Below are 144179 nucleotides of genomic sequence, written 5' to 3' on the forward strand. Positions count from 1 at the left end.
AAAAAACACTAGGAAGATAATCCTTTAGTACTCTTCAGTGTCGACAAGGTGGTTATGGTTCAAAGATTTTTTACAAGTAGGGAAACTTTTGAGCACTTATATAGTGCTATAGCCCTTCCATATCCAACCAGATCATGGGATCACACATGGATATCTATGTTAGCATTCATTTCCATAAGAGGAATATATCTTCTGACCCCTAGGTTATGAACTCATAACCAATGTAACATGACATGAAATTTAAAATTCACATGATTTCATTCAAGTATTAAATTTATTTTTAATGGTTTGAGGCCATTTTCCTGTACCTGTCAATTCATATCTTGAATTTTTACTTACAAAAATCTTACCTCAATTCCTTACAACTCTTATGCATCGTAAGCAACCAAGTGCACCCATACATGGATGTTATAAATGAACTTGATACTATTTTATTTATTGATGTCGTGTAGAGATTCCTAAGATCCTTTTACCAAACTATTTCTCAACATTTTTACCATCATTTTCTTGTCTTCATATGAATCACTTTCACATGTGATAGCATCATCACCAACAATTTCATCCATGCTATAAACTTTTCTTGGATACATAATCCATTCCTATTCACATTAAATTTGTTGGGTTACATGCACACTCGCAAACTCATCAATACTTTACATAGGACATCGTTTGACCCTTTTCCATACATTATTAGGAGCACATATGACCACCTTCACTCACTATTATAACTTTCTACCATTTGGGACCATCTTGTATTTTTTAGCATTTTATTTTTTATTTTTAGTAATTCAATTTTTAGTGGGAGTGACACCTAGGATGACATGTGGCAATGGATAGGCACTGACTAAGCTATGAAATGGAAATGTATTATTTTGCATTTCCTTATTCCTAAGGTTCCTAATTACTAAATCACAATCATCTCTTAGTTTGGGGGAGTACTTTATCCACAACCTTATCTACTCACATATAGATCTTATCCTATGATTTATAGCGTTATGGAGGCTTCTTGCTATTTTTGAGTTAGGAAATAAATGAGGGAGTCTACACTTCAATTCTAAATTAATTTTGACTTCATTTATATTTATTCAACCCTATTTTATATTCTCACTCTATTTTAAGGTCTCTTAGTCTAATTTTAGGTTACTAGCCAATTAGGGAAAGTGTTTTTCCATTTTTTGGTGTGCATACACTATTGAACCCCAAATTACTGCACATTGGTTCCCTCTCAAGGAGGATTATTTAGGTGTATTCATGTGGAGAAGTAATATATATAAGAGTTTATCTCTTTAGCTACTTAGTATTTTCCAATTGCAATTTTGTTATCTCTTTTTCTTATTATGTAAATGATAGTGTACTATTTTATAGAGCTAGATCTTATTATTGTGCTTAAAATCCAATATGGTATAAGAGCATTAAGAGTTGTGAGGAATACTAACATATTATTATGCATTTTAAAAATTTTAACAAGTAAAAGTTAATGGATCAACCAAGAATTAGTGTTTCTAACTCTATTTAGTTACTTTGAGTGTTAGCCAAAGGTCCTACTACTATTGTGCAGCAAATGACTCTATAGGATCACCACGGGGACTGACGAAATACCCATTGAATTGTAGAGAAGTGAAACTAATTCAAAAAATGATGAATTATATTGGATATTGTGTTTTTCTATCTCCCCTAATTTATTTTTTCATGTAGAAGCATGTGCAATTCCTCATGATGTACGGAAAATTTTGGAGGGATTGTTTGGAAAATAGGATAAGTTGAGAGGACATCAACTAGAGAATGAGTTGATGACTCTACCTATAAACCATTTATAGAACCTATATTAATTATTTTCTAGGTTCGATACATCGATAAATTAGTTAAAAAATATTTAATATAAATAGGAAAGAGGAGAAACTTATCCTTTTAGTTCTTTCTAAACTAGGTGATATATAATCTACCTTTATGTATTCATTCCATACTACTAAACTCTCCATGGGAGAAACTTGGAAGATTCCATCTATGGATGATTTTATTAACTCCTTAATACATGATCAAAAGAAGGTCATTCACATGGAGTCCCTTAAGGCTCAAAATTCCCATGCACTTACATTCAAGGATGATAGCAAGAAGAACACATAGAACTTAAGGGATCTAGATAATTGAATGGAGAAAGCATTAAATATTTGAAACCCAAGGTAGGAAAGCATAACAAAGAGAGAAAAAAGTGAAACTATTGTAATAAATACTTTCATTCAAAGAGTTATTCTACGGTGAAGATAAGTACTTCACCAACATAATCTAGATGACTTCATCTCATACAAAAGAAGACTAGAGATGAACCAACAAAGGATCAATGTATGGGTCATGTTTTGACTACTATTGCTTCATCATATGGTATATGGATTTTATATTTAGGTTCCTCTAATCATACGAGTTTAACATGGCATTCCTTTTCATATTTGGTACCTTGCTTTAGTCCTATATCAACTTCTCCACCACCTCCTTTTAAGGGATATCTCTGTTGATTTGGGGTAGTATCAAATGTGCTCTAGGCCTCAAATTTTGCAGGGAGGCTTGGCCACATGTATTCCAAAGAACCCATAAATAAATTTGGGAAATTCCACCCAAAGACAATTTTATTAAAATAATTAATATTTTTTAATGGGACCCTAAGTCTAAACTTAGGAAATTAAAAATATTAATGGGTATTAATCTAATTGTCGGTGTAACTTCTAGAAGAAGACGGATATCAAGCAAAACAATCCAAGCCTTTGATTAGGAGTTAATATAGGCCATTGGTTGTCTAATAGAAATATATAAGAAGGGGCTTGAGGGTCATTTGGAAAACACATCAAGAGATCAAGAGATTGAATTGCTGAAGTGAGAAGTTCTCAGGAGGAAATTCAAATCGAGGATATTTTTTGCAGTTGAGGGTCAGGGATAGTTGGGTTGGAGTATCTTCTCCGGGACCCCCAATACTTAATAGAGATGCTGAGAAGAACCAGTGGAGGCAGCGCAGACCCAGGAAGGAATGATGTTGGGCCAGGAAGGCAAACACAGTGCTTGATGCAGAGCTAGAAGGGCCAGTGCAGCGACAGATTTGTCTTCCAACAAAAGTTTGAAATTTGTCAGGGAGCTACCGGATCAGCCGGGAGGGTTGACGTCAGAACTCTAGGAGGCAAGGAGACCCAGTGCAAGGTTGACGCAAGGCATCAAAGAGCCCCACACATGCTCACATAGTTACTACAAAGGGGCAACACATTTGTAGCTGGGGACAGTGAGTTCAACTTTCGGATCAACTAGGATTTGCACGATGAAGTGAGGTAATCTCACTAAGTTTTCTGCGAGTTGTATTTAGAACTACTGCTCAATAATATAAAACCCTAAGATATGCTACACCGCTTTTCCCACATTGGGTTTTTCCACGGACATTTGTCCAAAAATAACGGTGTCAAGTGTGTTGTATTTTCTTTCTTTCTTAGTCTCTTGTTTTCGAATAATATTTAATTAAGTGAAGGCTGCAGTGAATGTATTACGATATTTGTCATAGGAAATTGCAAGTAATTTGCTTAAATGTATTTAACAAATAGGAGTAATATCATCAATTGTTGTAGTAGGGGTTCATGTTGTGGAATTTTCACATTGTGTCAGAGTTGTAGGTGAAACAAGAAGATCAGAGCTAGTAGATCTAACACTGAGATGAAGCAGGAGTTTGAAAAAGCTGCAGGAGGCAGCAGTTCGAAACCCCAAGAGGGTTGACGTGGTTCCAAGTTGGGAGGGAAGATTTTCGAGGTAGCCTCTCTCTGAGTGAGTCGACGGAGAGAAGGAGTACCAGGTCAATTTTTTTCCAGGGCAGAGGGAGCAGTGGTAAAGCCTCATCATGAGAGAGCTGGTGGAATGCAAATCTTTAATAGGTAGATTGATGGGCTGAAAAATGTTAGAAGAGAGAAGAGAAGGATCTTGAGGGAACTTTTTTTAGTAGACTTCCCGCCGAGAAGTTTTCTTTCTCATTGGGTGAGCAGCAGTAGTGAGAAGCAGAGGGGGTATTTTTGATAGTTTTGGAAGAAATGGAAACGAGTGGCTTGAGGGATCAGGACAGGTTGGACAGAGCATCCAACTATGTCTTCTGGAAGGCTAGAATGTCATTTCTTCTGGATGAGCATGCCCTCAAGACATGCGTAGAAAACATGGTGGTTGTTCCTACAGACGCAGATCCGTTGAAGAAGTACCGATTTGAAATGGCGAAGGCCAAGAAGATGATCGTGGATGGAGTCAAGGATCACATGGTGTGTCATGTTGCAAGAAGAGAAACCACTAAGGAGACGTGGGATTCTTTGGCCGCGTTATATCAAGGATCTTCCGAGTAGTTGAAGATGTACTTAGAGCAAAAGCTGAGATCTGCTCAAATGTAGAAGGGAGAGCTTGTCGATCCATTCCTCACAAAGTTGAAGGAAACCCATGATGAGTTGTCTGCTGCGGGGGCATACACCTCAATATTTAGAGTTGGTTAGATTGGCCCACAATTTTGTCTCAAATGAGTGGTAACTCTTTGTCTAGAGTATCCTAGGCAAAGCAACATTTCTAAATTGAGATGAGATGTGGGGAACTCTAAAATAAGCGGAGCTGAGGAGAGATTTAGTCAAGGTCAAACTTGACGGAAGCAGTAGCAGTAGTGGGTTGAAGCCCAAGGAGGAGGATAATAGTGCAACCCTTACATCAAACGGATAGTAGGAGCATTAGAGACGTAAGAAGGATGTCTCGAATATCAATTGTTTCAGGTGTGGTGAGATTGGTCACTATGCTACAAAGTGTCCTCCCAAGAAGAAGGACAAGGATGAGAAACACGATCTAAAGGTTGTGCTCGTAAAGATCTAAGAGGAGGAGTTCGCCATGAAAGTCGAGATACCTCCAGGAGGGAGGTGGGCTGATTTGGAGTTGTAGTTCGAAAGAGATACATATGCATAGGATCCTTGAGGAGTCCACCTCTCGAATCAATACCTTGCTATGGGAGCCCAGATCAAGAGTAATAGGATGGACTAGTGTCGGATGATGCCCAACATTTCCATGGAGATAGTTGCAGTGGCTAGGAGCACTAGAAACTTAATAGCATAGAGCAGAGTTAGCAGTAGTGCAGATGGCATAGAGCAGAGGTCAGTAACAACGTAGTATATTTAGAGGTTTAGTGCAAAGACTAGCAATAGGCAGGCTTCAACATTCACATGGTATCATATTGAACACAGTTAGTTCAATAATTTTAGATGTTTTTCCATCGCTATAAGCAACAGTTTGAAGTGACAGTGTTAGCAGCATCACATATGCAACAATTGAGAGGGAGATGTAGTATGGATGCAGTGTTAGCAGTAGTACAGTTACAACAATAGTGCAATATTTGGTGGACAACATGTCAGACATCAACAACGTAGAGGATGATGTTTCAAAATTAGAGTAGTATGCAGCAACAGTTTATTGCTAGCACACATTCCTCACTAAGGGGGAGTGTTGATTTTGGGTAGCATCGGATGTGCTCTAGGCCTCAAATTTTGTAGGGAGGCTTGGGAACATGTATTCCAAAGAACCTAGAAAGCGTTTTGGGAAATTCCACCAACAGAACATTTTATTAAAATAATTAATAGTGTTTGCTGGGACCCTAAGTCTAAACTTAGGAAATTAAAAATATTAATGAGTATTAATCTAATTGTGGGTGTAACTTCTAGAAGAAGAAGAAGATCAAGCCAAAATGATCTGAGCCTTTGATTAGGAGTTAATATAGGCCATTGTTTGTCCAACAAAAATATATAAGAAGGGGCTTGAGGGTCATTTGGAAAACACATTGAGAGATCAAGAGATTGAATTTCTAAAGTGAGAAGTTCTCATGAGGAAATTCAGATCGAGGATATTTCTTGCAATTGAGGGGCAAGGATAGTTGGGTTGGACTATCTTCTCCGGAACCTCGAATACTCAATAGAGAGGCGGAGAAGCACAAGTGGAGGAAGTGAAAACCCAGGAAGAACTGATGTTGGGCCAGGAGGGCCCACATATTGCTTGACCTAGAGTCAAAAGGGCCAATGCAGAGGCAAACCTGTCTTCGAGCAGAAGTCCAAAATTTTTCGGGGATCTGGCGGATCAGCTGGGAGGGTTGACGTCAGAACTCCATGGGGCAAGGAAGCCCAATGCATAGATGACGCAGAGCCTCAGAGAGCTCCATGCAGTTACTATAAAGGGGCAATGTAGTTGTAGTCGAGGACAATCAGTTCAGCTGCCGGATCAGCCAGGATTTGCCTGGTGGAGTGAGGTAATCTCATTATGTTCTCTGCCAGTGTCTTTTTCCCTGTAACCGGATTGCCGAAAAGGCATCTAGAATTGTATTCAAAACTACTACCTAATAATATAAAAACCTCAGATGGCCACACCGGTTTTCCTGCATTGGGTTTTTCTAGGGACATTTGTCCAAAAATAACGGTGTCAAGTGTGTTGTATTTTGTTTCTTGCTTAGTCTCTTGTTTCCACATAATATTTAATTAAGTGAAGGCTGCAATGAATGTATTGCAATATTTTTCATAGGAAATTGCAAGCAATTTTCTTAAAGTAATTTAACAAATAGGATTAATATCATCAGTTGTTGTAGTAGGGGTTCTTGTTGTCGATTTTTCACAATCTCTAAGATGATTTAGAATGTTGTTTAGGTTATATGTCTAATCAAAATTTAGGATATGACTTAAAATTCGATCATCAACCTATAAATGATCCAAATCTCATTCTATGGAGGGAAAATCATACTTTATAGGTAGCTAGTGAGCTAGTGAGTGATACTACCAAGACATGAAGAACTAGTTTTCAATTTTGGCATTGCATGAGCTCTCACGGCTATTATGAGTAAGTAAAAGGTTCAACCAAAAGCAAAATTATTCAACCTTAATGTGTAAAGAACCCCTTTTACATAAAAATCTAAATAAATAAACTCAATATAAATAAATAGATAAAACAAACACCCAAATACATCATTTATCTAATGTTGTTGACTCTATTTATCTATGTCGTTAAGCTGGACAACACGAGGGACTGAGCATTTGTTGAAGAGGGTTATACTCCAAACTTGAGAGTCTTGGGAATTAACACTGGCTCGTGTGGTAAATCTGGGCCAATCAATTTTACTAGAATTAGATGGTCATTAACATGGGAAAATAATAGAAGAATTACATTTTTTTTCCTTTCTTTCTATGTTCAAAGAATAAATGGAGAAAATATCAAAAGCATTCTTATATTTTTCCTCTCAACATCCATCATATTATGTCTTTATATTTGGAGCCTATTCATTAATCTTTGATTTATAAAGATATGTATGCTAGAGTAGTTTTTGAATAAAATGTCTTGTTTCTAGATTGCATCGATGTCTTCTAGGAAGTTTTTACCTTCTATAGTGTGTGTGGAATTGATTGCTTTAATGGGTTTTAGGTTGATTTAACATAAGGGACCAAAGTTTTCTTTCTCTGTAAACTAGTGCACACTGAGCCATGAGCCTCAGGAGACTAAATTCTGTGAAGAGTCTAGTGAGGTTAGATTTTGTGAAGAATTTAATGAAAATGGTTAGAGGGTTGGGGTCATCTCAATCTAAAGGGAAACATCATTATAGATCTCTAAGTGTTGATTCTCAGATGTGCCCCAAGTATTTGAATAGAAAGGTTTCCCTCCATTCCAGAGATGATGAAATCTATGAAGGATTCTTGGTTGTTTATGTTGGCGAAGAAGGGAAAATATTTGTGATATCCAAAGTGTACTTATCGCATCCGATCTTCCTTATGTTGCTCGATAAGGCCCATGAAGATTATTATTTCAAGTAGGAGGTTTAATGGTGCCCTGCACTGTGGAGGTTTTTGAGGAGTCCTTGTGTCTCATTGAGTGCAGTCGACCTTGAAACCTCTATTGGTGACCCAAGGCCTTGTTGGGAAGGGTGTTAAGAGAAAAACACAAGGACCAAAATGACATCATTTATTTTCTTAATGATATTTAGTGGAATTAGTGTAAATTGTAGGATTTCCTTGATGGAATGGAGGCTCTCTTTGCCCACACGGAATGTCATATCTAATGTGAGTTTAAACCTGCAGTGCCACTTGGTTCAAGTGAAAAGGATTTAGAGCCTATGATTTCATTGGACACCTGAAATGGTTGTAATGTAATGATTACCTCTTAGTGGTATTCTTTTGGTTTTATGTTACCAATGTTGTTCTTTGCTTAAGTAGATACTCTAGGCTTTTGCAAACCAACCTATAACTTCGGTTTCTCATGTGACAAAGTGAGACGAGTCCACTTTAGACAATCAATGATATAATATGTTTTCTGACATAATATAATTGACTTTAAAAAAATCATATCAATATCTATAATTAAAATAAGTACACCTTATGCATACCTTTCTATATAAATATATTAAACTACTATTAACCTTGTTAATATTAACCAATAATATATTATTTAACAAAATATTACTTAATTAACACATTCCTTATTTAATTGAATGTAATTTTATATTCTAATATTATTATCTCTAATTTATTATCATATAATATTTGAAGCAACACTAATATTTTTATTCTTATTCAATTTATATTGATATAAATTCAAGATATATTAGTTAATTTTTTTTTTTAAATATAAATCATTATGATAATAGAGAAGTTTAAAATATAATTATTTATAAATATGGGAAAATTGATATTTAATTTAAAATAAGTAAATTTAATATGAACAATAATATATCTTGAATTAATCTCATTACTGTTGAAAAAAATCAAATTAATATCATATTATATTAATTTATTAATATATTTAATAAATAAAATAGAAATTTAATATGATTTAAAAATAAATTAAAAACTATGTTCTTTTAGTTTAGACATTTATGAAAGCTTTTATCGTACAACACACTACTCTCATACCGCGCCATGGGTTTCTGGGAACTGTGCCACAATCTCATGTTTGACTTGGAGAATAACTAATTTCTTATATTGATAGCCACGTACACAATGTGGCACCCTTCGTGGACATCAACCCTATGTCCACGTTAGAATAAAATGATATGGCTCATTGTACATGCTAGTTGCTTAAAAGAAAGTGATAATTGTACTAATATCGTCATATTCCTTTTATAATGTGATTCTATGTGGGATTTAAAATTGATATTGTTTGCAAGTGTTTAACTTTTCTATTTGTCAAATACAATTCATTCTAAAATAAGCATGTTATTTTTAATTTGGGGATAATTTAGAAAAGTGTCATAATGATGTACATATAAGAAAATCATAACTTAAAAATTAATTATATATATTTATTATTTGAATTAAATAATCGCTTCAATAATTCAGAGGGAAACATTTTCTAATCATGATGAAGTGATAATTCCTTGGAATAATCTAATTAGGCTGAGGATCAAACCTTGTGGCCGCGTTATAACACCAATAGTATATCTGACAACCTGTAAACCAAATATACCAAATCTTATGATTTAGCAAGAGCCGAGACTCTCAGAAAGTGGGGAATCTGTTCCTTCAGCTGAGATCATAGAAACCCATACACTCAATGGGATTTGAACAGTCGTCTCGTTGGGTTCACCACCAAAACTTTTCATTTAGCCACATATCATTGTATCAATAATACAGTTATTAATGGGAAATATTAATAAGACAATGGCTTATTTTATTAGGCACTTGGAACACCTTGGACCACACTTTAGTCTCTTCTCTTTTGGAATCATATCTCCCTAACATGTTCATCCCTATTGTATTAGAGCACTGCCAATTATTTATTTTATTAATAACTTTACTATACACAATTTATATAGGTTTTCCCTTGATCATATTGATTAATATAGGTCTTCTGGCCTATAGTAGATCACTATCCTAAACACAATTGAATAATTATGTTATAATTTAGAAAGATTAAAAATTGAGGATGATACAATCCAATCATCTCAGATTCTTACATTATTCTTAGTGCATGTCATCATATAGGTGATATATACATATTACAATGCTCAACTCTCTAACCCTTTAGCATATGTTTTCCAACCTAAAACATACATACTGAATTCACAACTTAGTCACTCTTGCACTATTTTCATCGACCAATCTCCCATTCCCATATATTTACAAAAACTAAGGAAGTACACCATCTTCTCTTCGTTGTAGTCCCTTAGGTTGTAATTATCCCCTTTTCTGGCTCTAACACAGATTGGCCAGTACGTTCCATAGTTTTGGCTCTACGAATTGCACCTATTATAATTTCATAATTTGTTGAATCTTGCGGCAATTCCCACCAATAATCTCTCATCCTTTTGACTCCGCACAACCCAAGTAATGGGATTTCCTTCTCTACACTAGAGTCCCTTGGAAAATTCTCATCCTCTTCAAGGCTTTGACATAGATTAGATAGAAAGTCTCAAAGTTGTGACTATTTGGCTGGATGACTTCTAGAACCTAGTCACATAAGGGGAAGAAGGAACAAATACATGCATTATGTAACACTCTATTGGAAACTCAAGGCATTTTTGGGAAGGGTGTTAAGAGAAAAAGACGAGGACCAGAATGATATATTTATTTTCTTAATGATATTTAGTGGAATTAGTGGAAATTGTAGTCTTTCCTTAAGAGAATGGATGATCACTTTTTCCCCATGGAACGTTATATCCAATGTGAGTTTAAACTTGTAGTGCCACCTAGTTCGAATGCAAAGAATTTGGATCCTACAATCTCATTGGACACCTGAACTGGTTGAAATGTTATGGTTACCTCTTAGTGGCCTTCTTTTGGTTTTATGTTACCAATTTTGTTCTTTGTTTCAATTAGATACTCTAAGTTTTTGCAAACTGACCTATAACTTTGGTTTCTCATGTGACAAAGTGAGGCTAGTCCATTTTAGAGAATTAGTGACGTAATCTTTCTTCTGACATAATATAATTGATTCTCAAAAAATCGTATATCCATATCTATAATTAAAATAAGTACACCTTATCCATGCCTTATTTTTTTCCGTAAAGAAAATTCATAATTTCAAAGAGAGAAATTACATGTTGTGGATGCTCGAAGGCATCTGCTGTAAATGTGGATTTTTAGTCCACAGTCCAAAACTAGTATATACAATAAAAACCCAAAGGGTATATTGTGCTGGTTCAAAGACCACAATGTAAAGTTCAAAAAATCACCCACACAGGTGTAGACGTCCATATTTACAATCTGTTATATACAGAGCAAAATTCAATAAAGTTCAAAATCAAAAAGCTGTGAAATTAGAGGCTGTTGCCCCTCTGTAATCCTCCATCTATATATGGCCTGTGAAAATACTGATAGATCCCTGCAGGTGTATGTTCGGTGATCATGCACTCTCCTAGAGGGCGATGTGTTGCTTCTTTCGATAGCCTGTCAGCAGTTTCATTTCTTTCCCACTGGAGGAGGGCGATGACGAGCTGAAAACCGGTGAATGTCATTGGTACTTGCGATGGGAGGCATCATTAGACGGCTTACGAAATGACGGCTTGGCATCAGATGTATCAGGCGACTGCAACGCAAGATTTTTATCCATTTCCCGATAACCGCACCACTAAATGCTCAGAGAAACCCCAGAAACCCTAGCCTTTAATCACCAAAACCCTATTTCCTAACTTGGCAGGAATTCTGCTTCGAGGCACCACAGATATCAATAAATAAAAAGCTGAATTTGTTATAGAGATCTCCAAATTCTAAGAATTTAGGAGTATACACACATTATGTATATGATTACCTTCAAAAAAAAAAAAAAAAACACCTTATCCATACCTATCTATATAAATATACTAAATTACTTTTAACTTTGTCAATATTAACTAATAATATATTAGTTAACAAAATATTTCTTAATTAACACCTTCTTTATTTAATTGAATTTATAGTTTATTTTATAATATTATTTTTTTTAATATATTATCATACAATATTGAAAGGGACGTAATAATATTTGTATTCTTATTCCATTTATATAAAGACAAATTCTGAAAAATATTTTTAAATATAAACTATTATGATAATAGAGAAGTTTAAAATATAACTATTTACAAATATGAGAAAAATGATATTTAATTTAATAATAAGTAAATTTAATATGAACAATAATATATCTTGAATTAATCTCATTATCATTTAAAAAAAATCAAATTCACATCCTATATTAATTATCAATAAAATTTATATTTAATAAGATTTAAAAATAAATTAAAAACTACGTTATTTTAGTTTAGACGTCTGTGAAAACTTTTATCGTACAATACACGACTTTCATACTGCGGCACAAGTTTTTGGGAACTGAGCCACGATCTCGTGTTTGAATTAGAGAATAACTCATTTCTTACGTGTAGTCTAATGAGGCGGATGAGTTGCTCGGAAAGTTATGGAAATTCTGGTCATATTTAGAGAAAATCCAGCAAGGATTTTTGTAAATCCAAGTTATAGTTGTTAAACTTCAAAATTTTAGGTGTTCTAGACGTTTTTGATGGTGCTAAATCCGTTTCCACCATCAAAAACATGATTCAAGCATTGCCTCTACAAGATTTTTTGAAATTTTTTTCCCTGGATTCCAACCACTTTTAGTCGTCCGGGCAATTCCTCCACCTCGTTAGATGACTCCAATTTCTTATATTGAGAACATGCCACATACACAAGGTGGCACTTGTCGTGGACATCGATCTTATGTCCATGTCAGAAGATAATGATATAGCTCACTGTTCATGCTAGTTTCTTGAACAAAAAGGTGATAATTGTACATATATCATCATGTTCCTTTTGTAATGTGACTCTATGTGAGGTTTAAAATTGATGCATGTTTGCACATTTTTTACTTTTTTAGTCATCAAATACAATTTATTCTAAAATAAGCATGTCATTGGTAACTTGCGAATAATTTAGAAAAGTGTCATAATGAGGGGCATATAGGAAAATCACAAGTTTCAAATTATATATATAGATTTCTTACATGAATTAAATAATTGCTTAGATAATCCAAAGGATGGCAACATTTTTTTAATCATGGTGAATCTGTAATTCCTTGGAATAATCTGGTTGAGGCCTAGGATCAATCCTTGTGGTTGCATTATAACACCAAGAATATATTTAGCAATGTGCAAGCCAAATATACCAAATCTTATGATTTGGCAAGAGTCGAGACTCTAGGAAAGTAGGGAGTCTGCTCCTTGAGCTGAGATCATGGCAACCCATATACTCAATGGGATTTGAATTGTGGGTGTCATTGGTTTCATCACCAAAAATTTTCGTTGAACCACATATCACTGTATTAATAATACAATTATTAATGAGAAATATAAATATTACAATGGCTTGGATAATTAGGCACTTGCAACACCTTGAAATGCACTTTGGCGTCTTCTCTTGTGGAATCATAACTCCATAACATGTTCATCCCTATTGTATTAGAGTGTTATATAGGTTCACCCTTGATCATAATGATTAATATAGGTCATGTGGCCTATACTAGCTCACTATCCTAATCACAATTGCATAATTATCTTATAATTTAGAAGGATTAAAAATTGAGGATGATACAATCCACTCATTGGTTATTCTTAGTGCATGTCACCATATAGGTGATACATATATATTACGATGCCAAGCTCTCAAACCATTTAGCATAGGATTTCCAACCTAATACATACATACTAAATTCAAAAATTAGTGACTCTTGCACTATTTTCATCCACCAATCTCATTACCCTCTATCTAGACAAACCAAGGAAGTACACCATCTTCTCTTCATTATAGTCCCTTAGGTTGTAATTCTCCCCTTTTAGGAATCTAACATAGATTAGCCATAAATTTCCAAAGTTGTGGATCTACGAATTGCACCTATTATACTTTCACAATTTGTTTAATCTTGTAGCAATTCCAACCAATAATCTCTCATTCCCCTAAGTATGCACAACCAAAGTAATGGGATTTCCTTCTCTACACCGGGGTCCCTTGGAAAATGTTCATCCCTTCAAGACTTTAGCATAGATTGGCCAGAAAGTCTCAAAGTTGTAACTCTTTGGGTGTATGACTTCTAGACCCTAGCCACACCAGGGGAAGAAGGAACTAGTACATGCATTATGTAACCCTCTATTGGCAACTCAAGGTCTTGCTGGGAAAGGCATTAAGAGAAAAACACAAGGACTAAAACAACATCATTTCTTTCCTTAATGATATTTAGTGGAATTAGTGGAAATTGTAGGCTTTCCTTGATAAAATGGAGGCTCTCTTTGTCCACATGGAACATCATATCCAATGTAAGCTTAAACCTACAATGCCACCTGGTGCGAGTGCAAGGGGTTTGGAGCCTATGATGTCATTGGACACCTAAACTGGTTGAAATGTTATGGTTACCTCTTAGTGGTCTTCTTTTGGTTTTATGTTACCGATGTTGTTCTTTGTTTCAAGTACATACTCTGTGTTTTTATAGACCGACCTATATATTTGGTTTCTCATCTGACAGAGTGAGGATAATCCATTTTAGAGAATCAATGATGTACTATGTATTTTGACATAATATATTTGACTTTTAAAAAAATCATATATCCATATCTATAATTAAAATAAGTACACCTTATCCATACCTATTTATATAAATATATTAAAATCATTTTAACTTTGTTAATATTAACCAATAATATATTATTTAACAAAATATTACTTAATTAACACATTCCTTATTTAAATGTATGCATATTCTATTTTCTTTGATTTATTATCATAGAATATTGAAAGGGAAAGGGACACATATTTTTATTCTTATTAAATTTATATTAATATAAATTAATGGTATATTAGTTCAAAAATATTTTTAAATTTAAATTATTATGATAATAGATAAGTTTAAAATATAATTATTTATAAATATGAGAAAATTATTATTTAATTTAATAATAAGTAAATTTAATATGAAAAATAATATATCTGGAATTAATCTCATTAGTATTAAAAATTTTCAAATTCACATCATATGATATTAATTTATTAATATATTTAATCAATACAATTTAAATTTAATATGATTTAAAAATAAATTAAAAACCATGTTCCTTTAGTTTAGATGTCTGTGAAAACTTTATTGTACAACACATGAATTTCATACTGCGCCACAGGTTTCTGGGAACTGTGCCACTATCTCGTTTTCGACTTGAAGAATAACTAATTTATCACATTAAGAACATGCCATGTACACAATGTGGCACTTGCCCTGGGCATCAACCTTGTATCCATGTCAAAAGATAATGATATAGCTCACTGTACACGCTAGTTGCCTGAAAAAAAAAGGTGGAATTTCCTTCTCTACACTAGAGTCCCTTGAAAAATTCTCATCCCCTTTAAGGATGTAGCATAGACTGTCTAGAAAGTCTCAAAGTTGTGACTCTTTGGCTGGATGACTTCTAGACCCTGGCCACACCAGGGGAAGAAGGAACTAGTTCATGCATTATGTAACCCTCTATTGGTAACTCAAGGCCTTATTAGGAAGGGTGTTAAGAGAAAAACATGAGGACCGAAACGACATCATTTATTTTCTTAACCCCGCATTATTTAATTAACTCCTCACTTCATATTTCCTCGAAAAACCATTTTAACCCACCAACCCTCGGTGTAGTTAAAAAACCCCGCCACATAACCCCTGGCCCCACTTTATTAAACCCGCTTCTTATATCTAATCCCTACCTTATTTACTAATTCGATACAATTATTTGTAATTAAACCTTGGGCCCCGCAAATCCCTTCCCTGATTCCCTCCGTGCAATTTAACCATGCGACTGTCATACGATCTCCTACCCCCAGATCCAACGGTGGGCATCCATATCGCGTGAGTTCATTGTCCAATAGATAGCAGCTCGAGAACACACGAGATTCGTGTTTTTCCTGGGAACTTTTCTACTATGTGGCGACCCCAAGCTAGATCGTGTGCTCACAAAAAATACCACCTACACTCCAGAAGCGGTGTGATGGCCTAGAAAAACACCTCCCTGCCAAAGCCGAAAATTGCCCACTATTCATTCATATTTTCCATGCCAAAATGTGAATGTTAACGGTTAAAAGGCCGAAAAGCCTCAATTCACTCTTTTCACTCGTTTTCACTGTAACTGCTGCTCAAGCCATTCTGCGACACCCTGAACCTCTGGGACCAAAATTGACCATCGTCTGCCACCTGAAGAAGCTCCGAAGACCCAATTCAAGAAACCAGTACCCACTACATTCACCATTGAACCCAATTTGCAAGCCAAACCGCCAAATTCTAGGTATTCTTGAGAAAAACTGGAACAACCTTCTCAATTTGAAAAGTATAGTCCAATTAAAAGCTTAATTAATTGAAATTAATCAATAAACTTGCCTAAATTGAAGAGAATTTACTTGTATACCCCAAACCCTTCTTTTACAGACTGTAACTACCATCCCATTGTTCTAGGGTGTCTAAACCTCACTTCTAAAATCTCTACAGGCCTAATTCATATCCATAAACTCAGTCATGGTGTTATAGACATATTTGGGCACTGCAACTCCAAACTCATATGTCCATCAACTAAGGGCTCCTTAAGTCCCTAAAATTGTTGTTTCATACCCTAAAGGATCATGGTCAACTGATTACATCTTTTCCCAGAAGTTCCACCTGAAAAACTACTCAGAACTGGCCAAAACTGGACCATACAGACTGCTCCATGGTCAAGGTGCGATGCATACTGACTGGAAAACTGGCCAGGTTCAATGCATACTCAGATGGCCTTCTGTGGAGTGTGATGAGTGAGAATAGACAAATGGAAGAGACAGTTTGCAAGGTGGATGATCATGGAATCTTCCAGAAACTTCTCCTGTGACACTTGCCTCTCTGAATTCGCCCAGGGATGAGTAAGAGATCATGAAATCTCCAAGTGGAACCAAGAACTATTAGTGGAATGACACTAATAAAAAACCCAGAGCTGACTCACGCCCTTACAAGACATCTATAAATGGAGCCCTCATCTAAGAGATCTGGAGGCTGGAATTTTGTATTTTGTAAGGAAGTGCTGTTGATTTGTTGGTGAGAAGAAACATTGCATTGTTGGGTGATTTTCGTGTTCATGAGGTGAAGAGGGCTTCTACAACTGGGAGGATGATGCTAGATCAGACAGCTGGGTTGTAATCCTCTCTTACATTAGTATTAATACAGTTCTTTGAGTTTTCCTCCATATAATCTTGTATTTGTGAATCTTATTGTTTATGAATGTAATTGTATGGTCAATGTGTTTCTGATTCCGCATTGTTTATGATGTTTTAGATAGAGATGCTTTGATAGTTTGCTGTTACTTTGACTCTACAGGTACTCTTTGAAGCGGGACAAGTAGGAGAGGAGTGGCAAATTCTATCATGGAAAGGAGAAATCAAGCTAGGATCAAAGCGGAAGATCCAGTTTGGTCTTCTTTTCTTCTCTTCCATCTGTCACACTTAAAGGAACTCTTGAAAAGCTTTCATTGTTTATTTCTAAGATAGCTACCCATCTTAATAGGACTAGTAGTTCGAATCGACACTAGTTTTCCCTGAAACAAAATGGCGACTCCACTGGGGAACGAATAGTTTGTTTTGTTTGTTTAATGTTTGCTTTATAAACTACAAACGGAGCCTGAAGTTAGCCAGCTAGCCTTCGAAATGGATTTGCTATGCAATTGCGAAGCAGATAAATGATGCTTCAGTCAATCTCTAGGTAGGTTTATGAACTGAACATCTGACTTACAAAGCATTCTAAGTGCCCTTGTGGTAGCTCAGAACCTCATTAGATCCTACCCCTATGCTTTGCTTTTACTGTCCATCAGTACTCAGCCTAAATCACTGAACTTAGCTGCAAATTTTGAGAAAAAACCAAGCTCAGTTTCACTCCCTGGTCCATCACACTATCTGTAACTATGCAACCTAGATGAATCGCACCTCCCGTGTGTTGCAGGTGAGATGCATCCCCGTTTCCCTGTGTTGCAGGTGCGATGATTGAGTGATACTGCTTTCTTCTCTAAAAGTTGGTTTTTTCCTCTTTGTTTACATTTTTATTTAGTAGTTTTGTTGTTCATGATCAATACCTTCTTGCTGAAACCTTCTTCCTTCACATATTTCAGCCTCCATCAGTTGGGAATTGTAAATATTTTTGTGTATTTGTCAATCATTTACAGTCTTCCTTTGACGAAAGTAGCCTAATCGAATTGTCATTTTTGATGCAAGTGTCGTAATTGTCATTTTAAATCAAAAGAAGAGTGTCATAAAGTCTTCATCTTCTAGATAGTTGATTGTACTTTTGTCATTGTACTTGATTTGAAATTATTAGTATTTGAAGTGTCGAAAACAGTTTTCAATTCGAAATCGAAAAGTGTCGTCTTAGTCTTCCTTTCATTTTAAAAAGAAAATTGTTAGTACTGTTTCTTTGAAACAATATAGTTCAGATTTGTACTTAGCTTTCTTTTTGACATTCACACATTAAGAAAGTGAAAAAAAATACATGCATGTGCATCTACATTTTGATTGCATGCGAAATTTGATTTAGGAAAAGTGTATTTAGTATGTGCTCTATGCTCTCTGCTGAAAGAAAATCATTATCTTATTTCCCTTGTAGCTAGGATTTTCATTGCTAAAAGAACATAAACGACTGTTTATCATTTTAGATTGCATATTTAGGAATTTCACATCTACATCATGTGGTGAACCTTGAAAGACAAACTTCTAAGCAAGATAAACTCTAAAATAAACCTTAATGAACATAAAAAAGCTTTGGAACCTAACGCAACACATTTAGAAGTCTAGGCTAGAGACGTGTTCCGGCATTGTAAAACCTGGTAAGTATCGTTTTCATTGAAGATTGGGTGATTCCTCCTCTTTAATACGACAAGTGCCAGTACGGACTTGTGCTCCCCGTACCATCGAGTATATATTGGGAGACCACAATAGGCTGATATCCTTTATCCTTAGGAAGCCGTGTTTGTCGCCCTATTGATCGTAATGCATTGAACATAGCATTCGGGAAGATTGGCTGTCGTACATAAGTCCTTGGTAATTTCTCTATCATTTATCACTAAGGTGTATTTTGTAGTTTTACGATTGATTTGGTAAACCCTCTGTCTAGACTTCCAGAGCAGTCACTTTCGTTCCTTTTCGACTCCTTAAAAGAAAAGGTCCATCTGAGCACTTGTCACTTCAGGCTCATTAAAAATCGAAGGTGACTAGAGTCACCTTTAGCTTTTTCTCGACTCTTAAAAATTGAAAAATCAAGTTGCCTCAAAGTGTCTTAATATTCATTTAAATCGGAATAACATTTTCCCCTTTTAATCTTTGAGTTGATCAAGTAATCCGAAATCGTGGAAGAAATTCAATCAAAACCCCGTCGTTCGTGGAGACTAGCGAGTCAACTGTCTTTGACCCTGGAAATGAAACCATCCCAGGCAAAGCGTTCTCATTTAACTGAGTCAAATTCACTCGATTTATTTGAAACTTGTGTTTCGACATCATCAGAGACTATAGTTACTCCAATTATCTTTGGTACATCTTCCTTTACAGAAGAAGTTCCGCAGTTACAAGAGGAAATTAGAACTGATCCTAGTGTAACGGTAGACACCTCTATTCCTAAAACAACTCCACCTAGGACTGATCCAAAAACTGAAGTTCACTTGCCTGAACATCTGGAAGTTGAATTCCAGAATTCAGAAGGTGTCACCCCTCCAGTATCTGTTACTGCAGAAGCTACACTTTCTTCGGCTCCATAAATATTTTATAGACCTAACAGTCTACCTCTTCCACTTGGATTGATTGCTATAGAAGAGATTCTAGAGGATCTTCCACCCAGTGCTCCAGTGCATTTTGGAACTGGGATCCACTTACATCCTTCTACTATAGAAGTTAGTTCTTTTTCATCGCAAGTTCCTGTCGAATTGCTAGGAAATATTTTGGATAGACTAAATATGTTTGAACAACCATCAACATCTAGGACTGTGTAAACTGACACAGCTATGGCGGAGCTTCCTGCTATCGTTCCTACAATGATTTTTGGTATACCATCTATCTCGACTAGTTATCAACAACAAGCCGAAGTCCACTCAGGGACTGTTTCGATGACATGGTCTGTTCCTATTTCTTCATCCGGAATCTCATCTAATATTTCTTATGTTGAAACTCAATAAGTTGATCCAATAAGTCTTCAAAGGCCAATCTACCCTTTAAGCACTAGATTGCCACCATATGGGGGGCAGTATGCCTTTTCATTGTTCAATCCTGGAGAACAACCATATGAGAGTTTACAACAAAATTCAGGTCAAACTAGAATTACATCCAGCGGTTGGATACCAATACTGCCTCAACAACCAAGGGTTGTATATTCAATGCAACCAGTCCAACCTATGTCGAATATTCCCATTACACCTGCTATTGTGATTGTATCGCAAGTACAAGTGCTACCTATTGTATGTAAACCTCAAGTTTCTTAGGTTGCAATACAACAACCTCTCGTCTCTATGATTCAATCACAACCTTAGGTTAGTGCCTCCTTACCTGGAATGACTCAGACTCAGAAAAGTACTATCACTTTGCATCTTGGTCAATCATCTAGTATTGGACAACAACAAATGGTCCAACAACCATGGCTAGTGCAATATCAACAACCGCAATTCGAGAAATCATACCAAGGACCTGAGCAACAAGGCTTTGTAAGTAACAAGCAACCACATTTCCAAAACGGTTATCAAAAACCATACTATAATGGTTACGCCCATTAGCCTTATCAAAGTTACCAGCATCAGATACATTATGTTGGTATGCAAAGACATACTGCTTAGGCGATTCCATCTTATCATGGGTATGCTTCGCCTAACCTGAATCAACAGTTGCCTTTTGTAGCAACTCTAGAATTACCAGATCTAAACCGGCTGACGAATGATCCAATTGCTTACGCCCCTTGGTGGCCAGCGATTCCTCATAAACTTCCCTTTGATATTCCTAAATTCAATGGAAATCCAGGTGAAGATCCATCAAATCATGTAATGAAATTCCATTTGTGGTGCTCATCCAACACCTTGAATGATGATTCAATTAAGCTTCACCTTTTTCAACGAACGCTAACTGGTCCGGTAGAAAAATGGTATATAGAATTGCCTAGAGCTTCGTTTGATAACTTCAGCAGCCTTGTCGCTACCTTTTTAACCCATTTTTAGTTACCTATAAGGTACGAAACAGGGACATAACTCCTTACCAACTTTAAACAGATGAAAACCACTCACATATTTGATCATATTCATGAGTGGCAACGTCGTCGAAGAATGGTGAAGACGTATGTTCCTGATCAGCTTTTGGCTGAATGTTTTATAAAGTCATTGTTACCCTCTATTACAGAGGATGTGGCTAAGGGAGGAGTTGTCACTGAAGAGAAAGTCATTGCTCATGCACAATATTTATACTTGATCTATACTCAGTTTGGCATGCTCTACGACAAAATTTCTGACACTCCTAGACCAGGATTTTCCGTTCTTCCCCCTCCTAAATCAAACAAGGACTCTCATGCCGATGATGGTGTGATCAGTACCACAAGCACGAAAACTGAAAAGGCTACATCTAAAAAATCATGTACGGTTTCTAGTAAAAAAGACAATGAAGAACCTCTTGCCTTGGAGGTTAATGCCATGTCAACTGACAAGGGCAAAAATACAAAGAAACCAGGGGGAAAGAAGAAAGGGAAAAATAATAAGAAGAAACAGGAAAGTTCATCTCCTAAAAAATCTTCTCAAAACCCTACTGGGCAAAAGAAACCTCATTATCCATGTTACATATGCGACAATGAGCATTTCACGAAATATTGTCCACATAAAGCTAAGGTTATGCAATTTTTAAAAACTTCAAATACCCCAGCGGTGTTGACTAATCCGTTTCCAAGCCCAGAAACAAACCTGGTTGCTATCGATCATGCTTCCCCATCCCAAGTTTTTATGCTATCCATCTCGAAACAACAAAATGATGCTTTGATATCAACAAGGAATAAAGATCATGGGAATCCACAATCGTCGAATAACAAGGCTACAGATCAACCCAGTAGTTTGACAACAACTTCGCCTGAAGTTGTTCTGCCCATCATTCCTGAACTGACTATAAAACTGCCAAAGGGAGTAGTACATAAATCGACATTTAATCCTCATGCCCAAGCAACATATAATTATAATATAGTCGAGGATCTGGCCCAATCGCCATCTGCTATGTCGACATTTGAAGTATTGCAGAAGTGCCCCTCCCAAAAGCAGGCTTTGTTATCAGCGATACGTGGGATTGATCTAGCAAATTCCAATCTAGTGGCCTTTAATCATAAAGGATACGAACCTAAATTACCAACCCAGCTCGCTTTTATCATACAAGTAAAATCCCTCAACAAAACTATTCATCGAACAATCATTGATGAGGGGGCATCTACCTATATTATGTCAATGAGTTGCTGGAAAACTTTAGGCTCTCCACCCTTGTCATGATCATCAACGACATTAAAAGCGTTTGATGGAAGAACATACACGCTGTATGGGATATTAAGTAACTTGCAGATTGAACTGGGGGGCAAGACAGTAGAAATTGAAGTCGAGGTCATTGATGGAAACCTTGACTACAATATCCTACTGGGCAGGCCCTAGAATTATGTTATGGCTGCTGTTGTTTCAACATATTTTAGAAGGATTGCATTTCCCTTCCAAGGTGGAATTACAATTGTTGACCAACTAACCTTTTCCCCCAACAGTTCGCAAGCTAATGGAAGCATTCCATTGATCCATGGAAGTTCTCAAACGCTTCAACATGTCGGAGTAGGTCTCTTAAAAGACTCATCCTTAATGGGTACTTTTGCCCTCTCGCCTCCAAGTAATCTAGCGGAAGTGGCCACAATGGAAACCTGTCATATGATATCTTATACATCATCAAAGATTAAGAAGGACTCTGACCATTTTGATCAATTAAGTGATGTAAATTATGTTCTAGGGGCATTGGAACTAGATCTTTCCTTCATGACTCCTTATGAGTTGTGATCAAAGGTCACCAGAGGATAGTTCATTGGATGGTTTCAACCTCGTTAAAAAATGAAACCAAGGATCTGAGAAGAATTCCTTGTCTTGTGTCAAGCTCGTTAAAAAATGAAACAAGGCTGAGCAAAGTTCCAAGTTGAGTCTTTCACTTGATATTGTAAAGGAACCTTCATTCCATCCACCTAATTACCGCGAGTAGTCTGGTGAATGTAATGAAGCTTAGGGGGCATGCACCCTTGTCTATTTTGTGGACAAACCCAACTGTAGAGATAAGTTTCCCTATAAGTTATGTGATTGGTCTGAGTGACCTTTCACCTTTGTCTATTTGGCGGACAAAGTGCAAGAAGTGTTTTGTCTAATTATTGATAGAAAATCATCCTACTTAACGACAATAAGTTTCCAAATGGTTATTGAAGACTTTTTTTTTTATGTTGGGGGCATGCAAACATTTTTATACAAGAAAAAAACGACCAATTTCATTTTTTAGCTTTTTAGCATTTTTAGCATTTTAGCTTTATAGTTTGGTCATTCCTAGGTTACATAAAAAGGAAATAGAGAAATTTTTCTGTAAGGTTCAAGCTCGTTAAATAATAAACCTGCAGCTAAACATAGTTTCTCCTGTTTCAAGCTCATTAAAAAATGAAACCACCTTTGGTAAATAACCTTTGTGATCGCTTTGCTATCAACCCTTTTGAACCTTGGTTGTGTTCCTACCATCACCTCCATTCATTTGGCCGACCATACGCTTCCACTTGATTGTTTACCCTTTTGAGGAACAACTGCAATGAGTGATTCTGATTGCCACCCTATTCACACTGCCATGTTTTGAGAAGTTCCAAACTTAGATGGAACTGGTTGCTACCCGAAAATGCCACTCGTTCCTAAAAACGAGTCCCTTTTAAACTCTTTTTAGACTCATTAAATATAAAAATATTGTTGAGCCATTAGCGTTTCCAGCTCGTTAAAGTGAAGGGAATGCCATCCCTCTCATATATTTTAATCTTTCTGGACCTGAGGGATTATTAAAAAAAAAGATAGAGTGCTTGTCTTTGTCGGCTCGTTAAAGCTATCGAAAAGTCATCCCTTTCATATTATTTTATACTTTTTCAGACTTAAGGGATTATGCCATGAAAAAGGACTGTTGGAGTTTCCTTTTTGTCCCTTTTCAAACTCTCTAAACATGAAAAGGACTGAGTTATCCTTGTCGTTAAACTCGTTAAAACAATAGCAACAAACTTGTCCACCCAGACAAGAACGAGTCTCACTGACGCTAGGCTCGCTAAACACAGAGTGACAGGTTTGCCCGAAGGGAAAATTATAGACCAAGCATATGTTATCCTCCTCAAGCTTGACAAAAATAAAGAGGTACTGGTCATTAATGACTGGGGAAAAGGGAAGAAAAATTGAAGAACTTTATTGGTAGCGGGTCGCTCTTGAACTTGACACTTTCACTCCATCACCATAATTGAGTTGGGTTGAGTTTTTTTGTTCACCATCACCATTGGTACTCCATACCATCCATGGGGTTAACACTACCAGTCCATATCAGTGTCGCCAATATGTTCAAGCGAAGTCATTCAAAAAATTCACCATCCAGCAAATGCCTCATCCACTACAATACATCCACCCTTCATTTTTCATGGCCGCCATTCCTGAACCTTATATCATTAGATCATTTTTACCTCCACAAAAATCATTTTCTCCATTTCGCATCGTAGATGTGGGATACATCAAGGCCCTACTACGATAGGTCACTTCTTGTCGACATTAGCTCATTATCCAAGAAGTTGACTTAGAAACAACCCTTTTAGTACTTTGAAGCTTGCATGCCTCAATGGCAAGTTTCTCACTTCCGGCGACAGGTTTACATCAATGACCTTCGACCGAAAGGCTTTGCGTGGTGTTCGACATCGGCTCGCATATTCACACCACGTGAATTGTACTGTAGTACCTTGAGGGTCATCATCATTATCGGTGACTCCTCTCGCGTTTGTTAACAGCTTACATCATTGGCTGGTAATCAGGCGATGTCTTTCTATGTTCGACTTCAAAACATCTTTTCACATGGATCGACTTGTACATCGGGCGAAGATTAGATGAGTTTTGAAGACCCCGAATATAGTTTCATCCATCCAGGCTGTGATATATTCCGGAAAGTAAAGACATAAATTGTACACAAAAGCTGCACAGATAGTCATCTAAGCCAGGGAAGATGACTCTTCATGTGAAGAATCACCAGTCTGCAACAGCAGACGATTGTCTATCCTATGTACATGAAAATGAATTTATAAAGCTAAGCATGGGAATGCCTGCCTCAGCTAGATCATAAAAATACTATGATGATGATGTATTGTATTGTATCTTATACAGGTCACCTTCCAGTACGAAACCTCGGATCCTCATGAATAAAGCATTTCACCCGACATCAGAAGATTTACGACCTCATGCTTTAGGGGGGCAGCTGTTATAGACATATTTGGGCACTGCAACCCCAAACTCATATGTCCATAAAATAAGGGCTCCTTAAGTCCATAAAAGTGTTTTTTCATACCCTAAAGGATCATGGTCAACTGATTACATCATTTCCCAGAAGTTCCACCTGAAAAACTACTCAGAACTGGCCAAAACTGGACCATACAAACTGCTCCATGGGCAAGGTGCGATGCATACTGATTGCCAAACTGGCCAGGTGTGATGCATACTCAAATGGCCTTCTATGGATTGCGACGAGCAAGAATAGACAAATGGCAGAGATAGTTTGCAAGGTGGATGATCATGGAATCTTCCAGAAACTTCTCCTATGACACTTTCCTCTCTGAATTCGCCCAGGGATGAGTAAGAGATCATGAAATATCCAAGTGGAGCTAAGAAATATCGATGGAATGACACTAATCAAAAACCCATAGCTGACTCACACCCTTGCAAGACATCTATAAATGGATCCCTCATTTGAGGGATCTAGAGGCTGGAATTTTGTATTTTGTAAGGAAATGTTGTTGGTTTGTTGGTGAGAAGAAACATTGCATTGTTGGGTGATTTGCTTGTTCATGAGGTGAAGAGGGCTTCTACAAATGGGAGGATGATGCTGGATCAGATAGCTGGGTTGTAATCCTCTCTTACATTACTATTAATAAATTTCTTTGAGTTTTCCTCCATATAATCTTGTATTTGTGAATCTTATTGTTTATGAATGCAATTGTATGGTCAATGTGTTTTTGATTCCGCATTGTTTATGATGTTTTAGATAGATATGCTTTGATAGTTTGTTGTTACTTTGACTCTACAGGTACTCTTTGAAGCGGGACAAGTAGGAGAGGAGTGGCAAATTCTATCAAGGAAAGGATAAATCAAGCTAAGATCATAGCGGAAGATCTAGGTTGGTCCTCTTTTCTTCTCTTCCATCTATCACACTTAAAGGAACTCTTGAAAAGCTTTCATTGTTTGTTTCTAAGATAGCTACCTGTCTTAGTGGGACTAGCAGTTCGAATCGACAATAGTTTTCCAAGAAACACATGGCTTCCCCGACCTTTATGGACATGAGACCTTTGTCAACCCCTCACCTGGACATCGACCACCTAGCATTAGCAGACAAATATTTTCAAATAAAGGGTACTACTTCCCCATCTTACCTTCTCAAGCTCCACTACTGGAGTAAGAATAGATTCCTAAACCAGAACGATGACATCCAACTTTGGGAACTAATGTACCCAAGTATTGTTCCCAGAAGTACACTCATTCCCTGACATCATCCACTTCTGTCATGCCTGTTACATTCCTAGCCAAAGGGCTATTATCACTCCTAACCAGCAGCTATTGTTTACCATCACTGCAGACTCTATCAACCAAATGTTGTAGGTCCAACCAAGCCCTAATGAGACCCCACTGTCTATTCATGACTTGTTGGACCTATATGTCAAATTAGACATGTCCAAAATATCCCAAATATTCTACACTTTCATCATAGAGGACCACCATACTCCCATAGATAGTCCTCCTTATACTGCCACCCTTTTTTTAGAGAGAGGCAGACAAATTATTACCATGCTCTCTTGTATCTTAGGATATACCTCAGATGAGCATGTGGATGAGGTTATCTTGACCTTTCTCTCCATTTTTAGCCCAGGGAAGCCTCGTGCTATCATTTACAACTATGCTCAGTTCATTGCAGACATGATGCATGAACAATTCACCAGACTACCAAGTGAGAGAGTCTTCAAGTACTCTTCTATGTTATTTCATATGTTTTTATATTATCAATCAGACAAATTCCCTATCAGCATCCAGAAGTTGGATACCAAAGGGAATCCAAGGTCAGTTATTTATTGGACACCCTTGATCCAGAAATACTCCACTGCATTCACCTATAAGGACTTCATCGATTCATTTGTCCATCCAGTCATGAACATGTTGACCAGTAACCCTCAGCCCAGAATCAACCAAGAAATCAAAAGGGTGTTACAGTTGGCCAAGAACAACAAGGTGGGAGACTGGTATCTGTACCAGAACCACACAGAGATTAGAATTTATGGATGCCAACTTGCCCCTTACAAACTGCCCAAATACCTCCCTATGAGGATATTTGCATTGGAATATTTTAGGCAGATCATCAATTTTGATGAAGTCAACTTCCTAGCAGCTAGGAAGAAAACCCAGTTTAAAATGAAAAATCAATTGGGCCCCTTCATTTGTAATAACAGAGAGGCTGGACCAGAGGCTGACAAGATATTGCAGGAAATGAAATTCAAGAACAACTTTATGTGGCAGTATGACCCTCATGGGGTCATAAATAAGTTAAGAATCAAGGTCAAATTGGGACCTTTCATCCACCATCCTAGACCGGATATTGAGAGGTTTCCCAACCAATCCAAATGGTTGGAAAACACATTAATTGACATGGATAGCATGGTAGTGGATGTAGAGAATACACTGATTTATGTAGAGAAACAAATTGATGAAAGTTCTTTCCTACAGGTTCCAGAATTAGGGGAACCCATGAATATTCCTCCTGTTTTACAGACCCCAGCAAATGAGGAGAAAAATCCAAAGAGAAATAGGGAGGAGGGTTCCAGTTCTACTATGGAGACCATAGATGAGCATTTTGAGCTCAGGAAAAGGCCCAAGCTAAATCCTGTAACTGAACAGGAAGAAACCATTGAATAAATGGAAATAACTAACACTAATACAATGGTGGAAAGAAGCAAAGACACAACTGCTTTAGGAGAAACACAACGGCCATCAACATCTAGCACTATACCAGGGAAAATCCAGATCTGAAAATCCAGCGGCCATCTAAACCTTGCTACAATATTTGACGACCCAAACAGGATTTTAAGAAAACCAAAAAACGTAGAAACTCAATCAAGTAATAGCCATTTAGTTAAAGCAAATTCACTCCCCGAGGAATTATCAACTTTAGAGGAAATTCCATTTGATTTTTCGTTTGACCTCTCATTGTTTAGAACTAAATCAGTGAATGAATTCATGAAACTGTGTTAGACCCTAATTTTATTCAATTCATTGAGTCAAAAAAGGTGCCTATACATCCAGATTTAGATAAACTTGTGTTGGATACTTTTGACAAGTTAGAAGCTTTAACCTCCACATTGATAAGCCATATAGATGATGCTTACCTTCAACAATTAGTTGAATTATCGGCCCTCACTACTGCTACCTTTGAAATTTCTGCACAATCTTCAAATATTGTAAATACAATTTCATTTACTACCACCTCACCAATTATATCCACCACAATCCATTCCCCTAAACCAGTCATTCATCAGCTTCCTATCCAACCAAACTCCTTGTCGTCATCTAGTTCATCTCCATCGATTTCAAGACCTTCCTCAAGTACTAGCACTTTACCCCCTATTCAAGCCAGAATCTCAGCCATGGCAGGCAGATATGCACCTTTGATTTTACTAGAACAACTCCATGGCATGCCCCGAGATTATCAAAGAAAAATATTTTTGTTTGATGCTACTAGTTAGTATAATTCCCAACAGCATGTGAAAAAAATGACTGACTATTTTGAGTTGCATGAGATTGATGAATCTGATGTCCAAATGTGTCCAAATGAGGTTGTTTCCCAAACATTAACTGGGGATGTTAAGAAATTCTTCAAAGCTTTACCTGCTAATCATATTGCAGACTTCACTATTTTTCATATATTGTTTATTGATAGATGGGAGAGAAAGAAAAACCCTCTACAAATACTTTCTGAATATGATAACATTAGAAGAGATCCTAATGAGTCAGCTCAGGATTATTGTACTAGGTTCAATAACATCTACAATGCAATCGATTCTAATATTAAGCATCCACCAGACCTAGAATTAATCAAATTCCCTGATGGTTTTGACACTGATATGTCATACCAGTTAAGAGAAAGAAACCCTGAAACATTGGAAAAAATGCAAAGTAATGATGTTAGTGTAGAAGCCAATATAGTAGCTAAGAAAGCTAGAATGAGAAATGAAAAAAGAGTTGCAATTAAAGAGGAAACTTCCACTTCTGATGGTAAAATAGATAGTTTAGAAAAGAGTGTAGAAAGAATAATGGATAGATTAGAAAACATGGAAAGAAATACTCAATGGGAGAATCAATAGGCACCCCCAATAAGAAACCCAAACTTCAGGAAGAATCCTAACACTGGAAAGAATGTAATACTAGAACAGTAAATTGGGCCACCCTTCCAGGAAAGCTATGTTGAGGGTTCACAAAACCATGAAGGAGAAGATGACACCCAGATAAACTTATTAGGAATAAAAAATGAATATGTTGTTTTTCTTACTCAAGAAGAACAGGAATTGTACATGCTGCAACAATTGCAATTAGAATTTGGAGAGTCCTTTGACTTTAAACAGGGTTATGAATCTACCATATATGAGGTTCACAAACAGTATAGCCTAATAAGTAAAAGAAAAATGAAACTCCCACTAAGAGATCAATCCAGCCCAAACTAAAAAGATAACAGAAGCTCCTGTAACCAAAGTCTTGTGAATCCTCCCTAGGGGAACTCAAGAGACTTCTAGCCCAAAAGTAGATATAACTTCATCTAAAGCTCAAACTGAAACTATTACTCAAAACATTCCAAATAAGAGAATTCAAAACAAAACTGTTGAAACACAAACTAAACTTCCTAATACTGAAAAAGAAGATAAAAACACTCAAACTACATTCGCTAACTAATATCTCATCCAATCAAGAAAAACTCAATTGCCTTTCAACATTAAAACTGAGATAACAAAATTGAAAATATCAGTCCCTTTGACTGAGCTAGTGAAAAATGAATCATATAGATCATAGATCACTGAAACATTGAATATAGGTGAAGGGGAGGATGTTGTGAATTTGAATGATGATCATGTTGAGTTATTGTTTGGCCATGAATAAATGGTACCCATCAGCAAGGGGGTATCCCTCCTTTCTACATTAGTTTGAACATTCATGACAAAATATTACATAATTCTATGCTAGACTCAGGGGCATCCCATAACTTAATGCCGAAGGCAATCATGGAGAGACTAAACTTAGATATCACCAGACCATATAAGGACATGTTTTCGTTTGACTCTAGCCAAGTTAAATACCTCGGCCTGATCAAGTATTTGTGTGTAACTCTAGTCCAGGGCCCAACAAAGAGTATTATTATGGACATAGTAGTTGCTGACATCCCACCCAAATATGGAATGTTGTTATCTTGCTCATGGGGAGAAAAATTGCAGGGATCTTTACAATTATATATGCCATATGCCACCATCTATGATTTTTATCAACAAAGAAAACTTTATAGAGAGACCTTGATGAAATGCATGGTGAGTAGTGCATAAAAACCATAGAATTTCCCTATATAATCCATGCATTCTAATATGGACTCTTTCATCTAGTACAATTCAGACCATGAAAAAAAGGAAATCACAGCTGTAGAACAAAAATACAAAACACTTGAAAGTGAAAACATTTTTCATGAGTCTCTATGGCGTTTGGATTTTGATGGATCTGTGAATAGACTAGGAGCAGGTGCAGGAGTGTGGATTCACAACATGGAAAACAATCATTTTGAGGGTCATGCATTTAGATTAAACTTTAAATGCACAAATAACATGGTAGAATATGAAGCTCTAATCTTAGGGCTACAAATGGTTAGAAAACTTGGAGCCAAGAGAGTTTTTATAATGGGAGACTAATAATTGATTATTAAACAAATCAAAGGTGAATACTTTGTAAATAATCCTAGACTGAGACAATATAGAGAGACTATCCTTGATTTTATCAAAGACCTTCTTGAAACCGAATTTGTTGCCATTCTTAGGAAACAGAATATGCAAGCCTACAATCTAGCCACTTTTGCTAGTACCTGCAAATTGTCTTTTCAGCCCAACCACCAGTACACTACAGAAGTGAGACATAGGTCTGTCATACATGACAAATTGAAATATTGGTATATTTTCTCACAAGATTCTCAAATTTATGATTTCATGAATGCTGAAGGTGAGTTTCAGAATTATAATATAGATACAGATTGTACATTGGACAATGACATAGATAGTGGGATAGATGTAAATATTTTAGATACAGGTAAACCCACTAATTTTACTAAACTAGAAATAGATAACTTAGAAAATGTAGGAATAGAAGAAATAATGAATGATGATCCTGAAATTCTAGATCTTAAAAATATTTTTTTGCCTAAGGGATTAGTCCCATTAGAAGATTTGTTTGATTCAAATGATGTAGCTAGGAAACCAAAAATGGAGCCTTTAAGAGAAGATATAGAAGAATGTAACATAGGAACTGAAGAAAGACCTAAGTTCATTAAAATATCAAAAGCCTTGCCTCCAGATGAAAAGGTTAAATATATAAGTCTGTTCAAAGAGTTTCAAGATGTCTTTGCCTAGAGTTATGAAGACCTAAAGTCTTATGACACCAGCATAATTCAACAAAAAATACCTATCAAAGAAGATCATAAACCTTTTAAACAGAAAATTAGGAGAATTAATCCAGTTCTTATGCCATCAGTTGAAAAGGAAGTCAAAAGGATGTATGATGCGCAAATCAAAATTCCCATTAGATATTCAAATTGGGTCTCAAACTTAGTCACTACTAGGAACAAAACAGGAGAAATTAGACTCTGCGTTGATTTCAAAAATATGAACAAAGTATCATTGAAAGATAACTATCCTCTCCCAAAAATTGACCAAATTCTTCAGAGGGTAGTAGGTTCATCCATAATTCCATTACTTGACAGATTTTCTCGATATCACCAAATCTTATTTCAACTAGAGGACCAAGAAAAAACTGCATTTAATACTCCTTGGAGTACTTTCATGTATTTGAAAATGCCTTTTGGATTAATGAATGGAGGAGAAACATTTAAAAGAGCTATGGATATAGGTTTTGCTAAAGAAATCCATGATTTCCTAGTTTCTTACCAAGATGACATCACAGTCTTTTCCAAATCTGATAATGAACATCCAGATCACCTGAGAAGAGTTTTGATTAAATGCAGAAAATTCGGTATTTCCTTAAATCCCAAAAAGACACTCTTTGGTCTAGAAGAAGGTAAACTCTTGGGACATATAATATCTAAAGATGGAATTAGAAACATCAAAGAATTACAGTCAATTTTAGGAAAAATAAATTTTCTTAGGAGATTCATTTCAAATATAGTAGAATTAATTAGAGAACTAAATAACATGTTGAGAAAAGATTCAGAACTTAAATGGATAGTGGAAGCTAAACAGTCTTTTTTGGCCATCAGACAAGCCCTTATCAAAACTCCAGTTCTTATAAGTCCTGACTTTCAAAAAGATTTTATAATTTTTTCTTTTTCTTCAGAACATACTATTGCAACAGTCTTGTTGCAAAAGAAAGATCAAGGATACGAATAGACCATTGCATTTTTTAGTAAATCTTTAAGAGATTCAACACTAAAGTACAACATAATGAAAAAAAAAGCATTAGCTTTACTGAAATCTATTAAAGATTTTAGAGGGTACATCTTGTATTCACACATCATTGCTTATGTTCCAAATTCAGTAGTAAAGGACATTTTGACACAAAATGGGTCTGAAGGAAAGAGAGGCAAATGGATTGCCACTATTTTGGAATATGACAAAGAAATAAAGCCTACAAAACTTATCAAAGGCCAAGGTTTTTCCAAACTCATGGCTGAATCAAACTTTCAGGCCCTAGATATAAATTTCATTGGTTCCCTAGATGATCAAGAAGAGATGGTGACTCCACATATCAGTGAAACTTTTACAGATTCACCTTGGTATGCAGATATCATATTTGTCTTACTAAACTTACAAGCTCCTCCTATTTTATCTAGAACTAAAGCTAGATTTTTGAAAATGAAATCAATGAGATATTGTATCATAGATAATGCTTTATTTTGGAAAGATAATGGTGGTATTCTATTAAATTATTTACTGAAAGATGAAGCTGATAAAATTATGCAAGAATTTCATGTAGGAGATTGTGGAGGACACTTGTATTGGAAAGCTATTGTTGACAAAATTCTAAGGGCTGGTTTTTACTAGCCCACTATTTTTTGCGAATGTTAAGAAACATGTGACCTCCTATCATAAATGTCAGATATTTGAGGGAAAAAGAAATATTTTACCTTTACGTCTCAAACCCATCTCCACAAAAGTTCCATTTCAACAATGGGGTTTAGACTTCATTGGAGAAATTCACCCAGCCTCCTCAGCCTAGTATAAATGGATTTTGACAGCCACTAATTTATTTACCAAATGGATAGAAGCCATCCCTTCTAGACAAGCAATAGAATCTATCATTATCTCATTCCTTGAAAGCAATATCCTGTGAAGATTTGGATGCCCCCAAAAGATCATTACTGATAATGCAACTACTTTTAAATCGAAGAAAATGGTATACTTTTGTAACAAATATCACATCACCCTTGGCCATTCCATTGCCTATTACCCTAAAGGTAATGGACTTACAGAATCCTCTAACAAAAGCCTTGTCAATATCATTAAGAAATTATTGGAAGACAACAAAAAGACATGGAACAAAAAGTTGGTCAATGCCTTATGGGCAGATAGACTAACTACCAAAAAGTCCATTGGTACATCTCCTTGTCAGTTAGTGTATGGTATGGATGCTATTTTTCCATCCTCTTTAGGAGTACCAGTGCTGAAGATCATCCAGGAGTTGCATGTAGAACCAAATGATATCCAGAGGAGGATAAATCAAACAATACACTTGCAACAAACTAGAGAGGAAATCTATGTCAAATCACAAGTAATCTAGGATAAAATCACAAAAAAAATTGATAAAAAGACTAAAGCTGATGATTTTTACATAGGTGACAAAGTGCTTAAATGGGATTCTAGAAGAGAAGACAAGGGAAAACATGGAAAATTTGATTTTCTGTGGCAAGGCCCTTATGTCATTTATGGTTATAGAGGTAACAATGCATTTTTCTTGAGAGAGTTATATGGGACAAATCTTCTAGGAAGACCTATCAATTGTAGTGTTATGGACTAAATCTACCTTAGGCTGAGAAAGGCAGGATCTAAGGTAACATCAAACCACGCTTAACTTGGTAGCTAGCCCTACCAAGTCGGGAGAGGGCTCTCTCCTTGTCAATCTTAGAAAAGATGGCCAATAAAGCTTGAGATGACTGATGTAAATAATAATTTTAGGCTAGGTATATGCTTAGAGGAGTTTGATTGAATTTTATGTTGGTTTGCTAGCTCAAATGTGAAAGGCAGATTTGGGTCTGGGGAATGGACTCAGTCTTGCAAAGGTTTTTGTGGGGCGAGGTAGGCAAATGGTTTAGTACTTTGAAATAAGTGAGATGGAGAGTCTTAAGACTAGTGAGGAGTTGGAGAGGGCATGAAAGTCTCAAGGATCCTCTTCAAACTGCTGAAGACATAGAAAGATAAACAAACCCTAGGTAGAGCACTGCAACATCAATGAATTCTACCTTTATCCTCGATTCATTTAGTTAAGCTGAACATAGAGAGATGATGGCATACATAAACATATGTAAACTTGAATTACAGAAGGAAAAACAATACCATATCAACTTGCTACATGAATCCCACAAAATGATGCAAACCTTGGTCTATTCCTTTGCCAAACTATAGAGACGAATGTACAATAATGCTCAAAGCATTCACAAGAGTCCAACCTTTACAAATGACTGAAAAAATACTAGATATAGGCATCAAACAACTCATGCTAGGCTTTAGGGGTCGAATTCATGAGTTTAGGAGCTGTTTCAACAAGATCTAAACTAAAAACTAAAAAGTAGGCAGTGGAACAACTTGCCTCTAAAACCTAGGAAACTGATTCATTCAGTTGCAAACTACTTTTTCATGATGAATCTACCTCTATGAGTGAAAATTTAGCATAATTACATCAAAATACATCAAGTCACATTAAATTACATCATGAGTTTGACTATTAGAATGAGAAAATTCAAACTGTGAAGAAACTAGGTGAAAAACAGAGTTTTTGGCCAAAATGAGCAAATTTCACCCTGTGCGCTACGCTAATTTCCCTATGCGCCATGCTACTTTGGAGCTGCTTTTGGAGGCCTTCCCATGCACCAAATTTTCTCCAAGTGGGCTTGTTGGAAATTTCTACCTGTCTAATTTCCAGAACAAGTGGAATTTCTGAATTTGGTCTTCATTTGCCCCTCCAAAACTGAGTTCTCCCAACACTGCTTCCTGTGTGTCTAAAAAGGGCTAGAAAGGTCATTTTTGAGGTGTTTTTGACCTTTTTGGAAGCTCAAAACTTGTCAAAATTTCTTGGACATCTGAGGGAATTCATATTTTTCCATGAGGAATCCAAAAATTATGATTTTTCCTGAAAAGGAGGTCTCTAGCAAAAGCGCGCACCAAGTGGCATGGCGCATCAGGCAGAAAAACCTGTTTTTTAGGCCAAAAATTCAAAATTTGCAAAAAGTTTCTCAAATTTCTTGAAATTTGGGCTGAGTGTTACTCATCAGGTGGTGTGTTGGGCTAAAGAAGCCTCAACCAAGATTTGGAGTCTATCTTGATCTTTTCTCTTCCTCATGGCTTTCTTCAACTTGGCCTTCAAAATCCTTATTCTTGCTTTGCCCACCATGTTTCTTGCCAAGTAGTGGTATGCCATGTTCCTCAACATATTTTTCTCGCTATTGGCCTTCTCTAGCATCCTCTCCAAGTGAATGTTTGTCATCTCGAGCCAAGATTCACGATCAGCTTGAATTTCTTGTTCAAGTGTTGTCAACTTAATTTTCCTGCTCTTGGCAGCTTGTCGTTTTGCCTTCATGTTTTTGAGCTTCATGATGGTTTTTTGATCTTCTAGCTGTTTGTTCCTCTACTCAAGATAATTGATTATCCACTTGGCTCTTTCCAGGTTGAGAGACAAGTCATGAATGTCATCTTGATGTTCTTGAATGATCTCCTTGAGCTTTGAGCTTTGGGAGCCCAAATCAGTGTCATCATCCTGAATGAGAATGAAATCTCTCTCTTGACCTCCTAAAGGTCCCTCATCATGCAAGGGCTTCTTACCCTTGTCCTGTACCTGCTCTGCTGATGGCAGACTCGAGACCCCTTCCACCCCGAGTGGAGATAGTACTCGTTTTTCTACTGCAACTCGGCAAGTGAAGTGGGCTCCTCCCGGTTATGCTTTCCACTCTTATGAGGCCTCCTTGGTGCATGAATTTCTCTAGAAGAATCACTGACTATTTCCTCATTTCTGTCATAGGAAGAATCTGACTCCATGTTTGCCAATTTTTGAGTTTTCTTAGATGAGTATGAAGAGATTTTATGGTGTCAATAGGTTTTGGCTGCCAAAGATATGAATGTATGAGAAAATGTGGAGGGAATGTGTATGAGGGGTTTGGGAATGTTGCTGATAGATTTTTGGGGAATAGAAGGGTTTAGGGGATGATATTTAGGGTTTGGGAATAGCAATTAGGGTTTGGGGATATTTGACTAGGTTTTGCGATAGTGGGATTAAGGATTTAGGGTTAATAGTTTAGGGATATGGGGAATATGGAATGGGAAATATGAATGAAAAGGGAGGGAGAAGATGAAGTGAGGAGTGAGGGAGTAAGGGAGTGAAAATTCTTAGGAGTGGAATTAGCAGCAAGAAATGCAATTTATAAACCCTATGTACTGTTTTTTAACAAGCAATACAAGGAGGTAGGGTTTCAATTTTTTCCCATTAAATCACCATAAACACCAAGATAAACTCATTCATTGGCCATGAGGGAGCATCAACTTACTTGGATAGTGAGGAATTTAGCAATTTTGTGAGTTTGGAATAGGTTGTGAGTGAATTCGGGCCTTGTAGCCCAATGCACCGCATCACCTCATAGGTGTGCCACGCTCTCTCAATGCATTGCGCACGTTATAAATATACACTGCCAACTGTTTCCCAATGCGCCGCACTGGATGAGTGCGTCGGGCTCCAACCCCAGTGCGCCGCACCAATGAGAATGCCAAACTTGCTGCAATTTTTGCCTCCTTTGCTTCAAAATGACTTTTCAATTGCTCACTCTTTCTCCCTTGGACACAAATGAACTTTTTAAACATGAAAATAGTTTATATACATATAGTTTTGATTTTTCATTTACAAAAACCCACTCTTCCAATGTTTGATTTTGACTTGCTTTTAAAACTCTGTTTTGGGAAGTTTGCTTTATATTTGCCTTTGATGGACTGACTGCTTTGAATTTTTGTTTGCTTTGCAGGTGGTGGAGTTGCAAAGGCTTGGCAAGGTGACCAAGGCTGCCTCTGAAATGATTACATATAGAAAAAAATGAAATTACATCAAATTTGTACCTAAAACATAAAAAACTTTGTTTTTCCTCAAAACATGGTTTTGAGGAAAAATCAATCACTGAGCATGTGATTATGGAAATTATTGTTGCTGGGAATTTATTTGACCTCCTCATGCGCCTGTTGACTGTTATTGAGCGTTTACAAGACCTTATTGACGAAACCCTAGACCTGATGAGCACTAAAACCCTAAAAATGACTTTTGCAAATTTAAAGACAAAAAATGACTACAGATGATCTAGATGTATGAAAATGGGCTATCAGGTAAATAACATGAGGGAAAATGTATAATATGCCACTACCATCAGATGATCCATGACCCTAATGGAATGCAGCTGATCGGGTGAGACACCTAATATGCAATGCAACAAGAGAATTTGATCACTGATGGAGGGATGAAGATACCAACACTAACAGGTAGAATGCTAAAGCATTACTTTTCCACAGATTAACAATAGTTCACCTTACTTTACTCATTGTATATAACATTGCAGAGTTTAGATTGGATTGGATGGTAATATTTTAAAGTTGAAGCCCAGAGAGAAGGCCCTGAGCTTTGAAGGGTTCACCATCATAAGTATGAATAAAGCAAAATCAGAAAAGAACAATTTACAAGTTAACTATAGTCACAGTTCCAAAGGCTACTGATCTTAAACTTCTTGACATTTCACCAGGAAATTCCATCCCCATGTGGAGCCACTATTAGGGTCCTATAATAATAGGATTCATAATTTTGAATTGGCTATGGTTAGTCTTGTAATATTGTACATACTTTTGCTTTCTACAAAATGTTTTCCATATTAAAAATTAAAAAATGTAAAGAGGGTATGTTCTAAAAGAACAATCAAAGGACAAAAAGAAAGAGAAAAAAGATAAAAAAGGTGAAAAATATGAATGCCAAAAAGAAATAAAATAGATCATGAAAGTGCGAAAATTCAAATGACACTACTTTTTAATTTACTATGTAAAATAAGGTTGTGTGCATCTTGTTATAAATGCCACAATCCATAATGTCCAAACAACTTAATCTTGACTCATTCATGTTTTAAATTTTATGTTGATAGATAGAGAATAAATATCTAGCCAAACTATTTAACCTTGGAAGATCAGTAGTTAGGTAGAGAATAAAAATGAGCTCATCAGTTTAATCTGAGCCATTGGAAGTTATAAGGCTAGAATTAGATAGTTTGCTTGTTAAAAGAAAAGGAAATAAAGGGTTAGCAAGCTCAAATGCACCCAATCAAATGAAGAAAAATGTTAGGATAAATAAAGGGTAGGTAGAAGAAAGGTTGCAAATATACAAGGTTTCTAAGTCAAAAGCACATTTATCATGCTTGATCCTATGTTTCATGTGTAGGGGCATTTATGAGAAAGAAAAACATGTTTAAAATATGGTTTAACTAATTCCCCCTCATTTCACTATGCTCCCACATGCTTATTTGTTAATTTCCTCATTATCCCTATATGATTTATAAATCCCCTTTTACCTTCATTTTGACCCTTACCCCTTGGTTTCACACATTTCCCTAGTAATTTCCCTTCAAAATTCATTTCCCTATCCACAACCCCCTTTCCCTAGTGTGAAAACCATTCCCCATTGCAAATATTAACTTCCCCCCTTATTGATCTCCATATATCCCTTCAAAAACCCAAAAAATCCCTTATCCTAAGTTTTATCCCCTCGCATTATTTAATTAACTCCCACCTCATATTTCCCCAACAAACCCTTTTAACCCACCAACCCTCGGTGCAATTAAAAAGCCTTGCCACATAACCCCTGGTCCCACTTTATTAAACCCGATGCTTATATCTAATCCCTACCTTATTTACTAATTAATTACAATTATTTGTAATTAAACCCCGAGCCCCGCAAATCCCTTCCCCGATTCCCTCTGTGTAGCTTAACCATGCGACTATCATCCGATCTCCTACCCCCAGATCCGATGGTGCACATCCATATTGCGTGAGTTCACTGCCTGACCGATAGCATCCCGAGAGCACGTGAGATTCGTGGTTTTTCCTGGGCGCTTTTCTGTTACGTGGCAGCCCCAGGCTAGATCGCGTGCTCGCGAAAAATACTGCCTTCCCTCCAAAAGCAGTTTGATGGCCTAGAAAACCCCCTCCTCGCCAAAGCCGAAAACTGCCCACTGTTTAGTCATATTTTCCACGCCAAAATGTGACCATTACCTGTTAAAAGGCCGGAAAAGCCCCAATTCACTCTTTTCTCTTGTTTTCACTGTAACTATTTCTCAAGCCATTCTACGACACCCTGAACCTTTGGGACCAAAATTGACCACCGTTTGCCGCCTGAAGAAGCTCCGAACACCCAATTCAAGCAACTAGTTGATAGGTCGAGCTACCATACCCTCTACATTCACCATTGAACCTAGTTTGCAAGCTAGACTGCCAAATTCTAGGTATTCTTGAGAAAAACCAGAATGGCCTTCTCAATTTGAAAAGTACAGTCCAATTGAAAGCTTAATCAATTGAAATTAACCAATACACTTGCCTGAATTGAAGATAATTTACTTGTATACCCCAAACCCTTCTTTTACAGACTGTAACTACCATCCCACTATTCCAGGGTGTCTAAACCTCACTTCTAGAATCTCTACAGGCCTAATTCATATCCATAAACTTAGTCATGGTTTCCCAAACCTCTCTGGACGTGAGACCTCTGTCAACCCCTCACCCGGACATCGACCACCTAGCATTAGCAGACATAGATTTTCAAATAAAGGATACTGCTTCCCCGGCTTTCGTTTTGAAGCGCCACTGCTGGAGTAAGGATAGATTCCTAAAACAGATTGATGACATCCACCTTTGGGAATCTAATTTACCCAAGTATTTGTTCCCAAAAGTACACCCATTCCCGGACATCATCCACTTCTGTCATGCTTTTTACATTCCTAGCCAAATGGATATTATCACCCCTAACTAGCAATTGTTATTTACCATCACTGCAAAGTTTATCAACCAAATGCTGTAGGTCCAACCAATCCCTAATGAGACCCCACTATCTATTGGTGACTTTCTAGACCTATATGTCAAATTAGACTTGGCCAAAATAGCCCAATATTCTAGACTTTCATCATAGAGGAATGCCATACTCCCATAGATAGTCCTCCTTATGCTGCCACCTTTTTTTTAGAGAGAGGCAGAGAGATTATTACCATGCTCTCTTGTATCTTAGGATATACCTCACATGAGCATGTGGATGAGGTTGTCCTAGCCTTTCTTTCCATTTTTAGTTCAGGCAAGCCTCGTGCTGTCATTTACAACTATGCTCAGTTCATTGCGGACAGGATGCATGAACAGTTCACCAGACTACCAACTAAGAGAGTCTTCAAGTACTCTTTTGTGTTATTTCATATGTTTTTATATTATCAATTAGACAAATTCCCTGTCAGCATCCAGAAGTTGGATACCAAAGGGAATCCAAGGTCAGTTATTTATTAGATACCCTTGATCCAAAAATACTCCACTACATTCACCTATAAGGACTTCATCGATTCATTTGTCCATTCAGTCATGAACATGCTAATGAGTAGCCCTCATCGCAGAATCAACCAAGAAATCAAAAGGGTGTCACAGTTGGCCAAGAACAACATGGTGGGAGACTGCTATCTGTACCAGAACCACACAAAGATTAGAATTTATGGATGCCAACTTGGCCCTTACAAACTGCACAAATACCTCCCTAGGAGGATATTTACACTGGAATATTTTAGGCAGATCATCAATTCTGATGAAGTCAACTTCCTAGCAGATAGGAAGAAAACCCAGTTTAAAATGAAAAATTAATTGGGCCCCTTCATTTACAATAACATAGAGGATAGACCAGAGGCTGACAAGATATTGCAGGAAATGAAATTCAAGAACAACTTTATGTGGCAGTATGACCCTCATGGGGTCATAAATAAGTTAAGAATGAAGGTCAAATTGGGACCTTTCATACACCATCCAAGACCAGATATTGAGAGGTTTTCCAACCAATTAGGATGGTTGGAAAGCACATTAATTGACATGGATAGCATAGTAGTGGATGTAGAAAATACACTGATTGATGTAGAGAAACAAATTGATGAAAGTTGTTTCCTGTAGGTTCCAGAACTAAGGGAACCCATGAATATTCCTCTTGTTTTATAGACCCCGACAAATGAGGAGAGAAACCCAAAGAGAAATAGGAGGAGGGCTCTAGTTATGCTATGGAGACCACATATGAGAATTTTGAGCTTAGGAATAGGCCCACGCTAAATCCTGTAACTGAATAGGAAGAAACCATTGAATCAATGGAAATAACTGACACTTATACAATGGTGGAAAGAAGCAAAGCCACAACTACTTTAGGAGAAACATAGCAGCCATCAAAATCTAACACTCAACTGATTGAGAGACAGCTCAGTGTTGAGGTTTCCTCTTTTACCAGGCTAGCAGAGAAGGAAAAATATATCAAGGATAGGTACAAGGAGAGAAAGATGAGAAATGAGAAATTGAAGGCTGAAACATATGCCCAATACTTCAAGCACACACCAGCTAATCAGAGAAGGTTGATGTGAGCTTTTGACATCAAAGCAGGGAAAATGCAAGTGTCTTTCATGCAGCCTACTATTAGCCAAAGACATCAACTGACTACAAGAAAACTGATTTCGAAGTGTTGGCCAAGGATGTTCATCCCATTGACCAGATAGAATTCCACAAGAAAGCTGGAGAGATGATCTACTCCACCCTAACAGGGAAGGCCATGGCTATATATAAGCTACAGAATTCATTGGATAACATTACAGCCCAGTATAAATTGGAAAAGGCCTCCTCACAGGCCAAGGACAATAGGATCATTATCCCAATGCAATCAAAGAGACCAAGAAGTTGATCAAGAAGAAAAATGACAACATTGCAGCTCTTAAAAAACAATTGAAACTTCCTCATTCAAAGCACCCACAAACAAAAGAGGTCCTGGAGAGCCAAACACATCAGGAGGAGATGAAGGACCTAGTTTTACAATTAAATGATCGATTGAAGGAAATGGAAAAGGAATTAGATACTGATCTAGGTGGATGTTGGTGGCCACCCACCTATCCCATTTGGACCCCCACAACTATATCTTTCAGTTTTTCAGTTTCCGTCATTGTAGCACAATTTACTATTTTTAGCTGTTTTTCGGGTCCTAAACTTCCAGATCCATTTTGAGGCCCTAAATGACGTTTTTTGGGAAATCTGGGAGCAACAAGGGGTCATGGACCAATGTTTCTCTTCCCAAAGTTATAGTTCTCAGATAGATCTTTCTAATGAACTATTGTACACATCAAACGAAGATTGGGTGCCAAAGTTATGACCTCGAGAAGTTGATGTACCAACTTACCCAAAACGGGGCCCATAATTTGGCGTTTCATCTTCTAGGGTTAGGTTTTGGAATGTTAAGAGTTTTTCGTTGTTTCTCAACAATAAATAGGCCTTTGAGCCTCATTGTAACACAGTTCAGAGGCATGTAGCCACCACATCTCTTCTCAGAGATAAGCTACCATCGCCCTAGCTGGTTTATTTCCATTACTGTTTGTAAGCATATTTCAGTATTTTGCATTAATGAAATGAAGTATTATTTCCACTGCATCTCTATGTTTATGGTTATATTTGTATTTGGTTGTGTTCCTATTTAAATCTGGATCAATGGTATCATAGCGGTCTGCTTTTTCTCGGTTTTTCTTTGCATGTCCCCAACGAGGTCGGGATATAAGGAGTTAGGGCTTGAGCTGGTCGAACCTTTACAAGACCAGCCTCGCAAATCCCGAGAGCCTCCCATGGCAGATGAAAAGAAAGATGAGGGGGAAGGAGATCCTATCAAAATCTTGCTCGAAGAAGCCCTCGAGCTGCAAAGGAACGCGATGATGGATAGCTTTGCACAGATCCTTTAGCGGCTACCTAGAGGTGACACATCGGCTTCCAACAGCTACTCTGGAAATGCCACATCGTTTAAGGTACAAGTTAATTTTGAAATCCCCATCTTCGAGGGTCAAATAGACATAGATGTCGTAGATAAATGGTTAAATCTGCTAGATGGGTATTTTCTGTTCATGAATTTTTGAGTCGGGAAAAGATTGTTTTTTCTCTTCTCAAAGCAGCCCCCCACGTCAAGGACTAGTGGAAAACCTACTGCGAGTAGAAGAATGAAAGTATGGGCTCACTATTTTCAGCCACACCCACTTGGGATTCATTTCGGGATGCCGTCAAGGAGCAGTACTACCCTATCAAAAGCTATGAGGACAAGTACATCAAATGGACAACACTGCGCCAGGGAAGGGACCAAGATGTGCCAGAGTTCACAAACTTTTTTCATACCCTTCGCACACAGTTGGGTATCAAGGACTCTGAGTTGAATTTGGTACTCAAATACCGCAGCTTCCTACACAAATACATCCAGGAAGAGATGGAGTTCCTGAACATTTCCTCACTCAGCACAACGTACCGATACGTTGCCAAAATCGAGCAGAAGTTCAAACAGAAGAAGCAAGACTTTGGATTTGCGAATCCGAAGACCAAAAGAAAAAGCCAAGGCGGGGTGACCCAAGACAACCCATTGAATCTGTAAGAAAATAATAACACCACGAAGTCAAAGAAGGACACGGGAAAGTGGTGTGAGTTCCATAAGAGCGCCACTCACAACACAAGTGAGTGTCGTACCAAAAAGTCGCTGGTGGCTGACTTGAAGGCTTCCGAATCAGATGCATGTTCTGACCCTAAGTTAGAACCCGACAAGGGGAATGGAAAAGGGAAGCAGATCATTGATGTAGAGCACAACCTCACTATTGACACCGCCAAGGTCCAAAAGAATGAGCCCGAAGACCTATTGGAGGGTGTGCGTATTTTTCACTCACGGATGTGGGTGAAGGGTTCGCCGCTGCAATTCATTGCCAATAGTGGTAGCCAAAAGAACCTCATTTCAACAAAAGTTGTGAAGCGGTTGGACCTAATGACTACACCACACCCACAACCTTACAGTATCGGGTGGCTTCATGAAGGACGAGATCTCAAAGTTTTCCAGTAATGTCACCTTCCCTACAACATCAATCCCTTCACAGATGAGGTATTGTGTGATTTTACATCTCTGGATGTTTGTGATGTACTATTAGGCTAGCCATACTTGTGGAGGCGACATGCTGTGTATGAGTCAAGGCCTCACACTGTCATTATTTCTTTGTATAATTCATTATACAGGATACCGAAGGTAGCCCCACCTACCGCCACCTCTTTGATCTCTACTAAGAAAGGCAACAAGCTCATCTCCTAGACTAGGAAATTCATTTTCTGTCTGATTCACACCCAAAGTAAGGGGAAGATCGTCACCACATCCATGACCCCCACGAAGGGTTCCTCCATGCAACAGCAACAGCAAAGGAATACAGTCATGACAGAACACAAGAACAACTTCTCCTCACGCACAGGGGTACCACACAAGTTTCAGGTGGGCAACAAAGTCTGATTGCATCGGCAGAAAGAACGCCTTACAAGAGCCCATTAGAAGCTCAGATCACTCTAACATGGTCCTTACAACAGTACCAATGTTGTGGGGAACAATGCTTTGGAGCATAACATTCCTTGTAGGAATTTACAGGGTAAGTTCCTCAGAAAGAATACCAAAAGGACACCGCTCACAACCAGATCTCAAATCAATACACCAGTATTTTTGACGTGGTTAAAAACCCTCAGAGTGCAAGGAGGGAAACAGTCCACGGCCTGTCCCAACGTGGGTACAGACAATTTATTAATCAAAGAATGAAAATTTACATAAGCTTCTCTCATGCACGGATTACCCGAACAATGACCCTCCATGCGCTTTAAATAGAACTCATGGACCAATCGGGTGTCAAGCCACGGATCAAGTGTCGATAATACCGAGGTGAGAGTGAACCGTCGGATCACTACATATCGTGACCGTCGGATTGTAAGTTACAATATGTACAACGGTAAAGAAACACACTTTACCTAACTCTATACCTAACTCTAAACTAGACCAAGTTGAACTTAACTATATCCTATGTGTCGGAATATCCTAACATCCCCCCTTAAGAACAACTTGGGATAGGATTGAAGGATTTACAAATATGACACAATAGGAGAAGGAAGGAGGCACTAGAGCCTATCCCCCCTTAGCGACAACTTCCTGAACTCCAAGCATATATCGAAGTTTAGTGAACTTCGCCTCTGTGAGAGCCTTTGTGAAGATGTCTGCAACCTGATCATCTGTTGGACAATATTGCACTTCAAGAACATGGTCATGAATGAGCTTTCTGATGAAGTGCATGTGTAATTCGATGTGTTTGCTGCGCTGATGCTGAACTGGATCTTTGCATAGCTGAATGGCACTTTGATTATCACACCAAAGTGGTTGGATGCTGCTGCTCAAAGCCAAACTCTGATAGGATCTGACGAAGCCACAAGGCTTCCTTACTAGCTTCCACGGCACCACGATACTCTGCTTCTGCTGACGAAAGAGAAATGGCAGCCTGTTTCTTACAAGCCCATGTAATTGGTCCTGAACCAAGAGTGAAGACATAACCGGCAGTAGACTTCCGATCATCAGGGTCACCAGCCCAATCAGAATCAGTAAAACCAACTAACAGAGGAGCTGCTTTGGCACTGTAATGAATCCCAAACTGTACTGTACCTCGAACATAACGAAGTATTCTTTTGGCTGCTTTCCAATGACTTTCACGGGGGTTTTGCATAAAACGAGCAACAAGGCCAACAGCAAAGGAAAGATCAGGACGAGTATGGGTTAAGTACAAGAGTTTTCCTACAAGTTGACGGTATAAGGTAGCATCAACTTCAGGAGAAGTACAAGAGACTGAAAGTTTGACTCCAGACTGAAAGGGAGAAGGGGCTGGCTTACAGTCTTCCATGTGAAAATGACGAAGAATATCACAAGCATACTTGGACTGGGAAAGGGAAATACCTTCCTTGGATTGCAAGACTTGAAGACCGAGAAAATAGTGTAAGTGTCCTAAGTCTGTCATTTCAAATTTCTTTTTAAGGATAGACTTCACATGGTTTATAAGGTTGGGATCACTGCCAGTAAGGATAAGATCATCAACATAAAGAACAAGGATGATAAGAGAGTCACCCACTTTCTTGGTGTAGACAGTATTGTCAGAATGACACCTAGAAAAGCCAGATTCTAAAAGAAAGCTATCCATTTTGGCATACCAAGCCCGAGGAGCTTGCTTGAGACCATAAAGGGATTTCTTAAGTCGACACACAAGGCTGGAGTCTGTTTGTATGAAGCCAATGGGTTGTTCCATATAGATTTCTTCCTGCAAGTCCCCATGCAAGAAGGCAGATTTAACATCCATCTGATGGACTTCCCATTTTAAAGAGGCAGCAAGGGAAAGAACAAGGCGGATAGAGTTCATTTTGGCAACAGGGCGAAGGTTTCAGTGTAGTCAATGCCTTCAACCTGTGAAAAGCCCTTAGCAACTAGACGAGCCTTATGTTTATCAACTTTCCCATCTGGTCCATACTTGGTTCTGTAAACCCATTTGCATCTAACAAGTTTGCGTCCCTTTGGTAGAGGAACAAGATCCCATGTATCATTTGTCATCAATGAATGATATTCTTCATTCATAGCTGCTTCCCAATGTGGATGGCCTGAAGCTTCTGCAAAAGTGTCAGGATCATGATTTACTGGAGCTTGAGCCAGTAAAGAAGAGGCTCTTTCAAACTGAGAACGGGTACGTCGCTGATCTGTAGGATCACCGGCAAGATCACCTGCTGCATCCCGAGTAGCACGAACCCATCTTGGAAGTTGAGGATCCTGAGAAGGTGGGGGAGGATTATCATCCTCGCTTTCATCATCAGAGGAAGAAATGTTTTCAAAGATAGAAGAGATAGGAAGAGGTGGCACATCCGCCGGACTAGGCTCGCAGGCCGATTTATTTTCATCAAATTTTACATCTCTTCTAATGATAACATTTTTGGACTTAAATGGAATAAGTCTATAACCTTTTACATCTTCAGAATATCCAACAAAAGTACATTTCTCACTCTTAGGTTCTAAAGCTTTATGCTTTTCATCTGGAATATGGGCCCATGCTTCACTTCCAAACACACGAAAGTGACTTACATCTGGTTTAATGGAACTCCAAGCTTCTTCTGGAGTGATATTCTCTAGAACCTTAGTAGGAGTGCGATTGATTATATAATTTGCACAATTAATTGCTTCGGCCCAAAAACTAAGACTGAGTCCTTTAGATTGCAGCATACAATTAGCCATTTCCTTTAAGGTGCGATTTTTCCTTTCAGCTACACCATTTTGTTGTGGAGTGTATGGAACAGTATGTTGCATTTGAATTCCATTTTCGGTGCAAAAGTTGATGAATGCGTTTTTAACATATTCTCCACCATTATCAGTTCTTAGCTTAAGAATTTGATGTCCAGATTGTTTTTCAACAAATGCTTTGAAGGCCAAAAAAGTGCTAAATACTTCGCTCTTGAGTTTTAAGAAGTATACCCAAGTGCGTCTAGAGAAATCATCAATGAAAGTTAAGAAGTACTTGCAGCCAGAGAATGAAGCAACAGGAAGAGGACCACATAAATCACTGTGCACAAGCTGTAAAGGGGCTGAGGCGTGCCAAGAGGCACGTTTGTCAAAACTGTCCCGATGATGTTTTCCGAGTACACATCCGGAACAAACACCATCTTTGCAAGATACCATAGGAAGACCTGTCACCATATTTTCTTTACATAGATGCTGAAGGGAGCGATAGTTTAAGTGACCAAACCGCTCATGCCAAAGTTTGCTCACTTCATCATTATGAGCAACAAACACTGAGGGAAGATGGGATGACCCAAAGTTGTGAAACTTATACAACCTTTTGGAATCATCAGCAAGACCAGTAGCTAGAATCTGTTTAGGATCTTTTAGATCCTTGATTACAACATCATGAGGTGAAAATTCAACAATTTTACCTTCACCTGAATGAGTTATCTGATAGACAGATAGAAGGTTGCAGGATAAGTTTGGAACACATAATACATCATTGAACTGACCATTGTCTAGATGAACAGTTCCAGTCCCTACAACATTAAGAGATCTATCATCACCAACATATATATTTTTGGTGTTACAATCATTTAAAGAAGAAAACATGGCTTGGTTTTTGGCCATGTGACAAGAGGCTCCAGAATCAATGAGCCACTCATGAGAATGAGAAGAAGAAGAAGATACATTTAATGCATAACCAGACTGAGATGATTGACGATGACATGCAGAAAATGCCGTTCCGGAAGTTGAAGTTGAAGTAGGCTCCAGATGGATGTTATGTTTCTTCATTGCGGCTTCCAAGGCTTCCATCTTCTTAAAGCATTTAGATTCTAAGTGGCCATCTCGATTACAAAAGTCACAATGTCTGTCAGTCTTCTTCCATTTGTTTTTATTGGTCTTGTCATATTGCTGAAATGATCTTTCATCTTGAGGCTGAGTTGGTTTAGGACCATTCCTTTGAGGATAAGACTTCTTAGGATTCTTTGAATTTGGTTGCTGCTGGGCGGCTAACGCTTTCGAGGAAGAGTTTCCAAGATTAAGAAGACCAAGGTGTAAGAGTTTTTCTTGTTCTCTTATTAAGGAATCACAAAAGGAGTCAAAGGAAGGGGGCTTGTAGTCTTTGCCTTGACAAATGAAAGCTTCCCTGGTAGAATGGAAAGTGGAAACAAATACAGAGTAGGCTGGTCCCAACTTAGTAAGGATGGAATAAATAAGGTTACCATCTTCTTTCTTAACTTTAACACCTTCCAAGAGATATCTAAGGGTCTTGAATTTGGACAAGAAATCTTCAATGCAAGAAAAATTATTAGGATCCAAAGTAAGCAACTCATTCTCAAGTTGATGGGCTCTAATTTCATTTTTAATCCCAAAAACTTTAGCAAGTTTTTCTAATGCTTCATGAGGAGTTTCAATTTCTGCAATGTGGAATCTAAGATCAGGAGAAACAGACATTCCTATCAAACCACGTGCTTGATCTTGTCTATTTTCCCATTTTTCGGCCTTGTCTTCATCTTTGGGTTTCTTCTCTTGGTCTGTGGCTATTCTGAAGAGACCTTTACTTCTAAGTAAATCTCCCATGTAGGCTACCCATTGGAAGTAGTTAGTGCTGTCAAGAATGACTTGGCATGGACTTTCCATTTTTTGAAAAAAAACTGAAGCTGAAGATGCTGAAAGTAAGTGGTCCAATGGATAGATCTCGAAAAAATAGGCGGTTTTAAAAAAAACGGCTCTGAAAAAGGCTTCCGGATGAAGAAGTTATGGCTTTTTGAAAAAAAATTGTTGACGTTGCCGGCAAAGTGCGCGAATGTGCGGGAATGAAAAAATCCGCCCCCACAAAATGGAGACTTGAACCCAAGACCTCTACTCTCTTAAAATGTCTTTGAACCAATTGATCTATACAAAATATTTGAGAGAGAGAGAGAGAGAGAGAGAGAGAGAGAGGGGGGGGGGGCCTCGATTTGCGTGCTTGCCTTGGGAAGGCTCTTTTCCCCTACAAAACACAAAACACAAAACCCAACACGAATATGCAAAGAAAAACGAACCTTACGGCTCAAAGTTAGCTTTTAACCGAAAAACTAAATATTTTTCTCAATGTTTCTGATTTTCCAAGATCACACTAAGGTGCAGGGAAAAGAGCATACGCATGAGAAAAATCCTTTCTTTCTGTTTCTGATTTGCCCAGATCGCACAGAGTCGCAGGGCAAAGAGCATACGCAGAAATGAAAGGTATAGATCCGGGAAAAAAAAGGCTAAATAAACCGAAACCGAAATAAGCAGAGAGAAAATGACAGTAAACTGCAAAAAAAATCACTGTATACCTCCCGATCTGAAAAATGACGCAGCTAGGGCTACCGGAAACCTTTTCGCGTGAAACGAAAGGGGTTCCTCACTGAAACAGATGCTCCGAACGCAACAGAGCAGTCCTCTCGGCCCGAAAGCAGTCAGAAACAGCAGATCTAGGAAACGACAGCCGCATGCAGTTCTACCGGCTTCAGATTTGGATCACCAACGGACGCGGCCCTCAAATAGCTCCGATACCATGTAGGAATTTACAGGGTAAGTTCCTCAGAAAGAATACCAAAAGGACACCGCTCACAACCAGATCTCAAATCAATACACCAGTATTTTTGACGTGGTTAAAAACCCTCAGAGTGCAAGGAGGGAAACAGTCCACGGCCTGTCCCAACGTGGGTACAGACAATTTATTAATCAAAGAATGAAAATTTACATAAGCTTCTCTCATGCACGGATTACCCGAACAATGACCCTCCATGCGCTTTAAATAGAACTCATGGACCAATCGGGTGTCAAGCCACGGATCAAGTGTCGATAATACCGAGGTGAGAGTGAACCGTCGGATCACTACATATCGTGACCGTCGGATTGTAAGTTACAATATGTACAACGGTAAAGAAACACACTTTACCTAACTCTATACCTAACTCTAAACTAGACCAAGTTGAACTTAACTATATCCTATGTGTCGGAATATCCTAACATTCCTCCATTCCTTTGCCTGCACCAAGTGTTCAATGTGGACCGTTGTCGACCATGCTTCCCACCATTACTGGACACATCCGAGATAGCAGAACAACTCACCAGGGACCAAGTTCAGTAGAAGGAGGAACGCAATGCAATGGGGACCATTGCTTCCTAAGGGGGGAGATGCAGGTGGATGTTGGTGGCCACCCACCTATCCAATTTGGACCCCCACAACTATCTCTTTCAGTTTTTCAGTTTCTGTCATTATAGCACAATTTACTATTTTTAGCAATTTTTCAAGTCCTGAACTTCAGGAGCCATTTTGAGGCCCTAAACGACATTTTTTGAGAAATCTAGGAGCAATATGGGGCCATGGACCAATGTTGCTCTTCCCAAAGTTATAGTTCTCAGATAGATCTTTCTAACAAGATATTGTACGCGTCAAATGGAGATTGGGTGCCAAAGTTACGACCTCGGGAAGTTGATGTACCAAACCCAAAACGGGGCCCACAATTTGGCGTTTCATCTTCTATGGTTAGTTTTTGGAATGTTAAGGGTTTTCCATTGTTTCTCAACAATAAATAGGCCTTCAATCCTCATTGTAACACAATGTAGAGGCATGTAGCCGCTACATCTCATCTCTGTGTTTATGGTTATCTCTGTATTTTGTTGTGTTCTTGTTTAAATCTGGATCAGATAGCTTGATACAAGTAAAAAAAACTAGTCTGGACACTACCCCTGCCACTGTTATCCCAATAGTTACTACTACAGTACCTTCCACTTTGGCAGCATCATTAACTCCTAGTGCTCCAATGAATATAGCACTGCCAGCTTCTACAACGTCTACATCAGCAACAGGGTCAACAACAACATGGTCAACAGGTGATGAGGCAAGTAGATTGGTCAAGGCAATGGAAGACATGTCCATTCAGAACAATGAAATGAACAAACTCAAGGAAAAGGTGACTAGTCTAGAGACTGACTACAAGATTTCTCAGATTATGCACAAATAAGAAGTGCAGAAAGCCACCAGGGTGAATGAAAGAACAAAAAACTTGGAGAAGGAATTAACTTTGAAGGAACCCCTTGGACAGGCTAAGGAAAAATTGTGGGCCAATATCATTGACTCTATCAATGATATTTTGCCATCCATCCAAGTAATTTTTGAGTAGATTGACTTAATAAAACAGGCTACAGAAGCCATACAGTGAGTAAATGCAGAACTGGGAGACATGCTAGAGGAAGTTTCAAGGATCATTCACTTTGTCAACTCCAAAAATAAGTATGAATTTAAATAATTAGAGATACCTGACAAGACAGGTACAATATTAGAAGTAAAAAGGGTCGTAACCAAGAGGAATTTAATGTTAAACCTTGAAGATAAGTGCCTAATCATGCAACTGGCTATAGGCAGATTCATGGTTAAGTTTGAAGTTTTGAGGCAAAAGGTTCTGCCCAATTCCTTGGTAATAAACGACAAGTTAATGACATAGGAGGACTACAATAGAAAAATCAGAGAAGTGGCCAGAGATCAAGTGAATACTTCATCTATGAAAGGAATGCCAACTGGCAAGGTCCTATACCAAACTTTTGAGAACTTGTTTTACCTCCAGCATGAGGTAAAACACCTTTTTGTGAATAAGCCTATTTTTACCAACTACACAGAGGTAGATGAGAATTACAGGAAGATGATAAATATCCAATTACCAGATGCTGAAACATGGGAGAATTTAAATGATTTACTGTAGAAATACATAGTCAAAGTGTAAAAATCTACAGTAAGATTGAAAAGCACAGTAAAAGGATACATGATAGGCCACCCAGATGAAAGTGTATCAGTTGAAAGGTCAGAGTTAATAGAACATCCAGTGTGAAGTTCAAACAACAGAGAAGAGATTAAAAGGCAAAATATAAAAGATTAAAGACATCACAACCTAATAAATAAGGACAACAAACAATAGTTCAATAACTATCTCTATCTTCTTGCATGAAGATATTTCTTTCTCCTAGATTAGTTCCCAAGATAGTTTGGGATATTTTGTAAATAATTTTTGTATAAATACTTCAGAATTCGAAGTATTGAGGGTGGATTGCTATACATTTGTAGAGTTATTTTGATCATAAACTTAAGGGTTATTGTACCAATTTTTGACGTCAGCAGATTGGACCAAGTAATAAAGAGATTGCATTACAGGATTCATGTGTTGAGCTATTACAGTGAAGTATTTTCTTTGTCAAATTTGTTATTTTCTTATGTTTTTCACAAACTTGAATGTTATCTAAAGTTGAATGAATTAACTGGAAGTTTATCTCATAATTTGTTTAAGTACACTCTGTTTTGAACAGTTGATCATTTACATGTTTTATTCTAATATCTCGATCTGAGAATCCTTAATTTCTCTCCCATCCTAGTTGAACTCTTTCATTTTCTTCATAATCCGACCTAAGGAACCCTTAATTTCTCTTTGGATCCGATTGGAAACCACTTCACCATCCAGCCTTGAGATCTGAAGTAACTCCTCTATCTTTCCCTGTACACACTATTTTTAGAACTTGATCCAGTCATGTTTGCCTGACATTTGACCCCATATCCCAATGGTAAAATGCACCCCTCTTTTCATCTAAGAAAGTGATCTCACCAACAAATCAAATCAAAACCCAAGTACAATCATAACTAGCCTAAAATCAAATAACTAAACAAAGTTAAATAAAAAAAGAGAGAGCCCTCTCTGAGAATTAGGAAGGCTAGATCCTAATCTCCAATGTTCGTTTGTGGTTACCTCTAATCATTTCTTTATCAAACAACTCTAGAGAAATATTGGAGTGATAATAGATCTCATACTAAGGAAGCACGTAGATGCACTCATCAACAATAATCTCAGACATTAATAATACATCCATACAGTCACATATCATCGGAGGAGTGTCACAAATCAAAATGGATCGTCCCATTCAAGCGTCTTGAAGGATGCTTGGTGACAAATCAATGTATATTAAGTGGGTCAATCATGAATTCATTCAGGTTCTATGGACATCATATATATATGAACGAGTGTTAAAAATGGAACATCAATGATTCAATAAACTATGGGTTGCTAAGATGAGTTCAAAAATATTTGTTCACAACATCTTAAAATTGAATTGGAGTGCCCAAGGATTTGAATTTCCATTTTCCAATACTTCTTCAATAGCTTTGAATATATAGTATCTTTTCCCAGCATCATAAATTGATACATCATGCCATGATTCGTTATCTCGAGCTTCAGAAGAAATCTCCCTCTTACTTAGATCATTAGAGGCTCATTACCTGCCAATAGTCTACCATCATTATATAAATCCAAAACCAAAATGAAACGCATACCTTGGAACACTTATAAAGTAGAGGTTTGGATCAACGCATCATCTTGAGTTCACTAGATAACTATCAATGCTGACATATCAAGATCGAGGAGCTTTCTTCATACAATGCTCTCTCCAAACACAATACCTTTCCAAACTAATATGCTCAGTCTCACACAAATCAATATTGTACAATCAAATCAACTAATTCAGCTCATCAAATTTTAAACATCATATTAAACCAATATCAAAATCCTCAAAATATCACAATATCAATTCTTTAGACGAGGTGACAGGTAGAGATCTTATCAAGTCATGACTTCATCTATTGTCATGCCAACAAGTTTTCATAAGAAATATCAAACCAAACTTCATTAGGTCATCCTTATGATATATATAAGTCACAAGATGAAAATCAATACACCAAGAATAAGTTATGTAGGTTCCATCCATTCATTGTCAAATTACTTCACACTGAATGACAACTATCAATACTTCAACCATTGTGCTAAGAACAATGAGGCCAATGCAAAACCATTACCGAATACCAATATTAGTCACTGAAATTCACTATTCCCACATAGCATTGTCACCAAGGCAAATCATGAGTCATCAAATCAAATCATTATTGATCTTGTCAATATCGCAAATTGTTGAAATGTGGCAACAAGAATATTCCAATTTTAATTTTTCCTTCAATTAAAATTGAGAATTAAAATTCGAATTTAGTCTCACCAACTACTTGAAAAATAATTAATTAATTCATCTTGGATTAATTAGTTGGAAAAATTCAAGCTAGAAGTCTTTTTGAAGTCATGCAACAGTTATTCCTTAAATTAAGGAGATTATCCCTTAATTAAGGAGATAAGGATGCGTTATAATTGACTTGTAAGTAGTTATCTTAGTTAACTGAGTTATGTCTAGTTAAATTAGTTCCAAAATGTTTGAGGAACTAATTGTGAGTTCAGCCAGTTAATGCATGCATGCATCAAACTAGTGTACTCCAGATAACTGAAGATTCTCTCATAAATAACTCATGCATGTCTATTCAGAGAAAGACCCAGTTGAGATTAAAGACAGTGACAATGTATTGTCAGTTGTGAGAAGTTTCCTAGAAGGAAAACTCTTGCATGCAAAAGGATTTCATTCCTTGAGATTTGCACAGTTTTATAGGGTGTAAGATCAGTGTGAGTGATGAGCATTACACTTGGTGATAGCTGGATCACCCAGGAAAAACAACGCAAGGAAATAGGAGCTTGGAGGGTAGAGGAGAAAGCATATGAGCAATCTATTTTTCCTATGAGCATCAGAGAGGATTGTACTGAGAGCTGTTTAGCTATGAGAGCTAAAGCTGTGTGTAATCCTGAGATATTTCCACTTGTATGATAATATAGATAGTAGGGTTTTTAGCTGAGGCTTCCCCCATAGAATTCTTCTGTGTTTCATGTGCATTGATTCTGCTTCTGGTTAAATGTGTTCTGCTTGATATTTCTCAAATCTATTAAGCTTCCGAAAGTTTGATTGTAGAAGTAGATTAAAGTATTTTGCTTTAGTTATATTGCATTATCAGGTTAATCTACAACAATAATTTCTACATGGTATCAGAGCAAAGGTTATCGAAACTATGAATAGTATACTGAGGAGAGAATTCAAAGTTTGAAGTTCGGGATTGCAAGTGAAAATCGAATTCATCTCATACTTCAGGTTGGTCAATCTATGGCTTGAGACTTAAGTATGCCTTGGAAGGTAGCTCGAATTACATAGAATGGAAAGATAGAAAGGAAGTTGTATTAGAAGACAATGGTTTGAAGGATTTCATTGATCAAGAATCCCCAAACTAGCTACAACTAATGCACAAGAATTGGCTGAATGGAAGAAGTGTGTGGTGAAGGCGAGAAAGATTCTTCTGGAGGGAGTTCGAGGCCATATTGTCTCGAGTCTCCATGGGAAGGATACTTCATTTTCAATGTGGAAGACATTGAAGGACCTCTATCAGAACAGTAGCGACCAGAGGAAACTAGCACTCAAGGGTAAGCTTCGAAAAATCAAGATGGAGAAGGGCGATACTATTTCTACATATCTGAACAAGCTCACCACCTGCAGAGATGAGCTTGGTAGTGTGGGAATAACTACTGTCGATGATGATATGGTGAGCCTTGCTCTCCTTGGTCTTACAAAGAGCTGGAATAGCTACTAGGACTCTATAAATGGAAGAGAGAAACTGCTGGATTGGGAACGACTGTGGTCGGATCTCATGCAGGAGGAGATCAGGAGGATCACTCGAGATGGTTCTTCATCAAATAATTATGATGAAGAAAATCTGGCCTTAGCAAGTAAGGCAAGGAAAGGGAAAAGGAAGGCTTCCCATTCCAAATCAAATTCTTCTTATGGAGGGAAGAAGGGTGACAAATCTAAAGTGAGATGATTTAATTGTCACCAGATGGGACATTATGCAACTAATTTCCCATCAAAGAAGTCCAAGAAGGGATCCAAAAAAGGATTGGAAGGTGAGGCATTAGCCTCTCAATTTGAAATGGATTTTACCCTCATCGCATGTATGGTTTCATTGATGGTGGATTGTGTTTGGTATCTTGATAGTGGAGCCTCATTCCACATGACCGACAATAAAAGTTTATTCAGTACCTTGGAGGAGAAAGACCTCATGATGCACATAGATATGGGTGATGATGGAAAGTACAATGTTTCAGGAGTGGGCGCGGTTGCTTTTCACAAGGAGCATAGAGCTCCTCTCACCTTGACAGATGAGAAGTATGTGCCTGGATTGAAGAAGAACTTGGTATCGGTTGCGATATTGGAGGACAAAGGATACAATGTTGTGTTTAGTAAAGGAAAGGTGTTACTAAGACACATAGCCACGAGTCAGACCAAAAGGATTGAGATTCGAGTGAATAATCTACATAAACTAGAGGTAGATGACTATGCTGCATTGAGTTCCAAAGCAGAATTGGTGCAAAGCCAAGATATTGGCGAGTTATGGCACAGGCAGTTGGGCCATTTTCATGATGGGGCCTTGAAGATAATGCAATATATATCTAAAGGACTTCCCAAAGGTAAACTTGTGAATGTTGACACATGCAAAGGTTGTACCTTAGGAAAGTACACCACGTCTTCCTTTCATGATTGAGATAGTCGAGCAAAAGTGATCTTGGAGCGAGTTCATACTTATTTGTGTGGACCATTCTCGACTACATCCACAATGAAGAAAAGGTATTATGTGATTTTAATTGATGATTATTATTATAATTGTTGAATTTATTTCATGCAGAAGAAGGATCAAGCCTTCTCAAAGTTTTGCGAGTTCAAAGCTTTGGTTGAGAAAGAATGAGGGAAGACGATCAAGGCCTTGAGAAGCGACAACGGTGGAGAATATGTCTCTCAAGAGTTTAAGGACTTCTGTGTAGTTGAAGGAATTAAACAGGAGTTGACGGCACCTCATAACCCACAACAGAATGGGGTGGCCGAGAGGAATAATAAAACGATTGTAGGGGCAGCGCGGGCAATGTTGCATGACCAAGGCCTACCACTTCATTTGTGGGTTGAGGCATGCAACACAACGATCTATTTGCATAATAGAAGCCCGCATCACATACTTGGGATGAAAACACCAGAGGAAGCTTTCTTTGCTAAGAGACCAGATGTGGGTCACTTTAGGATATTTGGCTCATCGGTATATTTCCATGTGACAAAGGATGCACAAAAGAAGCTTGAGTTGGCCGACAACTATCAAGTGTACTTGCCTACCAGTCAGAGGACAGTGGTTCACAGAGATCTTGAGTTTGATGAGAAGAAGGCCATGCAAGTTTCCCTTGAGAGGGAGCTCTAACTACAGGTTATGGAGGAACTATTGGTTCATAAGGAGGAGGAGCCTCAGACTGATGTGGAGCAGCCGCATGCAGAGGTTCCAAGAGACATCCACTCAAGCAAAGTCTTCCAGAGATGGACGGAAGCGAACAAGAGAAGCTAAGAGATTGTTGTCGGATGCAAGAGAGAATGTGGGAGAACCATCTTCTCAATGCAGACAGAGGAGGTCACCTGAGAGGTACACTGGATACATGGCCCTTGTTGGGGAATGTGTTGAGACCGAGCCATATTCCTTTGAGGAAGCAGTGCAACAGCCGATTTGGGTTGATTCTATGGTGGAGGAGCATGACTCCATAGTTTGAAACAGTGTTTAGGATGTGGTTCCAAGACCAGAGAACAAGTCATTTATGTGTTCTCGTTGGCTTTACAAGGTAAATCAAGTTGCTGATGGTAGTGTGGAGAAGCATAAGGTAAGGTTTGTTGCCTGTGGCTTATCTCAGGTTGAAGGGATTGACTATGATTGGAGTTTTGCTCCTGTCGCAAGGTACTCATCTATCAGATCGATGTTGGCACTATCAACATAGATGGGTTGGAAGATCTATCAAATGGATGTGAAGACTACATTCCTCAATGGAAATATTGAGGGAGAGGTGTACATAGAGAAACCAGAAGGTTTTGAGACCTTCGATTGTGAGTCGCATGTGTGCTGACTCAAGAGAGATTTTTACGGGCTGAAGCAAGCACCTCGTGCTTGGTACACCAAGATAGAAAACTACTTCATCGGGTTGGGCTGCACAAAGAGTGACGCGGATGCGAACTTGTGCCACATCATGGTGAAATGTAAGCAGTTGATCATTATACTTTATGTTGATGATCTCATATTGACAGGTGATGATCAATTGATCATGTCTTGCAAGGACGACCTTGCAAGATAATTTGAGATGAAATACACGGGTCTCATGCATTACTTCCTTAGCATGTAAGTATGACAAAAGGATGGGGAGTTGTTTGTGTCTCAGGGCAAGTATGCCAATGAGATACTCAAGAGATTCCACATGGAGAAGTGCAAGCCCATGCAGACTCCTCTGGCAGGTAATTGGAGGAAGGAGGATGCCACTTCAGGAGAAGTAGTAGAAGCTACTATGTACAGGAAGCTTGTGGGTTCAGTGATGTACTTAGTGAACACACAACTAGATTTGTGTTATGCAGTGAACCAGCTGAGTCAGGCTATGGTTTAGCCTACCAAGATGTTTTGGAAGGTGACAAAGAATGTATTGAGATACCTAAGAGGCACATCTCAGTATGGATTATGGTACAAATAGATAGAGGGAGTGAAGCTATAGGGCTTCACTGATGCAGATTGAGTAGGGAGTCCATCAGATCGGAAGAGAACATTAGGTGGAATTTTCAACCTTGGGTCGGTGGTAGTTTCTTGGTACAGCAGGAAATAGAGGTCAGTTGCACTCAACACGGCAGAGGCCAAATACTTGGCTGCAAGTCAAGCAGCATGTGAGGCCATATGGATGCGGAAAATTTTAGTTGGTTTGTTTGATCAGTGGATGGATCCAGCTGTGATCTATTGTGATAATCAGAGTTGTATCAAACTCTCTGAGAATCCAGTATTTCATGACAGGTCCAAGCACATAAACACTCGGTATCATCATCTCAGGGACTGTGTGGCGAGGAGGATGATGTTGTTGCAGTATATTTCGACTAAGGAGCAAGATGCTGACATTTTGACTAAGGCATTGTCAAAATGTAAATTCGAGTTCCATAGGGACAAGATTGGGGTGGCAGATAATCCGTTTCTTGTTGAGAGGGAGTGTTTAAATGTGGCAGCAAGAATATTCCAATTTTAATTTGTCCGTGAATTAAAATTCGAATTTAGTCTCACCAACTTCTTGAAAAATAAATAATTAATTCATCTTGGATTAATTAGTTGGAGAAATTCAAGCTAGAAGTCTTTGTGAAGTCATGCAGCAATTATTCCTTAAATTAAGGAGGTTATCCCTTAATTAAGGAGATAAGGATGAGTTATAATTGAGTTTTAATTAGTTATCTCATTTAACTGAGTTATGTCCAGTTAAATTAGTTCCAAATTGTTTGAGGAACTAATTGTGAGTTCAGTCAGTTAATGCATGCATGCATCAAACTAGTGTACTCCAGATAATTGAAGATTCTCTCATAAATAAGTCATGCATGTCTATTTAGAGAAAGACCCAGTTGAGATTAAAGACAGGGACAATGTACTATCAGTTGCAAGAATTTTCCTATAAGGAAAACTCTTGCATGGAGAAGGATTTCATTCCTTGAGATTTGCGCAGTTTTACAGGGTGTAAGATCAGTGTGAGTGACGAGTGTTACACTTGGTAACAACTGGATCACCTAGGAAAAACAACGCAAGGAAATAGGAGCTTGGAGGGCAGAGGAGAAGGCATATGAGTAGTCTATTTTTCCTGTGAGCATCAGAGAGGATTCTATTGAGAGATGGCTAGTTGTGAGAGCTAACGCTGTGTGTAATCCTGAGATATTTCCACTTGTATGATAATACAGATAGCGGGGCTTTTAGTTGAGGCTTTCCCCAGAGTATTCTTCTATTTTTCATGTGCATTAATTCTTCTTCTGTTTATATGTGTTCTGCTTGATCTTGCTCAAATCTATTAAGCTTCTGTAAGTTTGATTGTAGAAGTAGATTAAAGTATTTTGCTTTAGTTATATTGCATTATCAGGTTAATCTGTAATGAGAATTTCTACACAAATTTTCTATCATAGTGAGATCTATAGTCTAGAACTTATCTCAATCATCAAGTAAAATTTATTAAGTCTTTATCAAGCATCATGTCAAAACTTCAAACACTACTCATCTATATCAATCAACCAAATCATGTCAAACTTTTCTAGCACAAAATTCAAACAAAGTGACTCTCTATATGCATGACCTGGTCACCTACAAACACTAGTTCAATTTATATATTCACATTTTAGTAAACATTTAAACTTTCCTTCTCATATGTATTTCTATTGTCTACTTTATATCTATAGGACTGACATATTTTAGGTGAAAATCTGATTTAATGCACAAAAAATCATGTTTAGTGTCCTGCAGGCATAGTCACACCCATAGGCCTTCCTCCATGTGGTTAGGGGACTATAGTCACACCTTCCAAGATGTTATGTGAGTGACTAAGGCTTCTTAGTTTCTATCTGAAGCACAGTAAGTGAGTGACTATAGTTGGATATGCTCAGAGTTATCTCAGTGCAACGATTGCACCCTTGAGCTTTATTTTGTGTGGTTGGGAAGCTTATAGCCAAATTTGTAGGCTTTCTTCCATGTGACTGAGGCTCAGAGTAAGAGAAAAATATCTGACCTTAGATCAAAACATTGTTGCAGATCAACAATGTCATATATTTGTCTATTCATGCCCATAAATCATAATGTAACAGTAAATTGTATATAATAAAAACATCAATAGGAGAAGGGATTTTATGGAGAGGATCTCCCTCTAAATGGGAATCCACTTTACCCATCTTCATTCATGTAATCAACCTGTCTATAATGCTATCATGCATCAACAAATCTGTTAGATCATAAAATTAGACTATATCCACATATTCATCATGGTCATATATATTATCATCAACTACTTCATCATGACATCATTATATCTTCAAGAATCATGATCACATGCATTACTTCTTTGTCACATAACTCAATCCATCAAGTTAGGGCATTCAATTTTATCATATGCCATCAAAACATAACCATGGTCATCAAAAGATCCTATGTATCAGTCTCATAGTTATACTTATATCATCATGGCTGCCATGCCTTTCACAAACAAATAATGTCAAGTTACCATCTACTAGAATGAAGGTTCTAACCTTATTTATGGGATCAAGATATCCAAAATTATATATGTTAACCAAACATCAAGTATGCCACTATATCAAATATCAACATTAAGATGGCTCACAAAATCAAGACGTTCATTATGTAAGAAGGTAAGATACTTGTTCAATATCAAGTGCACCATTTCATCATAAGAACCATGAATCCAAATTACTTTCCTATGCATGCATGAACCATTTGAGAAAGAGACATTCTCATCATACCTTAGGGATTTTTAATATTACATCTGAAAAATAACATTGAAACGATATATCATGCATACCTTGTAGTATTCAGATACACGTGCATCTTTTCATTTGACATAGGAATCTTGTAGCACTTTGTCATCTTTTCATCAAGTGCATATTTACCTTTTCTAGCTCTATAGTTTCTTTCTTTCATCTCAAAATATCCTCAATAAGGATCCTTTTATTACATCTCATCAAGGAGGTTAGAAACATCCAAATATTCAAATATGCATGCATGAAATATAAGTAATTATCAAAACAATAATCAAATCTATAAGTATATACAAAAGTAAATACATAAAGGACCATCATAAGTCAAGAAATTCTTATCTTCAATGAGAGGTTATCCTCTCCCTCTTGAACCAACCTTCAAGAGCCATCAATGTCCATTGTGCACATAACAATGCTTCCTCTAATCAACATTTTCAACAACCAAGCCTGAAATTCTTATCTTTAATGAGAGGTTATCCTCTCCCTCTTGAACCAACCTTCAAGAGCCATCAATGTCCATTGTGCACATAATAATGCTTCCTCTAATCAAAATTTTCAACAACCAAGCCTACTAGAGACTATCCCATCTAGGGCTTCATAAAATCTATCATAGGTGCTTGAGCATCTTCACATTGACCATGCAAGTTTTAATATCTCAAATCTTTTCCATAAACTAGGGTTTCTCTCAAACCCTCTCCTCATGATATCCATCAAACCCTAATACAAAAATCGCCTAAGTTTTTCTTCAAACCCTAGAATTATTTTAGGTCATCAATGGTGTCATCATAGGGGTGATCTCCATGAATTTTCATTAGTCGAGCTCTAATACCATGTTAATTTTCCACAGGACTATATTTTTCTCTACTTTGATAATTACATTTCTTCATTAACACATTAAGTTCACCCCATAAAATCATAACATTATTCAAATTTACATCAGTATTCATCATCATATGAAACTATGTATAAATAACAATATCATCATCAATGCAATGGAACATAAAGGAACAATAGAAGAAAATCATTCAGATGTAGAGACACCAGGATTAGTTGGAGACCAGGGAATAACCCGCTATGGGGAAAACCCTTCCAAATTATTCTCCTTAATAAATCGTCATCAATGATTCAGAAAAAGAGAGTACAATGATCCATATCTTCATCTATGCAACTAACCAGAAAAATAACTACAACATCCATGAAATGAATCCAATAATGTATATGCTTAAAAACTTGATTTTGAAGTCTATAATGTACTGTCTTTGTCTGTAGTCAACTGCCAAACATTGTGATCAAAGGGAAAAAAATTAGAAGACTGAGATTTCATCTTTTAGTTCTTGGTTGCACGGAGGAGGAGATATGAGAGTGACTATGGTAGCCTAGTCGCCCCCTTAAGCGTTGAAAGCGAGCGACTAGGGTCAGATCTGGACTACGAAAACCATAACTCCCAGTCGCAAGCATAATGAGTTGTCCATGCGTCTAGAAGTCTCTATTAAAATGCATGAGACTCTAAGAGAATGGCTATAGTTAGGACCATTCTGTGTTGTGCCTACGACTGTGGCCCAAAACTCCAGATCTAAAATGTGATCTTTGGACCCTGCAATTTCAACTTAGAGTGAACTTGATCCTTTGCGGATGAGCCTCAAACCCATGCTAGAAAAAAATAATATAGAAAAGGGGCTAATTATTATGTCCAAATGGGGTAGAGGTCACTTGTATTTATATCTTTTCAAGGCGGCCCACTTGCTTTAGGGTCGACCTTATCAAATATGCACATGTGGGCTTTTCTTCATAAGTACACTTTCCCTTATTGGATTTGAGTGATATTTAGGTTGATTTCGGTCTCCTAAAAAATGGGAATTTATGAAATCATAGTATTCATCAAGGGAGATGTTAAAAGTTTAATTTGACCGTAGTCGCATATTTTTAACACCTTCTAGGGAAAAAAAACCCCTAAATTAAACATAACTTCTACCATCAAATCATTCGCCTAATGAACGACCGATATTGACTACGAAATTAAAATAGTTTACAAGGAAATTTTCATCTATTTTTAGCTTTAGGGGCGTTGCTGCTGAACCCCTGTCGGGGCCAGGGGGGGATCATAAAAGTCGTCGTCACCCCCCTGGACCCCCTTGATGATGATTAAATGGGTGACTTTCCTGCCCCATTAGGAACATGGATCCAATGTGGCTGAAACAAAAAACCTTTAAACAATCATGAAGATAATCATGCTGCACACACAACATTAGGGCTAGTTTTAGTAGCAACAACTAGTTAATTGACAGTAACTTGACTTAACAGAAGGTCAACTAACCAACTAAACTCATAAATATCTCTATTCTATAGCTAGATATTATTGAGCTGATAGACATTAGAGGTAACTCCTCTAGTTAGCTAATTTCAGACATCAATTGGTCCACAACTCTGTGAAAAGCATCTAACTTGAATTAACTAACAATAAACTAGTGATAGGCCACATCACACAAGTTAACTGACAGATAAATAAAATTTCTATGGGACCGAATTCAAATTTTCTTCTTTGACTAAGGTGATGAGCCCTAGTGTTGCAACAAGAATGTTGTAACTCCCATGGCTACCAACTTAAATTATCAACCCGAGTTTTGTACAAACTTAAGAGGTGTTGGAACTATATGTGAAACATACAATGTGTCCTTCTTTCATTGCTATAATGTAATGGAGTAAATTTCATGAAATAAAATCTTAAACTAATTGTAGAAATGGAAATGCTACTTTCTCAAATTTAAACACTAATCCTAATTATAGAAATGGAAATCAAACACTAGCATGATTGCAGGATGTGAAAGTTGCATTGAAAAGGGAACCCAGTCTTAACTTAAGAATAAAGAAAGCAAAATAATATAACATGCATGAAGGAAAGAGAATGTAATCAATCACATCATTCCAAATGGGTTATATACACTGACAAAGTTCATTATATACTTCATGTGGCAATCAAGGAAATCATTATTGTGCTATCCAATTTATAAATTTGTCAATTAACCCAAATTGTTGAGATGTGTTGTAGGGGTAAAAAGGAAAATCATTAGTGGTCTTTGGTCTTCCCAAATCATGGATTTATAGCCTAGGGGTCATCTTCATTTATAGTAACTCAAATTTGCAGTTGGGATCAAAACTGGTGAAGGAAAGTGATGCTACATGTTTGCTACAGGAGATTGCTACAGGAGGCCTATAATGTTACATGAGTGAGAATATTTCTAAATTCCCAAGTAAATAAAATTCAAATGTGATACACTTTTTTTTATTAATTAGTATTTCTTAGGTACCCATTCCAATTCGAATCACTCCAAAATATCCCTATTAACACATGCTAAAAAATAGCAGAAAATTACTAGTCTAAAATCTGGAAATTCAAGAACTAGTGAGCTAGTTAACCTATCAAATGCCTAACCTAATCAATGGAAAATGAAAGGGGCGAATTTTTTTATGAAATTGAATTTTTGTATGACCTAATAGAAGTGGATTCAACTCAAATGAAGCTTATTAACACGTTTTAAAAAAATCAGAAAACTACTAGTACTTTTCTACAAGGGACTTCCAGAAATTCCAAATTTGTGAGCTAGTAAGAAAATCCAAGTAGCTCAATGATGAAGATGAATTTTAAAAGTTATTATAAAGATGAATAATTCTTGTGCCTCTATAAATAACCTAAAAAATAACTTACTTCAATCATATAACCCAATCCTACAGTAAAAGAAACATCAATACTAAATGCAAAAATAGGAAAAACAAGAATAAGAGATGCATGTGAATAAGAAGCAAAAAGAAGAAAAAATATTATACGAAAGGGATGTGAGGCTCTCGGATGGCCAAGCCCAAGGGTAGTCAGAGTCCTATGAAGGATACCAAGCTTTAGAAGCTAAAAATGGCACCAAAGTTCATTATTTGAATCAATTGAAGTACACCCCTCTTAGAAATGAAAGTGGAGCTTCAAAAATACAAGTTGTCTCCATAAGAAGACTACGAAATACATGACTCTAGAGGAAAATTCGAATTTTTGATTATAAAACTTTATGGGGAAGCATTCTCCTTGAAAGGAGGAAGGTTTCCCCTCCAAAATCCCTCAAATAGTGGACGTGGTTCCCAACATTAGGAATCTACATTAAATGACAAGGAACCCATTTCTAGATTTTCTCAATCACTGGAGCTCCAAAATTTGTGCAATAATTTCATCATATATTATTCATTTATTATCCAATATTGATACATTCTATAGTAGGGATAAATTCCATGGATTATCTCCTCCTTCAAATCTTCATAATATGCTCAATATTCTCATAATATTCTACAAAAATAAATAATATTAGGCACAAATATGAAATTATCTCTAAACCTTCATAATGAACATATTAAAGCTAAAAATATGTCATAGAATGCAAAAAGAGAGGTTTAATATGCTGAAGGATGGTCAGATGGGCCTTAATTTCCATCTAATTTGGAGGCCCATCATAAGGCACAAGTCAAAAGAAATCATTCCTTGCTACAATTTCAACACTCCATCTAATAAAGAAAGGGATTCTTGGAAGAACCTCATTCACCTAGATCTATCTTTAGCTCTACCAATTTCTTAGTTGTTACAATTTCTTAGAGCCATGTACCTTATATATGTAGTTGTCTACTTCTTGGTGTTGGGAGACTAAACTCTCTTCTGAGCTCCCTTAACCAATTCATCCCCCCACTTGGCTCGAACTTTCCTTTAACTAGAAGTCTCTAACTATGTGGCTACCTCCACTCAACCTGGACTATGGTCCTCATCATCATCATTCTACTAGTCATCTCAACTGCCAATGAGCTTAGACTGAAAATAAGATAGTGGATAAAGCTCCATATTGATAGCTCTATCCTTCTCTCTCTCAACCACCACATATCTACTATGAGAACTCTCTATGTTGATGCTCAAGGCTACACATGCATCAACATAAAACTTTTAGAGGTTAACAATCCTGACACCAATCTACTTGACATGTCCTTAAGAAGAATGCTTGAGGTAGGTCTTCCCTTTATTGAAGACTACATCATACCCTTTGTATTCAATAACTACTACTGAGGCCCAAATTTTCTTCAATATTGAGACACACATCACATTCTTGAGATGGATGAGAGAACCAAACTACATCTTAAAGCTCACTATCCGAGATCCTTTGGTCATGTATTTTCTATCATCTCCAAGCTCAATATGGAGTTGCAGTCTTTCTCCTCCAAAATGCTAAAGGATTCTCTATTCATTGCCATGTGGAATGAAGCCCCTGGGTCAATATACAACTCACTATCTCAAATTGATCTTACCATATAGGCTATCAAAGAGAAATATAATTTGAACTGAGAAGATAGTGATTCTCATCCTATTGGTGCTGCAACATGCTTGCAAGATTATTTTTTTTGACATTTTTTAGCATAATTTCCAAAATAATTACAATGAAAACACTTGATCTTGCTAATATCATTATTTTCCTTGCCACCATTATGACTAGATTCGTTTTGGCCTTCGAACTTCTTGCCCTTATATTTCTTCCCTTTTCTAGCTAAATATAAATTCTCTTCCTCTTTTATCCCCGATGAGAGTCCATCCCTTGTGTTTCTCCTTATCTCTTCCTGCACATGATCTACCCACAACCTTTCCCAATTAGGGAGCTTATCTTTTTAATTCACTGCATCCTAGAAAATCTGCTAGGATTTTTGACACCCAAGAAGAGCAAGGCTCACAAGCTATGTTTATGCAATTGTCTCTCCAACACCTCCAAGTTCATCCCTCACATGAGTAAACCTGAATAGATATGTAACAATGGGCTCATCCTTGCCAATTCGAATGCTACTCAATTTTTCTTCAAAACAAGTTTACTAACACCACTACAACTTTCAAACAGATTAGTAAGTGCCTTCCACATTTGGAATGGAGTTTCCTTCCCATGCAAATTTGGAAAAATATGGTCTGTGACTCCTTCTAGAATCATCCTCTTAGTTTTGGCAGTGTCCTTCTTCCATTGACCCAGTTGCTGGTCATATGATGCAAGAGTTTTAGGAATATCCATCTTGATGTATTGTAAAACTCCATTATCATCTAAAGAAACATCCATCTTTTCCTTTCGTGCACAAATATTTGAATTCCCTTTTAGGGTATGTTGTTTCCTCAAACCATAGACTGACATGATTCTTGCACTTGTATAATTCCTGCACCAAGTAATATCCTATTTAAAGCAATTGAATCTTATCAAGGAACTTGGTCTCTATCTTGTTTCTTGGTATGATACCATGTAGAAAATCCTTGAAACCTTATAAATGCTAATGAGAGTAAATTGATCACAAAAGACACAAGATTTCTTTACCAATTTTTTTTGGAAAGAAAACAATGAATAGAAACACAATCACACATAGAACACAAAATATATTTGGGGAACCCAATTGGGAAAAACCCCACTTGATTGTATTAATCAACTGAGGAATCTGGTCTATTACAAATAATTCGCTTCAGCCCTGAAGCCCTGGAAATACTGATCAACTCTCTACGACTTTCCCAACACTCAGGAAAGTAAGGACTGATAGGAGATCCTATTTTCTAGCACAATTCTACCCCCTAAAAAATAGGAATTTCTCCTATTTTGTTTTGCAATTCCCAAGAAAATTACTTTGCCTTCTTCTTAAGCCTCTACCCACAAAAAATTGTGTATCATAATAAATAAAATTGTGCCTTCATCCAATCTCAATATGAAATTCGAGTTGCATGACTTACTAGGGCTAGTTTTAGTAGCTACAACTAGTTAACTAAGACTAAGTTGAGTTAATAGAAAGTCAACTACCCAACTAAACTCATAACTATCTCTATTTTAGAACTAGAGATCAGTTAATTGATAGAAACTAGAGATACTCCACTAGTTCGCTAATTTTAACCATCATATGGTCCACAAGTCACTGAAAGGAATCTAACTTGAATGAACTATCAATAATTTAGTGATAGGCCACATCACACATGTTAACTGACAAATAACTCTAATTTCTATGAGACTGAATTTGACTTTTATTCTTTGACTAAGGCACAAGTCAAAGGAAGTCACTCCTTGCTACAATTTCAACAAATTCAGTTCCCACAAAGTTGTTTTTATACACAAAATGGATGTTGTTTCCCCCCATAAACCATCACTATCCTTTCCATACAAAAGTTTGATCCAAAATAATTCCAAAATATCCACTCAAGTTTCCTTTTTCTACATGCAAATATTTGACCCTAACAAATTTTCCAAGAAGATTGTATTCATCCCACATTATCGTAAAATGGTTATATGACCTTCCCAACAAATTCACATACATGCATTAAATAATTTATTTTATAATCCAAAGGAGGGAAACATTTTTTTCTTTTAACAATGGTGAATCGATAACTCCTTGGACTAATCTAGGTGATGCCCAAGATCAAACCTCGTGCTTCATTATAACATCAAGAGTATATCCAACTACCTATAAGCGAGATATACCATACCTTATGATTTATTTAGAGCCAAGACTCTAATAAAGTGGGGAGTCTACACCTTGAGCCAAGATCATAGCAGGTCATATACTCAATGGGATTTGAAGCACAATCTTGTTTGTTTCACCACCAAAACTTTCCTTTAAACCACATATCATTGTATTAATAATAGAATTATTAATATTAATAATCGAATTATTGATGGAAACATTAATAATACAATTTCTTGTATTATTAGGCACTTTGAACACCTTGGACCCCACTTTAGCCTCTTCTCTTGTGGAATCATAGCTCCCTAACATGTTCATCCCTATTATATTAGAGACAGTGATTTATTTTTATTAATAATTTTATTGTACAAAATTCATATAGGTTTTCCCTTGATCATATTGATCAATATAGGTCACGTGCTCGGTACGAGCTCACTATCCAAATCACAATTACATAATGACATTATAATTTAGAAGGATTAAAAGTTGAGGATGTTACAATCCACTCCTCCCTTATTCTTACATTATTCTTAGTGTATGTCACCATATAGGTGACACATACATATTAAAATTCTAGCCTCTCTAACCCTTTATTAGCATAGTTTTTCCAACCTAAAACATATATATTGAATTCACAACTTAGTGACTCTTGCACTATTCTCATCCAAAAATCTCTCATTCCCTTCTATCTAAACAAATTAAGGAAGTACACTATCTTCTCTTCATTGTAGTCCCTTAGGTTATAATTACCCCCTTTTAGGGATATAATATAGATTATATATGATATCACATCATGTTACATATAAAATGCATTGCACACAACATTGTAGGAGGTCATTCGTACTAAATATCCACAGATTAGAGATATTTAAAATTTAGGGGTTTGTAGCAAATCTAGTAGTGAGAGCTCCAGAAATTTTGAGAATCCATAGGCTTGGATACAAGGTAATGAAATCATATTCCCATAACAAATCCCACACCCAATTCCCATAAAATCCAAATCAAATGTTGAAATGCAAGCTTGGAAAAATTAACAATTAGTTCTAAATTACAATAAGAAGTGAACATCAATGGATGTGAGGTCAAGCAAAAAATTTGTATAGTTAGTTTGCTTCTTAAGGTATATACTCTCTATTTTCTAAATGATAGTGGGAGGTTGGTAAATTCTTTACTATATGGCTTTGCATAACTTTTCTTGCTAGATAGAGGAAGCTAAGAGAGGTTTACATGAATTTCTTGATATCCATCCTTTCTCTATTCAATCTCTTCAAGCTGCATGTCAAGCATTTGAAAAAATGATTCCATGCTAAATGTGCAAAAAAATATAAGTTATACAACTTCTTGATACGAACCCTAACAGAAAGGAGAATTTTTATATTATGATCAAGCCATTCTCGTAGGAAATCTTATGCATGTGGGTGAGTTCTATTAGTTATGTAATGGATTTAAATAAGAAATTGGACCACATCTAAGACATTTCTATTACACTACAATATCTTCTTTATAAGGGTAAACAACTAAACAACCTATTGGGCGGTTTTATTATCATATTTGTAAAGATTCAAATTTTATATTAGTACTAAGGTTGTCTAAAATAGTAGTGGGAAATGGTAGTATGGCATCCTCAATACCTTTTATTTTAAGGGCGTGGTTGAGAATAATGTATCTACTTAGGATCTTCGAACACTCATATATCTACCATGTATATTGTGGAGAATTTTGGGAGTTTCCCAATTGGAGTCCTTAGAGTTAGAGGTCATAGGTTTTCTTTTTCTTTTTAGTTGGTCTTCATTGGTAATTTGCATATTCAATGATTTATTTCCTTCTACTTCAAATTTATACTAATGATTTTTTCATATGGACAAAGAATTCAATGTTTATTTCTACTATAAGGGTTTTTAATTGTTAATATTCAAAATATAATTGATTATGAAATAGGTTTAGAGGAGGATCCTTGGTTTAGGGGTATAGATGGCTTTTTTATTACATTTTGCTTTCATAATTTTTTATAAATCCACTCTGTCCATGAAACATATGCAAATTTGGGTTTGGCTCCCAAATTTTCTACTTTATTTATGGCATTGAAGAATTATAAGGGATATTTGCAATACTTTTGGAAATTACATCAAAGCAAATTTATATCATATGAAATTGGGTATTTTCACATTTGCCAAAATATGTGTGGATATTGATGTAAATTAGGGCCTACGAGTGATTTGTAAACTATTGTGGATAGTCCATAGGAATAGTTCATCATAATAGATCTCACAATATCTTGAAATCTTAAATTATGTAAATTGTTTTCTTATGTCCCATATTAATTATTACTAGCTTAATGCTTGAATTTATGAAATAGCTAAAATCTAAAAATAAAATAATGAGCACATGAGCACACCATCCATAAAATGAACAATTGATATATCCTAGGAAATCCTATGTGGGAAACTAGCTAGAAGGTGAGGCTTATTCTTTGCTCTCATTTATTAAATTATGATATGAAAGTACCAAGAAAGGAGCATCCACTATGGAGTTTCCTATGGAATTTTGGCTTGAAAGGTTATAGTAAAATCTACTTCCTCCTTTGTTATGCTCTCAATCCCAGTCCAATATGATTTTTTCATATATGGAACAAGTACAATGCTAAATATTGGAACCCCCTCCTCTTCTTATTGGCATGATATTTAACATAGCCCAATAGTTGTCTATGGTTATGCTTTTTTCTTCCTTAACCCTCAACTAGCCATAAGGTTATTAACCTTCTGTAATCTTAAAATTCCACACATGGCTAGCCCCATGTATGATAGTAATGGGGATGACATGGAATCCACTCAATATATTGGTGCTGAACAAGGTAGTTCAACTTGTGGGAGGCATGACTTCTACATACAATGATCCAGATTTAAGCAGGAACGCAACAAATTACAGAGATAACCATATACACAAAGATGCAACGGAAATAATACTTCATTTCATTAATGGAAAATACTGACATATGCTTACAAACAAAAATGGCAATAAACTAGCTAGGGCGATGGTAGCTTATCTCTGAGAAGAGATGTGATGGCTACATGCCTCTGAACTGTTCTGCACTGTATTACAATGAGGCTCGAAGGCCTATTTATTGTTGAGAAACAATGGAAAACCCTTCACATACCGAAACCTAACCCTAGAAGATGAAACGCCAAATTGTGGGCCCCGTTTGGGTAAATTGGTACATCAATTTCCCGGGGTCGTAACTTTGGCATACGATCTCCGTTTGACGCGTACGATAGCTCGTTAGAAAGATCTATCCGAGTACTACCACTTTGGGAGGCAACATAGGGCTCGATCGCCCCAGAATTCCAAAAAAACGCCGTTTAGGGCCTCAAAACGGCTCCGGAAGTTCAGGACCCGAAAAACTGCTAAAAATAGTAAACTGTGCTACAATTAAGGAAACTGAAAATGCTGAGAAAGACAATGGTGGGGGTCCAGGTGGACCTGGCAGGTGGCCACCAATATCCACCTGGATCATTCCTCCCCCCTTAGGAAGCAATGGTCCCCATTGCGTTGAGCTCCTCCATGAGATGAGGAAACCTCTGCTGAACTTGTTCCCTGGTGAGCCACTTGCCCTGCTGAAGGAGTTGGCCTGCTTTGACAACTCGATACAGTTGGATATGCTGTTGGCAAGTGTTCTTGATCTGTGTGTCCATGATCCGATCAGTTGCAGCTTGTTCCATGCAATCTGGATTTAATTCTGTGGGTTTGAGCTGTTCTGCAATGTCGGATGTGTCTAGCAATGGTGGAAAGTATGGCCGAAGGCGGTCCACATTGAACACTGGGTGCAGGCCAAGGAATGGGGGAATGCTGAGCTCAAATGCATTGTCTCCCATAGCCTTAGTAATGGTGTAAGGACCATATCGAAGTGGTCTCAATTTCCGATAGGCTCGAGTAAGGCGTTCCTTTTGCAAATGCAACCAGACTTTGTCGCCCACCTGAAACTTGTGTGGCACCCGGTGTTGATCATGTCGCTGCTTGTACTTGGCATTTGATTTCTCAAGAATGTCATGGACCTGCTGGCGAATATGTTGGATGCGCTCAATGAAGCTGGTGGCCTTATCTGTTTTGGACTGGACATGAGCTGAATTCATGTGAGTAGCTGCAAGTGGCATGGCCACATCAATGGGGCATAGTGGCTGGAATCCTAAACCCACCTGAAAAGGGCTATGGCCAGTGGAGCTGTGAAGAGCTCGGTTGTAGCTGTGCTGAACATAGGGGAGGCTCTCGTCCCATGTGCGTGGATGCTTTGAGTTATACATGCGCAGAATGTGCACAATCATCCTGTTGACAACCTCTGTCTGGCCATCAGTTTGAGGATGGAAGGCTGTGGACTTCGTGAGTTTGGTGTCCAGCATTGACCAGAGACTGGACCAAAATGTGCTGAGAAACCGACTGTCCCGATCTGAGATGATAGACTGTGGGATCCCAAAGTGCACCCACACTCGTTCAAAGAAGAGTTTAGCAGTGGCTTCTGCTGTGATATTCTTCTTGCAGGCCATCATAATGGCCATCTTTGAGAACCTGTCGACGACCACAAAAACACAGTCATTTCCATGCTTAGTGGAAGGAAGGCCTGACATGTAATCCATGGAGATGGATTCCCAAGGTCGACTAGGGGTAGGCAACGGGGTATAGAGGCCTTGCTTCTTAATGGTCGGTTTGGAAATGGCACAGGCAGTACATGATCGGATGTACTTCCCAACATCCTGTCGAAGATTCGGCCAATAGAAATAGTTTTGCAGTACTGCCACTGTTTTCTCGACCCCGAAATGCCCAGCAGCCCGACTGTAGTGTGCTTCCCAAATCATCTTGGCACGCTCGCTTGAAGGAACACAAAGGTGACCGAGGTGGCATAATAGGGCATCCTGGAGGTGAAAATCTGCAACCTGCCGACCCTCCAAGAGTGTCTGGTATGTGTGGCCGAATTCTGGGTCGCTTTTGTAGAGAAGTGGCCAATCAGAAGTCTCGTGCCCGCAAGAGTTGAGCACGGTGGTTAGCGCCATGATCGGTGGTCGACTGAGGCAATCTGCAACATTATTGGTGCTGCCCTTTTTATACTTGATATTCAAGTGAAACTGTTGCAGGTATGTAGACCACTTCTGATGGCGATCATTCTGCAATTTCCCTTGGGTCTGTATGAATTGCAGAGGTCGGTGGTCTGTGTGGATGACCGTTTCCTTCCCCAAAATGTAATGCTTCCATTGTCGGCAGGCCTGTACAATGGAATACATCTCTTTATCATAAGTGGGGTACTTCCGGACTGTGTCTGAAAGTGTTTCACTGTGATATGCCACTGGATGTCCATGTTGAGTAAGGACTGCCCCAATAGCATAGTCAGAGGCATCTGTCTCGACCTCAAATGGTTGTTGTAAATCTGGTAACGCGAGCACTGGTGCCGTGCAGAGGCGATCCTTCAACTCCCTGAATGCCTTCTGTTGAGATTCAGACCAAAAGAATTTTGCTTTCGCCCCGCCCTTGGTGACTTGACTCAAGGGCCAAGAAATATGAGAAAATCCCAACACAAACCTGCGGTAGAAGTTGGCAAGACCTAGAAAGCTGCGGAGCTCTGTTAGAGTGGTTGGAGAGGGCCAATCCCGAATGACTTGGACCTTGGCTGGATCGACATGCACCCCCTGTTCATCAATGATGTATCCCAGATACTGGACCTCGGTCATGCCAAAAGTGCATTTCTCCAAATTGGCACATAGCTTGTGTTGCCGCAGTGTTTGGAGAACCTGTCGGATGTGGTGGAGGTGCTCTTCCCAACTCTGGCTGAAGATCAGAATGTCATCCAAGTATACTACTACAAAGGAGTTGGTGAATGGCCGCAAGATGTCATCCATTAGCCTCATAAAGGTTGCAGGAGCATTCGTCAATCCGAAAAGCATGACCAACCATTCGAAGAGGCCCTCCTTGGATTTGAAGGCAGTCTTCCACACATCTGAGGGTTCAATTGGTACCTGGTGATATCCTGACTTCAGATCGATCTTGCTGAAATATTTCGCCCCCTTTAGTTGGTCTAGGAGGTCATCAATCCGCGGGATCGGGTACCTATTACGGACAGTGATCTTGTTCAGCGCCCGATAGTCAATACAGAGTCTCCACGTCCCATCCTTCTTCTGTACCAACACTATCGGGCTCCCACAGGGCGAAGAACTCGGACGGATGTGACCTTTCTGTAGGAGCTCCTGAATCTGCCTCTTGATTTCATTGTTCTCCAGAACGGAGCGCCGATAAATTGGTCCATTGGGTAGCGGCGCACCTGGGGTCAGATCAATGGAGTGCTTGACTTGACAGTGCAGAGGAACCCCTGCCGGGGAGGTGAAGATGTCCTTGTACTCCTCCACAATCTTGTCCATTTGTAGCTGCCGTGCAGAGGGACCTCGTTTGGAGGCCGCGGCCACTGTCTTCTTCTTCCCTTGAGGGCGTATCATCAGGAAAACAAATTTCCTGGTTTTGGAAATGATCTTACTGCATTGTTTTGCAGTAATCAAAGAGATGGTGGCAGGTGGTGGTACCTCTGGTATCCTGAACAACTTATTTCCCAATGTAATAATAATAGCACGGGGCCTTGATTCATACACAGCATGTCGCTTCCACAAGTATCCAGGTGGATATTGGTGGCCACCTGCCAGGTCCACCTGGACCCCCACCATTGTCTTTCTCAGCATTTTCAGTTTCCTTTCTCGGCTTCGCGGCGTTGCTCTTTGCTTGCAGCTTCAGCTGGTTGTCTTGGGCTGTCCCGCCTTGGCTTTGTCCTTTGTTCTGTGGTTTAGGGGCACCTTTCCCCTGCTTTGGATTCGCAGATCCAAAGTCTCGCTTCTTTTGTTTAAACTTCTGCTCGACTTTGACGGCATACCGGTATGCTGCGCCGAGCGAGGGGATGTTTAGGAACTGTATTTCTTCCTGGATGTACTTGTGCAGGCAGCCACGGTATTTGAGTATCAAATGTTGCTCCGAATCCTTGATACCCAACTTTGTGCGAAGGGTATGGAAAAGATTGGTGAACTCCGGCACATCTTGGTCCCTTCCCTGCCGCAGCGTGGTCCACTTTATGTATTCATCCTCATAGCTTCCGACAGGGTAGTACTGCTCCTTGATGGCATCCCGGAACGAATCCCAGGTGGGTGCGGCTGAAAATAGTGAGCCAGTACTTTCATCCTTCTGCTCGCAGTAGGTTTCCCACCAGTCCTTGACGTGGGGGGCTGCTTTGAGAAGAGCAAAAACAATCTTTTCCCGACTCGAAAATTCATGAACAGAAAAATAACCCTCTAGCAGATTTAACCATTTATCTACGGCATCGGCGTCTATCTGACCCTCGAATATGGGGATTTCAAAATTAACTTGTACCTTAAAGGGTGTGGCGTTTCCAGAGGAGCTGCTGGAAGCCGATGCGCCGCTTCTGGGTAGCCGCTGAAGGATCTGCGCAAAGCTGTCCATCATCGCGTTCCGTTGTCGCTCGAGCGCTTCTTCGAGCAAGATTTTGATGGGATCTCCTGCCCCCTCGTCTTTCTTCTCGTCCGCCATGGGAGGCCGTCGGGATTTGCGAGGCTGGTCTTGCAAAGGTTCAACCAGTTCAAGCCCTAACTCCTTATATCCCGACCTTGTTGGGGACATGCAAAGAAAAACAGAGAAAAAGCAGACCGCTCTGATACCACTGATCCAGATTTAAGCAGGAACGCAACAAATTACAGAGATAACCATATACACAAAGATGCAGCGGAAATAATACTTCATTTCATTAATGGAAAATACTGACATATGCTTACAAACAGAAATGGCAATAAACTAGCTAGGGCGATGGTAGCTTATCTCTGAGAAGAGATGTGATGGCTACATGCCTCTGAACTGTTCTGCACTGTATTACAATGAGGCTCGAAGGCCTATTTATTGTTGAGAAACAATGGAAAACCCTTCACATACCGAAACCTAACCCTAGAAGATGAAACGCCAAATTGTGGGCCCCGTTTGGGTAAATTGGTACATCAATTTCCCGGGGTCGTAACTTTGGCATACGATCTCCGTTTGACGCGTACGATAGCTCGTTAGAAAGATCTATCCGAGTACTACCACTTTGGGAGGCAACATAGGGCTCAATTGCCCCAGAATTCCAAAAAAACGTCGTTTAGGGCCTCAAAACGGCTCCGGAAGTTCAGGACCCGAAAAACTGCTAAAAATAGTAAACTGTGCTACAATTAAGGAAACTGAAAATGCTGAGAAAGACAATGGTGGGGGTCCAGGTGGACCTGGCAGGTGGCCACCAATATCCACCTGGATCATTCCTCCCCCCTTAGGAAGCAATGGTCCCCATTGCGTTGAGCTCCTCCATGAGATGAGGAAACCTCTGCTGAACTTGTTCCCTGGTGAGCCACTTGCCCTGCTGAAGGAGTTGGCCTGCTTTGACAACTCGATACAGTTGGATATGCTGTTGGCGAGTGTTCTTGATCTGTGTGTCCATGATCCGATCAGTTGCAGCTTGTTCCATGCAATCTGGATTTAATTCTGTGGGTTTGAGCTGTTCTGCAATGTCGGATGTGTCTAGCAATGGTGGAAAGTATGGCCGAAGGCGGTCCACATTGAACACTGGGTGCAGGCCAAGGAATGGGGGAATGCTGAGCTCAAATGCATTGTCTCCCATAGCCTTAGTAATGGTGTAAGGACCATATCGAAGTGGTCTCAATTTCCGATAGGCTCCAGTAAGGCGTTCCTTTTGCAAATGCAACCAGACTTTGTCGCCCACCTGAAACTTGTGTGGCACCCGGTGTTGATCATGTCGCTGCTTGTACTTGGCATTTGATTTCTCAAGAATGTCATGGACCTGCTGGCGAATATGTTGGATGCGCTCAATGAAGCTGGTGGCCTTATCTGTTTCGGACTGGACATGAGCTGAATTCATGTGAGTAGCTGCAAGTGGCATGGCCACATCAATGGGGCATAGTGGCTGGAATCCTAAACCCACCTGAAAAGGGCTATGGCCAGTGGAGCTGTGAAGAGCTCGGTTGTAGCTGTGCTGAACATAGGGGAGGCTCTCGTCCCATGTGCGTGGATGCTTTGAGTTATACATGCGCAGAATGTGCACAATCATCCTGTTGACAACCTCTGTCTGGCCATCAGTTTGAGGATGGAAGGCTGTGGACTTCGTGAGTTTGGTGTCCAGCATTGACCAGAGACTGGACCAAAATGTGCTGAGAAACCGACTGTCCCGATCTGAGATGATAGACTGTGGGATCCCAAAGTGCACCCACACTCGTTCAAAGAAGAGTTTAGCAGTGGCTTCTGCTGTGATATTCTTCTTGCAGGCCATCATAATGGCCATCTTTGAGAACCTGTCGACGACCACAAAAACACAGTCATTTCCATGCTTAGTGGAAGGAAGGCCTGACATGTAATCCATGGAGATGGATTCCCAAGGTCGACTAGGGGTAGGCAACGGGGTATAGAGGCCTTGCTTCTTAATGGTCGGTTTGGCAATGGCACAGGCAGTACATGATCGGATGTACTTCCCAACATCCTGTCGAAGATTCGGCCAATAGAAATAGTTTTGCAGTACTGCCACTGTTTTCTCGACCCCGAAATGCCCAGCAGCCCGACTGTAGTGTGCTTCCCAAATCATCTTGGCACGCTCGCTTGAAGGAACACAAAGGTGACCGAGGTGGCATAATAGGGCATCCTGGAGGTGAAAATCTGCAACCTGCCGACCCTCCAAGAGTGTCTGGTATGTGTGGCCGAATTCTGGGTCGCTTTTGTAGAGAAGTGGCCAATCAGAAGTCTCGTGCCCGCAAGAGTTGAGCACGGTGGTTAGCGCCATGATCGGTGGTCGACTGAGGCAATCTGCAACATTATTGGTGCTGCCCTTTTTATACTTGATATTCAAGTGAAACTGTTGCAGGTATGTAGACCACTTCTGATGGCGATCATTCTGCAATTTCCCTTGGGTCTGTATGAATTGCAGAGGTCGGTGGTCTGTGTGGATGACCGTTTCCTTCCCCAAAATGTAATGCTTCCATTGTCGGCAGGCCTGTACAATGGAATACATCTCTTTATCATAAGTGGGGTACTTCCGGACTGTGTCTGAAAGTGTTTCACTGTGATATGCCACTGGATGTCCATGTTGAGTAAGGACTGCCCCAATAGCATAGTCAGAGGCATCTGTCTCGACCTCAAATGGTTGTTGTAAATCTGGTAACGCGAGCACTGGTGCCGTGCAGAGGCGATCCTTCAACTCCCTGAATGCCTTCTGTTGAGATTCAGACCAAAAGAATTTTGCTTTCGCCCCGCCCTTGGTGACTTGACTCAAGGGCCAAGAAATATGAGAAAATCCCAACACAAACCTGCGGTAGAAGTTGGCAAGACCTAGAAAGCTGCGGAGCTCTGTTAGAGTGGTTGGAGAGGGCCAATCCCGAATGACTTGGACCTTGGCTGGATCGACATGCACCCCCTGTTCATCAATGATGTATCCCAGATACTGGACCTCGGTCATGCCAAAAGTGCATTTCTCCAAATTGGCACATAGCTTGTGTTGCCGCAGTGTTTGGAGAACCTGTCGGATGTGGTGGAGGTGCTCTTCCCAACTCTGGCTGAAGATCAGAATGTCATCCAAGTATACTACTACAAAGGAGTTGGTGAATGGCCGCAAGATGTCATCCATTAGCCTCATAAAGGTTGCAGGAGCATTCGTCAATCCGAAAGGCATGACCAACCATTCGAAGAGGCCCTCCTTGGATTTGAAGGCAGTCTTCCACACATCTGAGGGTTCAATTGGTACCTGGTGATATCCTGACTTCAGATCGATCTTGCTGAAATATTTCGCCCCCTTTAGTTGGTCTAGGAGGTCATCAATCCGCGGGATCGGGTACCTATTACGGACAGTGATCTTGTTCAGCGCCCGATAGTCAATACAGAGTCTCCACGTCCCATCCTTCTTCTGTACCAACACTATCGGGCTCCCACAGGGCGAAGAACTCGGACGGATGTGACCTTTCTGTAGGAGCTCCTGAATCTGCCTCTTGATTTCATTGTTCTCCAGAACGGAGCGCCGATAAATTGGTCCATTGGGTAGCGGCGCACCTGGGGTCAGATCAATGGAGTGCTTGACTTGACAGTGCAGAGGAACCCCTGCCGGGGAGGTGAAGATGTCCTTGTACTCCTCCACAATCTTGTCCATTTGTAGCTGCCGTGCAGAGGGACCTCGTTTGGAGGCCGCGGCCACTGTCTTCTTCTTCCCTTGAGGGCGTATCATCAGGAAAACAAATTTCCTGGTTTTGGAAATGATCTTACTGCATTGTTTTGCAGTAATCAAAGAGATGGCGGCAGGTGGTGGTACCTCTGGTATCCTGAACAACTTATTTCCCAATGTAATAATAACAGCACGGGGCCTTGATTCATACACAGCATGTCGCTTCCACAAGTATCCAGGTGGATATTGGTGGCCACCTGCCAGGTCCACCTGGACCCCCACCATTGTCTTTCTCAGCATTTTCAGTTTCCTTTCTCGGCTTCGCGGCGTTGCTCTTTGCTTGCAGCTTCAGCTGGTTGTCATGGGCTGTCCCGCCTTGGCTTTGTCCTTTGTTCTGTGGTTTAGGGGCACCTTTCCCCTGCTTTGGATTCGCAGATCCAAAGTCTCGCTTCTTTTGTTTAAACTTCTGCTCGACTTTGACGGCATACCGGTATGCTGCGCCGAGCGAGGGGATGTTTAGGAACTGTATTTCTTCCTGGATGTACTTGTGCAGGCAGCCACGGTATTTGAGTATCAAATGTTGCTCCGAATCCTTGATACCCAACTTTGTGCGAAGGGTATGGAAAAGATTGGTGAACTCCGGCACATCTTGGTCCCTTCCCTGCCGCAGCGTGGTCCACTTTATGTATTCATCCTCATAGCTTCCGACAGGGTAGTACTGCTCCTTGATGGCATCCCGGAACGAATCCCAGGTGGGTGCGGCTGAAAATAGTGAGCCAGTACTTTCATCCTTCTGCTCGCAGTAGGTTTCCCACCAGTCCTTGACGTGGGGGGCTGCTTTGAGAAGAGCAAAAACAATCTTTTCCCGACTCGAAAATTCATGAACAGAAAAATAACCCTCTAGCAGATTTAACCATTTATCTACGGCATCGGCGTCTATCTGACCCTCGAATATGGGGATTTCAAAATTAACTTGTACCTTAAAGGGTGTGGCGTTTCCAGAGGAGCTGCTGGAAGCCGATGCGCCGCTTCTGGGTAGCCGCTGAAGGATCTGCGCAAAGCTGTCCATCATCGCGTTCCGTTGTCGCTCGAGCGCTTCTTCGAGCAAGATTTTGATGGGATCTCCTGCCCCCTCGTCTTTCTTCTCGTCCGCCATGGGAGGCCGTCGGGATTTGCGAGGCTGGTCTTGCAAAGGTTCAACCAGTTCAAGCCCTAACTCCTTATATCCCGACCTTGTTGGGGACATGCAAAGAAAAACAGAGAAAAAGCAGACCGCTCTGATACCACTGATCCAGATTTAAGCAGGAACGCAACAAATTACAGAGATAACCATATACACAAAGATGCAGCGGAAATAATACTTCATTTCATTAATGGAAAATACTGACATATGCTTACAAACAGAAATGGCAATAAACTAGCTAGGGCGATGGTAGCTTATCTCTGAGAAGAGATGTGATGGCTACATGCCTCTGAACTGTTCTGAACTGTATTACAATGAGGCTCGAAGGCCTATTTATTGTTGAGAAACAATGGAAAACCCTTCACATACCGAAACCTAACCCTAGAAGATGAAACGCCAAATTGTGGGCCCCGTTTGGGTAAATTGGTACATCAATTTCCCGGGGTCGTAACTTTGGCATACGATCTCCGTTTGACGCGTACGATAGCTCGTTAGAAAGATCTATCCGAGTACTACCACTTTGGGAGGCAACATAGGGCTCGGTTGCCCCAGAATTCCAAAAAAACGTCGTTTAGGGCCTCAAAACGGCTCCGGAAGTTCAGGACCCGAAAAACTGCTAAAAATAGTAAACTGTGCTACAATTAAGGAAACTGAAAATGCTGAGAAAGACAATGGTGGGGGTCCAGGTGGACCTGGCAGGTGGCCACCAATATCCACCTGGATCATTCCTCCCCCCTTAGGAAGCAATGGTCCCCATTGCGTTGAGCTCCTCCATGAGATGAGGAAACCTCTGCTGAACTTGTTCCCTGGTGAGCCACTTGCCCTGCTGAAGGAGTTGGCCTGCTTTGACAACTCGATACAGTTGGATATGCTGTTGGCGAGTGTTCTTGATCTGTGTGTCCATGATCCGATCAGTTGCAGCTTGTTCCATGCAATCTGGATTTAATTCTGTGGGTTTGAGCTGTTCTGCAATGTCGGATGTGTCTAGCAATGGTGGAAAGTATGGCCGAAGGCGGTCCACATTGAACACTGGGTGCAGGCCAAGGAATGGGGGAATGCTGAGCTCAAATGCATTGTCTCCCATAGCCTTAGTAATGGTGTAAGGACCATATCGAAGTGGTCTCAATTTCCGATAGGCTCCAGTAAGGCGTTCCTTTTGCAAATGCAACCAGACTTTGTCGCCCACCTGAAACTTGTGTGGCACCCGGTGTTGATCATGTCGCTGCTTGTACTTGGCATTTGATTTCTCAAGAATGTCATGGACCTGCTGGCGAATATGTTGGATGCGCTCAATGAAGCTGGTGGCCTTATCTGTTTCGGACTGGACATGAGCTGAATTCATGTGAGTAGCTGCAAGTGGCATGGCCACATCAATGGGGCATAGTGGCTGGAATCCTAAACCCACCTGAAAAGGGCTATGGCCAGTGGAGCTGTGAAGAGCTCGGTTGTAGCTGTGCTGAACATAGGGGAGGCTCTCGTCCCATGTGCGTGGATGCTTTGAGTTATACATGCGCAGAATGTGCACAATCATCCTGTTGACAACCTCTGTCTGGCCATCAGTTTGAGGATGGAAGGCTGTGGACTTCGTGAGTTTGGTGTCCAGCATTGACCAGAGACTGGACCAAAATGTGCTGAGAAACCGACTGTCCCGATCTGAGATGATAGACTGTGGGATCCCAAAGTGCACCCACACTCGTTCAAAGAAGAGTTTAGCAGTGGCTTCTGCTGTGATATTCTTCTTGCAGGCCATCATAATGGCCATCTTTGAGAACCTGTCGACGACCACAAAAACACAGTCATTTCCATGCTTAGTGGAAGGAAGGCCTGACATGTAATCCATGGAGATGGATTCCCAAGGTCGACTAGGGGTAGGCAACGGGGTATAGAGGCCTTGCTTCTTAATGGTCGGTTTGGCAATGGCACAGGCAGTACATGATCGGATGTACTTCCCAACATCCTGTCGAAGATTCGGCCAATAGAAATAGTTTTGCAGTACTGCCACTGTTTTCTCGACCCCGAAATGCCCAGCAGCCCGACTGTAGTGTGCTTCCCAAATCATCTTGGCACGCTCGCTTGAAGGAACACAAAGGTGACCGAGGTGGCATAATAGGGCATCCTGGAGGTGAAAATCTGCAACCTGCCGACCCTCCAAGAGTGTCTGGTATGTGTGGCCGAATTCTGGGTCGCTTTTGTAGAGAAGTGGCCAATCAGAAGTCTCGTGCCCGCAAGAGTTGAGCACGGTGGTTAGCGCCATGATCGGTGGTCGACTGAGGCAATCTGCAACATTATTGGTGCTGCCCTTTTTATACTTGATATTCAAGTGAAACTGTTGCAGGTATGTAGACCACTTCTGATGGCGATCATTCTGCAATTTCCCTTGGGTCTGTATGAATTGCAGAGGTCGGTGGTCTGTGTGGATGACCGTTTCCTTCCCCAAAATGTAATGCTTCCATTGTCGGCAGGCCTGTACAATGGAATACATCTCTTTATCATAAGTGGGGTACTTCCGGACTGTGTCTGAAAGTGTTTCACTGTGATATGCCACTGGATGTCCATGTTGAGTAAGGACTGCCCCAATAGCATAGTCAGAGGCATCTGTCTCGACCTCAAATGGTTGTTGTAAATCTGGTAACGCGAGCACTGGTGCCGTGCAGAGGCGATCCTTCAACTCCCTGAATGCCTTCTGTTGAGATTCAGACCAAAAGAATTTTGCTTTCGCCCCGCCCTTGGTGACTTGACTCAAGGGCCAAGAAATATGAGAAAATCCCAACACAAACCTGCGGTAGAAGTTGGCAAGACCTAGAAAGCTGCGGAGCTCTGTTAGAGTGGTTGGAGAGGGCCAATCCCGAATGACTTGGACCTTGGCTGGATCGACATGCACCCCCTGTTCATCAATGATGTATCCCAGATACTGGACCTCGGTCATGCCAAAAGTGCATTTCTCCAAATTGGCACATAGCTTGTGTTGCCGCAGTGTTTGGAGAACCTGTCGGATGTGGTGGAGGTGCTCTTCCCAACTCTGGCTGAAGATCAGAATGTCATCCAAGTATACTACTACAAAGGAGTTGGTGAATGGCCGCAAGATGTCATCCATTAGCCTCATAAAGGTTGCAGGAGCATTCGTCAATCCGAAAGGCATGACCAACCATTCGAAGAGGCCCTCCTTGGATTTGAAGGCAGTCTTCCACACATCTGAGGGTTCAATTGGTACCTGGTGATATCCTGACTTCAGATCGATCTTGCTGAAATATTTCGCCCCCTTTAGTTGGTCTAGGAGGTCATCAATCCGCGGGATCGGGTACCTATTACGGACAGTGATCTTGTTCAGCGCCCGATAGTCAATACAGAGTCTCCACGTCCCATCCTTCTTCTGTACCAACACTATCGGGCTCCCACAGGGCGAAGAACTCGGACGGATGTGACCTTTCTGTAGGAGCTCCTGAATCTGCCTCTTGATTTCATTGTTCTCCAGAACGGAGCGCCGATAAATTGGTCCATTGGGTAGCGGCGCACCTGGGGTCAGATCAATGGAGTGCTTGACTTGACAGTGCAGAGGAACCCCTGCCGGGGAGGTGAAGATGTCCTTGTACTCCTCCACAATCTTGTCCATTTGTAGCTGCCGTGCAGAGGGACCTCGTTTGGAGGCCGCGGCCACTGTCTTCTTCTTCCCTTGAGGGCGTATCATCAGGAAAACAAATTTCCTGGTTTTGGAAATGATCTTACTGCATTGTTTTGCAGTAATCAAAGAGATGGCGGCAGGTGGTGGTACCTCTGGTATCCTGAACAACTTATTTCCCAATGTAATAATAACAGCACGGGGCCTTGATTCATACACAGCATGTCGCTTCCACAAGTATCCAGGTGGATATTGGTGGCCACCTGCCAGGTCCACCTGGACCCCCACCATTGTCTTTCTCAGCATTTTCAGTTTCCTTTCTCGGCTTCGCGGCGTTGCTCTTTGCTTGCAGCTTCAACTGGTTGTCTTGGGCTGTCCCGCCTTGGCTTTGTCCTTTGTTCTGTGGTTTAGGGGCACCTTTCCCCTGCTTTGGATTCGCAGATCCAAAGTCTCGCTTCTTTTGTTTAAACTTCTGCTCGACTTTGACGGCATACCGGTATGCTGCGCCGAGCGAGGGGATGTTTAGGAACTGTATTTCTTCCTGGATGTACTTGTGCAGGCAGCCACGGTATTTGAGTATCAAATGTTGCTCCGAATCCTTGATACCCAACTTTGTGCGAAGGGTATGGAAAAGATTGGTGAACTCCGGCACATCTTGGTCCCTTCCCTGCCGCAGCGTGGTCCACTTTATGTATTCATCCTCATAGCTTCCGACAGGGTAGTACTGCTCCTTGATGGCATCCCGGAACGAATCCCAGGTGGGTGCGGCTGAAAATAGTGAGCCAGTACTTTCATCCTTCTGCTCGCAGTAGGTTTCCCACCAGTCCTTGACGTGGGGGGCTGCTTTGAGAAGAGCAAAAACAATCTTTTCCCGACTCGAAAATTCATGAACAGAAAAATAACCCTCTAGCAGATTTAACCATTTATCTACGGCATCGGCGTCTATCTGACCCTCGAATATGGGGATTTCAAAATTAACTTGTACCTTAAAGGGTGTGGCGTTTCCAGAGGAGCTGCTGGAAGCCGATGCGCCGCTTCTGGGTAGCCGCTGAAGGATCTGCGCAAAGCTGTCCATCATCGCGTTCCGTTGTCGCTCGAGCGCTTCTTCGAGCAAGATTTTGATGGGATCTCCTGCCCCCTCGTCTTTCTTCTCGTCCGCCATGGGAGGCCGTCGGGATTTGCGAGGCTGGTCTTGCAAAGGTTCAACCAGTTCAAGCCCTAACTCCTTATATCCCGACCTTGTTGGGGACATGCAAAGAAAAACAGAGAAAAAGCAGACCGCTCTGATACCACTGATCCAGATTTAAGCAGGAACGCAACAAATTACAGAGATAACCATATACACAAAGATGCAGCGGAAATAATACTTCATTTCATTAATGGAAAATACTGACATATGCTTACAAACAGAAATGGCAATAAACTAGCTAGGGCGATGGTAGCTTATCTCTGAGAAGAGATGTGATGGCTACATGCCTCTGAACTGTTCTGAACTGTATTACAATGAGGCTCGAAGGCCTATTTATTGTTGAGAAACAATGGAAAACCCTTCACATACCGAAACCTAACCCTAGAAGATGAAACGCCAAATTGTGGGCCCCGTTTGGGTAAATTGGTACATCAATTTCCCGGGGTCGTAACTTTGGCATACGATCTCCGTTTGACGCGTACGATAGCTCGTTAGAAAGATCTATCCGAGTACTACCACTTTGGGAGGCAACATAGGGCTCGGTCGCCCCAGAATTCCAAAAAAACGTCGTTTAGGGCCTCAAAACGGCTCCGGAAGTTCAGGACCCGAAAAACTGCTAAAAATAGTAAACTGTGCTACAATTAAGGAAACTGAAAATGCTGAGAAAGACAATGGTGGGGGTCCAGGTGGACCTGGCAGGTGGCCACCAATATCCACCTGGATCATTCCTCCCCCCTTAGGAAGCAATGGTCCCCATTGCGTTGAGCTCCTCCATGAGATGAGGAAACCTCTGCTGAACTTGTTCCCTGGTGAGCCACTTGCCCTGCTGAAGGAGTTGGCCTGCTTTGACAACTCGATACAGTTGGATATGCTGTTGGCGAGTGTTCTTGATCTGTGTGTCCATGATCCGATCAGTTGCAGCTTGTTCCATGCAATCTGGATTTAATTCTGTGGGTTTGAGCTGTTCTGCAATGTCGGATGTGTCTAGCAATGGTGGAAAGTATGGCCGAAGGCGGTCCACATTGAACACTGGGTGCAGGCCAAGGAATGGGGGAATGCTGAGCTCAAATGCATTGTCTCCCATAGCCTTAGTAATGGTGTAAGGACCATATCGAAGTGGTCTCAATTTCCGATAGGCTCCAGTAAGGCGTTCCTTTTGCAAATGCAACCAGACTTTGTCGCCCACCTGAAACTTGTGTGGCACCCGGTGTTGATCATGTCGCTGCTTGTACTTGGCATTTGATTTCTCAAGAATGTCATGGACCTGCTGGCGAATATGTTGGATGCGCTCAATGAAGCTGGTGGCCTTATCTGTTTCGGACTGGACATGAGCTGAATTCATGTGAGTAGCTGCAAGTGGCATGGCCACATCAATGGGGCATAGTGGCTGGAATCCTAAACCCACCTGAAAAGGGCTATGGCCAGTGGAGCTGTGAAGAGCTCGGTTGTAGCTGTGCTGAACATAGGGGAGGCTCTCGTCCCATGTGCGTGGATGCTTTGAGTTATACATGCGCAGAATGTGCACAATCATCCTGTTGACAACCTCTGTCTGGCCATCAGTTTGAGGATGGAAGGCTGTGGACTTCGTGAGTTTGGTGTCCAGCATTGACCAGAGACTGGACCAAAATGTGCTGAGAAACCGACTGTCCCGATCTGAGATGATAGACTGTGGGATCCCAAAGTGCACCCACACTCGTTCAAAGAAGAGTTTAGCAGTGGCTTCTGCTGTGATATTCTTCTTGCAGGCCATCATAATGGCCATCTTTGAGAACCTGTCGACGACCACAAAAACACAGTCATTTCCATGCTTAGTGGAAGGAAGGCCTGACATGTAATCCATGGAGATGGATTCCCAAGGTCGACTAGGGGTAGGCAACGGGGTATAGAGGCCTTGCTTCTTAATGGTCGGTTTGGCAATGGCACAGGCAGTACATGATCGGATGTACTTCCCAACATCCTGTCGAAGATTCGGCCAATAGAAATAGTTTTGCAGTACTGCCACTGTTTTCTCGACCCCGAAATGCCCAGCAGCCCGACTGTAGTGTGCTTCCCAAATCATCTTGGCACGCTCGCTTGAAGGAACACAAAGGTGACCGAGGTGGCATAATAGGGCATCCTGGAGGTGAAAATCTGCAACCTGCCGACCCTCCAAGAGTGTCTGGTATGTGTGGCCGAATTCTGGGTCGCTTTTGTAGAGAAGTGGCCAATCAGAAGTCTCGTGCCCGCAAGAGTTGAGCACGGTGGTTAGCGCCATGATCGGTGGTCGACTGAGGCAATCTGCAACATTATTGGTGCTGCCCTTTTTATACTTGATATTCAAGTGAAACTGTTGCAGGTATGTAGACCACTTCTGATGGCGATCATTCTGCAATTTCCCTTGGGTCTGTATGAATTGCAGAGGTCGGTGGTCTGTGTGGATGACCGTTTCCTTCCCCAAAATGTAATGCTTCCATTGTCGGCAGGCCTGTACAATGGAATACATCTCTTTATCATAAGTGGGGTACTTCCGGACTGTGTCTGAAAGTGTTTCACTGTGATATGCCACTGGATGTCCATGTTGAGTAAGGACTGCCCCAATAGCATAGTCAGAGGCATCTGTCTCGACCTCAAATGGTTGTTGTAAATCTGGTAACGCGAGCACTGGTGCCGTGCAGAGGCGATCCTTCAACTCCCTGAATGCCTTCTGTTGAGATTCAGACCAAAAGAATTTTGCTTTCGCCCCGCCCTTGGTGACTTGACTCAAGGGCCAAGAAATATGAGAAAATCCCAACACAAACCTGCGGTAGAAGTTGGCAAGACCTAGAAAGCTGCGGAGCTCTGTTAGAGTGGTTGGAGAGGGCCAATCCCGAATGACTTGGACCTTGGCTGGATCGACATGCACCCCCTGTTCATCAATGATGTATCCCAGATACTGGACCTCGGTCATGCCAAAAGTGCATTTCTCCAAATTGGCACATAGCTTGTGTTGCCGCAGTGTTTGGAGAACCTGTCGGATGTGGTGGAGGTGCTCTTCCCAACTCTGGCTGAAGATCAGAATGTCATCCAAGTATACTACTACAAAGGAGTTGGTGAATGGCCGCAAGATGTCATCCATTAGCCTCATAAAGGTTGCAGGAGCATTCGTCAATCCGAAAAGCATGACCAACCATTCGAAGAGGCCCTCCTTGGATTTGAAGGCAGTCTTCCACACATCTGAGGGTTCAATTGGTACCTGGTGATATCCTGACTTCAGATCGATCTTGCTGAAATATTTCGCCCCCTTTAGTTGGTCTAGGAGGTCATCAATCCGCGGGATCGGGTACCTATTACGGACAGTGATCTTGTTCAGCGCCCGATAGTCAATACAGAGTCTCCACGTCCCATCCTTCTTCTGTACCAACACTATCGGGCTCCCACAGGGCGAAGAACTCGGACGGATGTGACCTTTCTGTAGGAGCTCCTGAATCTGCCTCTTGATTTCATTGTTCTCCAGAACGGAGCGCCGATAAATTGGTCCATTGGGTAGCGGCGCACCTGGGGTCAGATCAATGGAGTGCTTGACTTGACAGTGCAGAGGAACCCCTGCCGGGGAGGTGAAGATGTCCTTGTACTCCTCCACAATCTTGTCCATTTGTAGCTGCCGTGCAGAGGGACCTCGTTTGGAGGCCGCGGCCACTGTCTTCTTCTTCCCTTGAGGGCGTATCATCAGGAAAACAAATTTCCTGGTTTTGGAAATGATCTTACTGCATTGTTTTGCAGTAATCAAAGAGATGGCGGCAGGTGGTGGTACCTCTGGTATCCTGAACAACTTATTTCCCAATGTAATAATAACAGCACGGGGCCTTGATTCATACACAGCATGTCGCTTCCACAAGTATCCAGGTGGATATTGGTGGCCACCTGCCAGGTCCACCTGGACCCCCACCATTGTCTTTCTCAGCATTTTCAGTTTCCTTTCTCGGCTTCGAGGCGTTGCTCTTTGCTTGCAGCTTCAGCTGGTTGTCTTGGGCTGTCCCGCCTTGGCTTTGTCCTTTGTTCTGTGGTTTAGGGGCACCTTTCCCCTGCTTTGGATTCGCAGATCCAAAGTCTCGCTTCTTTTGTTTAAACTTCTGCTCGACTTTGACGGCATACCGGTATGCTGCGCCGAGCGAGGGGATGTTTAGGAACTGTATTTCTTCCTGGATGTACTTGTGCAGGCAGCCACGGTATTTGAGTATCAAATGTTGCTCCGAATCCTTGATACCCAACTTTGTGCGAAGGGTATGGAAAAGATTGGTGAACTCCGGCACATCTTGGTCCCTTCCCTGCCGCAGCGTGGTCCACTTTATGTATTCATCCTCATAGCTTCCGATAGGGTAGTACTGCTCCTTGATGGCATCCCGGAACGAATCCCAGGTGGGTGCGGCTGAAAATAGTGAGCCAGTACTTTCATCCTTCTGCTCGCAGTAGGTTTCCCACCAGTCCTTGACGTGGGGGGCTGCTTTGAGAAGAGCAAAAACAATCTTTTCCCGACTCGAAAATTCATGAACAGAAAAATAACCCTCTAGCAGATTTAACCATTTATCTACGGCATCGGCGTCTATCTGACCCTCGAATATGGGGATTTCAAAATTAACTTGTACCTTAAAGGGTGTGGCGTTTCCAGAGGAGCTGCTGGAAGCCGATGCGCCGCTTCTGGGTAGCCGCTGAAGGATCTGCGCAAAGCTGTCCATCATCGCGTTCCGTTGTCGCTCGAGCGCTTCTTCGAGCAAGATTTTGATGGGATCTCCTGCCCCCTCGTCTTTCTTCTCGTCCGCCATGGGAGGCCGTCGGGATTTGCGAGGCTGGTCTTGCAAAGGTTCAACCAGTTCAAGCCCTAACTCCTTATATCCCGACCTTGTTGGGGACATGCAAAGAAAAACAGAGAAAAAGCAGACCGCTCTGATACCACTGATCCAGATTTAAGCAGGAACGCAACAAATTACAGAGATAACCATATACACAAAGATGCAGCGGAAATAATACTTCATTTCATTAATGGAAAATACTGACATATGCTTACAAACAGAAATGGCAATAAACTAGCTAGGGCGATGGTAGCTTATCTCTGAGAAGAGATGTGATGGCTACATGCCTCTGAACTGTTCTGCACTGTATTACAATGAGGCTCGAAGGCCTATTTATTGTTGAGAAACAATGGAAAACCCTTCACATACCGAAACCTAACCCTAGAAGATGAAACGCCAAATTGTGGGCCCCGTTTGGGTAAATTGGTACATCAATTTCCCGGGGTCGTAACTTTGGCATACGATCTCCGTTTGACGCGTACGATAGCTCGTTAGAAAGATCTATCCGAGTACTACCACTTTGGGAGGCAACATAGGGCTCGGTCGCCCCAGAATTCCAAAAAAACGTCGTTTAGGGCCTCAAAACGGCTCCGGAAGTTCAGGACCCGAAAAACTGCTAAAAATAGTAAACTGTGCTACAATTAAGGAAACTGAAAATGCTGAGAAAGACAATGGTGGGGGTCCAGGTGGACCTGGCAGGTGGCCACCAATATCCACCTGGATCATTCCTCCCCCCTTAGGAAGCAATGGTCCCCATTGCGTTGAGCTCCTCCATGAGATGAGGAAACCTCTGCTGAACTTGTTCCCTGGTGAGCCACTTGCCCTGCTGAAGGAGTTGGCCTGCTTTGACAACTCGATACAGTTGGATATGCTGTTGGCGAGTGTTCTTGATCTGTGTGTCCATGATCCGATCAGTTGCAGCTTGTTCCATGCAATCTGGATTTAATTCTGTGGGTTTGAGCTGTTCTGCAATGTCGGATGTGTCTAGCAATGGTGGAAAGTATGGCCGAAGGCGGTCCACATTGAACACTGGGTGCAGGCCAAGGAATGGGGGAATGCTGAGCTCAAATGCATTGTCTCCCATAGCCTTAGTAATGGTGTAAGGACCATATCGAAGTGGTCTCAATTTCCGATAGGCTCGAGTAAGGCGTTCCTTTTGCAAATGCAACCAGACTTTGTCGCCCACCTGAAACTTGTGTGGCACCCGGTGTTGATCATGTCGCTGCTTGTACTTGGCATTTGATTTCTCAAGAATGTCATGGACCTGCTGGCGAATATGTTGGATGCGCTCAATGAAGCTGGTGGCCTTATCTGTTTCGGACTGGACATGAGCTGAATTCATGTGAGTAGCTGCAAGTGGCATGGCCACATCAATGGGGCATAGTGGCTGGAATCCTAAACCCACCTGAAAAGGGCTATGGCCAGTGGAGCTGTGAAGAGCTCGGTTGTAGCTGTGCTGAACATAGGGGAGGCTCTCGTCCCATGTGCGTGGATGCTTTGAGTTATACATGCGCAGAATGTGCACAATCATCCTGTTGACAACCTCTGTCTGGCCATCAGTTTGAGGATGGAAGGCTGTGGACTTCGTGAGTTTGGTGTCCAGCATTGACCAGAGACTGGACCAAAATGTGCTGAGAAACCGACTGTCCCGATCTGAGATGATAGACTGTGGGATCCCAAAGTGCACCCACACTCGTTCAAAGAAGAGTTTAGCAGTGGCTTCTGCTGTGATATTCTTCTTGCAGGCCATCATAATGGCCATCTTTGAGAACCTGTCGACGACCACAAAAACACAGTCATTTCCATGCTTAGTGGAAGGAAGGCCTGACATGTAATCCATGGAGATGGATTCCCAAGGTCGACTAGGGGTAGGCAACGGGGTATAGAGGCCTTGCTTCTTAATGGTCGGTTTGGCAATGGCACAGGCAGTACATGATCGGATGTACTTCCCAACATCCTGTCGAAGATTCGGCCAATAGAAATAGTTTTGCAGTACTGCCACTGTTTTCTCGACCCCGAAATGCCCAGCAGCCCGACTGTAGTGTGCTTCCCAAATCATCTTGGCACGCTCGCTTGAAGGAACACAAAGGTGACCGAGGTGGCATAATAGGGCATCCTGGAGGTGAAAATCTGCAACCTGCCGACCCTCCAAGAGTGTCTGGTATGTGTGGCCGAATTCTGGGTCGCTTTTGTAGAGAAGTGGCCAATCAGAAGTCTCGTGCCCGCAAGAGTTGAGCACGGTGGTTAGCGCCATGATCGGTGGTCGACTGAGGCAATCTGCAACATTATTGGTGCTGCCCTTTTTATACTTGATATTCAAGTGAAACTGTTGCAGGTATGTAGACCACTTCTGATGGCGATCATTCTGCAATTTCCCTTGGGTCTGTATGAATTGCAGAGGTCGGTGGTCTGTGTGGATGACCGTTTCCTTCCCCAAAATGTAATGCTTCCATTGTCGGCAGGCCTGTACAATGGAATACATCTCTTTATCATAAGTGGGGTACTTCCGGACTGTGTCTGAAAGTGTTTCACTGTGATATGCCACTGGATGTCCATGTTGAGTAAGGACTGCCCCAATAGCATAGTCAGAGGCATCTGTCTCGACCTCAAATGGTTGTTGTAAATCTGGTAACGCGAGCACTGGTGCCGTGCAGAGGCGATCCTTCAACTCCCTGAATGCCTTCTGTTGAGATTCAGACCAAAAGAATTTTGCTTTCGCCCCGCCCTTGGTGACTTGACTCAAGGGCCAAGAAATATGAGAAAATCCCAACACAAACCTGCGGTAGAAGTTGGCAAGACCTAGAAAGCTGCGGAGCTCTGTTAGAGTGGTTGGAGAGGGCCAATCCCGAATGACTTGGACCTTGGCTGGATCGACATGCACCCCCTGTTCATCAATGATGTATCCCAGATACTGGACCTCGGTCATGCCAAAAGTGCATTTCTCCAAATTGGCACATAGCTTGTGTTGCCGCAGTGTTTGGAGAACCTGTCGGATGTGGTGGAGGTGCTCTTCCCAACTCTGGCTGAAGATCAGAATGTCATCCAAGTATACTACTACAAAGGAGTTGGTGAATGGCCGCAAGATGTCATCCATTAGCCTCATAAAGGTTGCAGGAGCATTCGTCAATCCGAAAAGCATGACCAACCATTCGAAGAGGCCCTCCTTGGATTTGAAGGCAGTCTTCCACACATCTGAGGGTTCAATTGGTACCTGGTGATATCCTGACTTCAGATCGATCTTGCTGAAATATTTCGCCCCCTTTAGTTGGTCTAGGAGGTCATCAATCCGCGGGATCGGGTACCTATTACGGACAGTGATCTTGTTCAGCGCCCGATAGTCAATACAGAGTCTCCACGTCCCATCCTTCTTCTGTACCAACACTATCGGGCTCCCACAGGGCGAAGAACTCGGACGGATGTGACCTTTCTGTAGGAGCTCCTGAATCTGCCTCTTGATTTCATTGTTCTCCAGAACGGAGCGCCGATAAATTGGTCCATTGGGTAGCGGCGCACCTGGGGTCAGATCAATGGAGTGCTTGACTTGACAGTGCAGAGGAACCCCTGCCGGGGAGGTGAAGATGTCCTTGTACTCCTCCACAATCTTGTCCATTTGTAGCTGCCGTGCAGAGGGACCTCGTTTGGAGGCCGCGGCCACTGTCTTCTTCTTCCCTTGAGGGCGTATCATCAGGAAAACAAATTTCCTGGTTTTGGAAATGATCTTACTGCATTGTTTTGCAGTAATCAAAGAGATGGCGGCAGGTGGTGGTACCTCTGGTATCCTGAACAACTTATTTCCCAATGTAATAATAACAGCACGGGGCCTTGATTCATACACAGCATGTCGCTTCCACAAGTATCCAGGTGGATATTGGTGGCCACCTGCCAGGTCCACCTGGACCCCCACCATTGTCTTTCTCAGCATTTTCAGTTTCCTTTCTCGGCTTCGAGGCGTTGCTCTTTGCTTGCAGCTTCAGCTGGTTGTCTTGGGCTGTCCCGCCTTGGCTTTGTCCTTTGTTCTGTGGTTTAGGGGCACCTTTCCCCTGCTTTGGATTCGCAGATCCAAAGTCTCGCTTCTTTTGTTTAAACTTCTGCTCGACTTTGACGGCATACCGGTATGCTGCGCCGAGCGAGGGGATGTTTAGGAACTGTATTTCTTCCTGGATGTACTTGTGCAGGCAGCCACGGTATTTGAGTATCAAATGTTGCTCCGAATCCTTGATACCCAACTTTGTGCGAAGGGTATGGAAAAGATTGGTGAACTCCGGCACATCTTGGTCCCTTCCCTGCCGCAGCGTGGTCCACTTTATGTATTCATCCTCATAGCTTCCGATAGGGTAGTACTGCTCCTTGATGGCATCCCGGAACGAATCCCAGGTGGGTGCGGCTGAAAATAGTGAGCCAGTACTTTCATCCTTCTGCTCGCAGTAGGTTTCCCACCAGTCCTTGACGTGGGGGGCTGCTTTGAGAAGAGCAAAAACAATCTTTTCCCGACTCGAAAATTCATGAACAGAAAAATAACCCTCTAGCAGATTTAACCATTTATCTACGGCATCGGCGTCTATCTGACCCTCGAATATGGGGATTTCAAAATTAACTTGTACCTTAAAGGGTGTGGCGTTTCCAGAGGAGCTGCTGGAAGCCGATGCGCCGCTTCTGGGTAGCCGCTGAAGGATCTGCGCAAAGCTGTCCATCATCGCGTTCCGTTGTCGCTCGAGCGCTTCTTCGAGCAAGATTTTGATGGGATCTCCTGCCCCCTCGTCTTTCTTCTCGTCCGCCATGGGAGGCCGTCGGGATTTGCGAGGCTGGTCTTGCAAAGGTTCAACCAGTTCAAGCCCTAACTCCTTATATCCCGACCTTGTTGGGGACATGCAAAGAAAAACAGAGAAAAAGCAGACCGCTCTGATACCACTGATCCAGATTTAAGCAGGAACGCAACAAATTACAGAGATAACCATATACACAAAGATGCAGCGGAAATAATACTTCATTTCATTAATGGAAAATACTGACATATGCTTACAAACAGAAATGGCAATAAACTAGCTAGGGCGATGGTAGCTTATCTCTGAGAAGAGATGTGATGGCTACATGCCTCTGAACTGTTCTGCACTGTATTACAATGAGGCTCGAAGGCCTATTTATTGTTGAGAAACAATGGAAAACCCTTCACATACCGAAACCTAACCCTAGAAGATGAAACGCCAAATTGTGGGCCCCGTTTGGGTAAATTGGTACATCAATTTCCCGGGGTCGTAACTTTGGCATACGATCTCCGTTTGACGCGTACGATAGCTCGTTAGAAAGATCTATCCGAGTACTACCACTTTGGGAGGCAACATAGGCCTCGGCCGCCCCAGAATTCCAAAAAAACGCCGTTTAGGGCCTCAAAACGGCTCCGGAAGTTCAGGACCCGAAAAACTGCTAAAAATAGTAAACTGTGCTACAATTAAGGAAACTGAAAATGCTGAGAAAGACAATGGTGGGGGTCCAGGTGGACCTGGCAGGTGGCCACCAATATCCACCTGGATCATTCCTCCCCCCTTAGGAAGCAATGGTCCCCATTGCGTTGAGCTCCTCCATGAGATGGGGAAACCTCTGCTGAACTTGTTCCCTGGTGAGCCACTTGCCCTGCTGAAGGAGTTGGCCTGCTTTGACAACTCGATACAGTTGGATATGCTGTTGGCGAGTGTTCTTGATCTGTGTGTCCATGATCCGATCAGTTGCAGCTTGTTCCATGCAATCTGGATTTAATTCTGTGGGTTTGAGCTGTTCTGCAATGTCGGATGTGTCTAGCAATGGTGGAAAGTATGGCCGAAGGCGGTCCACATTGAACACTGGGTGCAGGCCAAGGAATGGGGGAATGCTGAGCTCAAATGCATTGTCTCCCATAGCCTTAGTAATGGTGTAAGGACCATATCGAAGTGGTCTCAATTTCCGATAGGCTCGAGTAAGGCGTTCCTTTTGCAAATGCAACCAGACTTTGTCGCCCACCTGAAACTTGTGTGGCACCCGGTGTTGATCATGTCGCTGCTTGTACTTGGCATTTGATTTCTCAAGAATGTCATGGACCTGCTGGCGAATATGTTGGATGCGCTCAATGAAGCTGGTGGCCTTATCTGTTTCGGACTGGACATGAGCTGAATTCATGTGAGTAGCTGCAAGTGGCATGGCCACATCAATGGGGCATAGTGGCTGGAATCCTAAACCCACCTGAAAAGGGCTATGGCCAGTGGAGCTGTGAAGAGCTCGGTTGTAGCTGTGCTGAACATAGGGGAGTCTCTCGTCCCATGTGCGTGGATGCTTTGAGTTATACATGCGCAGAATGTGCACAATCATCCTGTTGACAACCTCTGTCTGGCCATCAGTTTGAGGATGGAAGGCTGTGGACTTCGTGAGTTTGGTGTCCAGCATTGACCAGAGACTGGACCAAAATGTGCTGAGAAACCGACTGTCCCGATCTGAGATGATAGACTGTGGGATCCCAAAGTGCACCCACACTCGTTCAAAGAAGAGTTTAGCAGTGGCTTCTGCTGTGATATTCTTCTTGCAGGCCATCATAATGGCCATCTTTGAGAACCTGTCGACGACCACAAAAACACAGTCATTTCCATGCTTAGTGGAAGGAAGGCCTGACATGTAATCCATGGAGATGGATTCCCAAGGTCGACTAGGGGTAGGCAACGGGGTATAGAGGCCTTGCTTCTTAATGGTCGGTTTGGCAATGGCACAGGCAGTACATGATCGGATGTACTTCCCAACATCCTGTCGAAGATTCGGCCAATAGAAATAGTTTTGCAGTACTGCCACTGTTTTCTCGACCCCGAAATGCCCAGCAGCCCGACTGTAGTGTGCTTCCCAAATCATCTTGGCACGCTCGCTTGAAGGAACACAAAGGTGACCGAGGTGGCATAATAGGGCATCCTGGAGGTGAAAATCTGCAACCTGCCGACCCTCCAAGAGTGTCTGGTATGTGTGGCCGAATTCTGGGTCGCTTTTGTAGAGAAGTGGCCAATCAGAAGTCTCGTGCCCGCAAGAGTTGAGCACGGTGGTTAGCGCCATGATCGGTGGTCGACTGAGGCAATCTGCAACATTATTGGTGCTGCCCTTTTTATACTTGATATTCAAGTGAAACTGTTGCAGGTATGTAGACCACTTCTGATGGCGATCATTCTGCAATTTCCCTTGGGTCTGTATGAATTGCAGAGGTCGGTGGTCTGTGTGGATGACCGTTTCCTTCCCCAAAATGTAATGCTTCCATTGTCGGCAGGCCTGTACAATGGAATACATCTCTTTATCATAAGTGGGGTACTTCCGGACTGTGTCTGAAAGTGTTTCACTGTGATATGCCACTGGATGTCCATGTTGAGTAAGGACTGCCCCAATAGCATAGTCAGAGGCATCTGTCTCGACCTCAAATGGTTGTTGTAAATCTGGTAACGCGAGCACTGGTGCCGTGCAGAGGCGATCCTTCAACTCCCTGAATGCCTTCTGTTGAGATTCAGACCAAAAGAATTTTGCTTTCGCCCCGCCCTTGGTGACTTGACTCAAGGGCCAAGAAATATGAGAAAATCCCAACACAAACCTGCGGTAGAAGTTGGCAAGACCTAGAAAGCTGCGGAGCTCTGTTAGAGTGGTTGGAGAGGGCCAATCCCGAATGACTTGGACCTTGGCTGGATCGACATGCACCCCCTGTTCATCAATGATGTATCCCAGATACTGGACCTCGGTCATGCCAAAAGTGCATTTCTCCAAATTGGCACATAGCTTGTGTTGCCGCAGTGTTTGGAGAACCTGTCGGATGTGGTGGAGGTGCTCTTCCCAACTCTGGCTGAAGATCAGAATGTCATCCAAGTATACTACTACAAAGGAGTTGGTGAATGGCCGCAAGATGTCATCCATTAGCCTCATAAAGGTTGCAGGAGCATTCGTCAATCCGAAAAGCATGACCAACCATTCGAAGAGGCCCTCCTTGGATTTGAAGGCAGTCTTCCACACATCTGAGGGTTCAATTGGTACCTGGTGATATCCTGACTTCAGATCGATCTTGCTGAAATATTTCGCCCCCTTTAGTTGGTCTAGGAGGTCATCAATCCGCGGGATCGGGTACCTATTACGGACAGTGATCTTGTTCAGCGCCCGATAGTCAATACAGAGTCTCCACGTCCCATCCTTCTTCTGTACCAACACTATCGGGCTCCCACAGGGCGAAGAACTCGGACGGATGTGACCTTTCTGTAGGAGCTCCTGAATCTGCCTCTTGATTTCATTGTTCTCCAGAACGGAGCGCCGATAAATTGGTCCATTGGGTAGCGGCGCACCTGGGGTCAGATCAATGGAGTGCTTGACTTGACAGTGCAGAGGAACCCCTGCCGGGGAGGTGAAGATGTCCTTGTACTCCTCCACAATCTTGTCCATTTGTAGCTGCCGTGCAGAGGGACCTCGTTTGGAGGCCGCGGCCACTGTCTTCTTCTTCCCTTGAGGGCGTATCATCAGGAAAACAAATTTCCTGGTTTTGGAAATGATCTTACTGCATTGTTTTGCAGTAATCAAAGAGATGGCGGCAGGTGGTGGTACCTCTGGTATCCTGAACAACTTATTTCCCAATGTAATAATAACAGCACGGGGCCTTGATTCATACACAGCATGTCGCTTCCACAAGTATCCAGGTGGATATTGGTGGCCACCTGCCAGGTCCACCTGGACCCCCACCATTGTCTTTCTCAGCATTTTCAGTTTCCTTTCTCGGCTTCGCGGCGTTGCTCTTTGCTTGCAGCTTCAGCTGGTTGTCTTGGGCTGTCCCGCCTTGGCTTTGTCCTTTGTTCTGTGGTTTAGGGGCACCTTTCCCCTGCTTTGGATTCGCAGATCCAAAGTCTCGCTTCTTTTGTTTAAACTTCTGCTCGACTTTGACGGCATACCGGTATGCTGCGCCGAGCGAGGGGATGTTTAGGAACTGTATTTCTTCCTGGATGTACTTGTGCAGGCAGCCACGGTATTTGAGTATCAAATGTTGCTCCGAATCCTTGATACCCAACTTTGTGCGAAGGGTATGGAAAATATTGGTGAACTCCGGCACATCTTGGTCCCTTCCCTGCCGCAGCGTGGTCCACTTTATGTATTCATCCTCATAGCTTCCGATAGGGTAGTACTGCTCCTTGATGGCATCCCGGAACGAATCCTAGGTGGGTGCGGCTGAAAATAGTGAGCCAGTACTTTCATCCTTCTGCTCGCAGTAGGTTTCCCACCAGTCCTTGACGTGGGGGGCTGCTTTGAGAAGAGCAAAAACAATCTTTTCCCGACTCGAAAATTCATGAACAGAAAAATAACCCTCTAGCAGATTTAACCATTTATCTACGGCATCGGCGTCTATCTGACCCTCGAATATGGGGATTTCAAAATTAACTTGTACCTTAAAGGGTGTGGCGTTTCCAGAGGAGCTGCTGGAAGCCGATGCGCCGCTTCTGGGTAGCCGCTGAAGGATCTGCGCAAAGCTGTCCATCATCGCGTTCCGTTGTCGCTCGAGCGCTTCTTCGAGCAAGATTTTGATGGGATCTCCTGCCCCCTCGTCTTTCTTCTCGTCCGCCATGGGAGGCCGTCGGGATTTGCGAGGCTGGTCTTGCAAAGGTTCAACCAGTTCAAGCCCTAACTCCTTATATCCCGACCTTGTTGGGGACATGCAAAGAAAAACAGAGAAAAAGCAGACCGCTCTGATACCACTGATCCAAATTTAAGCAGGAACGCAACAAATTACAGAGATAACCATATACACAAAGATGCAGCGGAAATAATACTTCATTTCATTAATGGAAAATACTGACATATGCTTACAAACAGAAATGGCAATAAACTAGCTAGGGCGATGGTAGCTTATCTCTGAGAAGAGATGTGATGGCTACATGCCTCTGAACTGTTCTGCACTGTATTACAATGAGGCTCGAAGGCCTATTTATTGTTGAGAAACAATGGAAAACCCTTCACATACCGAAACCTAACCCTAGAAGATGAAACGCCAAATTGTGGGCCCCGTTTGGGTAAATTGGTACATCAATTTCCCGGGGTCGTAACTTTGGCATACGATCTCCGTTTGACGCGTACGATAGCTCGTTAGAAAGATCTATCCGAGTACTACCACTTTGGGAGGCAACATAGGGCTCGGTCGCCCCAGAATTCCAAAAAAACGCCGTTTAGGGCCTCAAAACGGCTCCGGAAGTTCAGGACCCGAAAAACTGCTAAAAATAGTAAACTGTGCTACAATTAAGGAAACTGAAAATGCTGAGAAAGACAATGGTGGGGGTCCAGGTGGACCTGGCAGGTGGCCACCAATATCCACCTGGATCATACAATCTTTGATTGAAGGAAATTTTATACTCTTGGAAAGGTTTTGGCCCATGAAAAAATGTCAGGGGGATGGAAGCTATGCTCATAAAGATTTGACCTTGAAAAATATAGTTTAATGCCTCAAAAAGGCTCTAGAAGGGACCAAATTGGGATCAAAATGCTTAAATCTCCAAACTAGGACCTACCACTAAAATGAGAATTGCAACAATTCCTCTACATTTTCCACCTATGAGGTACGAAGATAGATGAAAAAATATTTAATAATCCATTTTAGATCATAACCCACCATATAGTTGGGCTTTAGTGGTCCCCAAAATATCTTATTAAATGAGGAGACAAAATTTTCCTCTACCTTCTCTCTAGAGCATCGTTTTTCTGTGCTTAGTAGTTGTCCTTTCAACCTCGTCTATCAAAGATCATGCTAGATGTTTATGGTAGTTATATAATTCTTCTAGAAAACTTTATGTTCTACCAACTCCGAATAAGCTTCTAGTGATAAGTCCTCTATGGTAGCCATAACCTCCACAGAGTTTCTGAATCCAACATCAAATGTTGATAGAGTTCCAAATGTTTCACACACTACTATGTAAATCTGCATATATGGGGGTATATTGAGTCTATATGCGTTATCACTCACCTTCTTTTGTCCCTCAAATGCATCATACCATATATCATTGATCTCCTTACCATAACTCTATAGCCTTTCCTTGTTGAACTATAACAGAGCTATATATCTTGGTTTGAATGATTTCTTAGTTTTGTGTTGATCATATTGTGCGTTGTATTAATTATGGGATTTATTCAATGCCTGCTATACTTGCAAATGGATCTACCTAATATTTCAACAATTTTCTCTACTTTCAACACTTATTTAGTAATGTCTTCCCTCACTGCTCCCTTCCATATACAACATCCATGCATGAAGGAAGTAGATAACCAAATAAATTTTCAAAAGGGGAATTATAATATAGAATTATGGACTTATATATTATAATAATTTTGAATGTAGATCGTATTTTCATTCTAGGTATTCAAATGTTGTAATTATAGCCCCTCAAAATTTGAAAAGAAGTTATGTTGACTACTTCTATCTACCCATGTATCCATGGATGGAATGTTGTATACTTCTTCAACTTGGTGTCCATTTTATCCCATAGTTTAATCTAAAAGTAACTAAGAAATCTTCTATCCCTATCTAATATGATGTTCCTTTGTATCCCAGTGTGAACCTAGTCATATTCAAAAAACATGATTGACATTTCTTGCCTTTTTATGGATCTTTTACATGGAATAATAATGCATATATTTATGAACTTATCAACAACCATGAACAAATAGTATTTTCCCTTCTTGGTTAGTGGAAAACAACCCACAAAATTAATGGAAATTCTTACCAAAGGTCGAGTGGGTAGACTTAAGGGATGGTATTGACTTTTTTTAATGTTGCTATGCTTACTAATATAACAAATTATGCATCGTGGTCTAACCAATAAAAATATTTCACCCTATAAGTACTAAAACTCCTCTTTGGAGATGTAGGCTTACCTAGCTACATATTCTTGCACTCTATTCAATAGGCATACCTATCCATTCGTAATTGTTTTCACAACATGAAAATTTCATATAACCTTGGAGGTGTGAGTCTCTTTGATAGTTTGTACAATATTTCACCTTTAAAAACGTAAATCTTGTGTAGCTCGTTGAACAAAAAATTATGGAGATGATAGTAATCTATACTATCACCTTATTCCAAAATCAAAATTTCCCTATAACTATTAAATTGCCCATTTTAATTCTTTATTTCCTGGTACATGTCTCTTTGTTTACAAGTACTTATCACGTCCGATCTTCCTTATGCTACTTGATAAAGCCCGTGAAGAATATGGTTTCAAGAAAAAGGAGTATTTGATGGTGCCCTGCTCTGTGGATGTTTTTGAGGAGTCATTTTGGCTCATTAGTGTAGTTAATCGGCCTATGGACAATTCAACCTTGAACTATCGCTGATCAATCTCAAAATCAAGGCATCTCTTGGCCCACATGAATGAGGTACAACTTGAATCTAAGCCTTGTAGTTGTGTCAAGATGTGCGTTATTACTTTTTTAAATGACATTCAACAAAGATTCACACTGAAGGTTTCATAGAAAAATGTGAAGTCAATTTCAAGGGAAAGATAGCATGATTATTTTGACATTCTAAAAATTGTTACAAAATACTTCTAAATTGTTGTTACAAAATACTTCTAAATTGCATGGTATTATATATGCTATGTTTTACATTTAACTTGTTGACTTGTATTAAATTCCTTTTCCTTACAACTTTAGTATTTTATCCATACATGTTGTGATTGACCATGACTCTGTAAGGAAAATAATATAGTGTTCCTTTAACTACATTGGAAAGTTGGTACTTTAATTTAATTTTAACTTGATATGGATTTTTATGTGTAGTTTTTTTTTATAGTTAGTTAGTTATTTTATTGATAGTAATTTATTTTTAATTTTAATTTTAAATTTATGTGGATTTTTATGCGTAGATTGTTATAGTTAGTAGATATTTAGTTACGCCGTAAGGCGTTTCCCTCTGAAATGGACTCCCCCAAATGCATTTCTGTCCTAATCGTAGCCGTTAGATCTTTTTGTTAGACGATTGAACAAAAATCAGCCATCTAATTTAATAAAAAATGTTTTAAAACATTAAAAAAACCTTAAAAAGCGTTATTAGGGCAATGAACAATGCCCTCCGCTTGACATCTGTGCACTTTTTACGGAGGAGTTCTAGATAGAGTCCGTTTGTATTCTTAGTGGAGTTTATGGAAATGAACTCTAGTGCCGGTGAAGCCTTTTCGTGGCCTAAAGGATGGCATTAAAGTCCCTTTTGTTGGCGAAATCAGGTGGGTATTTTTGAAGGAGGCAGTGAAAGTATGGCTGCGAAATCCAAAGAATTTGGCACTGTTAATATGGGGTATTGCTGTGCCAATATCTGGAGCTATTCTTTTTTTGGTTCTGGTTGGATTTCTTAACAGGGCTGTGCCTGAAACGAGTTAGAGGGATGCCTAGTTTGAGGTCAATAATCAAATTCTAAATGCGCTTTTTACCATGATGTGCCTTTATCTACACCCACAACGTTGTTATCGTCTTTTACTTCTCATTAGATGGAAACTAGAGGACACTGTCAATATTAGAAAGGTCTACTGTAAAAATGAGACTTACAAACCTCATGAGTGGGCACAATGATGGTAGTTGTGCTACTTCTGCAAATAAATTGTTTTGCGCAGTATACGCTTGGTGGTCTGAATTGGGGCTATAAGAGATCACAGCGTCCGACTATTGGAGTGGGTTTGTGCGTTTCTGTTGCAATAGGCGCCCCTGTTGCAGCTAGTCTTTATCTTATCCTGAGTCCTCTTGGGAAAGATTACGAAGCCGAAGGTGATTTGGAGACTATGGTTATAAGTATCATTGATGCAGATGCAGATGCAGATGTTATTAGGATAGATGATAACTCTGTGAAAAACAAATCTACATACGCGCGGCTTGAGAAGAAATACTCTCTTATTAGAAGAGGTAGTAAAAGAATGGAACCTAAACCGGAATTGCAGTGAGGTCTATTTGACTGCTGGAGTGATCCTTCTATTGCATTTTTTTCAACATTTTGTGGGTTCTGCGTTTTTGGGTGGAATATGGATAGACTGGGGTTTGGGAACATGTATGTGCACATAGTGACCTTCATTTTGTTGTGCATGGCCCCTTATTGGATCATCACCTCGGCTGCTGTCAATATTGATAATGAGAATATTCGGGAAGGTATTGGTATCAATGGGATCATTCTTTGCGTGTTTGCGCTTCTGTATGGTGGGTTTTGGAGGATTCAGATGCGGAAGAGGTTTTGCTTACCTGGAAATGGCTGCTGTTGTGGGCAGCCTAATGTGACAGATCTAATGTAGTGGCTTTTCTGTGGTGTTTGTTCTCTCTGTCAGGAGGTTCGCACTCGAAATTTCTATGAGGTCTGTGAGGATAAACTCTATTCTAAAAAATATCTTTGCCAAGATTCACATGACCTGAGAGATGCTTCACCGAGTTTGGCTCCGTTGGGTCATGAACCAAGATCACCAGCTTTGAATTCACCCTCTTGGGTCAAATCAGACATGTCACCAAATTTGAATGCTCAAGCTTCAGTGTCGCCAGTTTTGAGTCCAATGAATTATTCCATTGAAAACTCTCTTCCTCCACAGGGTATGCCCCTTGTGCAGGAAGGGTCGACATTTCCTTTGTCTAACTTTATTTCAGTGGAAACTCATATTACAATTTCTCCAGATTCAGAATCAGTGGATGCACATAACGTGGTAGCTCAAACAGAAAATCTAAATAGGGACGGCTATCTGATCAATGCACCCATTCCCCAGAGACTCGAAAAATAAGAATAGGGCATTAACGCAATCATACTCCTATGGTTGATGGATGGAAGGTTAAATTGAATTACCCTGGAAACTTTTCCAGTATTAAGATGAATCTAGACATTGACTTGTTCTGTAGCTTTCTGCAGTGCCCATTGTTACAGTTTACACTTCAGGTTTGGTTGATTCTTTTCTTTATTCGATACAATGGTTAGATAGAAACGTTCATTGGCATTGTTCTTTAGTCCATGAAACCTTACCTTACTTAGAAGGGGTTGATTAGTGCAGGAAAAACCTTTCGAGCTTTACAGATCATCCATTTGTCTTTTATGTTGCTCCACGGACTGTGAAAGTAAGAAATGTGAGATAAGAGCAGTCAACAGTTCCTCACTGATGTATATTTGTCTGCAAATACGCAGAATATGATATTCTGATTTTTAACTGTGTTGATGCAATTTAATTTTGCTTTCTCATCTAAATTATCTGACTGAATCCTCTGTAGTGAGTTAGTAATATATTTTGGGACAAATTTCATTACATGTACTAAACCACATCCTAAAATGGAATATTTCCCGTGTATGGTTTGCATTTATGTTCTGTAAATTCAAATTTACATGATTTATGGTTCTATGGACAAAGCTGGATAGTTCTTTCTAATTCTTGATCACTATGTGGATCCAATACATTGAACTTGGAGCATTGCTGACAAATGAAGAGGATTTTAAAAGAAAAATTATGCCTTCATCTGATCTACAACCTGTGAGGGAAATTTTACTTCTATCTTGCTCAGGCTGCCTCTCCATAAAACACTACCTTTTGGTAGCAAAAGTGGAAAAAGGCAAACCTCTAGAGCTGGAGGCAAATGAAGAGGAGCAGGGCAAACTTTCCAGAGCTGGGAGGAAATGAAGGGGAGCAGTGGGAGTCTAACACAGGTGGACTAAAAGTGAGTCATGTTTGACTCAAGGAGACAAGGATGAGCTGGTCTGGTGATTCTCTACCCCCAGACACGGTTTCAATGCAATGCAATGTTTGTTAACAGATCGGCCTGATGGAATCTAATGGCAGTGGAAACCACTTTGGAAAATAAAGTCCCCACTAAAAGCATGAAGAAAGGATCTTCATGTGGCTGGCCATATATAACAAGGCCCTACTCTGTGTAAGTACTACATGGTACAGAAGAGGATTGGACATGGGCCAATTCGATGTACTTTATACAAGCTGGATGAGGAAGCTATAGGAGATCATCTTGCCCATATTCTTCCCCATTGTGGGCTGGAATGGATACCCTAATACGGGTAGGAGGTGTTGGGCAAGGTGAAACTAAAGTAGTAAGTTTTACACAGTGGCAGTAGAAGCCAGATTTAAAAGAATTCAAAGCTTTAATCTTGATAGTTGGGAATTTGGTTTGCAAGGAACATTGATGCTTTTGAAGGGAGATTCATCCCACCTTTCCAGTGTGCATCCCATCACAGATTTATATTTGCTAGTTATATAACTCTTCCCAAAGCAATGCTTGAGAGGCAGCCTTTTCACGATTTTGACGGAGCAAGCCAAGGATCTCCTCCCAAATATAAATATAAAGAAAGTGGCATAATTTTTTTAAGACACCCACTTTTTCAGGGTCAAGGCCAGATTGGGAGAGGAATTTGACAGTTATGCTGAGCTCCTTGCTTTGAAATTGCTTATTAATATACTTTGTAAAAAGGGTTTCAAGCTTTAGATTTTTGGTGGTAATAAATTCGATGAAGGGTGAATTTACGGTGGGGAAATGGTCTTAATTCTGATTTTTGATGAGTTAAAAGGTCGATTTCTGACTCCATTTCTTTTTTCATCATGCCTACAGAGGACTCAACTCTGAAATTGATCTTTGGTGACTCAATTGGTGGTAATAATTTGGATGAAGGATGAATTTAGAATGGGGATCTGGTCTGAATTCAATCTCTGGTGACTCAATTGATGGTAATAATTTGGATGAAGGGTGAATTTAGAATGGGGATCTGGTCTTAATCCTGATCTTTGATAAGTTAAAAGGTCAATTTCTGTTTTTAACTCCATTTCCTTTTTAACAAATCATGTTTATGGAAAACTCCACTCTGAAAATGATGTCTTTCTAAAGTAGGACTATAGATTTTCGTAGCTGGTCTGTTTTAGAAGTTAAGGATGGGCAAGCTATTTCAAAATGAATTCTTTCAGTCTTGTGACTCACAGTAGCTAGAAGTCACTTCCAAATTGGTCCTGATCCTCTATTATATATACTCGTGGGAAAAAGCTCCTGATATTATTTAATGGCTCATGTTTGACAGCTTAATTCCCTTTGTTACAAGATGAATGCCATATGCTGGGAGAGTTGTGATTTCTCTTTTTCAAAAGTTATCCTTTTCTTTGGATGTTATATCATGGGGATATTAATGTGATTTTGATGAGATTTTTGAACCTGTTTTGACAATTTGTGATTTTTATGAGCAATATTAGGATCACACTGTAGGCTCTCTTTGGACAGATCTTGAGCCTACTCAGGCATAAAATTCTAGCAGGGAATACTCTTGAAATGCTTGTGCATATGCAGAAAGTAAAGCTAAGCTATTTTAACATTTGACCATTTATTCATGGAACAGATTTACTAATTAATAGTTGGTCCTTATTAAGGAACTTCAATCAGGATGACACGCCTTCCATCTCTCACTACACTGTTAATGCCCACTTTGGCCTAGGAGATTATATTTCACAACATTTCTAGCTTCATAGGGCAAGGAAAAAATTACATGTCTTCCTTCCTTAAGAGCTTAAACCACCTACCTGGTTGCATGATATTGTTCACGCGATCGATAATTTCCATAATCATTTGACAATCTTATTGTCCAAAATCAATTCTTTGTTGAAGGCATAAGATAAGATTCATATATTTTCTTGATTTTCCAAATATTTTAAAAATGATCAAAAGATATATATTTTTAATTTCCTAATTTTTTATTTCTTAAATATTTAAAAAAAATCAAAAAGTCAATTTTGATTTTCTAAATATTTAAAAAATATCAAAAGTCAAATTTTGAGGTAAAGAAATCTTTTACTTTACAATGAATTTAATGCACAGACATGCACATACAAATATGATCTCTTTACAAATGAATCTCATCTCTTTTATTATAAAAATATGATGTCTTTACAAATGAATCTCATCTCTTTTATTATAAATAAGATTTTTTATTATAAATAGGATATGTCTATATAAATGAATCTTATCTCTTTTTATTACAAATAGGAGAATATGAAAATATTTTTTTATTATAAATGAATTTAATGCAAAGTCAAATATGATCTCTATACAAGTGAATCTCGTTTACTTTATGGTCTAAAATCAATTTTTTTTGTTCTTGTTGTTGAAGGCATAAGAAAAGATTCATATTTTTTTTTATTTTCTAAATATTTTAAAAATATCAGAATATACATATTTTTTATTTTTTAAATATTTTAAAGAGATGGAAATTCAAATTTTGATTTTCTAAATATTTTGAAAATATCAAATGGGAAATATTTTTTTACAATAAATTTAATGCAAAGACAAATATGATATTTATATAAATGAATCTCTATCTCTTTTATTATAAATAGGAGAATACGAAAATAGGAGAAATGAATCTCTTTTATTATAAATAGGAGAATAGGAGACAACGCCACATGATGTAACCTATCAGTAGGTCAATTTAGTCCTAATAAATAAAGTAATAATAAATGCTTATTAGAGTTTTAACCGTCCTCATCTTTTAAAAATGTTTGGCCTTTAGAGTTTGTAATTGAGATTGTGTCTTCAACTTAATCATAATAAATAAAGTAATAATAAATCTTTATTAGAATTTTAATATAGCCCTCATCTTTTAAAAATGTTTTGCCTTTAAAGTTTGTAATTGAGATTGTGTCTTCATGAACCGTTCATTTTCCATTTAGCCTTTTCAAAATGCATGTTCTTCCACTGATTTTAGCTTTTCAATTCTATTTCGTTAGGTTCCTATACCAATAGGTTTCATTTTTCATGATTGACTATGGAAGTGCCAAATATGTTCATCCTTGCATGCTGCAAAGGTTCCATATTTTGTATAAAAAAAAAGAAAATTAAAAAATGTAAAGAGGGTATGCCCTAAAAGAATAATCAAAGGGCAAGAAAAATGAATTGGTCAGAAAAAATAATAGAAATGAACCCCAAACCAAAAGACCAGGAAAGTGGCCAGTCAAAATGCCACTGCTATATTATTTGCAAGTTTACAATGTGCAAATATTGTTGTTTATCACACTTGATGGATGGCCCAACAGTTGAATCCGGACCACTCCATATTTAAATTTGCTGTTGTAGAATAGAGAATGAATACCTGTCCAAACAGTTCAAGCTTGGCAGGTGAGTAGATAGGAAGAGAAATTAAGGAGCCCAGCTGCTTAATCTGGGCCCTTGGAAGAAATAAGGGTAGATTTAGATAGGAGGGCAGTCAAAAGAAAAGAAGAACTCCAGGGTTTGCTAGTCCAAATGCACCCAATCCAAAGGAAGAAAAAATGCTAGGTGTATTAGGCTGGGTAGGTAGTTTGAGGTTGTAGAAGCAAGTTTATGATCACTTTTGTCTTGTCAAGAAAGACTCATCTCATCAATGACATTGGTACCATGGCAGTTGTTTGGTTGTATAACAATGGAAGCATGACTAATTCCCTTTCATTCCCCTAGAAATCACTTACTGACATCCCCTCAGGGACCTTGGGATCTGCCCAATAGTCCTGCTTCACTTCATTTCATGAGAAATGCTAAGTTGAACTATGAGTTTACTTAGTGGAAAGAAGCCACATTTCTTGTGTAAAAATGATCATTCCATACTCCTTTTCATTTCCCTATGCCTAAGTTTCACTCTATAAACATAGCATTTATCCATCCAGTTTCAATCCATAAAGTCATATTAACATCTAACTTTATTATTTTAGCTCCCTTAATCATTTCCCTATCCCTATCATACAAAAAACTATATAAAAACAACCCAAAAAATGTAAATATCCTTACCTCTTGGCACTATAGCCATACAATACAGTTCGAGGAATGTTAAGTCCGTTTGGGACTTGTATTAGCCTTTCCGCGTCCAAACGTTTAGGATTAATTTAACATTTGGTTAGATTAATAACTATGTTAACCCTTCACCTAAACCATTCCCACCCTAACAAAACATAAAACCCATTTCACTAAAGTTTAAACCCCCGCCATATTAATAAACAATAAAATATGCGGCGGGTTCCGCGTCCAAAGCTGCTTGCCGCCCATCGATTCCCGTCCGCCGTCCAATCCAGCACCCTCGATCCAATGGCTGGCGGCAATGTTGGAGCCCCTTATCCGCCGAAGATTAGCGTCCGGGGAACTGGCAGTATTGCTGCCGTACCCCTGCCACGCGTTAATCTCCCGGCGTGATCGGAGCCCCCCTCTGCAATACCACTCAGGTCCACGTCATCCTGTGACGTCGCGACATATCGCCCGCCGCTGCTCTGCTCCGCTACCATGTCATCCGCTAATGTGACTGCCCCGCCACCATGTCACATGCCATGTTACCATACGCGTCAGCTGCTAGGTCACTCTCTGTACCTACTGTGCGCCAAAAATACGTCATGCTGATGTCATCATACAGACACACCAAAAAGCGCTGAAATGTCCAAATTTTGTTAAAAAACATGAAAGAGACCGTTTTGCTTTAATTCTATTCGTTCACTAGTGAAGTGCTCTGCATGCCGTTAATCACAAAATTGTTGCCAGAACTCCAAATTAGTCGACAAAGCGAGTGCCTCCTGCAAATTCGGCCCCTCAAGCTTAGCATTGTACCCGTCAATTGCCCTCTACACCATTAAAATAGGTATTTACCCATCTGTTCACCTCCAAACCCTGTTTTTCCACAATTTCTCCATCAAAGTTCTTTGAACATCTACAAATTCAAACTAAAAAGCACTCCAACACCTGAAATTCCACCTGTAAACTCACTTGTTGACCCCCTGTTCAAGAGCAACCTGGAAAACTTGCCCTCCTCTGCAAATTCACTATTAAAACGCATTTTAAGTTCGTTTTTGCTGGAAGAGTCTCCAAACAACCCATCAACCAAGTGCATTGGTCAAATTTCTCTACCAAGAATCCTATTCCTCTGTATAGCCAGTCTCCTAAATTTCCTTTGCACAATCTGTTCTTCCTGGGAATTTTACCTGGTGGACCCGTTTCATATCAAAATTCAATCTGCAAAATCCCTTGGGAAAATTGTCATGGTCCCTGTTCTATTGTCAGTTGTTTCACTCAAGCTTAAGTTTCAAATTGCACACACTCAGATTCCAAAATGGCCACTCCAGCTACCTTGAACATTACTCCTCTTAATGCTCCTCACAAGGAACTTGAAGCATTACCTTTGGCTGATAGGGACCACCTAATTCAAGATTTGGTTGGTGATAGAAATCACTTGCAAACCTTCTCTCAGCTGAGGAATAGTTACCTGAACAACAGTGACATTTATGGCATTTGGGAATCAAACTTGCCTATCTACTTCCTCCCTTCTGTCAATGTTTTCCCTGAAATTCTTCGCCTCTGCTGTGAAAACTATGACCCAACACAAAGGGCAGTCAAGTCTGCATCAGGGAGCATCCTCTTTCAGATAACTCCTGACTCCATTAACCAAATGCTAAACTCCAAGCAAACTCAGCTTCTGGTCCCTCTCTCTATGAAATTCCTGCTTGATGAAGGTCCTAAACTTTCCAGATTTGAGATAGCCCAAATTGCCAAAGTATTCATGAGAGTAGACTGCCAGCCTATAGGGCCACCTCCTTTTCTCCATGTGTGTTTCAATGAAGTGGGAAAGTTACTAGTTGATATGATATCCTATATACTAGGTTTCAGAACAAGTGAGCACATTGATGAAACTATACTAGTGATGCTATCTGCATTTAGCCCAGGACAACCCCCTGTTGTCAAGTACAATTATGCCAAATTCATCTCCAATAAGATACATGACCAACTGTTGAAGCTGGATAGGGAGGGGGTCTTCAAATATTCATCCTATATCTATCATTTGTATATGTATTATCAGCCAGACTGCTTCCAATGCCCCATCAAAAGATTGGACTCTAAAGGAGAAAAAAGGTCTGTGATTTTTTGGACCTCAGTCTTTCATGAAGTCCAAAACTCCCCCTACTCTTACTGTGAGTTTATTGACCTGATTGTCTATCTAGTCTCTTGTCTCCTAATGAGAACTCCTCCTGCTAGGCTATCCTATGACATGCAGAAAATATTGGAGCTTTCAAAGAACTACAAAATAGGTGACTGGTACTTTTACCAGAATCACACTGTCATTAGGATATATGGCTGTGAGATCTGTCCCTACAGGCTCCCAAGATATGTGCCAATGAGACTGTTTGCCTTGGAGTAATACAGGAAACTCATCAATTTAGACTTAACTCATTTTCATAGTGCCAAGAAAAAGGCTCGCCTGAAATTTAAAGACCAACTTGGCACCTTTGTCATGAACAAGAAGGAAGTTTGGCAAGATGCTGATCAAATATTGGGGGAGAAACTCAAGTTGAAAAGGAGTTTTTGGTGGGTCCCTTATGACCCAGATGGCTTTATTAATGCCATAAAAATAAAATATAGGCTTTCACCCTATGAACACTGCAAAATCCCACAAATTGGACAATTTTCCAACCAAGATGAGTGGGTGGCAGGGACACTAGTTGAAGAGTTCACCCAAGAAGAAATAATGGAGAAAAATGTCAAAGATTTGGAAAAAACTCTTGACTTAGATTCTTTTGAGCAGGTAACATTCAAACTACCACAACAAGATGGAGAAGGCCCATCAACTGCTGCAGCTTCATGAGCTGCCCAAGAAAGATCTACACCAACAACAGGTACAACAAAAGGAAAGAAGGTGATGGATGCAATGCAAGAAACAGTGACAGAACAGCCCACCACCTCAAAGAGTAGAGTTAAGGGCAAGCCCCTCCACTGCAGACAGAGGCACCACAGATGCCAGCTTTACAGACTCTTCTTAATGAGGAAAGAGGTAAAAAGCGGGACAGGGAAGAGACCACACCTCCAAGTGGGTCAACACAACCACCAGAAGCCAAAAGACAGAGAGTTGATCCCCAAGTTGAGGAAGAAATCAGTGAAGAAGTCATAGGAAGTCCAAGGAGGCAGAGAGAAACTAGCCAGTAAACACCTACTAGCTCATTCCAGCAAGAGCAAGAGAGGCAACATGGTATGGAGGTGTATTCCTCAAGGCAGCAAAGCAAGCAACGACCTCGAATTAAAGGAACTTTCATGGAAATAAAGGCTCAAAATGAGTTGTTAAGAGTACAACTGTATGATCAATTCCTCAATACAACACCCTCCAGACAGTAGAGATTAATGGAAACTTATGACTTTAAGGAGGAAAAGATGATTCTGAGTCATTTCAAGCCTAAGATATCACAGCCCCAGATAGCTGCAGATTATATAAAGACAAGCTTAGAGGTCCTCTCCAAGGACATACACCCGATGGATCAAATAGAGATGCACAAGCAAACAGGTGAGATGGTCTATGCCACCCTAGCAGACAAGGCCATGCTGGCTCATCAACTGAAGGAATCATGGAAAAACAAATACACTCAATTGGATTTGAAAAGAATGTCTTCCTCTGCCAAAGATAATAGAATAAAGACATTGGAGGAAATCATTGTGGAAATAGGACACGATCCTAAGAAGGATGCTAAAGCCATCCAGGCCCTCATAAAGAAAAAAGAGGAAGATATTGTTGCACTGAGAAAGCAATTGAGGCTACCTGCAACTATGCACCCTCAAACTGCAAAACTTGTACAAGAAAAGGAAGGAGAAGATACCATGGATCTGCTAATGAAGATGAGCCAAATAATAATTCAGATGGAGGAAGAATCGGAGAGAGCATTGCAAGGCAACCAGGGAGAGTCAACCTCCCAGCCACCTCAAACAGCTCCAACTGTTGCCACTGTTCCTCCCACAAAAGTAGCAGTAGTTCCTCCTGTCATTCTAGCATCCACAATAGCTACATCAGCTACAGATGCTACAACAGAAATAGCAACAACAGCACCAGAATCTAGCATGAGCATGGAAGAAATGATGAAAGTAGTCAAAGAGCTAGAAGTTCACGTGACAGAGGTGAAAGAGGCCAAAGAAAATTTGGCCAAGCTGGAGGCAAGATATGACAAGTCCAAGATGACAGTGGCTGAGAAACAAAGAGAAATAAAAGCCTTGGACAACAAAATAAAAGCCTTAGAGAAGGAGCTTACTCTAGACAAAACTCTAGCTAAAATCAAGAAAATTTTGTGGGCCAAAAGTGGCCAGTCAATCACTGACCAATGGCGATCAATTCAGGCCATACATGAACAAATAGAATTGATAGGCCTACCTCAATTTGAGACTCAAAGGGCTAGAGCAGCATTGGGAAATGTGCTCGAGCAAGCCAATAAAATGATTCATTTCCTAAGCACTCATACCAAAGAGGAATTGGCAGCATTAGATATCAGTAGCAGGACAGGTACTATTCTGACAGTGAAAAAGGTGCTGACCCTAAGAAATTTTGTGCAAAGTCTAGAAAGAAAGTGCTAAGAAATGCAAGCGAAAATAGATGACTTCAAACTAAAGTTTGTAGCGTTGTAGAGCAGAGGATTACCCAGTTTATTGACCAGTGCTGGAAGACTGCTGACTCGTGAACAATATACTACCAGGATGAATAACTATGTTTCAAATCATATTACAGCATCCTCAAGTACCTCAGAGGAAATAGGGCCTCCCTCTGGACAGACTCTTTATGACAAATTAGAGAATCTGTTCTATATTGAACATGAAATAAATCATCTGTTTGAGGTTCAGCCCAGTTTTTATAGATACATTGAAGATGATGAAACACTCATAAAGATACAAAGACATCAACTCCCTATAGAGGATTGGTGGCAGGCAATGTTGGAAATTCTACCCAGGTAATTTGATCTTTGTTCCTTTTTTGGTCAACTATAGGTCAGCAAATTCAAAAGGCACGGGCCACCTATCAGAGAGCAAAAACAGTAGAAAGAAGAAGCCAAGTTTTGACTGCGGCCTGTTAATGACAAAACCGGATAGCAAAGACAGCAAAGACAGCAGGACAGCAAACACAGGAAATGTAGAACAAAGACACAACCATCGGTCGACTCAGTTAGTCCAAAAAGTCAAATATCTCTGACAAAGTGGATAGCTAGCACACCAACAATTACCGCAGCATTTATTTCTTTCATTTACTTCTTTTGAAAAGTTGGTGAAGAAAGTTATTGCATGAAGACTTATCTAAAAGATATTTTTTATATCATTTTTGTATAAATACCTCCCCATAGAATGTATTTGGGGTTGGTGATTTTCTCTCTGGACTGCACTGTAATTTATGAGACTCTCTAATACAAATAGTTGTTGAAGTTCATGGTTTCTGCATCGTCTGAATGTGAAAATGATGTTCTAGGACTTGCTACATGCTTCCTATGTCATTCGATGGAACAATAAGTTATTTTAAACTATGTTTTATGTTTTTTGTGTTTGAAAATTTCATATATGTTCCATAATCTTGGTAACAAAGAAGAAAGAATAGCCCAGGATTTGTTTAAATGCACCCTGTGTTCAATCTCTGCTATTAATTGTGTTTTCTTCAGGATTAGTCATAAATATGAATTCTTAACTGCTCATGTTTGCACTGATTCCTTCATTTTGAATACTATTTAGGAATTCTTAATTGCTCCTAAATAATATTCATGCACTTTCCCTCTGCCAGCATAATGAAAGATTCTTGATTGCCTTTCATTCCCTGACTTCATTCCATCGATTTCCAGATCTGAAAATTATTCCTAGACCGCCTATATTACTCTGTAGCATTACCATTTACCCAAGAAACACTTTCAACAATACACCATCATTGACTCCATTGCCCAATGGTATAAACTGTTTTTGGACTTGCATCCTAGCTCTGCCTGAAATCACCATCCAAAAAACTTAAAACAAAACTCTGTACATCATAACTAGCCTAAAATACTTCAAAACAAAGCTAAATTACAAATATAGAGCCCTCGCTGTTTGCAGGTAAGCTAGAACTTGCAGCTAAAAGATTGGTTAGTGGTTACCTCGGCCGTATTCCCATCAGGAGGCAGGGAACAACCTGAGTGATAACATCATTGGCGACTCCGCTGGGGACTGAATGACTATTTGTAACTGTTGTTTGTTTTCTAAAGCTACAGATGGAGCTTGAAGTTAGCCAGGTAGCCTTTGAAACTATCTTTGCTCTGCATTTACAGGAGTAAATAAAAGCTGCTTCAGTCAATCTCCAGTATAGTTTTAGGCTTTAAACAGTTGTTCCAAAGATTTGATAAGTTTCTTCTATTTCAACATACTCAAAGGAAAGACCAAAGCCTCCTATATTTCAAAGAAACTCTTATAGAATTTTGCGGAAAATTGTGATCTTAAAACATTCCCAGGAAATACCAAAAAAACAAGTTTAGAAGCTGGCTCCAAAGAAGAAAACCCGGTACACCAGGTCAAACCTTGACCCAGATCCTCCAGCTATTTTGAAAATCCCAATTTAATTTCTAAGACCCTTAGGAAACAAGAAGAACAAGAATAATCTGCTGATTCAAACCTTCAAACAGTTAAGCAGAACTATATCCCAGTTCCTTCTAAAGCATCAGCCCGTCCTCACATTACTGCTGCTTCTCCTAGTTCTTCATCCACCTCTCAAAGCACCTTCTCCACACCTCCATTCACTGCACATGTTCCCACTCCAGTCCCTGCTGTTGCAGCTGTCCCACTTCTTCCTGTTGTCCCATTTATCCTTGTAAATATGGCAAACCGTTATGCTCCTCTTTAGTTGCCTGGAAATCCAGGGGCTATGCCTCAGGATTATCAGAGTAAAATCACATATTTTGATGGTACTGGCTCCTATACAGCCCAGCAACACACTAAGAAAATCCAAGACTATTTTGAGAATTATGAAATAGATGATGATGATGTGAGAATGAAGATTTTTGTCCAAAGTCTAACTGGTGATGTAAGGATTTGGTTTAGAGAACTTACTGCAAACTCAATAGCTGATTCAGAAGCTCTTTATCAATCCTTCTTAAATAGATGGGAAAAGAAGAAAGACCCTTTACACATCTTAACAGAATATGACAATTTGAAAAGAGGCCCACAAGAAACTGTCCAAGACTATTGTGCTAGGTTCAACAATGTTTATAATTCTATTCCTCAAAACCTTAGACCTCCACCTGATTTAGCTTTGATCAAATTCCCTAATGGATTTGATTCTGATATGGCATACCGATTGAGGGAAAGAGCCCCTCCAGGATTAGCAGACATGCAGAATATAGCTGTTAGTGTGGAGGCAAACCTGATTTCTAAACGAAATCGGGCAAGAGCTGAAAGAAGAACAACTTTCAAAGATGAACCTTTAGCATTTGAACAAAAACTGGATGCAATCATCAAAGGTATGGACAGACTTGGAGATAGGGTGGAAACCATCGAAAGAAAATCATCATGGGAAGGTCAACCAAGTAACACTGCAAGAAAACAAAACTTTAGAAAAAATCAAAATCCAAATGTTGGGAGGACTGGCCCTGACCAGAACATCAGACCTCCATTTCAAGAGAACTACGCCAAAGCTTCAACATCTAGTGAGCCAATAGAGGACACCTAAATCAACCTAATGGGGTTAAACAATGAGCAAGAAATTTTCCTAACACAAGATGACCAAGAAGCCCATAACATCAATCAATTTCAAACCAAATCCGAAGAGTCATTTGATTTTAGGGAAGGCTATGATGCAGCAGTCTATGAGGTTCATAAACAGTACAAACTTAGAAGCAGAACCACAGATGTTCCTGAACCTGCCAAGCTGAAGGATACCAAGCAGCCAAAGAAAACAAAGGATAAAGATGTCCTGATAGAACCCTCCACTAAAACAAACCCAGACCCAAAGGAAGTCACTGTGGAAGACATATCAGACCTACAGCCTTCAAGAACCAGTCATACACACCCCATTCTTCAAAAGAAAATCCAAACTGTTCTCCTAAAAATAATTTCAAATCATATATACCTCAAAACAACACTCATAATCAAGAGCAGGTCAATGAAAGTTCAGTTGAAAAGGAAAAGTTTGCTGTCCATAATACAAAAATTCAGATAGAGAAACATTTTAACTTAGAAACAGAAATAGGTAAGCTGAAAATAGCTGTTCCTCTCTCTAAATTGGACAAACATGAAATTTACAGACAAAAAATCAATAGGTCACTACAAATACCAGAGAATAGGGATGCAGTCAATGTTCTAGATGATCAACCAGAACTGATTTTTGGTCCTGAAGTCAACGGTAAAATAGTAGACGGAGGGGTTCCTCCATTCTATGTGAGATTAAACATTCATGAAAAGGTACTGCATAATGCTATGTTTGATTCGGGAGCTTCCCATAATCTAATGCCTAAATCTGTGATGGAGAGACTGGATCTAGACATCACAAGGCCCTAAAAAGACTTGTTCTCATTTGATTCCAGCTAGGTCAGGTGTCTAGGCCTAATCAAAGACCTTTGTGTATCTTTATTCCAATATCTAGCTAAAACAATCTTGATGGATGCGGTGGTAGCTGATATTCCACCTAAGTATGGTATGCTTTTGTCCAGATCTTGGGGTGCAAAAATCCAAGGATCTTTGCAACTAGACATGTCCTATGCCACTATTCCAGTCTTTGGCCAGCCGAAGAGATTATACCGAGAATCATTAATGAAATATGTGGTTAGCAGTCAAGAAAAACCCCAAAACTTCCCCATCTATGCTATGCATTCTGATATGGATTCATTCATCTTATACAATGCTGACATGTGTCCCAAAACTGATGTCAAACTCCTAATAGCTCGCAAACACAGAACATGAATGAACAATCCAGTGCCCAAGATCAAAAAACTGTTGATATAATTGATGTAACAAAGGAAAATGACATATCATATGAGTTACAAGAGCCAAATCTGCCCATTGAACAAACTTCCAAAACTCTTAAGGCTAGTCATATTACCAAGAAATCTGATGGGTACTTGGAGTTCGATGGCTCGGTAAAAAAATTAGGAGCATGGGCAGGGGTTTGGATACACAACATGCAAAATGACCATGCTGAAGGTCATGCATATAGATTAAATTTCAGATGCACAAACAATATGGCCGAGTATGAAGCCCTGTTGTTAGGACTCAAACTGATCAGAGATCTTGGGGAAACCAAGGTTTCAATTTTATGGGATTCAGATCTGATCATATAGTAGATGAAGGGAAATTTTGTTACAAATGATCTTAGGTTGAGGGCTTACAGAGGGGCAGCCATTAAAATACTTAACACCTTTTCAGAATCTCAACTCACCAAAATTCCTAGAAAACACAATTTACATGCACATAGCTTGGAAACTTTTGCCAGCACTTGCAAGCTTCCATTTGAACCCAATCACCATTTCACTGCTGAAATCAAACACAGACCTGTTGTCCCAGATAATGTCAAAAATTGGCAAGTCTTTGAAAGTGATGCACAAATAAATAATTTACTACTTTGAAAGAGGAATTCTCAAGTATAAATATTGATACTAGCAGCATTGATGATCAACAGCAGATAGAAAAAAGTGAGCAAAGTATATCAACTGAAACAACAAATCTGATTTTGCACCCAACCACTTTTGATGACAAGAATTTACAGGAGCTGAAGCAAACAGACCTTGATGAAATAACTGAGGCAGAAAATGAAGTAATTGAACTAAAAGACAATTTTCTGCCCACGGGCTTAACTCCTTTAGAGGACATATTTGACTCAAATGACATCCCTAGAAAGCCAAAAATGCAACCTCTCAATGCAGAAATTGAGGACTGTAACATTGGAACCACAGAAAATCCCAAAATGGTAAAACTATCCAAAACATTGCCCGCTGATTAGAAGTTAAAATACATTGAGTTGTTTAAGGAGTTCCAAGATGTCTTTGCCTGGAGCTATGAGGACCTCAAATCCTATGATACTTTGGTCATCCAACATACTATACCCTTGAAAGAAAATCAAAAACCTTTTAAACAAAAGCTTAGAAGGGTGAATCTTGTCCTCCTTCCCCTGATTGAAAAGGAAGTTAAACGAATGTACGAAGCTGGAATCATTGCACCTATCAGATTCTCAAAATGGATTTCAAATCTAGTACCTACTAGGAAGAAAATGGGAGAGATAAGACTGTGTGTTGACTTGAGAAATTTGAACAAAGTCTCTCTCAAAGACTGTTACCCCTTACCAAAAATGGACCATATCATACAAAGGGTGGTGGGAGCTTCTAGGATCTCATTGCTAGATGGATTCTCAGGATTTAATCAGATTCTAGTCCACCCGGATGATCAAGACAAAACTACCTTCACCACACCTTGGGGAACCTTCAAATATGTCAAAATGCCTTTTGGACTCAAAAATGCAGGGGCCACATTTCAAAGAGCAATGGACATAGCCTTTGCCAAAGAGATCCATGATTTCTTAGTCATATACCTTGATGACCTCACTGCTTTTTCAAAATCAGACCAAAAACATTTAGAACATTTAAGGCAAGTGTTCCTAATTTGCAGAAAATATGGCATATCATTGAACCCAAAGAAATCACTGTTTGGCCTGGAAGAAGGCAAACTCCTAGGTCATATAATTTCAAAAGATGGCATTAGGATCGACTCGGACAGAATTCAAGCTATTCTCCAAGTGCCTCATCCAAGAAACATCAAATAACTACAAGCTTTTCTAGGAAAGATCAATTTCCTAAGAAGGTTCATTCCCAATTTAGCTGAGCTAATAAGACTGTTGAACAACATGTTGAAGAAATATTCTAAAGTCAAATGGACAACAAAAGCTAAGCAAGCCTTTGAGGACATCAAAACAGCCCTAATAAAAACACCAGTCCTCACAAGCCCCAAGTTTGATAGAGAGTTCATGATTTTTTCCTTTGCATCTGAGCATACTATCACTGCTGTCCTATTGCAAAATGATGACCAAGGGTGTGAGAAGCCTATTGCTTTTTTCAGCAAAGCCCTTAGAGATGCTCCACTCAAATATCGAATTATGGAGAAACAAGCCTATGCCCTTGTAAAGGCCATCAAGGATTTCAGAGTTTATATCTTATACTCACACATGATAGCCTATGTTCCAAATGTTGTGGTTAAGGACATTTTAAATCAAGAAGGAATTGAAGGTAAAAGGGGCAAATGGATAGCCAATATCTTAGGATATGACATTGAAATCAAGCCTACAAAACTCATAAAGGGACAAGGGTTGGCTAAATTAATGACTGAGACCAATTCCCAAGCCCTTGACATCAATGAACTGGATAACGAATAGGAGATGGCGACTCCATAGATCAATCAAGCCTTTTACAATCACCTTGGTATGCTGACATATGTTTTGTATTGTTAAACATGCAAGCTCCTCCAGGGTTGTCGAAGACTAAAAATAGATTCTTGAAAATGAAGGCATCAAAGTTTCGTATTATAGACAATGTTTTATTTTGGAAAAATCATGAAGGTATCTTGCTTAATTTCCTAACATTGGATGAAACTGACAAAGTCCTCAAGGAATTTCATGCAGGTGACTGTGGAGGAAACTTGTATTGGAAGTCAATAGCTGATAAAATCCTAAGGGATGGATTTTATTGGCCCTCCTTGTTTGCTGATGTGAAAAAGTTTGTAGTTACATGCCATAAATGCCAGATTTTTGAAGGCAAGAAAAAGCTGCTCCCTTTGCCTCTTAAACCTATTTCAACTGAAAGATCGTTTCAACAATGGGGTTTAAACTTCATTGGTGAAATTCACCCTTCCTCCTCTGGCCAACACAGGTGGTTTTTGACTGCCACAGACTATTTTACCAAATGGATAGAAGCCATCCCTTGTAGGCAAGCCAATGACTCAATCATCATGCAATTCTTAGAAACCAACGTCTTGTCTAGATTTGGCTGTCCAGAAAAGATTATTACGGGCAATGCAGAAGCTTTCAAATCCAAAAGAATGATCAACTTTTGCCACAAGTACCACATTACCTTGGGCCATTCCACAGCCTATTACCCCCAAGGTAATGGCCTAGCCGAATCCTGCAACAAAAGCCTCATCAACATCATCAAGAAAGTCTTGGAGGAAAACAAAAAGAATTGGCATAAGAAGCTTGTAAATGCACTATGGGCAGACAAATTAACCACCAAAAGATCCATTGGAACAAGTCCATATGAATTGGTATATGGTCTAGAGGTTGTTTTCCCCTCCTCCTTAGGAATCCCTATGATCAAGTTGCTGCAAGAAATACAAGCAGAGCCTAATGATATTCAGAGAAGGATCAATCAAACTATTCACTTGCAGCAGACAAGAGAGGAAGTATATCAGAGAACCCAGGTTCTACAAGATAAACTCAAGAAGATCTTTGATAAAAGAACAAAAGCTGAATATTTCTTCATAGGAAACAAAGTGCTGAGATGGGACTCTAGGAGGGAAGATAAAGGGAAGCATGGCAAATTTGATTTCCTGTGGAAGGGACCTTATGTTATTCATGTTGTGCAAGGTAACAACACCTATTTTTTGAAGAGTTTGGATGGCACAGATACTAAGGAAGGTCTAGTCAATGGGCGAATGCTCAAGCACTATTTTGATTCCCTTTCATCAACACAACACAACTGTATATTGTACATAAATAATTGTATTTCCACCAGTTTTCATTTACAACAATTAGATAAGGAACAAGATATAGCAGATTTTGAGGAAAATTCAGGAAAGTACACTACATTTTGTGTGAGATTTTGAATTTACCAGAAGAGATCAAGATGAAGGCTTGTGAATTATAAAGATGATGATAAATATTCAGAGAAACTAGCAAAAGATAGCGCTATAATTTTTCACAAATCAGCTCATAAGGACTGCATACAGGCTACAAAGGTTCAGATCATTGGTTTCCAGGAGAAGGGAGTGTTGAATTACAACATCCAACTGAGAATAAGGCCATCTGACCTGCTGTTCTTGGCTTTTCACCAAGAAAAGCCATACCCAAGTGGAGCCACTGTTAGGTTCCTCTACCAATAGGTTTAATTTTTCATGATTGACTATGGAAGTGCCAAATATGTTCATCCTTGCATGCTGCAAAGGTTCCATATTTCGTATATAGAAAAAGAAAATTAAAAAATGTAAAGAGGGTATGCCCTAAAAGAATAATCAAAGGGCAAGAAAAATGAATTGGTCAGAAAAAATAATAGAAATGAACCCCAAACCAAAAGACCGGGAAAGTGGCCAGTCAAAATGCCACTCCTATCTTATTTGAAAGTTTACAATGTGCAAATATTGTTGTTTATCACACTTGATGGATGGCCCAATAGTTCAATCTAGACCACTCCATATTTAAATTTGCTATTGTAGAATAGGGAATGAATACCTGCCCAAACAGTTCAAGCTTGGTAGGTGAGTAGATAGGTAGAGAAATTAAGGAGCCCAACTGCTTAATCTGGGCCCTTGGAAGAAATAAGGGTAGATTTAGATAGGAGGGCAGTCAAAAGAAAAGAGGAACTTCAGGGTTTGCTAGTCCAAATGCACCCAATCCAAAGGAAGAAAAAATGCTAGGTGTATTAGGCTGGGTAGGCAGTTTGAGGTTGTAGAAGCAAGTTTATGATCACTTTTGTCTTGTCAAGAAAGACTCATCTCATTAGTGACATTGGTACCATGGCAGTTGTTTGGTTGTATAACAATGGAAGCATGACTAATTCCCTTTCATTCCCCCAGAAATCACTTACTGACATCCCCTCAGGGACCTTGGGATCTGCCCAATAGTCCTGCTTCACTTCATTTCATGAGAAATGCTAAGTTGAACTATGAGTTTACTTAGTGGAAAGAAGCCACATTTCTTGTGTAAAAATGATCATTCCATACTCCTTTTCATTTCCCTATGCCTAAGTTTCACTCTATAAACATAGCATTTATCCATGCAGTTTCAATCCATAAAGTCATATTAACATCTAACTTTATTATTTTAGCTCCCTTAATCATTTCCCTATCCCTATCATACAAAAAACTATATAAAAACAACCCAAAAAATGTAAATATCCTTACCCCATTGGCACTATAGCCATACAATACAGTATAGGGAATATTAAGTCCGTTTGGGACTTGTATTAGCCTTTCCACGTCCAAACGTTTAGGATTAATTTAACATTTGGTTAGATTAATAACTATGTTAACCCTTCACCTAAACCATTCTTGCCCTAGCAAAACATAAAACCCATTTCCCTAAAGTTTAAACCCCCACCATATTAATAAACAATAAAATATGCGGCGGGTCCCGCATCCAAAGCTGCTCGCCGCCCATCGCTTCCCGTCTGCCGTCCGATCCAGCGCCCTTGGTCCAATGGATGGTGGCAATGTCGGAGCCCCTTATCCACCGAAGATTAGTGTCCGGGGGACTGGCGGTATTGCTGTCATACCCTCGCCACGCGTCAATCTCCCAGCGTGATCGGAGCCCCCCTTTGCAATACCACTCAGGGCCAAAGGCGATGCGGGGAAAACCAGAAACCGCCCGCCTCCTGCCCCCTGACGTTAGGTCCACGTCATCCTGTGACGTCGCGACATATCGCCCGCTGCTGCTCTGCTCCGCTGCCATGTCATCGGCTAACGTCACTGCTCCACCACCATGTCACATGCCACGTTACCATACGCGTTAGCTGCCAGGTCACTCTCTATACCTACTGCGCGCCAAAAATATGTCATGCTGATGTCATCATACAGACACGCAAAAAAGCGCCGAAATGTCCAAATTTTGTTAAAAAACTTGAAAGAGACCGTTTTGTTTTAATTCTATTCGTTCATTGGTGAAGCGCTTTGCATGCCGTTAACGAAGAAATTGCCGCCAAAACTCCAAATTAGTCGACCCAGCGAGTGCCTCCTGTAAATTCGGCCCCTCAAGCTCAGCATTGTACCTGTCAATTGCCCTCTGCACCACTAAAACAGGTATTTACACATCTGTTCACCTACAAACCCAGTTTTTCCACAGTTTCTCCATCAAAGTTGTTTGAACATCTACAAATTCAAACTAAAAAGCACTCGAACACCTGAAATTCCACCTGTAAACTCACTTGTTGACCCCCTGTTCAAGAGAAACCCGGAAAACTTGCGCTCCTCTGCAAATTCACTATTAAAACGCATTTTAAGTTCGTTTCTGCCGGCAGATCTCCAAACTGCCCATCAACCAAGTGCAATGGTCAAATTTCTCTGCCAAGAATCCTATTTCCTCTGTATAGCCAGTCTCCTAAGTTGCCTCTCCACAATCTGTTATTCCTGGGAATTTTACCCGGTGGACCCGTTTCGTATCAAAATTCAATCTGCAAAATCCCTTGGGAAAAGTGTCATAGTCCCTATTCTATTGTCAGTTGTTGCACTCAAGCTTAAGTTTCAAATTGCACACACTCAGATTCTAAAATGGCCACTGTAGCTGCCTTGAACATTACTCCTCTTAATGCTCCTCACAAGGAACTTGAAGCATTACCTTTGGCTGATAGGGACCACCTAATTCAAGATTTGGTTGGTGACAGAAACCACTTGCAGACCTTTTGTCAGCTGAGGAACAGTTACCTGAACAACAGTGACATTTATGGCATTTGGGAATCAAACTTGCCTATCTACTTCCTCCCTTCCGTCAATGTTTTCCCTGAAATTCTTCGCCTCTGCTGTGAAAAATATGACCCAACACAAAGGGCAGTCAAGTCTCCATCTGGGAGCATCCTCTTTCAGATAACTCCTGACTCCATTAACCAAATGCTAAACTTCAAGCAAACTCAGCTTCTGGTCCCTCTCTCTATGAAATTTCTCCTTGATGAAGGTCCTAAACTTTCTAGCTTTGAGATAGCCCGAATTGCCAAAGTATTCATGAGAGCAGACCGCCAGCCTACAGGGCCACCTCCTTTTCTCTATGTGTGTTTCAATGAAGTGGGAAAGTTACTAGTTGATATGATATCCTATGTACTAGGTTTCAAAACAAGTGAGCACATTGATGAAACTATACTAGTCATGCTGTCTGCATTTAGCCCAGGACAACCCCCTGCTGTCAAGTACAATTATGCCAAATTCATCTCCAATAAGATACATGACCAACTGTTGAAGCTGGATATGGAGGGGGTCTTCAAATATTCATCCTATATCTAACATTTGTTCATGTATTATCAGTCAGACTGCTTCCAATGCCCCATCAAAAGATTGGACTCTAAAGGAGAAAAAAGGTCTGTGATTTTTTGAACCTCAGTCTTTCATGAAGTCTAGAACTCCCCCTACTCTTACTGTGAGTTTATTGACCTGTTTGTCTATCCAGTCTCTTGTCTCCTAATGAGAACTCCTCCTGCTAGGCTATCCTATGACATGCAGAAAATATTGCAGCTTTCAAAGAACTACAAAATAGGTGACTGGTACTTTTACCAGAATCACACTGTCATTAGGATATATGGCTGTGAGCTCTGTCCCTACAGGCTCCCAAGATATGTGCCAATGAGACTGTTTGCCTTGGAGTATTACAGGCAACTCATCAATTCAGACTTAACTCATTTTCATAGTGCCAAGAAAAAGGCTCGCCTGAAATTCAAAGACCAACTTGGCCCCTTTTATCATGAACAAGAAGGAAGGTTGGCAAGATGCTGATCAAATATTGGGGGAGAAACTCAAGTTGAAAAGGAGTTTTTGGTGGGTCCGTTATGACCCAGATGGCTTTATTAATGCCAGAAAAATAAAATATAGGCTATCAGCCTATGAACACTGCAAAATCCCACAAATTGAACAATTTGCCAACCAAGATGAGTGGGTGGCAGGTACACTAGTTGAAGAGTTCACCCAAGAAGAAATAATGGAGAAAAATGTCAAAGATTTGGAAAAAATTCTTGACTTAGATTCTTTTGAGCAGGTAACATTCAAACTGCCACAACAAGCCGGAGAAGGCCCATCAACTGCTGCAGCTTCACAAGCTGCCCAAGAAAGATCTACACCAGTAACAGGTATAGCAAAAGGAAAGGAGGTGATGGATGCAGTTCAAGAAACAGTAACAGAATAGCCCACCACCTCAAAGAGCAGAGTCAAGGGTAAGCCCCTCCATTGCAGACAGAGGCACCATAGGTGCCAGCTTTACAGACTCCTCTTAATGAGGAAAGAGGTAAAAAGCAGGACAGGGAAGAGACCACACCTCCAAGTGGGTCAACACAGCCACCATAATCCAAAAGACAGAGAGTTGATCCCCAAGTTAAGGAACAAATCAGTGAAGAAGTCATAGAAAGTCCAAGGAGGCAGAGAGAAACTAGCCAGCAAACACCTACTAGCTCATTCCAGCAAGAGCAAGAGAGGCAGCATGGTATGGAGGTGTCTTCCTCAAGGCAGCAAAGCAAGCAACTGCTTGGCATTAAAGGAACTTTCATGGAAATAAAGGCTCAAAATGAGTTGTTAAGAGTACAACTGTATGATCAATTCCTCAGGACAACACCCTCCAAACAGCAGAGATTAATGGCGTCTTATGACTTTAAGGAGGAAAAGATTATTTTTAGTCATTTCAAGCCTAAGATACCACAGCCCCAGACAGCTGCAGATTATATAAAGACAAGCTTAGAGGTCCTCTCCAAGGACATACACCCGATGGACCAAATAGAGCTGCACAAGTAAAGAGGTGAGATGGTCTATACCACCCTAGCAGACAAGGCCATGCTGGCTCATCAACTGAAGGAATCATTGAAAAACAGAAACACTCAATTGGATTTGGAAAGAATGTCTTCCTCTGCCAAAGATAATAGAATAAATACATTGGAGGAAATCATTGTGGAAATAGGACATGATCCTAATAAGGACTCTAAAGCCATCCAGGCCCTCATAAAGAAAAAATAGGAAGATATTGCTGCACTAAGAAAGCAATTGAGGCTACCTGTAACTATGCACCCTCAAACTGCAGAACTTGTACAAGAAAAGGAAGGAGAAGATACCATGGATCTGCTAATGAATATGAAACAAAGAATAATTCAGATGGAGGAAGAATTTGAGAGAGCATTGCAAGGCAAGCAGGGAGATTCGACCTCCCAGCCACCTCAAACAGCTCCAAATGTTTCCACTGTTCCTCCCACACAAGCAGCAACAGTTCCTCCTGTCATTCCAGCATCCACAACAGCTACATCAACTACAGATGCTACAACAACAGCAACAACAACAACACCAGAATCTAGCATGAGCATGGAAGAAATGATGAAAGCAGTCAAAGAGCTAGAAGTTCAGGTGACAGAGGTGAAAGAGGCCAAAGAAAAGTTGGCCAAGCTGGAGGCAATATATGACAAGTCCAAGATGACAGTGGCTGAGAAACAAAGAGAAATAAAATCCTTGGACTACAAAATAAAAGCCTTAGAGAAGGAGCTTACTTTAGACAAAACTGTAGCTGAAATCAAGAAAATTTTGTGGGCCAAAATTGGCCAGTCAATCACTGACCAATGGCAATTGATTCAAGCCATACATGAACAAATAGAATTGATAGGCCTAGCTCAATTTGAGACTCAAAGGGCTAGAGCAGCATTGGGAAATATGCCTGAGCAGGTCAATAAAATGATTCATTTCCTAAACACTCATACCAAAGAGGAATTGGCAGCATTAGATATCAGTAGCAGGACAGATACTATTCTGACAGCAAAAAAGGTGCTGACCCTAAGAAATTTTGTGCAAACTCTAGAAAGAAAGTGCCAAGAAATGCAAGTGGAAATAGATGACTTCAAACTAAAGGTTGCAGCATTGCAGAGCAGAGGATTACCCAGTTTATTGACCAGCGCTGGAAGACTGCTGACTCGTGAACAATATAATACCAGGATGAATAACTATGTTTCAAATCAGATTACAACATCCTCAAGTACCTCGGAGGAAACAGGGCCTCCCTCTGGACAAACTCTTTATGACAAATTAGAGAATCTGTTCTATATTGAACATGAAATAAATCATCTGTTTGAGGTTCAGCCCAATTTTTATAGATACACTGAAGCTGATGAAACACTCATAAAGATACAAAGACATCAGCTGCCTACAGAGGATTGGTGGCAGGCAATGCTGGAAATTCTACCCAGGTAATTTGATTTCTGTTCCTTTTTTGGTCAACTACAGGTTAGCAACTTCAAAAGGCACGGGCCACCTGTCAGAGAGCAAAAACAACAGAAAGAAGAAGCCAAGTTTTGACTCCGGCCTGTTAATGACAAAACCAGACAGCAAAGACAGCAAAGACAGCAGGACAACAAATGCAGGAAATGCAGAACAAAGACACAGCCATCAACTGACTCAGTTAGTCCAAAAAGTCAAATATCTCTGACAAAGTGGATAGCTAGCACACCAACAATTACTGTAGCATTTATTTCTTTCATTTACTTCTTTTGAAAAGTTGGTGAAGAAAGTTATTGCATGAAGACTTATCTAAAAGATATTTTGTATATCATTTTTGTATAAATACCTCCCCATAGAATGTATTTGGGGTTGGTAATTTTCTCTCTGGATTGCGCTGTAATTTTTGAGACTCTCTAATACAAATAACTGTTGAAGTTCATGGTTTCTGCACCGTCTGAATGTGAAAATGATGTTTTGGGACCTGCTACAGAATTCCTGTGTCATTCGATGGAACAATAAGTTATTCTAAACTGTGTTTTATGTTTTCTGTGTTTGCAAATTTCATATATGTTCCATAATCTTGGTAACAGAGAAGAAAGAATAGCCCAGGATTTGTTTAAATGCACCCTGTGTTCAATCTCTACTATTAATTGTGTTTTCTTCAGGATTAGTCATAAATATGAATTCTTAACTGCTCATGTTTGCACTGATTCCTTCATTTTGAATACTATTTAGGAATTCTTAATTGCTCCTAAATAATATTCATGCACTTTCCCTCTGCCAGCATAATGAAAGATTCTTGATTTCCTTTCATTCCCTGACTTCATTCCATCGATTTCCAGATTTGAAAATTGTTCCTAGACTTCCTATCTTGCTCTGTAGCATTACCATTTACCCAAGAAACACTTTCAGCAATACACCATCATTGACTCCATTTCCCAATGGTATAAACTATTTTTGGACTTGCATCCCAACTCTGCCTGAAATCACCATCCAACAAACTTAAAACAAAACTTTGTACATCATAACTAGCCTAAAATACTTCAAAACAAAGCTAAATTACAAAGAGAGAGCCCTCCATGGTTGCAGGTAGACCAGAACATGCAGCTAAAATATTGGTTAGTAGTTACCTCGGCCGTATTCTCATCAAGAGGCAGGGAAGAACCTGAGTGATAACATATTCTAAAGTGATATAGAATGCTGATCTATAACTTTTTCTAATCTAAGATCAATTTTCATTCTTCATACAATTTTCGAAGTTTTGTTTGCACTAGCATAGTTTATCTCAAAACCTTTTTTTAGACAATATACATCCTATGAATGTGGGAACACAAATCTAACTGATATGCCACTTTTCCAATCCTATGAATAATCTTGTAGATTTCTATTAAATTTTGTAGCTATGTTTTTTCTTCTTCTTTTGCTTGAATATAAATTGTTTGTAAGGTTGTAGTCTCAAAAATACCCAATCAATTTTCTGAAATTGTTCTTCATTTACATGTTGATTTTCTTCTTGTTTTGCGCTATTTGAAGGTTTTACTTGAGAATTGTTAAAGTTTCTAGTCTTTTCCATTTGTAACTCTATTGCATGTACTTTGGACTTATCTTGCAAAAAGTATGGGATACTAGGAGATGTATATCTATAAATGACCTCAAATGGGGACATTTTAGTATATGTGTGATAGGTGGAATTATATGACCATTCTGCCAAAAGCAACTACTTCATCCATTGAGTTTTCTTATCTAAATCAGAACATCGTAGATAACTCTCTAAACATGTGTTAACTATTTTTATTTGACCCTTTGTTTGTGAATAAAACTTTGAACTCATATCTAGTGTTATTCCACTCATTTTTCATAATCTTTTTAAAAAGTTAATGAATTTTGGGTCTCTTTCACTTACTATTACTTTCGAAAACCCATGAAGTTTATGAACTTCTTTCATGAACACTTTCGTTGCTTGGCTTGTTATATATGTACTTTGAATTCCAAAAATGTGCATATGTTGTGAGTCTATCAACAAGCACAAAAATGACGCCCTTGCCTTTAAATTTTGGTAACCTTGAAATGAAGTCTACTGATATCTCTTCCATCTTTGATTAAGTATGTGTAATGGCAAAAGTAGCCTTGGAGATTTTATTGTCTCCCCTTTATTTTTTTACAAGTTTTTGAATATATTTCTTTATTCATTAAAAAAAATGATCTTTTGATATGTTTTAAGAAACCCTGCATGTCTTGGATCTTGGATCATGTAATTCTCTTAATATTTATTGTCTCAACTATGATTAAGGGTATGAAAACATTCTACCCTTGTATACTAAAGTATATCTCCCCTCCAGTCACATTGCTCCATATAGTTCATCCCTTTATCCATTGTGTTTTTTGTTTAGAACTGTTGTCAATTTTCCATTTATGGTGAGCTTTTGCTAGCCACTTATGGATAGAATGTGTATTAGAATATGAACTTGAGGTTTCTTTTATTTTATAAAGAACATTTGCTACTACATTGTCCTTCCATTTTCTGTAGGTTATTTCAAAATCAAACCCTTGTGCGTTTGCTACTCTTCTATTGACAATATTTTCTCCAAAAAGTACTTTAGGATATTATGGTTTGTCTTGACTTTAATGTTCTCCTAATGAGACACTGTCATCATTTTTTATTGCATGTAAAATTGCTTCTATTTCTACTACACGTTGATTTCACCAAGTCTTTTCCCTTGAATTGTTTGCTTTCAAAAACCAATAGTCTTCCTTTTGTGTCAATATTTCTCTAATTTCTTGTCCTTATGCATAATGTTTTTTTGTGAGTGTTTTACAAAACTTAGGCATTGCCATTAATGGTATAGAATACATGCACTTGATCTTAAAAAAGATACCACTATATCAAATTAAGAAAAGAAACCATTCCAAAAATAACTTCTAGAACACAAATAATACTGTGAGTTCTTGGTCATGCCTTTAGGGTTGACTAATGCTTCTACTTTTCAAAGCCTTATGATCAAATTTTTTTGACCCCATCTTGAAAAAATTGTGTTGGTTTTCTTTGATGATATACTTATCTATAGAAAATAATAGGAAGACCACATTAACCATGTGGATAAATTTCTACAAATGCTCAAAGGAAGGAGTTAAAGTGGATCCTCAAAAGATCCAATCCATTACAAAATGACATTTTCTCAAGAACATCAAGAGTCTTAGGGGATTTTGGGACTTGAAAGATATTATTAAAAATTTGTTAAAAATTATGCACACATTACAAACCCACTCACATCTCTCTCGAAGAAAAAAAAATATTTGTATGGAATGATAAGAATACTTTGGAATTCCATTTAACTTTCATAAAATAAAGTTTAACCACAACTCCCTTGCTACCCTTTCTATTTTATGATAGTTGATGGCTTGAGAAGGTCTGGATTTTAACTCTTTGCCATTCATATTGAATTCCTCTCAATTCAAATCTCATGAATAATTCATTGTAGTTTGTAGAAATTTTACCTAATGTTCACAACCATGGAATCCATAGAACACATACACCTCCAATGGAAATGGCATACATTGGGCCTACCAAATTATACTCTCCCATACTTAGTTTAATGTGGTGGAATTTTTCCCATACTTAATAGCTTGGATATACCAAGCTATTGAGACACTTTGCTAATATTTTATCAATGAAGTGATAGTTACTTCCTTAGTGAATAAGCGCCATGACCTTTTTCTTCTCAATGTAACCTACAATCTTCAAGGTTTGAGGTGATGACAAACTTGCCAATGCATGCATAGATATTTCACACATGGATAAAACAATGTTGTGCACAATTTCAACTTCTATGTTTGCTTTTTTAAGTTGACAAGTTCTTTTTCATTTCACTGTGTAGATGTTTCCATTTTCTCTCTATCATTAGTTTTGAAGGTGAACACTTTTGTTTCTTGGCATTTATGCTCTTTTGATCCTTTGCTGTTACAACCAAAGGCTATACATTTTGCTCTTATTTCCTTTATTTTCTTCTGTGATATTCAAGTACGTTGAGTTAGGGTTGTATATGAATCTCAAACAATCTTTGCTTCATGCATACGGTCCCACCAGTAGAATTGTTTGTAGCGTTATTCTTGGCTTGAATATGACTATTCAATTGCATAGCTTCCATAATATTTTCATGATGTTCTAAGAAAATCTCATGTTTAAAGTCTTATTTTAATCCAGCCATGTAAGATTCCAACAAATGTTCATCACTTATGTTATCCATCCTTGTGGCCAATACTCAAAATTTTGAATTTTAATTTTCGATATCACCTAAGTACTTGATTCTTGTCAATTGACTAAAGTAGTGTTGTTCCCAAACTTTTCCATATTGTGCTTCTAAGTCTATTGTAAATAAACCCAAAGTATAAGAATAAAAAAAAGGCTTTCTTTTAACTACCAATTTAGACCATTGATAGAGTTATATTTCAAAATTCAAAGTTGTTATGTGAATCATTTGTTTATCATCTATAATATTATGAAATTCAAAATATTTATTTATTTGTTTCACCTAGGCAAAGATATTTGTTCCTTCAAACTTATTTAATTCAACCTCGAGAAATTTCATACTGTTTGGAGACAATCCATAAGTAACTCCACTATTTAGAGTTAAATCTTTTTGACAAATGCTTATTTTTAGAAACTTTAACAACATGCATGTTACCTTTATTTTCATGAATCACTTCAAACATTATCAATTTTAGGGAGCCTTTCATAGAGGGCTTGTACGATCTTATGTTCCAATTTTCCATCTTTTTCTCCATTTCCTTATTTTCATCCATCTTTTGTTTCAATCATTCCACCATTTTTTTTTGTTTTTTGTTTTCGTTTTTTCCATATCCTATTTAATTGATTCTTGTATTTGTGACAATTCAACCTTTCTTAACATAGTGTCAATTATTTTCTTAATTTGAATATCTAAATTGAATACTTGATGTTGCACGTCTTCTATTTCTTCATCAGTCATGATTGAGTTTTCTAGAAGTTTAATTGGTGAAGTAACTCTTGGGTGTTTCTTTGGAGCCATGTGAGAAAAATAATGCTCCTCTTTTATCTCTTTATCACAACTATGGTGAGCTCACTGGAGAAAGTTATTGGTTCTGAGGGAAAAGGAGTGTTAGGTGTTATAGTCGTTTGATATACATGCATGGTTCAATAGTAGTGCTTGGTTCAATCATGCCCTTAGTTGTACTACTCAACTACCTACGCACTAAATATTGGCCTCACCAAACATTGTTCTCAATGTACTATAACAATTAGGTGTTGAAAATTGTAACAAGAAATTCTCAATTTGATTTTTCCTTGATCAAATTGATAAAATTTGAATTTCCACATCAACAAACAACTTGAATGATGTTAACTTGTGTGACATGGCTTATGTCACCCAGTTTACTCAGTAAATTCGAGTTGGAGGAGTTAGAGTTCAATTTTGCATGTGTGATTGCTAATTTGTAGCAATCAAGGCCATTTATCTCATTTCCGGTTAAACTAGTTCCAACTGTTGGACGAACTAGTGGAGGGTCAAGTTAAGAAGTGGGACTTCAGTCAAAATTAATGATCATCCAATAACTGATCAATCATCCCAAAATATCTAGTGCATCCAGAGAATTCGAGTTACCTAGTTGAGGTGGAGATTCCAAGGCAATGTAACATCAGTAGTAGACTAGTCTTGAGCGTACAGGTGTTGCATGCAGTCAAATTATCAGCCTAAGGAATTGCACAATTTAATTAGAGGAATTTCCTAAATAATGGGGCTTAATTCCTCAAGGAACAACACAAGGAAGTATGAGCTCAAGACGAAGCAAAATGTGACCTAGTCTGGGTTAGATGGCTTCAATGAAGAATGAAATAAATTGTGCACTTGCAGGGTGAGATCAGTTCTGCGAAGCAATTGTAATACATCTCTATTCATTTGATTAATGCAAGAAAGCATTGGGTCTTTTAGCAAATTTATTTCCCCAGATAAAAATACTTGTTGCATGTGTGTTATTTCTTCTTGTATGTCTGAGATTTTTGCTATAAATTTTAAATTAATGTCCTCAAAGCAGTAGAGTAGGTTTGTGTCTTGTGATTTTGATTAAAACTTCATGAGAAATTGCAAATATACAACCTAATTTCTACATGGTATCATAGCAGGCTTCACATTAAAACAACAAATTTGAAGTCGTTTCTCAGAGGTTCAAATTTGAAGATCAGTGTAGCGAGATTTATTCAGAGCTGAGAAGATGGCCTTCAATGGACTAAGGCTAGAGTACCCAAAATACTGAATGCCTGGGTACCCAAAATACCGAAGCTTGACCGCTGTAGTTTACATTTTCAAAAAAATTAGATGGATTTTTTCAAAATCATGTTGTAATTTCTATCATTTTCTATGCAAAATTAAGGCACTCAAAATTCTAAAACTTGACAACTATAATCCACTTTTTCAAAAAATTTAGCTAAATTTTTTCAAAATCATGCTGGAATTTTTATTTTTATCATGATGGCTCCAACAATTTTTCATGCATTTTCAAATATGGAATGACGACAATGATGTTGTTCACAATGTCGTATCGTTTCTTTCACCTCTTCCATTACAATATAATAGTATTTTCTAATAACACCATAAATAGGTACCATATGGAAAAATTACATCTCGGAAGACAAAAAAAAAAATAATGTACAAAAACATGTTCACATAAACAAAAACAACTACATGGATAATATATAACCTCTACATGACATTACTATTATTTACCAAATAGCCATATTCAAATACACATAACTAATCATTTCAAGTATAACTCATTATCATCCACCCTAGCTTTTAACAATGTCCATTCACATGTTGCTATTTTTCCACACACTGCTATTATTTACAAAATATCCATATTCAAAATACACATAACTAATACTTTCAATTCTAACTTACTATCATCCACCCTTTCTTTCAACAATGTCCATTTACATGTCGCTATTCTTTCACAAACTATTATTATTTACAAAATATCCATTTTCAGAATACACATAACTAACTATTGCAATTGTAACTCATTATCATCCACCCTTGCTTTCAACAATGTCCATTCACATGTCCCTATCCTTCCCCACTCTATACATGTCCCTATTCTTCCCCACTCTATGCTATTCTTCACCACTCTATGCCTTACGACGTTTCCTTTGCAACATAAGGTGCAAATGCTAGTTTATAAATGGTCTTCTCTATGCAATGTTGTGCACGTTGATAACATACTGTAGAAAAACACATTGTATATCAGAAGCATGCATGCAAGTTGAGGGTTATTTAAATTTCAAAATAAGAAATTCCATTGAAATCCATTGAACTTTGATCAACAAATCTGGTTTTTGAAAAGTAGTATAATGTTTGATAACAATTTAGTCCTTTGTATATAACCAACTTCGTAATAAGTTTGTTTAATTTGGTATATTATGTTGAGCTTTTACCCAAAAAAAAAAATTGTATCTTTCGACATAGGCTGCATTAAAAAAAAAGTTGTTGCTTGCTTCTTTACCAATATAATTCTGTAATATGCCTTATATTATCTTTAGGTTTTATTTAAAAGTTTAAGTTTTTTTAGTTTATTTCATTTTATATATGTTGTTTTGAAATAAATTTGTTATTATTTATTAAAATTAAATATGATATTTGATAAAACAATTATTTACTAATCAAGTTATTATTGCAATCTATCCATTTACAAAATATCATTAACAAAATTATGTAAAACTCAACTAAAACCTTATAAATAAATAAATTTGAAAAGAAATGAAAAAACAACAACAATATTCTTATACCATTACCCTTTGAATTATCATTTAATTGCATCGAAATAAGTATTTCAAAAAGTAGAATAATTATTTAATTGCAATGAAATAAATAATTCAAAAAGCATGGTGTCTCTATGGATGTGGTACAAAGCATGAAGCATGTTAGTTGACATTAACAATGTATAATTGGTTCTCAAATCTCATTGATGGAAATGTGAATGGGATGATGCTCCCTGGTATAAATCCTTTCTTGATCCCTATGAAAATAGATGTTGGCTTGTTTTTCGATATGGAAATGGAAAATTCTAAGCCACTGGTTCGATACTCTCAAAAGAAATATTTGAGAAATAAGAAGTATAAATATTGGTTTAAGTTGATACCATCACCATTATACAGTAAACATGTAACTATTATATAAATGAATAATCACCTTAAAATTGTTGCACAAAATGCAAATAAAACATTAAAAAGAAAGAAACATATTTACAAAATATTGGAAGGAACATGCAAATGTCTGCAAGTAAAATGGGAAGCAAGATGCCAATGCTTTGTTGGAAGCAACATCCACTTTTGAGCCAAAAAAGTACTACAACTTAAACAATAAAAACACAATATTGGATTATGTATTTGTTTATGTATGATTTGTGTTTGAAAGAGTCGATAATATGAGGGAGTCTCTTGTTCAACTTCTTTGCGAACAAAGGGTCAAGGCTCTCACAACATTATGATAACATAGCATGTTGACAACATGTTCCTTAGACTTACCATATTTGTAACTTATGGTTTTGTAAAACAGTTGGATTACTCTTTTGACTTGCATGGAATTAATTGGAAATACATACATGTTTTTAAGACTTGATATATTTATAAATTAAGGTATTATAAGATAGTTGGATTGTTCTCTTGACTTGCTTGATTCCTCTTATCTAGCTTTTACTCTTACATAGTATTTGTATCAAGTTGGAATCATGGGAAATAACTATATTGTTTTTTTCTGGGAAAGTTTAGTTTACTTTTATATATTGAAAGATCGAAGGAAAATTCATTGTATCCTAAATGTAATTCCAAAATTTTGTATAACTTCATCTCTAGGTTCCCCACGTAAGTATGAATATTTGATCATGGTTCTTTAGTCATTCATTTAGGCCATCATGTTTCCAGTATATCTACTTGTGTATTGGATGGAAATGGGGATGTTAAGATGGATATTTGTCATTATAGCTTGATAATGTTCATGGGTGGAAGTGGTGAGATGATGTTTAAACCTAAAACAACCTTCAAAATATGAGGACTATGTTTTTCATGATCCTTAACCCTTCAGATTGAAACAAAATAAATATAGAAGAAATTCTCATTGCATTATTTGTGAAATTACCCTTCAAGTAGAGAAATACCATACAATTATCCCTTTTTGGGAGGAATCCAGTCCTATTCACTTGTCACTTGAGGTAGAGTGACATCCCAATAAGCTAAGCTCCAATACAAAATACTCCAAGATACATTTTCCATAAGGAGAACTACATGTAATGTACCCATTACCAAGAAAAACAAAATTCTCTTATACCACTTTGTAATGTAACCACCTACTAAAAACAACATAATATGCTTTAATTGAAATAAAATTCACCCTCAATGCATGCCCATATTTTCTCATGCATCTAATAGCATATAAAATTCATGAATGCACCTCATTAAAGAAAACACAAATGCATTCAAGTATAACATTTACATAACAAACTTAACCTAATAATATATAGAATAAAACCTATTTTTTAATGGTACACCTAACTAGATGCATACAAGGGATGTTCCTCTCAACAATAGGCTTAATGTTCCTTTTTATACAAAGTCATCATTGAGCTTATGGTATGAGTCTACAATGAGGTATATCTCTCCTTTTTGTCCACTATATACACATAATAGCTTAAAATCCATATATCTACCCCAATAACAATTTCAATCCAGTAGCTCTCCTTCCCCTCAACTTGCAAAACCCAAGGAATGGGGTCCCCTCCTTTTCCATGCAATCCCTCATGTTATCCCTTCCCTTTAGGGCTCCATTGCATGGTTGGTAGGGAAATATTGTAGTTTGGGACTCTAGGAATTCTCAAATATTTTAGTTCTCAGAGTAGCCTTCTCAAGGCTCTTGATCCATTTCCTTAATAAGAAACACTTAAATTTACCCAATCTAACACTTGTAGATACACAACCTTATTTTATAGGAACACAATCTAATTATCCTAGCATAAACTCCATAGAAAATCCTTGAAACCTTGCAATTGCTAATTAGAGAAAATTTCTCATGAAAGACATAATATTTCTCTACCAAAATTTTGCGGAAAGACAACAATTAATAGAAACACAGTCACACATAGAAAAAAAAATATATCTGGGGAACCCAAGTGGGAAAAACCCACCTTGTTTTCATTAATCAACTGAGCAATTTGATCTATTATAAGGAATTTGGCTGAAGCCTAAAGCCCTTGCAATACTGATCAACTCTCTACAAAACATTCCCAACACTTAGGAAAATAAAGCCTGATGGGAGCTCCTATTTCCTAGCACAATTCTTCCCCCCTAAAAAATAGGATTTTCTACTATTTCCTTGCATAATTCCCAAGAGAATTACTCTACTTGCTTCTCAAGCCTCTTCCTACAAAAACCTATCTACCATAATAAATACAATTGTGCCTTCATCCAATATCAATAGGCAATTTGAATTGCATGAACTACAAGGGATAATTTTAGTATTTGCAACTAGTTAATTAAGCGTAAGTTGAGTGAACATAAAGTCAACTACCTAACTAAATTCATAACTAAATTTATTTTATAACTAGAGATCAGTTAACTGATAGACACTAGAGATAACTTCACTGGTTAGCCAATTTTAGACATCAACTAGTCACAACTCACTGAAATCCATCCAACTCAATCTAATTGACAATAAATTAATGATAGGCCACATCACACATGTTAACTGATAGCTAACTCAACTTTCTATGAGATTGAATTCAAATTTTCTTCTTTGACCAAGACACAAGTCAAAAGAAGTCATCCCTTACTAAAATTTCAACACTCCCTCTTAGGAAGCAAGGGATTCTTGGAAGAGCCTCATCGACCTAGATCTATCTTCAGCTCTACCAAGTTATCTATTGTTGCAACTAATCCCTCTAAACTAGAAATAATCATGTACCCTATGTATCTAGGTATCTTCTTCTTGGTTTTCAGAGACTTAACTCTCTTATGATCTCCCTTAACAAAATCGTCTACCCACTTGGCTTAAAATTACTCTATACTAGAAGTATTTTACTGAGTGGCTACCTCCAGTCACCCTAGGCTATGGTCCACCTCATCATCATCCTACTGGTCAACCCAACTGTGAACTATCTTAGACTGAAACTGAGACACTGTTTGAGGCTCCATCTTGAGATATATATCTTTCTCTTGCTCAACAACCACATACATACTATGATAAATCTTTTCCTTGCTACTCAAGGCTACACATTCATCAACCTCAAAATTTTAGAAGTTCTTGATCCTGACACCAATTTGGTTGACTTGTCTTGAAGTAGAATGCTTGAGGTAGGTCTTCCCTTTCCTAAAGAATACATCATACCCTTTGTCTTCAAGGATTTCTATTGAGACAAGGTTTTTATTCAATCCTAGGACATACATCACATTCTTGAGATGGAGAAGGGAACTAGACTCCCTCTTAACATTCACTGTACCAACTCCTTTGGTCATGTATTTTCTATCATCTCCAAGCTCAATATGGAGTTTCTTGTCTTTCTCCTCCAAATAGGAGAAGGATTCACTATTCATTATCATGCAAAATGAAGTTCCTAAGTCAATATACCACTCAATACCTTGAACTGAGATTTCCGTGTAGGCTATCGAAGAGAAATCAAATTTGAACTAAAAAGAGAGTGCTTCTCCTCCTAGTGTTGTTGCAACATGCTTGTTGGATTTCATGTTTGGACATTTTGTAGCATAATGTCCAAACTCATGACAATGAAAACACTTGATATTGCTAAGATCCTTATTTTCATTTTAACCATTATGAATATATTAGCTTTATTCCCTTTTCTAGCTAAAGAAAAGTTCTCCTCCTCTTCTGTCCCAGATGAGATTCCATCCCTCGGTTCCTCCTTCAATATTCTTACACAATATCTAACCAAAGTCTCTCCCAATTAGGGAGCTTACCTCTGCCATTCATTGGATCCTGGAAACTATGCCAATATTTTTGAAGTCTGAGAAGAGTATGGCTCACCATATTTGTTGATGGACCTATCTCTCCAACACTTCCAAGTCCATCCCTCACTTGAGTTAACCTAGGTAGATATTCAAGAATGGGGTCATCCTTTCCCATTTGAATTTTCCTCAATTTGTCCTTCAAAGAAATTTACCTGGAATCATTACAACTTTCAAATATATCAATAAGGACCTTTGTTGGGAATGAGATCCCCCAAGGATAGTTTTGGGGCTAAAACCCATGTTTTGGGTCGAATTTTGTAATAAAGTTGTAAAGTCTCCGCATTTTGTGATCATGAAGCGCGAAGTTGTCAACAGTCATCAAGGGTTCTTTGCCCTTATTTTGTAATGTAAAGTTGGTTGTAAATATCTACCCATGGTCCACAAACCATACGATTGTATAAAAAGTAAGTAAGTAAGCTCTAAGAAGTGGTTAGACATTTGGTAGAAGTAAGAAATATTGAGCGATAATGAGATAAGTCTAAGTTTTGGGTCTTAGCATAGGTAGAGGCTCTGCAGCTCAGTGCGTAGAGGCCTAGGGTAGAAGTCTGCAGTTGAGTGCGCGGACCCCTGCAACTATGTGCGCAGGGCAGATATAATATGTAATCATTTGAAGATATCAATAAAGAGAAGCATTTTACAAAATTTGCATCTTTGTTTCCTGTTAATGCATCTTGTCATATTGTGTATGAATTTCATTTATAATGCTTATATAATGCGCGAATGTATGTAATTACGTTGGATAATTGAATGTAAGTAAGGATATATGTTTACGCGACACTAACTGTGATTGTTTAATAAGATAAGTAAGATACTTAATCTAGTTTAGGAATCTGCACGATACACTGCCCTAGCAGCACAAAAGTACCTGAACCGTAGGTTAGGGCTGCACGAAGGTCGATCGTACCCCTTCACGGAAGTACTAAAGGGTGGAATAAAGGGCTAGTCTAACAGAGCCCTAGAACTATATGACCTGTGCGAAAGCAGAAATAGAAGAAATAAACTGACATCACAACCATCTCAGGGTGCAGAGACTTGGTTCCAGCATCTCCCCATACTGCTTCGGGTGAGACTTCGGTCTGTGATCCGTGTACTGATACCAAACGG

General features: G+C 39.5%; 2 pseudogenes; both read left to right on the forward strand.

The window, feature by feature from the left end:
* The first annotated feature begins 7496 nt into the window (after positions 1 to 7496).
* LOC149220835 (auxin-responsive protein SAUR72-like) lies at positions 7497 to 104523 on the forward strand (annotated as a pseudogene).
* Positions 104524 to 104829: 306 nt separating this feature from the next.
* LOC149220836 (uncharacterized) lies at positions 104830 to 106893 on the forward strand (annotated as a pseudogene).
* Positions 106894 to 144179: the final 37286 nt, after the last annotated feature.

Source organism: Pinus tabuliformis, chromosome Q (assembly GCF_031772625.1).
Source record: "Pinus tabuliformis cultivar Carrire ecotype Pingquan chromosome Q, CPIR1, whole genome shotgun sequence".
NCBI classification, from domain to species: Eukaryota; Viridiplantae; Streptophyta; class Pinopsida; order Pinales; family Pinaceae; genus Pinus; species Pinus tabuliformis.